General features: G+C 52.2%; 3 protein-coding genes, 1 non-coding gene and 1 pseudogene across 32 annotated transcripts; 3 read left to right on the top strand and 2 right to left on the bottom strand.

The window, feature by feature from the left end:
* Nucleotides 1–16,447: 16,447 nt before the first annotated feature.
* Nucleotides 16,448–17,580, bottom strand: LOC129032999 (uncharacterized; annotated as a pseudogene).
* Nucleotides 17,581–19,110: 1,530 nt separating this feature from the next.
* LOC129032998 (serine/threonine-protein phosphatase 4 regulatory subunit 2-like) lies at nucleotides 19,111–20,680 on the bottom strand. Its single transcript, XM_054480889.2, is given in 3 exon segments — nucleotides 19,111–19,575; nucleotides 19,827–19,866; nucleotides 19,869–20,680. Coding segments are annotated over 3 exon segments (1,152 nt in total). The 5' UTR covers nucleotides 20,586–20,680; the 3' UTR covers nucleotides 19,111–19,180.
* An 8,516-nt stretch (nucleotides 20,681–29,196) lies between these two features.
* LOC129034486 (U2 spliceosomal RNA) lies at nucleotides 29,197–29,382 on the top strand. The gene has a single exon (XR_008501952.1). It is a non-coding gene; the product is annotated as a U2 spliceosomal RNA (small nuclear RNA).
* Nucleotides 29,383–49,548: 20,166 nt separating this feature from the next.
* TNK2 (tyrosine kinase non receptor 2) lies at nucleotides 49,549–93,081 on the top strand. Of its 29 annotated transcripts, none has more exons than XM_054480453.2 (16): nucleotides 49,549–49,719; nucleotides 69,968–70,148; nucleotides 71,429–71,499; nucleotides 73,461–73,682; nucleotides 75,198–75,350; nucleotides 76,165–76,442; nucleotides 78,548–78,674; nucleotides 79,506–79,652; nucleotides 79,751–79,845; nucleotides 85,568–85,762; nucleotides 87,467–87,558; nucleotides 88,135–88,179; nucleotides 88,882–90,230; nucleotides 90,327–90,422; nucleotides 90,575–90,702; nucleotides 92,301–93,081. In XM_054480453.2, exons 2-16 carry the CDS (start codon nucleotides 69,986–69,988, stop codon nucleotides 92,305–92,307), a joined length of 3,168 nt encoding a protein of 1,055 aa, XP_054336428.1. In that variant the 5' UTR covers nucleotides 49,549–49,719; nucleotides 69,968–69,985; the 3' UTR covers nucleotides 92,308–93,081. The 29 variants fall into 29 exon arrangements, with proteins under 29 accessions (XP_054336428.1, XP_063517417.1, XP_063517414.1 ...); XM_054480451.2 differs by lacking the exon at nucleotides 49,549–49,719 and adding an exon at nucleotides 62,130–62,444; XM_054480452.2 differs by lacking the exon at nucleotides 49,549–49,719 and adding an exon at nucleotides 62,568–62,590.
* On the top strand, nucleotides 92,543–117,992 carry LOC129032997 (uncharacterized). The gene is made up of 7 exons (XM_054480888.2): nucleotides 92,543–92,596; nucleotides 92,816–93,034; nucleotides 93,120–93,283; nucleotides 95,435–96,173; nucleotides 96,331–96,649; nucleotides 110,039–110,203; nucleotides 117,068–117,992. Exons 1-5 carry the CDS (start codon nucleotides 92,543–92,545, stop codon nucleotides 96,496–96,498), a joined length of 1,344 nt encoding a protein of 447 aa, XP_054336863.1. The 3' UTR covers nucleotides 96,499–96,649; nucleotides 110,039–110,203; nucleotides 117,068–117,992.
* Nucleotides 117,993–127,217: the final 9,225 nt, after the last annotated feature.

Raw genomic sequence — 127,217 nt, 5'->3', positions numbered from 1 at the left:
GAGCTCCGCCCCCTGTCAGATCATTACTGTGTGAGCTCCGCCCCGTGTCAGATAAGTGGTGGCATTAAATTCTCAGGAGTGGAACCCTATTGTGAACTGTGCATGCGAAGGATCTAGGTTATGCCCCACTTAGGAGAATCTAATGCTGATGATCTGAGGTGGAACCGTTTCATCTCCAAACCATCCCCACACTTGTCAGTGGAAAAAGTGTCTTCCATGAAACCAGTCCCTCGTGCCAAAAAGGTTAGGGACCGCCAGTTTAAATAACCAAATGCTAAAAGAACTGGCATAGAAGTAAATGGGCTGCTGCTTTATTTTTAGGCTGTTGTCTTTAGAGAACAATGATAGTTATTTCCAAGTTTGTCATTAGAAAGTAATATTAGGTTGGAGCAAACGTAATTGCGGTTTTTGCTATTGCTTTCAATGGTAAAAGCCAGAATTACTTTTGCACCAACTTAATATGATAAATTTGTTCCTTAAAGTGTATTTTTGGTAAGAAAAACCTTTTGTTTTTCCTTCTCTTAATTTTTTTTTTTTCTTGGTAGAGACAGAGTCTTGCCATGCTGCCCAGGCTGGACTGCAGTGGTGTGATCTCAGCTCACTGCAACCTCCACCTCCTGGGCTCCAGCAATCTTCCCACCTCAACCTCCCTAGGAGCTGAGACTACAGGTGTGAGCCACCATGCCTGGCTAATTTTTAGAGACAGGGTTTCACCATCTTGCCCAGGCTGGTCTTAAACTCCTGGGCTCAAGGAGTCCTCCTGCCTCAGCCTCCCAGAGTATTGGGATTATACGTGTGAGCCACTGCCAGAAAAACTTTTCTTAAGACAAGGCAGGGTTTACATTATATTTAGATTTTTTTTTTAATGATGTCTCTTTTGGCAGTGCACAGCCAGAGAACAACACATCACACACAGAAAACAGTTGTGCTCATGTGATGGGGGCCTCAGCACTAGGAAGGAGTGGACTATTGGCACACGCAGCAGCTTGAATAAATCTGAAAGTCACTACGCTGCATAAGAGAAGCCAAATAAAGTAGAGGCTGTGTACAGAAGGTGTCGAGAATGCCTCCTACGTGACGGAAAGCAGATCCGTGGTTCCCTGCAGACCGGCAGGAGCAGATTCCAAAGGCACAGGAAGAAGCTTGCAGGTAGAATGTGTTCATTACCTTCTGCGCATTACGCCACAAAAAAGCTGGTAATAAAAATGCTAACCAAAAAAAAAAAGTGAAACTAGGATAAAATTTCTCAACTGTGTGATGGGTAAACGTGCGGGTTTGCTGTCATGCTTTGTTTGTGAAGCTGTGGGGTACAAGGACTCATACGTCACTGTGGAATGCAGAACGTTGCAGCCTCATGGAAGAGGATTTGGCAGCATCTAACAAAACTACCTGGCATTTGCCCTTTGACTCAGCAATTCTAGAATCTGCCTCAAAAAAAACTCTGGCAAAGAAATGAAAGGACTTTACACACAGAGTTCTTTTCACAGCCCGAATGTGTTTGCAACGAAGTTCTTAACTGTGGCATTTGTAAAACTGGAAACAATCAAAATGTCCATCAGTAGGGGATTAGGAACATTAATTCGTGCAGTGGGGAACTCAGTACCAGAAGGAGGAATGAGGAAGGCCTATGGATAAGGGGCAGAGTACATATCATATAATGCAAATATATATTTGCTTTTTCTTAAAACAGTACAAAGATAAAAATCTAAAGTGATTGCTGTGGAGGACAGGGGTCAGTGGTGGAAGTGAGACCGAAATAGACTCTGAAGTAATATCTGGACTTTGAAATTGTAAGTGTTTTACATATTACCAAACTAAGTTTTTAAGATAGTCCCTAAAATTGAAAGAATAGTATCTGAAATGAATGAATCTAAATTCCTTGGATTGCATTCTACAGGCACCAACCCTGAGACCAAAATTTGCAAGGTGGCCCTGAGCAGCAGCTGAAGGGAAGTGGGAGGTGAGAGAGGAAAGAGGCGGAGGCATGGGGTATCCAGGAGCCGGGTCCCACGTGGGCAGCTGGGCCTGTGCTCACTGTGGGAGCTGGTGTGTTCCTTCAACAGCCCACGCTGCACAGGTTCAGGATGGTCAATTCCGGGAACCCCTGGCCTGCTCCAGGACGTGTTCCTGCCACCGGAGAAGCCCCTAGGCAGCGTCCCAGGTGCTGGTGGTGTCAGAATGGAGTTTGAGTCTGAGGAGTACGTGGGGCTGGCTGGGCTAGGCAGCATCACGGGTTTCTGCAGCCCAACTGCACATCAGGCTGGTTACGGTCACGCAGCCTATTACTTCGTGTGTTGTCAGAGCATCGCTAGAACACAGCACTTCAAGTGTGCAGATTTAGTGAGCCATAGTCTAAAGACAAATAGAGCCACTAAATCCTAAATTTCAATCCGTCATCTCCTTGTCACTCGTCTTATTGGTATTAATCCTTTGAAATTATGTGGGGTGGGAGTTAAAGCTAATTAATTGTTAATGGTAAAATGAAGATTTTTCTGGCCACGTGTGGTGGCTCACGCCTGTAATCCCAGCACTTTGGGAGGCCGAGGCGGGCAGATCACCTGAGGCCAGGAGTTTGAGACCAGCCTGGCCAACATGGTGAAACCCCATCTCTATTAAAATTGAAAAATTAGCTGGGCATGGTGGCAGGTGCCTGTAATCCCAGCTATTCGGGAGGCTGAGGCAGGAGAATCGCTTGAATCAGGAGGCGGAGATTGCAGTGAGCCGAGATTGTGCCATGCACTTCAGCCTGGGCAACAGGAACAAAACTCTATGTCAAAAAATAAAACAAGATTTTTCTGAGAAAAAGGTGTAAAACCATATACTAAATTCGAAATAGAAATATAAGCATGAACTCATTTGTTGTTCTTTTACCATAGACACATTTCCTTGCTCTCCCCCCGTAGCAGTAGACACATCAAGCACCTAGAAAGTGGTCTCTAATACATGAAAACCATGAATTCATAGTGATGGTTTCAAAGCCAAAACCAACCAAACAAACACGTGTAATTGGTCACTCTTGGAGGTACCCAGGGCACTAACTCCTAACACTGGGAATGGACACTTGAAGGAAGATCAGCGATTATCCTGCCTTCTCTCTACAAATGGCAATTCAGGGAAACCTTGTTGATTAGGGAAAGTTCTTTACAGAAGAATTCCTGCAAATAAGTGAGTAAAGAATGACAGTTTAAGAATTGTCCCAGCCTGGCCAACATAGTGAAACCCCATCTCTAAAGATCATAAAAATTAGCCAGGCATGATGGTGGATGCCTGTAATCCCAGTTACTCAGGAGGCTGAGGCAGGAGAGTCGCTTGAACCCGGGAGACGAGGTTGCAGTGGGCTAGGCCCTTTTTCTCGCCTCAGGAGCCGTCAGGGGGTGGTTCTCCAGGGTGCTTGTTTGGGGAAAGCGGAAACAGACTGCCTGGACCGCTGTTAAAATGTCAGCAGCCAAGGAAGAAGCAGCGACCTGGCGTCTGGTCAGGCCAGGTGACCTTTACGGCGGTGCCTTCTGTCCCTGATCGCTTTTCCACTGAATGAATGACCGAAACTGTAGTGACTCATGGCCAGGGAATGGCTTAGTTATCTGAGGGAATATTTTCTTGTTTGTGAGAAACGGAAACTGGTGCAAATGCGAATTCAGACAGGCCAGGAGGAGAAGGAAGGGAAGGATTGAGGTGGGAAAAGAGAAAGATGATTGTCGTCTTAGGCGAAGACCACACTTGGACGTCAGCTCCTGGGGCACTTCCTTGATTCCCCTGTACTCCTCAGCGGGATGGGAGAGGCGGAGGTTCCAGGAGGGAGCCTTCCAGAGTTGGTGCAGGGTTGACAGGAGATGTTTGTTTTGCTTTTCCTGAAGTTTCGATTGCCAGCTTATTTGGTCTTCTTGATGTTGTAGGGTTGATAAAGACAGGAGTGGAGTGATATCAGACACCGAGCTTTAGCAAGCTGTCTCCAACGGTGAGTGGGCCAGTGGGACCTGGGCCTCCAGACCAAGAAGCCGCTAGTCTGCCCTGCTCACAGTGGATAACTTTCTTTCTGAAGTTGATTTTCCAAGGACAAAGGAATCATTAGGACAAATTATTATTACTGGTTCATGGAGGAGATGCTTCTGGTTTATTTTGTGGCTACCGCTGTTACTGCTTGGAGTGCCTCACCGAGCCAGCTAACAACTGCGTGCGTGAGCACAGGGAAAGGCTTCTTGAGAAATGAAAACTAGGTTGTAGGTTTAGGAGGGGAATAGGAAGGTTAGCTCTGTACAGCCGAAAGCCTTTTGGTAAGTTGGACGTCCTTGAATTTCCTCGGTGACTGCATCTTGGTGACTTCTCTGAATAGACCTTCGAGGGCACTGGAGGGTGATTGTTGGAGGGCTTGGGAAGCTCAGGCAGCACTTGTGTGGGAACGTGGCTGTTACAGGAACTGCAGAAACTGGGACTGGGTTCCTGGGGAAAGGATTGGGGGTTTTGGAGGCGCTGGCAGGGGAGTTATGGGGAGGTGTTCTTACCAGTGTGCGAATACTTGGCGTTCAGGCAGCGGGAAATCCGGGTCCTTGCGTGTTGTGAGCTCCCTGGAGTTACGTTCTTGCCAGTTTCAGCTCAACTGATCCCCCTCCCCTGAGCTGTCATTGGATACATTTTACTTCATTGAACACATGACTGCTGCTTTTTCTGTAATCCCTCAGGGGCAGTCATCTTTTCTGATGCTGTGTATAGTTTGCCTTTCCAGATCCGTGCCATTTAAGCTAGAAAAGGGGTCAGTTTTGAGATGTTGTGAAAATGTTGAAAGCCTCCTCGTTATTAGTGGGAAGTATCTGATGTTGCCAGAGACTGAACTGTGGTGCGGGGAGCACTATGGCTGCTAGACACTGCCTCACTGCGCTGTGGGTGGGGGGTGCTGGATTCAGCCTTACTGCCTAATGATTTGTGAGGATTTGTGTTTTCAGAGTAACATGTTTACCTTATATTATGACATCAGTTCCTAATATGTGACGTGTGGGCCACGGATGCCGGTGTATTATTTCACATGCATTTATATAGATTGTTTTCAGGAAATTCAGAAATTCTGTTATCTCTACACTAGTGATTGTGCTTTCTTGATTTTTCTCTTTTCATTATTCTTAAATTCTCCTTTTTTAATTTGCATCTCAGTTCATTTATGCTCGGGAAGTGCAAGACATGGCTACTAGAAAGAGATGTCAAGAGAACCTGGAATCCAGTAGGCTACAATTTGGCAAATCTTAGCTTAAAACTTCCTAAATGTTGACCACAGTGGATGCAAATGGCTCCGTGCATCACCTGTTAAATATGGTCAGATGTCCACCCAGGTGCAAGTGGTTTGTCACCAGGGTGATACGAGCCACACGGAGTGCCCTCCTCAGAGGCCATGTCTCAGAGACGTTTATTTTGAGTGGGTTTCCAGTGAGTGATGCAAGATTTGTGATCCATTTTAACAGCCTGCTTTTTATGCATTTGCTGAAATTTTTAGATTTTAGGTTTAGTTTTAGGTTTTCTGTTAAACTTGCTGGACTAGGAGTGGTGGTCAAACACTGGACCTCATTAGCATGATAGCCTGCCCACCTTGGCAGGCTCCACTGGAGTGCTTTGGGGCCCGCCTGGATTCCAGTCCTGGCTCTACCAGTTTTGTGTCCTCGCCGTTACTGGGAGGGAGTATTGAGGAAATGCATGCGAGGTGCTTCCCGTGATTCCTGGCACAGAGCAAGTGCTCAGTAATTGTCAGCTGTGAATATTAGTAGTAGCTGATACACTACTACTGTTGTTGGCTAACAAGCCAGCTCAAAGCTTTGATGGTTTTCCATTACCTGACGACGGTGATGATGGTTTCCACTTACTGAACACTCACACGCTGGGCTAGGCACTTAACCCAAATCCAAGGTCAGCGTTATTGTTTGGGGGTGGGGGAGACACCTCCCGCTCTGACTTGTGTGTTTGGGTTCCCGTATTATTTTCACCAGAGGGCGTTAGTCCTGCCCCAGTTCATCTGGTCCTCAAAGCATATATAGCTCTTTAACCATCAGCAAGTGTCAGTCAGAACATAATCTTGATTTCAGCTGCTACTAGATATCTACCAGGAGCCTGCTTGAGAGAGAGAACTGCCTGACAGGTGCCGAGTCCACCATTCCTGAGATACTTTGAAATCAGTGTCTGGCTTAACCCAAGCTGTGTATCGGGACCCTCTCACCGTGGTCCCAATGGAGTCATTTTCTTAGACGCCCCCCTTCACCTTGGGCTCTGAGCCTCCTCTGCCTTTCATCTCTGCAGGATGAAGCCCCACCCGCCCTTCAGGATGCATCTGGCCCCTCCTCTTTATAAAGTGCATGCGGGGCCAGATGCAGTGGCTCACATCTGACCTCCCAACACTTTGGGAGGCTGAGGCAGGGGTATCGCTTGAGCCCAGGAGTTTCAGACCAGCCTGGGCAACATTGTGAGACCCTGTTCCTTGAATTGCCCTGGGAGATTTCCTCAGCTTGTGCTGGAGGCATGTGGTCCCATGAAGCCCGTAGTCACCGTTCACCCTGAGACATGCTGGCTTTGGGGCTCACACGCCTGCTGTGGGGCAGCCCCAGGAGATGGCCACCCTGTTTCTCCTGGAGCTGGAGCTGCGTGTGTTCTCAGCAACTGTGGTGGCTGTTCTGTTTTGTTTGCATCTTATAAACCTTTACCTGATTACATTTTCCTCTTCAATTTAGCTGCTAGAAAACTTAAAGTCAGATTGGTGGCTCACCAGTAATGAGAGTTTAGAGTAGAGGTAAACTTTATGACATAGTCTTAGACTCTTCACTTTCTCCTCAGCCATCATGATTCACATTTACTTTATTTTGCTGTACTGTGAGTGTCTTTGTGTTTCCTGAATTCCTTCTGGGATAAGGCAGGTTGTTAGTAAGCACAGGTTTCTGGTCTATCTCATAGCCTCAGGCAGTGGGTGGTGCTGTCCGTGCTCCCTTTCTGGGTTACCTGTGGTAGCTCTGAAGTTGCAGGGCTGCGATTTGAAGCCTGATTTAGTACACCGTGTTTCTGTCGTGTTCTGTGGTGGTTTGCTCCTCACATGTGAGCATTCACCCTGTGACCCTGTTTTTTTGCACCACACCTCTGCCTGGTGGCATCCTACTGGATGTCTCAGCTGAGCCACTCTGTTCTGAAGGCGCCATTGTCCTCCACCCCTTTGCGTTGGGCTCTGAGCTTCTTCTGCCTTTCATCTCTGAAGGATGAAGCCGCACCCACCCTTCAGGATGCCAGCCTTGGCAACATTGTGAGACCCTGTTTCTACAAAAACTAAACAAGTGTGGTGATGCCTGCCTGTAGTCCCAGCTACTTTGGAGGCTGAGATGGGAAGATCACTTGAGCCTGGGAGGTTGAGGCTGCATTGAGCTGAGACCAAGCCACTGCACTCCAGCCTGGGAGACAGAGGGAAACCATATCTCAAAAAAAAACAAAGAAAGTGGACGCGCGCTGCTCCTGCCATTGGATCATCGCAGCATTTTTCTTTTCTCTGATGTGCGCCTTTTTCCTCACCGTGGGGGCTCATGTTTTCATAGTTTCCTCTCGCTGCTAGATTGTGAGCTGCGTGAAGGAAGGTTCATAGTTGTGTTGTCTGTACAGGCACACAAAATTTGTCCTTGGATAGACACATATCAATCTGCTTCCTTCTCCTCTCTAAATTTCTTTATTTAAAAAAAAAAAATTAGAGATGGAGTCTCACTGTCTTGCCCAGGCTGGTCTCAAACTCCTAGGTTCAAGCGATCCTCCTGCCTCTGCTAATATGAATTATTAGCCTATACTAATATGAATTCCTATACTAATATGATTCAAATTAGTTTGACTTCTATAATGTTCTCCCAGATTGGCTTCTGTTTTGATAGTAGAACTAAATTATTAGGCTATTTGAAGAAATTAATATATTACTGATAGAAATACTGAAGCTACAAAATGGCCTGGTTTGTCACTTCAGTTAAATTTGTGCTTCTGAGTGCTTGTATTCTAGGTGAATCCGCACTGAGATAGTATTTGTGGCCTGTACGCTGATTCATTCATTAGATTTCTTTGCAAAGGAGAGTTGCAAAAATTACTGCGGTGAACAGGTATGAAGAAGAAGACTGTTCTCTGCCCTTCTTTTTGCAATAAAATGTTACAAAGTATCTTGAGTTTGATCCCTTTTTGGGTGTTTGGATTTTTTTTAACGTTCACATATTTCTTGGAATTATAAGAAATTAACTTTGTGCTTCTGAAGCAGGTTTGCCTTAATATAACACTGATGTATTTGTAAGGGGCATTTTTAAAGCTGTACTTTAAAAAAATAATAATTGTTACATTCGTTTGAAGGTTTTTTGTTTGTTTGTTTGTTTTTGAGATGGAGGCTCGCTCTGTCACCCAGGCTGGAGTGCAGTGGCATTGATCTTGGCTCACTGTAACCTCTGCATCTGGAGTTCAAGCGATTCTCCTGCCTCAGCCTCCTGAGTAGCCGGGACTACAGGCACCTGCCACACGCCCAGCTAATTTTTTGTATTTTTAGTAGAGACGGGGTTTCACCGTGTTTGCCAGGATGGTCTCAAAGTCCTGACCTCGTGATCCGCCCAGCTCGGCCTCCCAAAGTGCTGGGATTACAGGCGTGAGCCAGGAAGCCAACATGGTGAAACCCTATCTCTACTAAAAATACAAAATTAACTGGGAATGGTGGTGTGTGCCTGTAATCCCAGCTACTTGGGAGGCTGAGGCATGAGAATCACTTGAACCCGGGAGGCAGAGGTTACAGTGAGCTGAGATAGCGCCACTGCACTCCAGCCTGGGGGACAGTGAGACTCCATCTCAAAAAAAAAAAAAAAAACATAGAATAACTCTTGTTTAGGTGTTACAAAATCCAGGCCAGACAAATCTAAACTTTAATCTCACACCCAGTTCCTAGATTAGTCCCTTCTCCAGCTCAGGTTTGGCCTAAGCCTCAGGGTTCCTTACTTGGTGGGCATCACCCGCTCCCTTCCCCACCTTTGTTCCTGTTTTTCCTCTGCTGACTCCTCCGGGGTTGGGTGTGTTCAGAGGCGGAGACAGGCTAAAGGTCTTTGGCTTTTAGGTTCTGTTGATGGGTGAGTTCCAGATACTAGCTTTCTCTTGTGGGATATTTCATTTATTTATCTATTAAAAATATTTATTTAGAACACACCATTCATGTGCCAGACCCTGTTCCAGGCACTGGGGATAGGGTGATAAATGAGATCAACAAAAATACCTGCCCACATTAAGCTCCTGTTCTAGGGAAGACAAAAGAGAAAGAAAATACACGTGTCCTTAGTACATTAGAAGGTTCCAAGTACTGTAGAGAAAAATAAAGTAGGTTGGACTCGGTGGCTCACGCCTGTAATCCCAGCACTTTGGGAGGCTGAGGTGGGAGGATTACTTGAGCTCAGGAATTTGAGACCAGCCTGGGCAACATGGCAAATCCTGTCTCTACAAAATAAATAAATAAATAAATAAATAAAATTTACAAAAAAATTAGCTGGGTGTGGTGACATGCACCTATAGTCCCAGCCACTGGGGAGGCTGAAGAGGGAGAATTGCTTCAGCCCAGGTGGTGAAGGTTGCAGTAATCCGAGATCGTGCCATTGCACTCCAGCCTGGGTGACAGAGCCAGACCCTGTCTCAAAAAAAACGAAAGAACATGAAAAAAAGAAAGCAGAGATGGGGCAAGCAGGAGAGAGGGCTGGTGCTGGGGTCACAGGGGAGGGGCTGGGGATGCATGGGAGGGGCTGGGGATGCAAGCTTTCCTGACTTCCCACAGTTCTCTGCCCCTCTCCTGTCTCATGGTGCAAGGGCCCCCTGGGGCTTGGGGTGGTTTTGCATCAAGCTAATATCTTGTTCTTCCCAACAGACGGAGGCCCATGGAGGCTTCTCTGTCCTCCACGGGGAACAGCATTGGCCTAAACCTGCAGACACCATTGCAAAGGGAATTCAGGCAAACCCGCTGGTGAAGAATGATTCCAGCGTGGGGACAGAGGCTGACATTTCTTGCGTGGGTGATTTAATGTTGGGCCTCAATTTTTCACTCCCCCCGTAAGAGTATGACATAGCCACAACCTTGCCAGGGCCCAAGGGAGGGTGGATGGACTTATCCATCCCATAGGTGTTGCTCGTGGTTGGGTGACTTTCTTCTGCCAACGAGATTTTCACAGACACGGCACAAGCAGAAACCTGGAATGTGTGGGCACTGCCAGGCCTGCCCTCTAAGGCTCTTGATTTACCCCATGAGATGCGCGTGCCCCAGGGAACGGCGGCTCTGGCTGCATGATGAGAGGCGTGTGGAGCAGACATGGTTCCCATCGTCAGCGTGGAGTCAAGGCCAGACTAGATCAGCCTAAGGCCAGCCACGCCACGGGTGCAGGAGTGAAGAGCAAATGCCAACTGTCCATGGAATTGACTTTCAAAGGGGTGTGTCATATGCCTCATCCCAGCAACAGAGAAGGCATTGCTCTATCAGTCAGTTGGTAAATGATTATTGACAAACCATGTGCTGGGAAGGTGGAGTGATTTGAGTAGATTTGGCCTCTATTCTCATGAAAATCCTTTCTAGAGGGGAAGGCAGATGGTGGATGGATAACTATAAATGATTCTAATAGGTTGGTGCAGCAGTCATTAAAAGTAATGGCAAAAAAAAAAAAAGAAATGGGGAGGAGCCGGTGCTGCAGTTCATTAATAGTAATGGCAAAAACCGCGATGACTTGTGCACCAAGCTAACACAGTAACCACGGGTGTGCAAAATGTGGCGATGGGCGAGTTCCGAGTGCTAGGAGAGCATCTAGCTTCCCGGAGTCAGGAGACGGGGGTTGGCAACCTAACCAAGGTGAAGCCCAAGTGAGGGGTGTGGGCAGGGAGCGATATTTCAGTGGAGACTCCAAGGATGAATGGTATTCAGAGAGTAAACCCCGATAGAGAGGATGTGTGTCTGTCACAGAGAAGAGCCTGTGCAAAAGCTGGCGGGGCAAGAGGACACCGTGTGTTCATCCACCTGAGGGGCGACCAGCAGGCTGGAGCTCAGTGGGTTGAGAGGAGGATGCAGAGCCTGGGAAAGGCACCCTAGGCAGAGAGCACAGCAGGGCAAAGGCCTGGAGTCAGGCCTGAGCCTGTGTGTTTTGAGGAACGGACAGAGGCCTGTCTGGCAGGAAGGGAACAGCACAGGGGAGAGACCTTAGGCCAGAGCTGAGGGCAGGGCAGAGGGCAGGGCTGTGCTGGGCACTGTGGGCTGTGGATGGTGCTGGCATTTAAGAGGGGAGACCATAGACCAGGGCAGAGGGCAGGGCCGTGCTGGGCACTTCGGGCTGTGGATGGGAGCTGGCATTTATGCTCAGGTGATGGGAATATGTGAAAAGATTTTAAGGAGGGGAGTAAGAGTTGGGATGAATGTGTATTCTGGGAGTCTCAACAAAGTAAATTCATAGTTGGGATTTTCATAAGACTTCTGCAAAGGCAGAGAGAAATAAGATCGTGACTACAGCTGTGTGATGATTTTATTTAAAAATATTACTGTTTTTAAACGTGATTTCAAATGGTGTGTTTCTGTTTCACATTGGACATAAGTAGATTGCAAGGCTAATGGAAAGTAGAAAAGTTAACTCCTGAACATAAAAGAGATATGGATTTGAAAACAAAACATTTATTCATTTACTTCCATTGCAGATTTCTTGACTGCTGAATTTCATGAGAAGGGATTGTTCAGGGAGGGTCGTGGGGCTGAAGACCTGGAGAGGAGCTGGTGCTACCGCTGTTCAAATCTGAGGGTGGTGGAGATGGAGCCTTGGGGAGGAGCAGGTGCTGCCTTTTAAGTCTATGAGAGTCGTTGAGGTGGACGTCCAGGAAGGAGCTGGTGCTCCCACTGATGTCTTACGTTGTGGAGCTGAAGACAATGAAGGAGCCAGTGTGGCTGTTCTGTGAGAGTCGTGGAGCTGGAGATCCAGGTGGTAGAGGTGTTCTAGCTCGGGGAGGAGCTGATGTTCTACCTTGAGGGCCCTGCAGCTGCAGACCCGGAGAGGAGCTGATGTTCTAGATTGAGGGTCTTGCACCTGAAGACTTGAGGAGGAGCTGATGTTCTAGATTGAGGGTCGTGCAGCTGGAGAGCCGGAGAGGAGCTTATGTTCTAGTTTGAGGGTCTTGCAACTGCAGACCTGGAGAGGAGCTGACGTTCTAGTTTGAGGGTCGAGCAGCTGCAGACCTGGAGAGGAACTGATGTACTAGATTGAAGGTTTTGCAGCTGCATACCTGGAGAGGAGCTGATGTTCTTGTTTGAGGGTCGTGCAGCTGCAGACCTGGAGAGGAGCTGATGTTCTAGATTGAGGGTCTTGCAGTTGAAGACTTGAGGAGGAGCTGATGTTGTTCGCCTTGAGGGTCTTTCAGTTGGACACTCAGGGAGGAGCTGATGTTCTACATTTAGGGTCACAGAACTGGAGACCTGGAGAGAAGGTGATGTTCTAGTTTTAGAGTCTTGCAGCTGCAGACCCAGAGAGGAGCTGATGTTCTAGTTTGAGGGTCTTGCAGCTGCAGAGCTGGAGAGGAGCTGATGTTCTAATTTGCGGGTCGTGCTGTTGCAGACCTGGAAGGGAGCTGATGTTCTAGATTCAGGGTCGTGCAGCTGAAGACTTGGGAAGGAGCTGATGTTCGCGTTGAGGGTCTTTCAGGTGGAGACTCAGGGAGGAGCTGATAATATTGATTGAGGGTCATGGAGCTGGAGACCTGGACAGGAGATGATGTTCTAGTTAGTGGATCTTCCAGCTGCAGACCCAGGGAGGAGCTGATGTTCTACTGTTAGATTCTTGCAGCTGCAGACCCGGAGAGGAGCGGATGTTCTAGATTGAGAGTCATGTAGCTGAAGACTCAGAGAGGAGCTGATGTTGTAGTTTGAGGGTCATGCAGTTGAGGACTCGGGGAGGAGCTAATGTTCGCGTTGAGGGTCTTTCAGCTCTTAGACTCAGGGAGGAGCTGATAATCTTGATTGAGAGTGATGGAGCTGTAGAAGTGTACAGGAGCTGATGTTCTAGTTACTGGATCTTCCAGCTGCAGAGCCAGGGAGGAGCTGATGTTCTGCTGTTAGGTTTTTGCAGCTGCAGACCCGGAGAGGAGCTGAGGATCTACATGGAGGGTCATGCAGCTGAAGACTCGGGGAGGAGCTGATGTTGTACTTTGAGAGTCCAGCAGTTGAGGACTCGGGAGGAGCTCATGTAGTTCGCGTTGAGGGTCTTTCAGCTGGAGACTCAAGGAGGAGCTGATAATCTTGATTGAGGGTCATGGAGCTGGAGACCCGGACAGGAGCTGATGTTCTAGTCAGTGGATCTTCCAGCTGTAGACCCAGAGAGGAGCTGATGTTCTACTGTTAGGTTCTTGCAGCTACAGACCTGGAGAGGAGGTGATGTTGTAGATTGAGGGTCATGCAGCTGAAGATTCAGGGAGGAACTGATGTTGTATTTAGATGTTCATGCAGTTAAGGACTTTGGGAGGAGCTGATGTTGTTCCTGTTGAGGGTCTTTCAGTTGGAGACTCAGGGAGGAGCTGATAAAGTTGATTGAGGGTCTGGAGCTGGAGACCCGGACAGGAGCTGATCTTCTAGTCAGTGGATCTTCCAGCTGCAGACCCAGGGAGGAGCTGATGTTCTACTGTTAGGTTCTTGCAGCTGCAGACCCGGAGAGGAGCTGATGTTCTAGATTGAGATTCATGCAGCTGAAGACTCATGGAAGAGCTGATGTTGTAGTTAGAGGTTCCTGCAGTTGAGGACTCCGGGAGGAGTTGATGTTGCTCGAGTTGATGGTCTTTCAGCTGGAGACTCAGGGAGGAGCTGATGATCTTGATTGAGTGTCATGGAGCTGGAGAGCCAGACAGGAGCTGATATTCTAGTCAGTGGATCTTCCAGCTGCAGACCCCGGGAGGAGCTGAGGTTCTACTGTTAGGTTCTTGCAGCTGCAGACTCGGAGAGGAGCTGATGTTCTAGATTGAGGGTCATGCAGCTGAAGGCTCGGGGAGAGGCTGATGTTCTAGTTAGAGTTTTGTGCTGTTGAGGACTCGTGGAGGAGCTGATGTTGTTCGCATAGAGGGTCTTTCAGCTGGAGACTCAGGGAGGAGCTGATAATCTTGATTGAGGGTCATGGAGCTGGTGACCCAGACAGGAGCTGATGTTCTAGTCAGTGGATCTTCCAGCTGCAGACCCAAGGAGGAGCTGATGTTCTACTGTTAGGTTCTTTCAACTGAAGACCCGGAGAGGAGCTAATGTTCTAGATTGAGGGTCATGCAGCTGAAGATTCGGGGAGGAGCTGATCTTGTAGTTAGAGGTTCGTGCAGTTGTGGATTCGGAGAGGACCTGATGTTGTAGTTAGTGATTCGTGCATTTGAGGACTCGGGGAGGAGCTGATTTTGTTCCCTTAGAGGGTCTGTCAGCAGGAGACTCAGGGAGGAGCTGATAATCTTGATTGAGGGTCATGGAGCTGGAAACCCGGACAGGAGCTGATGTTCTAGTCAGTGGATCTTCCAATTGCAGACCCAGGGAGGATCTGATGCTCTACTGTTAGGTTCTTGCAGCTGCATACCCGGAGAAGAGCTGATGTTCTAGATTGAGGGTCATGCAGCTGAAGACTCAGGGAGGAGCTGATGTTGTAGTTTGAGGGTCCTGCAGTTGAGGACTCGGGGAGGAGCTGATGTTGTTCGCGTTGAGGGTCTTTCAGCTGGAGACTCAGGGAGGAGCTGATGTTGTATTTTGAGGGTCCTGCAGTTGAGGACTCGGGGAGGAGCTGATGTTGTTCGCGTTGAGGGTCTTTCAGCTGGAGACTCAGGGAGGAGCTGATATTCTTGATTGAGGGTCATGGAGCTGGAGAGCCGGACAGGAGCTGATGTTCTAGGTAGTGGATCTTCCAGCTGCAGACCTGGAAAGGAGCTGATATTGTAGATTGAGGGTCGTGCAGCTGAAGTCTCGGGGAGGAGCTGGTGTTATAGTTAGAGGTTCGTGCAGTTGAGGACTCGGGGAGGAGCTGATGTTGTTGACGTTGAGAGTCTTTCAGATGGAGACTCAGGGGGAGATGATAATCTTGATTGACCGACATGGAGCTGCAGACCTGGACAGGAGCTGATGTTCTAGTTAGTGGATCTTCCAGCTGCAGACCCAGAGAGGAGCTGATGGTCTAGTTTTAGGTTCTTGCAGCTGCAGACCCAGAGAGGTGCTGATGTTCTTGATTGATGGTCGTGCAGCTGAAGACAAGGAGGAGCTGATGTTGTAGTTTGAGTGTCGTACAGTTGAGGACTCGGGGAGGAGCTGATGTTGTTGGCATTGAGGGTCTTTCAGCTGGAGACTCAGAGAGGAGCTGATAATCTTGATTGAAGTTCATGGAGCTGGAGACCCGGACAGGAGCTGATGTTCTAGTCAGTGGATCTTCCAGCTGCAGACCTAAGGAGGATCTGATGTTCTACTGTTAGGTTCTTTCAGCTGCCCACCCGCAGAGGAGCTGATGTTCTAGATTGAGGGTCATGCAGCTGAAGACTCGGGGAGGAGCTGATGTTGTATTTTGAGGGTCATGCAGTTGAGGACTCAGGGAGGAGCTGATGTTGTTGGCGTTGAGGGTCTTTCAGCTGGAGACTCAGGGAGGAGCTGATAATCTTGATTGAGGGTCATGGAGCTGGAGAGCCGGACAGGAGCTGATGTTCTAGTAAGTGGATCTTCCAGCTGCAGACCCACAGTGGAGCTGATGTTCTACTGTTTGGTTCTTGCAGCTGCAGACCCGAAGAGGAGATGATCTTCTAGATTGAGGGTAATGCAGCTTAAGACTCGAGGAGTTACTGATGTTGTAGTTTGAGGGTCGTGCAGTTGAGGACTCGGGGAGGAGTTGATGTTGTTCGCGTTGAGAGTCTTTCACCTAGAGACTCAGGGAGGAGCTGATATTCTTGATTGAGGGTCATGGAGCTGGAGAGCCGGACAGGAGCTGATGTTCTAGGTAGTGGATCTTCCAGCTGCAGACCTGGAGAGGAGCTGATATTGTAGATTGAGGGTTATGCAGCTGAAGACTCGGGGAGGAGCTGGTGTCCTACTGTTAGGTTCTTGCAGCTGCATACCCGGAGAGGAGCTGATGTTCTAGATTGAGGGTCGTGCAGCTGAAGACTCGGGGAGGAGCTGGTGTTGTAGTTAGAGGTTCATGCAGTTGAGGACTTGGGGAGGAGCTGATGTTGTTGGCCTTGAGGGTCTTTCAGATGGAGACTCAAGGGGAGATGATAATTTTGATTGACGGACATGGAGCTGGGGACCGGGACAGGAACTGATGTTCTAGTTAGTGGATCTTCCAGCTTCAGACCCAGAGAGGAGGTGATGTTCTAGTTTTAGGTTCTTGCAGCTGCAGACCCCGTGAGGAGCTGATGTTCTAGATTGAGGATCATGCAGCTGAAGACTCGGGGAGGATCTGATGTTTTAGTTTGAGGGTCGTGCAGTTCAGGACTCGAGGAGGAGCTGATGTTGAGGGCTGTGCGGCTGGAGATCTGGCGGGGAGCTGATGTTCCGGTTTGTGTGCTGGGGAGCTGATTTTCCAGTTTGATGGCCGTGCACCTGGAGACCCAGGGAGGGACATGAAACTGGAACATCTGCTCCCCGCAGTGCCTCCAGCTGCATGGCTCCCAAACTGGAACATCTGTTCCCACCCGGGTCTCCAGCTGCATGGCCTTCAAACTGCACCATCGGCTACCCCTGAGTCTCCAGCTGCACGGCCCTGAAACTGGAACATCAGCTCCCCACCGGGTCTCCAGCTTCACGGCCCTCAAACTGGAACTTCAGCTCCCCACCGGGTATCCAGCTGCACAGCCCTCAAACTGGAACTTCAGCTCCCCACCGGGTATCCGGCTGCACGGCCCGCAGACTGGAACATCAGGTCCCCACCGGGTCTCCAGCTGCATGGCCCTCAAACTGGAACAGTTTGAACCCAGCGAGGAGCTGATGTTCCAGTTTGAGGGCCGTGCAGCTGGAGACCCGGCAGGGAGCTGATGTTCCCATTTGAGGGCTGTGCAGCTGGAGACCCAGGGGGAAGCTGATTTTCCAGTTGTAGGGCCATGCTGCTGGAGACCCAGGGGTGGAGCTAATGTTCCAGTTTGAGGGCCGTGCAGTTGATGATCTGGCAGGGAGCTGATGTTCAAGTTTGAGGTCTGTGCAGCTGGAGACGGGCGGGGGAGCTGATGTTCCAGTTTGATGGCCGTGCAGCTAGAGACTCTGCTGGGAGCCGATGTTGCAATTTGAGGGCCATGCAGCTGGAGACCCGGTGGGGAGCTGATGTTCCAGTTTGAGGGCCGTGCAGCTGATGACCTGGCGGGGAGCTGATGTTCCAGTTTGAGGGGTGTGCACCTGGAGACCTGGCAGGGAGCCGATGTTCCAGTTTGAGGCCTGTGCAGCTGGATACCCGGTGGGGAGTTGATGTTCCAGTTTGAGGGCCGTGCATCTGGGGACCCGGTGGGGAGATGGTGTTGCAGGTTGAGGGCCATGCAGCTGGAGACCTGGGGAAGGAGGTCATGTCTGAATTTGAGGGCCGTGCAGCTCGATAACCCGGCGGGCAGCTGATGTTCCAGTTTGAGGGCCATGCAGCTGGAGACCTGGTGGGGAGCTGATGTTGCAATTTGAGGGCCGTGCAGCTGGAGACCCTGTGGGGAGCTGATGTTCCTGTTTGAGGGCCTGGGAGCTGATGTTGCAGTTTAAGGCCATCCAGCTGGAGACCCGGTGGGGAGCCGATGTTTCAGTTTGAGGGCCATGCATCTGGAGACCTGGTTGGGAGCTGATGTCGCAGGTTGAGGGCCGTGGAGCTGGAGACCTGGGCGGGGAGCTGATGTTCCAGTTTGAGGGCTGTGAAGCTGGAGACCCGGGGTGGAATTGATGTTGCAGTTTGAGGGCCATGCAGCTGGATACCTGGCTGGGAGCTGAAGTTGCAGTTTGAGGGCTGTGCACCTGGAGCCCCGGGGTGGAGCTGATATTCCAGTTTGAGGGCCGTGCAGCTGGAGATTTGGTGGGGAGCTGATGTTCCAGTTTTGAGGGCCATGCAGCTGGAGACCCCGCGGGGAGCTCATGTTCCAGTTTGCAGGCCATGCAGCTGGAGACCCAGCGGGGAGCTGATGTTCCAGTTTGAGGGCCGTGCAGCTGGAGATCTGGTGGGAAGCTGATGTTCCAGTTTGAGGGCCCTGCAGCTGGAGATCTGGTGGGGAGCTGATGTTCCAGTTTGAGGGCCCTGCATCTGGAGACCCGTGGGGATCTGATGTTCCAGTTTGAGCGTGGTGCAGCTGGCGACCCAGGCGGGAGCTGATGTTCTAGTTTTAGGGCCGTGCAGCTGGAGACCCGGGGAGGAGCTGACGTTCCCGTTCGAGGGCTGTGCAGGTGGAGACCTGGGGAGGAGCTGATGTTGTTCTAATTTGAGTGTGGTGCAGCTGGAGATCCAGGGATGAGATGGTCCTGCGGTTCAAATATGAGGGTCCCGGAGCTGGAATCTACGTGAGGAGCCAATGCTGCCTCTGATGTGTTAGGTTGTGGAGCTGGAAACTCGCGGAGGAGCTGGTATTGGTGTTTCTAGTTGAGAGTCGTGGTATTTCCAGGGTTTCACAAAGGCCAGATTTTATTTCAGTTACTTAGAAGAGAAAGAAAATGTCTTCTGAAAAAGGTAAACTAATCATTACCAATAGGAAAAGTATCCACTGTATTCATCTCTTATTGAAACAGAAAAATATAACATTTCCCCCCTTAGAATAATGTATATATATATAACTTAAAGTTCCATCGTATGTAGCCGAACAATAAAATCTGGAAACCAGCATGAAACCCCATTATTCACATGTTAAAATGTTGAAACTATGACCAAAATATGAAAACTGCCTGAGCTATCAGAAAGACACAAGACAAAAAGCTTCTTGCATATGTATAAATTAAATGTGATAATCTCAAAAAACTGTTCAAAATTATAATTACTTTCTAGTTTAAAAACTTCAATCCTAAATTAAAAAAAAAAAAATCTATACACAAACCACTGATTTGCCCAGACCAAAGAAAGAAAGAAAGAAAGAAAAATCAGCGGTAAGGTAAGCAGGACCCAGAGGAGCTGGTATTCACAGTTCTTACATGTACAACTCTTTCAGGAAGTATCCATAAAGTACTTTATTTTACAACCTGCTTTTCTTGTAAAACTGAAGGTCTACTTTTTTACATAAAAGTTTTATACGGTGTTAAAACCAGAACTGTATGTAAAATACTGCATCTAAATGTTTCTAAATAATCTTGTTCCATTGGTTCATCGGTGACTTCCGTGGGTTCGTCATCATTTTCCATGGATGATTCTGAAAGAATCTCTCCAGTTTTACTGGAATTGGATCCTGCTAATTCTTCTGTTTCACGGCAGTCAGAAGAACCACTACTTTCAGGGCCTTCATTTTCATTACCTTCAGAATGTAGTAAATTTTTCTCAGCTTGAGACACATTAGATTCCTCCATCTGATTATTTTCCTCAGAAGTCTCTTCATTCATAGTTGAGGCATCATCAGATTCTTTTTCTTGATTGTTTCTTTCTGGGATCATTTCTCTTGATGTCATAAAAGACTCTAAAAATAAGCAAATGTTGTACTTAAATTTTATTTTCAAAATTCCTCCACAATTAAGTTTCATGAGTTCGGATGTTCTATAGTTCAAATCACATCCCCTGAAATTCAGCGGCAGCTACATACAGGTGGGAGAGAAGCCCAGCGTCGGCATTACAAGGAGTTCCGTGATGTACAATTCTTTCATGAAAACAATGAAAGCAAGAATTTGAGGATCTCCTTACTCCTCCCTTTTACGGATGGTCTCTCAATACCTTCTTCTTCCTCTTCATCCTCTTCTTCATCCTCTTCCGTACGCACTGCCGGGTACAACGACTTTCTTTATCTTTATCCTGAGATGAAGATGATGCTTCTGTTTCTTCTACCATAACTGAAGAAACTTCGCTGCAAGTCCTTTGACTGGCTGTTTCTCTGACTTTGCCTTTTTTGTCAAACCTGAGTCTTTTTACCTCATGCCCCTCAGCTTCCACAGCATCTTCATCTGGATGTTTATTTTTCAAAGGGCTCACTGAGGAGACTTCTGATTCAGATGTTGAAGAGTCACTGTGATTTTTCTCTTCATTTTGCTGCAAATGTGCCTCTTTGCTGTCTGTGCTCTCAGGCGACCCATTTGTTGTCACAGGGGCTGACAAAGAAACCTTTGGTCGATTAAGTGGCCTGGGTGTCCCAGGCCCATTTATATTAGACCTCTCAGTATAGCTTGGTGCATTTCCAGGAAACATAACACCATTCATTCGATTTATACTATTGGAATTGTTTTTTTCTGAAGGAGGATAAACACAGCTAACAACCATCACGTTCTTTTCTACTCCTCTGAGAAATTTGTCTGTTCCTGTATAGTTTCTCCTTGGATCTGTTAACAATTCACATAGTTGCTGAATAGTAAAAGGGATACCGTTAAATCCAGTGACAATTTTCAGTATTCTTTCCTTTGTTTCATCAAAGGGAATATATTCGACATTAGGGTTGGGAGGACCTCTTGGCTCAGGAGCTGAAGTTCTGAAATCATCCATCACTTTCTCCAGTTTGAAAATAAAATAGCCTTTAAATTGGGACCACTGAATCTGTTTCTCCAGTCTTGGCTACATGACAAAGAAACTTATCCAGGACAGGACAGACTTTCTTTTTCCCCCTCTTCTCAAAGTCTTCCAGCGCCTCCTGGAGCCTGTCAACGTCTACGGCTTCCCGGAGTCCCTCACAGTCTCTGCCTCCCTCTGCGGGTCTCTTGGGGACCGGAACTCGTCCTCCCACTCCCTCACACACACTCCAGCTCGCAGGCCAAGTGGGGTGGGGGGGAACGAAGGGAGCCAGGGAAACGTGTGAGAGAGGGAGACCGACAGAGCGAGCACCTCCCCAAGCCGCTACCACCAACCCTCCAACATGGCGCCTGGCACGTCACCCTAAAAAGTTATTTCTTGGAGAAGTGGTGGATGACAGAGATTAATCTGAGAGTTACTATTAATGGAGAAACTTAGAACTTACCATTTTTCCTGTGAGGTTTTGGTGCTGATACTGCTATTCTGTGAGTTCTGGCAGTTGAGTCCGTTCCCACAGCCTGGTGATGCAGCAGGTGTCACAGAAGGACCCTGTCCCAGCTGGTCCTGCTCCACTGCTATGATGGTGTGGCCTCTGATCTGTGACCGTGTCTTGAGGGGAGACCAGGCCCTTGATCACAAGCGTATCCATGGTGAGGTTCCGTGGATGGAAGCTCATGGATGTTCCTTCCTGATGTTCATCTGCCACCTTGCTGTTTAATGCATCTTGTTTATAACTGTCTTCCAAATATTGAATGGAAATAAAGCATTTGTACAGTATGGGTAAGGTATAAAGAATATCGACACATTGGACACAGAGGACCTCCACCAGGTTTAGGGAGTAGAATCTGAAGAGACATAACTTTGGATGCTCCCTGGAGGCCCTGCCTGAGTCCCAGTCCCTTCCCTTCTCCTACGGAGGGAATCACTTCCTGCTTTGGTCTGTATTATTCCCACACTTTCCTTCATAGTACGTTTCTTTCACCGTATGTTTACATCCCTAAAAAATATGCCATTTCATTTTGGAACTTTGTTTTGTTTTTGAGGCAGGGTCTTGCTCTGTTGCCTCGGCTGTAGTTTTGAACTTTGATGTGAGGAAATTCTCCTGCGTGGCTGCTCCTACACTGCAAGGCTCTGAGCATCTGCTCTATATCTATTTTTGTCCTCCATTCCCTCCCTGAGACCCACCCACACTGACATGGTTCATTTTCATTGCTGCGTGATCTCCCGTCATCTGAGGGGAACATGGGGAATGTCTTCATCTCCCTGTGGATGAGTGTTTGGCCAGGTGGGAGCCCTTAGGACTGTGTTTTGTTGGGAACGTTCTTGAGCATTTCTTTTGTACACAAGTGCAAGTTTCTTCTGATCATTAGCTTTCAAGTTTTAACGTTTCATCCCAGGTAAGAAATGTAATTTTCCTCATAACCCACAACACTCACCCTTTCATATGCAAACATAACAAAAATATATTTCACAACCATTCTTAGCAGTGCCTGGTGTTCCTTCTTCTCTCCATTCTCCCCAACACTGGCATGGCTTGGATTGTGGGATTTTTGCCCGTCTGGTGGGTGTCACGTGATATCTCCCCCTGTTAGGCTGAGCCCCTCTTCATGTTTTCATTAGCCATTCCTCCACATTTCCTCTTCTGTGGAGGGCCGGTTCAGCTCTTTTGCCCAGTTTCTGTTAAGTTGTTTGAATTTTTGCACTTTTCCTTTATTATTCCTATTATTATGTTTTTGAGACAGAGTCTCACTTTGTCACCCAGGCTGGAGTGCAGTGGCGCAATCTCTGCTCACTGCAACCTCCACCTTTTGGGTCAAGTGATTCTCCTGCCTCAGCCTCCTGAGTAGCTGGGATTACAGATGCACGCCACAACACCCGAGCAATTTTTGTATTTTTACTAGTGATGGGTTTTCTCCATGTTGGCCAGGCTGGTCTGAAACTCCTGTCCTCAGAATATTTTCACTGGATATACTATTCTAGGATGAAAATTTTTTTTCCCTCAGTTCTTTAAATATGCCATGCCCCTCTCTACTGGTTTATAAGGTTTCCACTGAAATGTCTGCTCCAAGATATACAGGAGCTCCTTATATGTTATTTGTTTCTTTTCTCCTTCTGCCTTCAGAATTTTTTCTTCATCCTTGACTTTTGGGAGTTTGATTATTAAATGCCTTTGAGGTCATCTCCTTTGGGTTAAATCTACTTGGTGTTCTATAATCTTCTTGCATTTGAATATTGGTATAGTTCTGTAGGTTTGAGAAGCTGTTACTATCTCTTTGAACAGATTTTCTATGCTGATCTCTCTCTCTCTACCTCCTCTAATGCTTAGATTTGTTCTTTTTAGGCTATTTTCTAGATCTTGTAGGTGTGCTTCATTGTTTTTATTTTATTTCTCACTTTATAGTTTTTTATTCTTTTTTCTTTTGTCTTCTCTGACTGTGTGTTTTCAAATAGCCTGTCTTCAACCTCACTAATTCTTTCTTCTATTTGATCAGTTGTGCTGGTAAGAGATCTCATGCATTCTTCAGATGTCAATTACATTTTTCAGGTCAAGAATTTCTGCTCGATTTTTTAAAATTATTTCAATCTCTTCGTGAAATATATTTGATAGGATTCTGAATTCCTTCTCTGTGTTGTCTTGAGTTTCACTGAGCTTCCTCTAAACAGCCATTTTGAGTGTTTTCTCTGAAAGTTCACATGTCCATCACTCTGAGATTGGTCACTCCTGCCTTCTTTAGTTCATCTTGTGAGGTCGTGTTTTCCTGAGTGCTCTTGATGCTTGTGGATGTTGGTCAATGCCTGGGCATTAAAGAATTAGTTATTTATTGTAACCTCCACAGTCTGTGCTTGTGTGTACCCATCTTTCTTTGTTTGTTTTTTCTGAGACAGAGTCCCACTCTGCCACTCAGGCTGGAGTGCAATGGCATGATCATGGCTCACTGCAACCTCAGCCTCCTGGGCTCAAGCGATCCTCTCACCTCAGCCTCCCAAGTAGCTGGGACTACAGGCACATGCCACCATGTCCAGCTGATTTTTGTATTTTTTTTAGACACAGGGCCTCAGTATGTTGTTCAGGCTGGTCTTGATCTCATGGATTCCAGTGATCCTCCCTGCTCGGCTTCCCAGAGTGCTGGAATTATAGGCATGAGCCACCACGTCTGAGCTGCTGCTGCTTCTTCCTTTCTTCTTCTTCTTCTTTCCTTCTTCTTCTTCTTTCTTCCTCTTTCTTCTTATTTCTCCTCCTCCTCCTCCTCCTCCTTCTTCTTCTTATTCTTTTTTGATGGAGTTCCACTCTTGTTGCCCAGGCTGGAGTGCAGTGGTGCAATCTCAGCTCACTGCAGCCTTCACCTCCCAGGTTCAAGTGGTTCTCCTGCCTCAGCCTCCTGAGTAGCTGGGATTACAGGCATGTACCACCACACCCGGCTAATTTTGTATTTTTAGTAGAGATGGGGTTTCTCCATGTTGGTCAGGCTGGTCTCGAACTCCCGACTTCAGGTGATCCACCCACCTCAGCCTCCCAAAATGCTGGGATTACAGGCATGAGCCACCGCACCCGGCCTCCCGTCCTTCTTGAGAAGGCTTTCCTGGTATTCAAAGGGAACTGAGGGTTGTGATCTAAGTCTTTGGTCACTGCAGTCACATCTGCATTAGAGGCACCTCAAGCCCAGTAATATTACGACTCTTGCAGACTCTTAGAGGGACCACCTTGGTGGTCTTAAGTAAGATCTGGGAGAATTCCCTGGATTACCAGGCAGAGCCTCTTCTTCTTTTCCTTCACTTTCCCCCAAACAAATGGAGTCTTTCTCTTCATGCCGAGCTGTCTGGAGTTAGGGGAGGGGTGACACAAGCACTCCTGTGGCCACCAGCACTGGGACTGTAGCAGGATGAGCTGCAGACAAAACCCCCCAGACACCGGTTTAAAGAAGGAAAAGGCTTTATTCTGCTGGGAGCATCGGCAGACTTGCTTCTCAAGAATGAAGCTCCTCGAAGAAAGTGTTCCTGGCCCTTTTAAGGGCTTACAACTCTAAGGCATCCATGTGAAAGGGTCGTGATAGGTTGAGACCTATAGAGAGCACATGTGGTTAGAGTTGGGGGTTAATCTTTAACCTCAGGCCTGGTCATCAGTGTGCCAGCTGGTCTTGCCACTGACTTCATTCCTGTTGTTTTTAAGCTTTTACTTCCTCCTTCTCTTCAGAGACAGGAGACAGTAAAAGAAATGACCTCTCTCCTCAGGACCATGCTGGGTCAGACCTGAAGCCAGCCCAGCACTGGGTCTCTCCCATAGCTTGCGGTAACTATGGCTTCACTTCCACTGATGTTTATTTAAGGCCCAAGTACTCTTTGGTGAGCAGGAGGTGAATGCAGCCAGGCTTGTCTTGTTCCTTTCAGGGTGGCAGGTTCCCTTCTGGCCCAGAGTGGGTCTAGAAATCAGGGTGAATCTCAAAATGCTTTTTGGGACCTAGGGCCTAGAATTGGGGATTTTTGGAATCTGCTTGATGCTTGATTTTACTGTAGGTGTGCTGACACCCGAGTTAAAGACAGCGTCATTTTCACTCTTCCCTCTCCTCTCCCCAAGCAGGAGTCTCTCCCCGTGGCTGCTACCACCCCAGGCCCGTGGCGAGAATGGCTTGGCGACCACTGATGTTTCTTCAAGCCCCAGGGACTCTTCAGTCAGCAGGTGGCAAATGCAGCCAGGCTTGTGTCTTTCTTTTCAGGGTGGCAGATTCCCTTCCAGCCCACAGCAGGTGCAGAAATGCCATCCAGGAACTAAGGCCGGGAATCTGGGACTTCAGGAGTCTGCTTGCTGCTTTATTTACTATGGCTGAGCTGGTACCCCCAGTGCAAGACAAAGTCCTCTTTACTCTTCTCTCCCTTTTTTTCAAGGAGAAGGAGCCTCTCTCTGTGGCCACCACAGCTGGAGATGTGCTGGGTCACACTTAAAGCCAGTAAGGCTCTGAGTCTCCCCCAAGGCCCGTGGCGAGTGCTGCCTGCCTGGCTACTGCTGATATTTATTTAAGGCCCAAGGGCTATTTAGTCAGGAGGTGAAGAAGGCTGCCGGGGTGGACCCTTTCCTTCCAGGCGACAGGTTTCCTTCTGGCCCAGTATGTGTCTAGAAATGTTGTCCAGTAGCTGGGGCCTAGAACAGGGGAGCTTCAGGACTCTGCTGGGTGAGTTATTTTACTGTGGCTGAGCTGGTACTCAAGTGACAAAGTCCTCTGTGTCCCCCTCCCTCCTCTCATCCGGGAGAAGGAGGGAGTCTCTCCCAAGTGCTGTGAGCTGCACAGCCTGGGGGTGGGTGAGGGTTGACACAAGCACTCCCTGGGCTGCCCCCACTGGTGTCTCACTAGGTCATATGCACCCCAAGTCCACTGGCTCCCCCCGCTGGTGTCTCACTAGGTCATATGCACCCCAAGTCCACTGGCTCCCTCTGCTGGTGTCTCACTAGGTCATGTGCACCCCAAGTCCACTGGCTCCCCCCGCTGTTGTCTCACTAGGTCATGTGCACCCCAAGTCCACTGGCTCCCTCCGCTGGTGTCTCACTAGGTCATGTGTACCCCAAGTCCACTGGCTCCCTCCGCTGGTGTCTCACTAGGTCATGTGCACCCCAAGTCCACCGGCTCCAGGGTGTTTCCAGGAATTGCAGTCCCTGTGGCCTAGGCTGCCTTTCAAGTTTATTTAGGACCGCAGAGCCCTTTAGCTGGCAGTGTGTGGCTTGCTAGAATTCAGGTTCACACCACTGAGATTGAGGATTTGCCTTTGCTAGGGCTGGTGTAAATGCTGTGTCTGTGAGTGCTGCCCTGTGTTGTTTTCCACTGTGACTGGGCAGCACTGAGTGCCAATGCAAAGTCCTATCATCGCTGTCCTCTGCCTCCCGCAGCGCACGGATTCTCTCTCCGTGCCGTGGGACTACTGCCGTGGGATAGGAGATGGGTGATGTTAGCATTTCAAGATCGTCTTTCCTGTCCTCTTCAGTGCCTCTTTTCTTGAGATGATATGAAAACCAGATACTGCAATTGTTCATCTGATTTTCGGTTCTTATGCAGGTGCTTTCTCATCTTGAGAGTTTTCGGTTTAGTGGTCCTGGGCAGCGGGAGGTGGGGGTTGGCGGGGGGGTGGGGGGGGGTGAGGGGTGATTGCTGGAGGGCCCTACTTGAGCATCATGTTCCACTTTCCTCTCACCACCTTTTCAACATTGTTGGGAAAGCCCTAGCCAAGCGATAAGATTAGAAAAAGAAAGAAAAGGTATAATGATGACAAATAGTTATAATTGGGCCAGGTGCAGTGGCTCACGCCTGTAATCTCAGCACTTTGGGAGGCCATGGCGGGGGGATCATTGAGGTCAGGAGTTTGAGACTAGCCTGGGCAACACGGTGAAACCCCGTCTCTACTAAAATTACAAAAATTAGCCAGGCTTGGTGGTGGGCACCTGTAATCCCAGCTACTCGGGAGGCTGAGGCAGGAGAATCACTTGAACCCAGGAGGCAGAGGTTGCAGTGAGCCAAGATTGTGCCACTGCACTCCAGCCTGGGTGACAAAGGGAGACTCTGTCTCAATAAATAAATAAATAAATAAAATAAATGCAGCCATGAAAAACAATGAGTTCATGTCCTTTGCAGGGACATGGGTGAAGCTGGAACCCATCGTTCTCAGCAAACTAACACAGGAACAGAAAACCAAACACTGCATGTTCTCACTCCTAAGTGGGAGTTGAACAGTGAGAACACATGGACACAGGGAGGGAACATCACACACCGGGGCCTGTCGGGGGGTGGGGGCAAGGGGAGGGAGAGCATTAGGACAAATACCTCATGCATGCAGGGCTTAAGACCTCGATGATGGGTTGATGGGTGCAGCAAACCACCATGGCACGTGTATACCTATGTAACAAACCTGCATGCTCTGCACATGTGTCCCAGAACTTAAAGTAAAATTTTTTTAAAAATAAATAAGTACAATTATCTTTACTTGCAAAGTTTATGATTGCTTCTGTATAATATCCCAAGAAATTTACAAAAACTTCTAGAACGAATAAATGAATTTGTCAAGGTCACGGGATGCAAGATTGCTATATTAAAATGATTTGTATTCTTGGTTGGGAGCCGTGGCTCATGCCTGTAATCCCAGAACTTTGGGAGACAGAGGCGGGAAGAATGCCTGAGCTCACAAGTTCAAGACCAGCCTGAACAATGTGGCGAAACCCTGTCTCTACAAAAAAAATAAATAAATAAAATCATTTGTATTATGTAATGGTATCAAATAATTATTAAAAATTAATTTACAATAGTGCTAAAGAACATGGAATTCTCAGGAAAAAATTTAACAAAAGATGTTCAAATTTTTAATGCTGAAAGCTACAAAATGTTACTGAGATAAATTAAAGATTTCAATTAATATACCACATTTCTGAATTGGCAAAAATATATGTCATTTATGAATTGGAAGATTCAGTATGATTGTCTTAATCTGTTTGGGCTGCTACAGCAATATAGATTAGGTGGCTTAAACAGCAAACATTTATTTCTCATGTTCTGGAGGCTGGTAAGTGTAAGATTGAGGCAGCAGAAGATTTGGTATCTCGTGAGGACTGGCTTCCCGGTTGATAGACAGCTGTCTTCTTATTGTGTCTTCACATGGCAGAGGGAGTGAGGGAGCTCTCTTGGGTCTCCGTTGTAAGGACACGAATCCCATTTATGTGGGCTCTATCCTCATGACCTTATCATCTCCCAAAGTCCCCTCGTCCAAATACCACCACATTGGGTATCAGGTTTCAACATGGAAATTTGGGAGGCGGGCAAAGACGTTCAATCAATAGCAATTGCTAAGATGTCAAAATTTCCCAAATTGATCTATAGAGTTAACACAACCCCAAACAAAATTCAAGGCTTTTTTTACATAAATTGACAATGTGATACTAAAAGTTATATGGAAATATGGAGGGCCTAGAGAAGCTTTTATTTTTTTGAAATGGAGTCTTGCTTTGTCACCCAGGCTGAAGTGCAGTGGCGTGATCCCAGCTCACTGCAACCTCCGCCTCCTGGGTTCAAGGGATTCTCCCACCTCAGCCTCCCCAGTAGCTGGGATAAAAGGTGCCTACCACCACACCTAATTTTTGTATTTTTAGTAGAAACAGGGTTTTGCCATGTTGGCCAGGCTGGTCTTCAACTCCTGACATCAGGTGATCCACCCACCTCAGCCTCCCAAAGTGCTGAGATTACAGGCATGAGCCACTGCGCTCGGTTGCAATTTTTAATTTTATTTTGTATTGTTTGTTTGTTTATTTATTTTTGAGATGGAGTCTTTCTCTGTTGCCCAGGCTGGAGTGCAGTGACACAATCTCACGGGAACCTCCACCTCCCAGGTTCAAATGATTCTCCTGCCTCAGCCTCCCGAGTAGCTGGAATTACAGGTGTCTGACACCACACTCAGGTAATTTTTGTATGTTTAGTAGAGATGGGGTTTTGCCACGTTGGCCAGGCTGGCCTTGAACGCCTGACCTCAAGTGATCTGCCCGCCTGAACCTCCCAAAGTGCTGAGATTACAGGCGTGAGCCACCGCGCCTGGCCAGAAGCAGTTTTTTTAGAGAAGAACAATTCTTTCTCAGCCTTTTGGCAAAGATTAAGTGTAGTCCATATTATTAGTTTAGTATTTGATATGTCCTCTATCTGAGGACAATATATAAATGGGTGTCTAGAGCAAGCAAATAGAATAGGAGCTTGTTCTGTCCATTCCACTCATTAATCTGGTGTTGCAGTATCTGGTGCCTGGAGAAGGAGATGGAGGTAGGAGTAGAAGAAGGAGAAGAAAGAGAAGAAAAACAAAGCTAGAGGTATTACCCTACCTGATTTCAAAGCTTATAAACTTGCAGGAACCAAGACAGTTTGGTACAGGCAAAAAAATAGATATATAGGCTGGGTGCGGTGGCTCATGCCTATAATCCCAGCACTTCCAGAGGCCAAGGCGGGTAGGTCACCTGAGGTCAGGAGTTCGAGACCAGCCTGGGCAACACAGTAAAACAAAAATACAAAACAAAACACAAAAATTAGCTGGGCGTGGTGGCTTGCACCTGTAGTCCCAGCTACTCGGGAGGCTGAGACAGGAGAATCACTTGACCTGGGGAGGTGGAGGTTGCAGTGAACCGAGATCACGCCACTGCACTCCAGCCTGGGCGAAAGAGCAAGACTCCACCTCAAAAATAAAAAAAGAAAAAAAAATAGATATATAGATTGACATAACAGAGTCCAGGTATAAACCCATTTGTATATGGCCAATTGATTTTTGACAAACGTGCCATGGCAATTCAATGGGGAAAGACAAGTTTTTGTAACAAATGGTGCTGGATCAACTGGATATCTATAGGGGCAAAAAAGTAAACATTGACCCTTACCCCACACCATCCACAAAAACTAACTCAAAAAGGCCTAGACCTACATGTAAAATCTAAAATTATGAAATTTCCATTAAAAACACATAGGAGAAAATCTTTAGGGTAGGCAAAACTTTCTTAGGTAGAATACAAAAGAAAGAAAAGGTTAGACTTTGGCCGGACGCGGTGGCTCACGCCTGTCATCCCAGCACTTTGGGAGGCCGAGGTAGGCGGATCACGAGGTCAGGAGATCGAGACCATCCTGGCCAACACCGTGAAACCCCATCTCTACTAAAAATACAAAAAATTAGCCGGGCGTGGTGGCGGGCGCCTTTAGTCCCAGCTACTGGGGAGGCTGAGGCAGGAGGATGGCGGGAACCCGGGAGGCGGAGGTTGCAGTGAGCCGAGATTGCACCACTGCACTCCAGCCTGGGCAGCAGAGCGAGACTCCATCTCAAAAAAAAAAAGAAAAGGTTAGACTTCATCAAAATGAAAAACTTGCTTTTCAAAAGATACTATTTAAAAAATGAAAAGGCAAACCACAGATGGGAAGAAAATATTTGCAAATCATATATCTAATAATGTATATCCAGAATAGATAAAGATCTCTTATAACTCGATAATAAGACAAGCGAAATTTTTGAAAAAGGGCAAAATATTTGAATAAAGACTTAATAAAAGATGCACAAATGAGCACTAAGTGCATGGAAGATGTTCAGCGTCGTTAGTGGTCAGCGAGATGCAGCTCTGTGCTCATTGAAAGGGCCAGAATTTAAGAGACAGACTATACTAAGCATTAGGATGTTGAGCCACTGGAATTTTACGTGCTGCTGATGGGAATATAAACTGTTGCTACTACTTTAGAATACAATTTGGTAGTTTCCTTAAAAGTTAAATACCCAATATGTGACCAGCCATTCTATGTCTCGGGCTGTCCATGAGAAACGAAAGCTTGCATCCACACAAACGCTGTGCTCAGGGGATCATGGAAGCTTTATTTGCGATAGCTCAAAAGTGGGAACAATGAGCTAATTTAGAAACAGAAAGTCATGAGGCGGGCAGATCACTTAAGGTTAGGAGTTCAAGACCAGCCTGGCCAACATAGCAAAAACCCGTCCCTACAAAAAATAAAAAAATGATCCAGGAGCGGTGGTGTGCACCTGTAATCTCAGCTACTCAGGAGGCTGAGGCGAGAGGATCGCTTGAACCCAGGAGGTGGAGGTTGCAGTGAGCTGAGATTGCACCATAGCACTCCAGCCTGGGTGACAGAGTGAGACTCAGGCAAAGAAAAGAAGAAAGAGAGGAGACAAGAGGAAGAAGAAAGAAGATAGAAAAAGAAGAGGAGGAGGAGGAGGAAGAGAAGAAGGGAGGGAGGAAGGGAGGAAGGATGGGAGGGTGGGAGGGAGGGAGTCCAATACTGCATGTTCTCACTTGTAAGTGGGAGCTAAACAGTGGGCACATATGGTCATACAGATGGAATAACAGACTCTGGAGACTCCAAAAGATGAGAGGGTGGGAGGCCGGTGAGGGCTGGAAAACCACCTCTTGGGTAAAATGTTCATTATTCAGGTGATGGGAGCACTACAGCCCAGACGTCACCACTATACAATGTGTGCACGTAAGAAGCCTACACTTGTACCCTCTAAATATATATATTTTAAAAAGTGGAAACAACCCAGATAGCTATCAGAATGTATTATAGCTATACAATAGACTACTACTTAGCTATGAAAATGAACTATTCGTTCCATTTATATAAAATTCTTGAAAATGCGAGTTAATTGATAGTGACAGAAAATTGCCGGTTGCCTGGTGACAGGTAGCGGCACTGGAGGATGTGAGCAGTGGTGGAAGGGAGAGACGCCCAAGATGGACAAAAACTTTTGCAGGTGATGGACACGTGATAGTGGGGATGGGATGGTGTCACAGCGTGCGCCCCTCTCGAATCCATCAAGTTATCTGGTGTCACAGTGTGCGCTTCTCTCGAATCCATCAAGTTATCTATTTTAAATTGTGTAGTGCACTGCACATCAATTACACCTCAATAAAATAGTAAAATTAAAAGTGTACATATACACCATAGCATCTTGCTTTGTTCACTTAATTACAGATCTTGACTGATTCATATCTAGACGAATAAATCTATTCTTTAAAAATACTGGATATTAGACATTACATAGATATGCCATATCTTTTTAAAAATCATTCCCCTTTTAAAGAACATCTAAGTAGGTTGAACTATTTTGCTACTGCATGTTATATTTAACAGAGTACCTATGATTTGTGTGTATATGTATGTGTATGTTTCTATCTATTTATTTATCTATCTTTGTGCACAAGTAAAGGGTTTTTCCATAGGACAAATACCTAGAAATAGAATTTCTTAGATCAAATGGCTTATGCATTATAATTTTGTTAGGTAACTTTTAGGTTGACCCCCAAAGATGTTGGACCAACTTATACTCCCATCAGCAACGTATGAATACATTTCCATTTCTTCCCCAGGCTCATCAATGAACTGTGTGGCCAAACAGAACGGAAGCTTGTTTTTCATTCATGCTACCTCCTCCTCCTGGAGCTGGCAGGAGTTCTTGTCTACGTTGTCAAGCGGGGTCATTGACGACTGAACTTCCCACGTTTTGTGACAGCAACATCTAGAATATGCAGCACTCTCCATCATCACATGAGAAAAAGAGATTGGAGAATCACCCAGAGCTCTTTATTGCCTCAGCCAAATAAGTGACATATGTCATGTCTCATGATTCATTGGCCAGAACTAGGCCTGTGGCCCTGTCTAACTGCAGGGGAGCTGGAAAACGTGGAGGAGCAGACGGAATATTGGATATTTAAATACCACTGCTTTAATACAGTGGTTAAGAGTAAAGTATTTGAAGTTATAAGGAGGTTGGTTCAAAAAATAATGACTTTGCAGATAGGCGCGGTGGCTCATGCCTGTAATTCCAGCACTTTGGGAGGCTGAGGCAGGCAGATCACTTGAGGCCAGGAGTTCAAGACCAGCCTGGCCAACATGGTGAAACCCTGTCTCTACTATAAAAAAAAAAAAAAAAAAAAAAAATTAACCGGGTGTGGTGGCACATGCCTATAGTCCCAGCTACTCGTGAGACTGAGTCAGGAGAATCGTTTGAACCCGGGAGGCAGAGGTTGCAGCGAGCTGAGATGGCGCCACTGCACTCCAGCCTGACTGACAGAGTGAGACTCTGTCTAAAAAAAAAAAAAGACTTTGCCATCAACTCCTGGTGTGTCCTTGGGCAACTTACTTAGGTTCTCATGGTTTCTTCTGTCTTTTTTTGAGACAGGGTCTCACTCTGTCACCCAGGATGAGTGCAGTGGCACGATCACAACTCACTGCAGCCTCCACCTCCCGGGATCAAGCGATCCTCCTACCTCAGCCTCCCGAGAGCTAGGACTACAGGAATGCACCTCCACACCTGGCTAATTTTCTTTTTTATAGAGATGTGGTCTCACTATGTCTCCCAGGCTAACTAGCCTCAAACTTCTGAACTCAAGCAATCCTCCGCCTTGGCTTCCCGAAGTGTTAGGATTGCAGGCATGAACCACTACACCCAGCCAGTTTCTTCTTTTATAAAATAAACAATTTAAGCTTCCTAGAAACAGCTCCTATAGGCCAGGCATGGTGGCTTACACCTGTAATCCCAGCACTTTGGGAGGCTGAGGCGAGTGGATCACTTGAGGCTGGGAGTTCAAGACCAACCTGGCCAACATGGTGAAACCCCATCTCTACTAAAAAAAAATATACAAAAATTAGCCAGGTGTGGTGGTGCACCTGTAGTCTCAGCTACTCAGGAGGCTGAGGCAGGGGAATTGCTTGAACTTGGGGGAGGCTGCAGCGAGCCAAGATCGCACCACTGCACTCCAGCCTGGGTGACAGAGCAAGACTCCATTTCAAAACTTTTTTTAAAAAAGAAGCCGCTACCATATCTGACTTGCTCACTCCTGGATTTCCAGCCAGCCCAATACTGAGTGCGTAGAAGAAAGTCAATATGTATTGAATGAGAAGTATCTACTTCAAAAAACTGTTTCAAGGATTCATTGAAATAATGCAGGTAAAAAGCATTATTATAACGCCTGATCTATATAACATTTTCAAATTATAACTATTGTTTTTACTTGCTATTCCTCCAATGCCTAGGATTCTCCTGTATCTTTGATTGTGTTTATGTACCTTCCTACACCTGGAAGGAAGGAAATTGACAGTTATTCATCGTTTTATACTACGGCCACTACTAGGGCTGCCTACTTTTACCTTACTGCATTAAGAAAAAAATTAAAGTATATTTTACATACAACAAAATGAACAGTTTTGGTTTTTTTTAAAGTTCTGGGATACATGTGCAGAACACGCAGTTTTGTTACACAGGCAAATGTGTGCCATGGTGGTTTGCTGCACCCATCAACCCGTCTCCTAGGTGTTAAGCCCCGCATGCCTTAGCTATTTGTCCCGATGCTCTCCCTCCCTTCGCCCCCTCCCCCGGCAACATAATGTAAACTTTATGTTTACGTTAAACATAAAGTTTTTATGTTTAATTTTTAACATAAATGTAACATAATTTTAAACATAAATGTAAACTTTATGAATTTTGAAAAATGTAAGAGTAACTGTCACTCAAATCAAGGTATTAGAGCTTTATCACAGTATTTTCTGTTCTGTATTTTTCTGTTGGGTTCTTGAACTCCTTGATGCAGAGTTGTGTTCCTGGGTGAGAGAAGTGCTCCCTCTGTTACGTGTGGCAAGTGCTTCCGGGTGTGGATGAAGTGTTTTGCATACACTTTGTAGAAGGAAGGATTTGTTAAGTGTCTGGGTACATAATTAACATGCAGAATGCTTCCAGGGTAAGGTGGAGGGCTGAAAGGCGAGCTCCCTTCCAACCCGAGAAATTGACCGGGACGAGGAGGTGGGTGGCGCCCAGCAGAGGAGCAGCATCAGAACCAATCACATGAGCAGGTCCAACTTCATGCTGGAAGCTTTCCAGAGTGGCCTTCAAGGAAAGGAACAAAAAATTCTGGAGATGAATGCAGTGTAGCAAAGAGGTTGTGCCCTTACGCCCATGAAAGGCAAAATGATGAGTCATCAAAATGCTGAGTGCTCCTATTGGAGAAGGGCAACCTTTTCTCCCTTCTAGGAAACTAATGAGAAACAGGAATAGGGAACAATAGAGCTGAATGTCAGAAATGCTGTCTGTCACTGCACGTGGGAGGCTTAGAGGCCCGAGGGTATCACCCCATGGGCGTGGATTCCCACCACCCCATCTCTTACCGGGTGGCATAAACTCTGGGAAAAACCCTTTACCAGTGAGGACCAGGCCCAAGGATGGCATCAGACTCTCAGTGCCAATTCAATAGCCTCAGGCTGCAGGAAAAATGTCTATAAAACAGGAAGCACAGCTGCCTTTAATAGCTCTGAAGGAAAAACACCAATCTCATATGGTCTCAAAGAAGCTGAGAATCTTGCCAGGTGTGGTGGTGCACACCTGTAATCCCAGCTACTTGGGAGGCTGAGGAGGAGGGTGGCTTGAGCCCAGGAGCTCTAGGCAGCTGTGTCCTACTTTGATTGGGTGTCTGCACTAAGTTCAGCATAAATATGGTGACCTCTAAGGACGGGGGGACCACCAGGTTGCCTAAAGTGGGTGAAATGGCCCACGTCAGAAATGGAGCAGGTCAAAACTAACTGTAGTGGGATCGCATCTGTGAATAGCCACTGCACTCCAGCCTGGGTAACATAGACTCCGTTTCTAAAAAAATCGTCATAATAAATTTAATCAATGTAAGAAAAAGAAGGTAAGAATCTCCCACAAACTCATAAACGCTGATGGTGAGAGTGAAAACTGATATACGCATTTTGGAAAAAGAATTTGGCATTGCAGACGATATCTGAAAATGCACATTATGCCTGTGACCTGGTTGAACTGGAAGGGAGGTCCGTCCGTGTTCTCACAAGGAGACGTGTATACAAGATGTTCACCACAGAAGTGTTTGTAATAGCAAAAAATTGGAAACACTCAAAATGTCCCTGAAAGACGATTGAGAAAAATTGTATATTCATGCAATCGTGTATATCTGAAGGTTAAAATGAACTGTATGTTTCAGCAACGATAGATGTCAACATGCCAAATTAAAAATCCATTTGCATGATAGAACATGTAAAAAGAGTGTCATATATTCATAGTTATATATAAGTGGTTTTTAAATCAGAAGGACTCAGTCTGCAGGCAGAAAGCAGCATTATTTTTTATTTTTTATTTTTTGAGACAAGGTCTCACTCTGTCAACCAGGCTGGAGAGCAGTAACACAATCTTGGCTCACTGCAACCTTCACCTCCTGGGCTCAAGCCTCAGCCTCCTGCCTCAGCCTCCCGAGTAGCTGGGATTATAGGCATGCACCACCTCGCCTGGCTAAATTTTGTATTTTTGGTAGAAATGGGGTGTCACCATGTTGGCGAGGCTGGTCTCAAACTCCTGAGGTCAAGTGATCCATCCGTCTTGGCCTCCCAAAGTGCTGGGATTACAGGCGTGAGCCACTGCGCCTGGCTTCTTTTATTTCTTGAGTAGGGGTCTTGTTTATGTTGCCCAGGCTGAGGTGCAGTGGCAGGATCATAGCTCACTGTAACCATAAACTCCCTGGGCTCAAGCAATCTTCCCGCTTCAGCCTCCCAAGTAGCTGGGACTACAGGCGCGTGCCACCACACCCAGCTAATTTTGTCTTTTATTTTTGTAGAGATGGGGTGCCGACCAGACTGGTCTTCAACTCCTGGCCTCAAGCAATCTTCCTGCCTTAGCCTCCCAAAATGTTGAGATTACAGGCGTGAGCCACTGTGCCTGGCCAAAGTACTTTTTCAACACCTGTAACCAGGCAAATCAAGACAGGGCCATATACAATCCCCATATGTAAATTCCCAAGATTCAATAACATACTTTTCTCACGTCTGAGTTTGTTGCAGCACAGCTTCGGCATGGTATTTACGTGTATATTAGAGGGTAAGGGAGTTGGGGGAGAGAGAGTAGAGTAGGCGCCCTGGATTTGTATGTTGGTCATGGAGATTCTAATCCAATTGCAGTCACTACCCTTCAATTGCTGTGAGTCCGTGGGCCGCCCGCTCTGCCCTTCAATTGCTGTGAGTCCGTGGGTCGCCCGCTCTGCCCTTCAATTGCTGTGAGTCCGTGGGTCGCCCGCTCTGCCCTTCAATTGCTGTTGAGTCCGTGGGTCGCCCGCTCTGCCCTTCAATTGCTGTGAGTCCGTGGGTCACCCGCTCTATCCTTCAATTGCTGTGAGTCCGTGGGTCACCCGCTCTATCCTTCAATTGCTGTGAGTCCGTGGGTCACCCGCTCTGCCCTTCAATTGCTGTGTGTCCGTGGGTCACCCGCTCTACCCTTCAATTGCTGTGAGTCCGTGGGTCACCCGCTCTACCCTTCAATTGCTGTGAGTCCGTGGGTCACCCGCTCTATCCTTCAATTGCTGTGAGTCCGTGGGTCACCCGCTCTGCCCTTCAATTGCTGTGAGTCCGTGGGTCACCCGCTCTATCCTTCAATTGCTGTGAGTCCGTGGGTCACCCGCTCTATCCTTCAATTGCTGTGAGTCCGTGGGTCACCCGCTCTGCCCTTCAATTGCTGTGTGTCCGTGGGTCACCCGCTCTACCCTTCAATTGCTGTGAGTCCGTGGGTCACCCGCTCTGCCCTTCAATTGCTGTGTGTCCGTGGGTCGCCCGCTCTACCCTTCAATTGCTGTGTGTCCGTGGGTCACCCGCTCTACCCTTCAATTGCTGTGAGTCCGTGGGTCACCCGCTGTATCCTTCAATTGCTGTGAGTCCGTGGATCACCCGCTCTGCCCTTCAATTGCTGTGTGTCCGTGGGTCACCCGCTCTGCCCTTCAATTGCTGTTGAGTCCGTGGGTCGCCCGCTCTGCCCTTCAATTGCTGTGTGTCCGTGGGTCACCCGCTCTACCCTTCAATTGCTGTGTGTCCGTGGGTCACCCGCTCTATCCTTCAATTGCTGTGAGTCCGTGGGTCACCCGCTCTGCCCTTCAATTGCTGTGAGTCCGTGGGTCACCCGCTCTACCCTTCAATTGCTGTGAGTCCGTGGGTCACCCGCTCTGCCCTTCAATTGCTGTGAGTCCGTGGGTCACCCGCTCTGCCCTTCAATTGCTGTGAGTCCGTGGGTCACCCGCTCTGCCCTTCAATTGCTGTGAGTCCGTGGGTCGCCCGCTCTACCCTTCAATTGCTGTGAGTCCGTGGGTCACCCGCTCTGCCCTTCAATTGCTGTGAGTCCGTGGGTCGCCCGCTCTACCCTTCAATTGCTGTGTGTCCGTGGGTCACCCGCTCTGCCCTTCAATTGCTGTGAGTCCGTGGATCGCCCGCTCTGCCCTTCAATTGCTGTGAGTCCGTGGGTCACCCGCTCTGCCCTTCAATTGCTGTGTGTCCGTGGGTCACCCGCTCTGCCCTTCAATTGCTGTGAGTCCGTGGGTCACCCGCTCTACCCTTCAATTGCTGTGAGTCCGTGGGTCACCCGCTCTATCCTTCAATTGCTGTGAGTCCGTGGGTCACCCGCTCTACCCTTCAATTGCTGTGAGTCCGTGGGTCACCCGCTCTACCCTTCAATTGCTGTGTGTCCGTGGGTCGCCCGCTCTACCCTTCAATTGCTGTGAGTCCGTGGGTCGCCCGCTCTACCCTTCAATTGCTGTGAGTCCGTGGGTCGCCCGCTCTACCCTTCAATTGCTGTGAGTCCGTGGGTCGCCCGCTCTACCCTTCAATTGCTGTGTGTCCGTGGATCACCCGCTCTGCCCTTCAATTGCTGTGAGTCCGTGGATCACCCGCTCTGCCCTTCAATTGCTGTGTGTCCGTGGGTCACCCGCTCTGCCCTTCAATTGCTGTGAGTCCGTGGGTCACCCGCTCTACCCTTCAATTGCTGTGAGTCCGTGGGTCACCCGCTCTATCCTTCAATTGCTGTGAGTCCGTGGGTCACCCGCTCTATCCTTCAATTGCTGTGAGTCCGTGGGTCGCCCGCTCTACCCTTCAATTGCTGTGAGTCCGTGGGTCACCCGCTCTACCCTTCAATTGCTGTGTGTCCGTGGGTCGCCCGCTCTACCCTTCAATTGCTGTGAGTCCGTGGGTCGCCCGCTCTACCCTTCAATTGCTGTGAGTCCGTGGGTCGCCCGCTCTACCCTTCAATTGCTGTGTGTCCGTGGGTCGCCCGCTCTATCCTTCAATTGCTGTGTGTCCGTGGGTCACCCGCTCTACCCTTCAATTGCTGTGTGTCCGTGGGTCACCCGCTCTACCCTTCAATTGCTGTGAGTCCGTGGGTCACCCGCTCTATCCTTCAATTGCTGTGTGTCCGTGGGTCACCCGCTCTGCCCTTCAATTGCTGTGTGTCCGTGGGTCACCCGCTCTACCCTTCAATTGCTGTGTGTCCGTGGGTCGCCCGCTCTATCCTTCAATTGCTGTGTGTCCGTGGGTCACCCGCTCTATCCTTCAATTGCTGTGTGTTCATGGGTCACCCGCTCTACCTCTCAGAGCCTGTGTCCTCACTGCTAAGTGAGTGTTAGACTTGATGTTCTCTAGGGTCTTTTCAGCTCTAACATAAAATCCCTCTCCATTGAGAATGTACATTCCCTCCTTCAAACTTCACACCCAGATTCAATTCTACCCTTCAATTTATTTATTTATTTATTTATTTATTTATTTATTTATTTATTTATTTATTTTTGAGACGGAGTCTCGCTCCGTCGCCCAGGCTGGAGTGCAATGGTGCGAACTCGGCTCACCGCAACCTCCACCTCCAGGTTCAAGTGATTCTCAGGCCTCAGCCTCCCGAGTAGCTGGGACTACAGGCGCCCGCCACCACATCCAGCTAATTTTTGTATTTTTAGTAGAGATGAGGTTTCACCATGTTGGCCAGGCAGGTCTCAAACTCCTGACCTCAGGTGATCCGCCCATCTCAGCCTCCCAAAGTGCTGGGATTACAGGCGTGAGCCACTGCACCCGGCCTAAATTTATTCTTTTATAATCATTTCCTCTGCATCCCAGTAACAAAGAAGTGCTGTTGGTGAGACCGTAGAAGCTGTACTTATCCTGTAGATGCCCTGTGTTCCCCTGCGAGTGTCCCTCTGGGCCTAACCACCCGGTCACCTTCTTTGGGTCTGCTGATAGTGAGGTGTCTTGGATAACTACAGTGAATGTTCCAGGAAGATGCCTTTTTTCTATAGACAAGCCCGTCTCTGCAGAAGTTACAGATTAGCATCCTTGCTGAGGGTGACTTGTATCTGCAGCTTCACCTGCTTCCCTGATTTCTGTCATACTGACTGCCTTGTCTTCTAGACATGGAATTTCCTTGAGTTTTAACCCACAGACCTATCTTCGCTGTGGCTTTTTGTGTGTTTTGGCTTTTTGGCCCTTCTAGACCCAACTTCCCACTCTGCTACTGTGATGAATCATCCCCTAAGGGCTGCCGTGATTTGTAGAACACTTACACCTACGGGGAACGAGGGAGCAGTGCAGAGTGGAACGGGGGAGCAATGCGGAGTGGAACTGGGGAGCAATGCTGTGTGGAACTGGGGAGCAATGCGGAGTGGAACTGGGGAGCAATGCTGCGTGGAACTGGGGAGCAATGCTGCGTGGAACGGGGGAGCAATGCTGCGTGGAACTGGGGAGCAATGCTGCGTGGAACGGGGGAGCAATGCTGCGTGGAACTGGGGAGCAATGCGGAGTGGAACTGGGGAGCAATGCTGTGTGGAACTGGGGAGCAATGCTGAGTGGAACGGGGGAGCAGTGCTGCGTGGAACGGGGGAGCAGTGCTGAGTGGAACGGGGGAGCAGTGCTGCGTGGAACTGGGGAGCAGTGCTGAGTGGAACGGGGGAGCAGTGCTGTGTGGAACGGGGGAGCAGTGCTGTGTGGAACTGGGGAGCAATGCTGAGTTCTTGAGTAAGGGAGTGACATGATGAAATTGATGTTCTAGGAAGATTAACAGGGAATTAACAAGGAGGTACAGGGACTGATGTCGGCAAGGTCATCTACACAATGTTTGTTGTAATAATGCCATTCAAGGGTGTGAATATCATCGCATTATCTTGTGTAATTCTTACAGTCTCCCGGTGAGGGATCATGTCATAGATGCAGAGGCTGGCTAACGCAAGGATCTGATCCCGCTCACATGGAAGTCACCCGATGGTTAGGTGTCTGGCATCCCAAAGGTACTTGATCACTGTTTGAAAAATGAACGTGGGGAAGCTAGGACTTGGACACAGGTTCTTTCTACATGGAATAAAGTGGTAGCTGAGAGGAAGTGAGTCGAGAGAGGAGGCAGGAGGATGGACCTCTGAGGTATCTGGGGCTGAAGTGGGCGTATTAGGTGTTGAAGGAGGAGATGGGTAAAGGAGGCTGCCAAGAACCTGAGTCTGCTTTCCGGACAAATGAGACAGCCAGGCGAGAAGGGAAGGAGAGCTGGAACTGAGAGTTTGGGTTCTGTTGCTACTTCCTAAGATGGAACAAAAGTCTGGGTGTCCACTCAACATCAGTGCTCAGGCAGGCCGCCGCAGATGCAGGGAGCTCGGTACCTGGGGGCCTCGTTGGCTCAGCTGTGGGAGGGGAGTCGGGGAGTGGCAGTGGGTGGAAATGATCTTACCAAGCCGGAGAGGGCAGCCAAAAAAGGAGCAGGTATGGGCTTGCCTGGGAGGCTCACTGTTTTAGCAGAAGAAGGAAGAACCGTTAGCTAAAGACTGTGCAGTGTCTGCACTGCAAATGGGGAGATTTGAGCAAAGGAGAGAGGGCAGAAGAAAGGTGCAAGAGTGACACAGGACCTCACCACTTAAAGGCAAGCTTTGACCGCAACATTTTCCACACATAGTATGGTGGGTTCCAGGGGAGGCCAGATTTCAGGGAGTGAAAGAAGGAGTAGGTGAAGAATCAAAGGAGCCCATCCTTCATATTAGTCTCGACTCCTCCACTAGAAGTTTGTTGATTTAATTTATTTATTTTTGAGACAAGGCCTCTCTCTGTTGCCCAGGGCTGGAGTACAGTGGTGTGATGTTACCCCACTGCAGCCTCCAACTGCTGGCCTCAAGCAATCCTCCCACCTCAGCCTCCTGAGTAGCTGAGATGACAGGTGCACACCACCATAACTGACTAATTTTTAAATTTTTTGTAGGTAGGGAGTCTTGCCATGTTGCCCAGGCTGGTCTTGAGCTCATGGCCTCAAGCAATCCTCCCACCTGGGCCTCCCAAAGTACTGGGATTATAGGTGTAAACCACCGTGCCTAGCCTCTTTTTTAAAAATTAATTTTTTTTGGCCAGGCGCAGTGGCTCACGCCTGTAATCCAGCACTTCGGGAGGCCAAAGCGGGAGGATCACTTGAGCTTAGGAGTTCGAGACCAGCCTGGCCAACATGGTGAAACCCTGTCTCTACTAAAATATGAAACTTAGCCGGGCGTGGTGGCGGGCACCTGCAATTCCAGCTACTGGGGAGGCTGAGGCAGGAGAATCGCTTGAACCTGAGAGTCAGAGGTTGCAGTGAGCCGAGATCACGCCATGAACTCCAGCGTGGGTGACAGAACGAGACACTGTCTCAAAGAAATTAATTTTTTTAGAGACAGGGTGTCCCTCTGTCACCCACGCTGGAGTGCAGATAGATCATAGCTCACTGCAGCCTTGAACTCCTACACTCAACTGATCCTGCTGCTTCTGCCTCCCAAGTGCTGGGATTCCAGGTGTGAGCCACCGCGCCGCACTAGAAATTCCTTGATGGTGTGTATGGGGCCACATCTGGCATGACTGTGCCTGACACTGCCTGAACACCAACAGATCAGGAGTAACTGAACTCACTGGTCCGTCTGTGGGTTACCAACCGCAACTCCAGGTGTCCACCAGGGGGCACCGGAGCCCAGGGCTCCATGAGGCTCTGTTTCCCAAGAGCCCATGATGACCTCAGGGTTTGTCATCTCTCGGCTCATTTGGCTCTTGCTGTGGTTGGGCAGAGGGGGCAGGTGTGTGGGAGCAGCTGGCAGTGCCTCCTCCCAACGGCCTAGTAAGGTTTTGAAAACTGAATTGCTCGTGGGCACGTGAGCACAGCCCCCTTGGCAGCTCCAGGGACCTCTGACTTGGGCAATAGGGTGAAGGCACAGTCTGTTCTCGGTCCTGGGAGGATGTGACCGGGGTTAGCAGATATGCACCATGCCTAAGAATTCCTTCAGAAATCCGTCTCTTCACCTCCGCCAGGAGGCAAGTGATCCCCTCCTGACTCAGAAATGGTGGCCCTTTGTCAAGTCAGATCGTCCTGATCCCAGCCCTCCCTTCCGTGGGCCTTAGCCTAGGCCTCCTTCTAGGCAGTGAGGGTGTGCTTGGGAACATCTAGGCAGTGAGGGTGTGCTTGGGAACAGACTGGCTCCTCCTCCCCGCCGGAGTTTGCCTTCAGCCAAGCACCTCCCATGTCTGGTAGCCAGTTGGAATCACTTAAGGAGCTTTTAAAAACTGAGATGCTGGCTGGGAGCAGTGGCTCACGCCTGTAATCCCAGCACTTTGGGAGGCCAGGGTGGGTGGATCACCTGAGGGCAGGAGTTCAAGACCAGCCTGACCAACATGGTGAAACCCTGTCTCTATTCAAAATATAAAAATTAGCTGGGTGTGATGTGATGGCGCGTGCCTGTATCCCAGCTACTCGGTAGGCTGAGACAGGAGAATTGCTTGAACCCAGGAGACAGAGGTTTCAGTGAGCCAAGATCGCACCACTGTACTCCAGCCTGGGAGACAGAGACAAACAAACAAAAAAACTAAGATGCTAAGGCTGGGCGGGGTGGCTCATGCCTGTAATCCCAGCACTTTGAGAAGGCTGAGGCAGGAGAATAGCTTGAGCCCAGGAGTTCGAGACCAGCCTGGGCAACGTCTTGAGACCCTGTCTCTACCAAAAGACAAAAACAAAACAATAAAATGAAGATGCCAACCCCCATCCAAGAGATTCCAATTTAAGTGTTCTAGGGTGGTGCTTGGGCATCAACACCTTTTTTTTTTTTTTTTTTTTTTTTTTGAGACGGAGTCTTGCTCCGTCATCCAGGCTGGAGTGCAATGGAGCGATCTTGGCTCACTGCAAGCTCCGCCTCCCAGGTTCAAGGGATTCTCTTGCCTCGGCCTCCTGAGTAGCTGGGATTACAGGTGCCTGCCACCACGCCCAGCTAATTTTTGTATTTTTAGTAGAGACGGAGTTTCACTGTGTTGGCCAGGCTGGTCTCGAACTCCTGACCTCGTGATCTGCCCGCCTCAGCCTCCCGAAGTGCTGGGATTACAAGCGTGAGCCACTGCACCTGGCCTGGCATTGGCATTTTTAAAGCTTTCTGTGTGATTCTTGTGTGCAGCTGTATTGAGACTGTCTGCATCTAAGGCCTTGATAGTCAGAGTGTGGTCCATGGGAAGCTTGATGGAAATGCTGGATCCCAGCGCCCTCCTCCCAGTTTGCTGAATCAGAATTTACAGTTCACCAAGATGCCCCGGTGATTCAGCCGCACACAGTTCCAGAAGCCCTGAGCTAGTTTGTACAGTGTTCTTTACCCATGCTCGTCTCCCTGGCCTGAATCACAGCGTGTTTGACTTGCGCAAGTTGTAGTCGTGGCTCTCAATGTTTTGACTGTGACCTACAGAAAGAAATGGACTTTACAACAATGAAACAAGAACACCACAGAAACAATGCCTTCACTACCTGCAGTGCACTCTGCACTCTCATTCATTCAGCAGGTAGTTTTGGCACCTGCTTTGTGCCAGGCCTCGTTCTAGCTGCCTGTGTCTAGAAGAAAGCCCTGGTTGTTGGGAGGTTTCTATTCTAGGAGGAAGGCAAGGGGGTCAGAAAGTTAAAAGTAAACCATGTATATAAAGGGCGTGCTAAAAGATATTTATTAAAATCTTTTTTTAAAAATTACATTTTTTCTGTATACATATGTAACTAACCTGCACATTGTGCACATGTACCATAAAACTTAAAGTATAATAATAATAAAATTTTAAAAATTACATTTTTAGGGTGGGGTTCTGGGGTGCTGGTTATGTTCCATTTCTTTATCTGGGTGCTGGGTGTATTACCTGCAAGAATGCAAGCTTTCGGCAATTCTCTGGAGGTATGCTGTATGTCAATAAAAAGTTCAAAAATTACATTCTGATATTTTCTTTCTTTCTTTCTTTCTTTTTTTTTTTTTTTTTTTGAGAAACAGAGTCTTGCTCTGTCGCCCAGTCTGGAGTGCAGTGGCATCATCTCAGCTCCCTGCAACCTCCGCCTTCCAGGTTCAAGCAATTGTCCTGTCTCAGCCTCCCAAGTAGCTGGGATTACAGGCGTGCACCATCATGCCTGGCTAATTTTGTATTTTTAGCAGAGACGGGGTTTCACCATGTTGGTGAGGCTGGTCTCTAACTCCTGACCTCAGGTGCTCCACCTGCCTCGGCCTCCCAAAGTGCTGGGATTACAGGTGTGAGCCACCACACCCGGCCAAACATTCTAATATTTTCTATTCTATTATTATCCTCTTTCATAAAACAAAAAAACCATCATTCAAAATCCACCATATTCAGTTTACCTCCCTCTAAAAGGTTGCAATAGGAGTTTTAAAAACTGCTTTATTTAAAAACAAGCTGTAAGCAGTGGCTCACGCCTGTAATCCTAGCACTTTGAGAGGCTGAGATGAGTGGATTGCTTGAGGCCAGGAGTTCAAAACCAGCCTGGCTAACATGACGAAACCCCATCTCTACTACAAATACAAAAAATTAGCTGGGCGTGGTGGCGGGTGCCTGTAGTCCCAACTGTTAGGGAGGCTGAGGCAGGAGAATCACTTGAACCCGGGAGGCAGAGGTTGCAGTGAGCCGAGATTGCACCACTGCACTCCAGCCTGGGCAACAAGAACGAAACTCCATCTCAAAAAAATAAAAAAATAAAAACAAACAAACTAGAAGCCCAATCCCTCAGCAGCACCCACCCACTCTTGGCTTAGCAGCTGCCTGCAGGTGTGAGCCAGGTGGCCCGTTCCCCAGCAATGGCCTTCCTTGCCCTCTTGCTTACCTCACAGTGCAAAACAGCTCATGACGGAGACTCTTAAGGGCACCACCCAAAGCCTCCCTCTAGCAGCCTGGCCCACCTCCGCTCCCAGCTAGACCCGACAAGCCCTTCTCCTTGCCGAGTCATTCTGCTGTGGGCAGCTCTCCTAAAGTTCCAGATGTAGGAGGAGACTGGCTCAGGCACGTTAATTAGAGGGTTGGGGTTAATCCCTGTGGCCACCTCCCAAATCTCCTGAGACTTATGTTTTTAGTCTGAGGCTCCTTCCTTATGTCAGCTCCCTAGTGGCAGAGCAGTCTCCCTTGGTGGCTCTCTGGTCACCACGATCAGTGTCACAGACACAGCCCAGCATAGCCCCAGTTCTCAGCCCCATGGTGGGGACCGTCCAGGAGTTGGTGAGGAACAGGAAGGGAGCAGGAGACCTCAATCTTTCCTTTTAACCTAAAGCTCCAGATAACCCTACACTAGAGGTGCATACGGGGCGTGGCTCTGGCTTCTTGAGGGAAACTGGAGAGATGGGGGCCTGGGGAAATGGGGGGCTGGGCTGCCCTAGGAGCAGGACCAACCAGGGTGGAGGTGCTTTGACCCCTAGCTTTGTTTGATTTGGAGCTTGATTTACTGGAGGGGAAGTTTGTTCTAAATCAGTTGTTTGCATCTATTGACCAATAAAATCTAGTTAGTCCTGATGCTTCCTGAAGCAGGGCCCCTGGATTTGGCGTTGCTTTTTTGTGCCTCAGATTTTTTTTTTTTTTTTTTTTTTTTGAGACAAGGTCTGGCTCTATTGCCCAGGCAGGAGTGCAGTGGTGTGGTCTCTACTCAGTGCAACCTCCACCTCCCAGGCTCAAGCGATCCTCCCACCTTGGCCTCCCGAGTAGCTGGGATTACAGGTGCGTGCCACCATGCTCTGCTAATTTTTGTATTTTTTTTGTAGAGACAGGGTTTTGCCATGTTGCCCAGGCTGGTCCTGAACTTGGGAGCTCAAATGATTTGCCCTCCTCAGCCTCCAAAGTGCTGTGATTACAGGCATGAGTCACCACACTCGGTCTGTGCCTTAGACTTCAGAGTCGGAAAACTGGATTTGAATCCCGGCTTCACTACTACCAGCTGTATGGCGCTCAACAAGTCACTTGGCCATGTAGAACCTCAGTTCTACCATGTGTAAAATGGGGACATTATGTGTCTCCTTGGGTTGTTGTGGGGTTGGATGAGAAGAATGCACAGTTGGGCTCTGTGAGCCTTAGCAATGACCATGACTGAGGCAGCGTGAGGGAGACTGGGAGAACACCTCCTCAGTTTCCTTCTCCCAAATCTGTTGTCTTCCCCACTTTCTTTCCTGAAGCCAGGCGACAGGGGGGTGGTCCTGGCCCAGCCTCATGGCTCCCTGGGGAAGGGCTGCCATTACTTTCAGTGTTAGATAATTTAGTAGAAAGTTGCCCTGCCCACGTCGCAGGCAAGGCACCGCCACCCAAATTCACCCAGAGTGGGTCTCCTGTAGGTTTCCGGAAGCCACCCCTTTCTCATTGCCCTACTGCGCTCTGGCCAGGGCCCTGGGGCCCATTGCTGCACAGTGTGAGCGCAGAAAGAGCCAGCCCTACACAGTTCCCGATGTCTGATCTTGCCAACTACCGCGAACTGTTTTGTTATTACACCCATTTTCAAGATGAGGGACGGTAACAAGGGCTGAGTGGCCCTGAGCCTTTGGGCTCCAAGCGCCCGCTGCCCAGGGCTGCCTCCGTTTGGGGTGGGACATGGGTCTGTGGGCTGGGAACTGGGCCTGCAGGCTGCCCCTCCGCTGGGAATCAGCTCTGGGTTTTCTCCTTCTGGGGTGGGGCGGGGGGTGGGGGCAGGGAGGAGACGGCTCAAGTGCAGGAATGATGAAGGTCCGCTTGCCTGGGGCTGTTTCTGCCCAAGTCCTCATCAGGAATCGTCAGGCCTGAGACAAACCCTCCCTCCTTCAGGGGTCCTCCGTTGGCCCCCGGGAAAGAGAGGTGATGGTCCGGGTTTCTGGGCCTCTGGGGTGCCACGGTGAGATTAGGACTAGAATCCCAGCCTCACTGGAGTGACCCCGGAAACCTTCCAGTCCCACCTCCTCGCTTCAACTGAGGTTGGAACAGCTGAGACCGGGGGGAAGTGACTTTCACACTCGCGCAGCGCCACGGTAGCTACTCGGAATGAGAGACTCGTTCCGGCGCTCCTCCATTGCGCCCCTCGACTCGGCGGGACTTCTTCACCCTGGGCGCCACCGCTCCTCCGCACCGCAGGAAGGCGCAGGCCGGGCCGGGGGCAGTGGGGGAAAGCGGGGCAGCGCCCCGGAGGCCGGGGGCGGAGCGGGGGGAGGAGCGATGAGGCCGGGCCCTTTAAGAGGGCGGGTCGACTCCCCACCCGCCACCCCAGGGCGGCGCAGGCGCAGGCGCAGGCGGGCTCGGGGCGCTCGGCAGGAGGGAAGGCGGGCGGGCGGGCGCTCACCTGCGGGGGCCGGCGCGGGGCGGGGGCCCGGCGGGCCGACGTTGACGCCCGGAGGCGAGGGCGGGGAGGCGGGCGCGGGACTCGGGGGCGGCCCGGGGCGGGAGGGGAGGGCCGGGGCGGGCGGGCGGTGTGAGCGGGCGCCGAGGGCAGCACCATCTGGAGGGGTGGGAGCGCGCGGCCTCTGGGGGGCAAGCGAGTGCGCTGGGCCGAGCCCGTCGGGGGCCCCCGGCGGGGCGCGCAGGAGGAGCGCGGCGGGCTGAGCCCTGCGCTGCCGGAGCAGCAGCCGCAGCGCGTAGGGGTCGTCAGCTGGGGCCCGCAGCAGCTCCGCGGGCTGAAGCTCGGCGTGGAGGAGCGGGGCGGGGTGGGCCCGGCGGTGCAGGAGGAGGGCGGGGTGGGCCCGGGGCTGCAGGAGCGCGGCGGCCGAGGCCACGAGCCCAGCCGGGGGGTGGTGTGGGGGCCGCCGGACGGCGCGGACTGGGGGCGCCCGCCGAGGTGGACGGGCTCGGCGGGCTGGCCTGTGGCGCAGGAGGAGGGGCTGGGGCCCCGCGGGCAGCACCAGGAGAAGGGCGGAGGCAGCCCCGCGGTGCAGGAGCGCGGCGAGGCCCGGGCCGGGGTGCAGGAGCGCGGGGAGGGGAGCCCGCGGAGGCTGCTGCAGCAGCCCGAGCCGGCGTCCGAGTCCCGGGAAGGCCCCCGCGAGCGCAGGGAGGGGCCAGAAAGTTCCGGCGAACTGGGGGAGCGGCAGTGGGAGAGCGTCGGGCGGGAGGCGGTGGTCCTGGGAGCGGCCCCGGCGCCCCGAAGCCGCCCGGAGCTGGTGGGCAGGGCCCGGCCGGTGGGGCCCCGGGGGCCTGCGGGGGAGGGGCGCCTGGGGGTGCAAGAAGCGAATTGGCTGCCCGGGGTGCAGGAGGGGCAGGTGGTGCGGGCTGTCCAGGAAACCTACCTGGACGGGAAGGAGCCCCAGGAGGGAGAGGGACCCGGCGAGGGGCTCAGGACCCGGAGGCGCCGGCGGAGGAGGAGGTGGTGACTGGCAGGTCGCCGCCCGAGCCCCACGGTACTTCCGGGGCTGAAGGGAACGCAGGATGTAGGGGCGTGGGGAGTCGGGCGCAGAAGAGTGCGGGGAACCGGTGAGCTCTGGGAGCCACTGCCTGAGGGCAGGCCGCGGCCGGCGGGAACCTCTTCTGCTGTCTCAGCCTGGGCGTCGCTGAAGCTGTGTCTGCGGGGAGGCAGCGGAAGGCGGCAGGTAAGGAAGCCTGGTCCTGTTAGCTGGAGTTCGTGTGCTTGGAAGTGAGAGGCTGCAGGTCCCTGGCGAGAGCGTAGTCTCCACACTGCCCTCGTTCTCTTGGCCTTTCATCCCTGGAGGCAGGAAGCAGTGCAGTTTTCAGCTGCAAGGCAGGACCTTCCCCGCCGCCCCAGTACTGTGTATGGTAATTGGAGGGATAGGGCATCTTTTTAGAGTCTAGGCAGCAGGCGGGACGTCTGGGTGGCTGCCAGGTCTGTGCAGAGGGAAGAGAGGGGTAGCCCCAGGGAGGAGCTGCAGGACGGTCATCCCTCCACCTGCCCCCTATGGCAGTAGGGGTGCCTCCATGCTGTATGCTCTGCATGGTGCAGTCAACACACAGGTCCTCAAAACACGTTCCACAGAAGGGAAGAGGGCAGCGTGGGATTAACAGAACCTTATCTTGTAACACTGTTGGTCACGTGAGCTGAGATGTGAGTGTGACAGCTAGTGGCTTGGGTATGGCACGAGCCTGGCCCGCTCCTGCCACGCCGTCCTGTCACAGCTGATTTACCCTGAGGGCCCAGAGCCAAGGATGATTAGTGGGCGGAAGGAGGGAGAGCAACTGGTGAGCCCTCCCGTCTCTGAGTGGGATTTCACGACCCCAGCGTGAGAGGGGCGGGAGAGGAGGGTGCACCTGCACCCCAGAGCTCTGGGCTGCCTCTGTGGCCCCACCCTGGGGAGGTTTGCAGATGGGCCGCTGTGGTATCATGGGCTCTGCACCTGTCAGGGCAGGAGCTCCCAACCCAGTCTAGAGGTAGGGCTTGTAGGGGCCAGGGGTGGGGGCTGTATTTGGCTTGTTGACTCCCTCGTGGCCTGAGTGCCAAGACGTACTCATTCTGCCTCGTGCCCCCAGGGGGGCTTGGCGGGCTGCTTGTGGGCCTTACTCTCCTAGAGCTGTTCGCCTCTTACCTGGCACTGTCAGGTTCTTGCTTCCCCTGCGCCTGGGTGGGGATGGGTGCAGGGTTACTGCTTGCCCAGGGCCTTAGCTAGAGGACCCCTCTCTGCCCCAGCCCGAGGTGTGGCTCTGAGTCAGATGGTCCCAGGCCCCTGTGCCGAACCAGACTGGGTGCTCTCCTGTGGGGGCAGAGGGAGTGCTGCTGAAGGTAGCAGCGGCTGGAGGAGCCGGTTAGCCTGCTCCTCATACAAACTCAAACCCGCCTGTCAGCTTCATCCCATGCCTGTCGTGCTGCCACCCAAACACTCATGCACCGGAAGTTCAGCTGCTGTGCCCGCGGTGCCTGACGCTTCTGCAGTGGCCGGAGTGCCTCTCACCGTCTGGCTTCAGTGGAGAGAACTGTCTGTTTTAAACACATACACACAATCTTCACCTACTTGTATCAGGTCGGCGTTTTTGAACTTGTAGATGAATGGGAGAAAGGCCTTGGCATCACACAGATTGCTTTTGATCTGGTTACATCGCTTACAAGCTGTGTAACTTCCTTGGGCAACATAATGTCTTTAGGTTTCAGTTTCCTGGTGTCTGCGGTGGGCCAGGGCTTCCCCTGCAGCGTCGTGAGTAAAGAAACCTCAGGCCCTTTGGAGCCTGGTGCCCACCTCCCCGGAGCCCCGGCGGATGTTGGGGAGGAAGGGCCAGACTGTTCCCTCTGGCCCCTGAGCCCGAGATTAGCCCCCACCTTGTGCTTCGTCTAGAAGATGCAGTGTTTCTTTTTGTTTGTTGGTTTTAAATAACAGTTTTATTGAGATATAATGATGTATGGTAAACTGAGCATATTTAAAACATACAATTTAATAAGTTGTGGCCTGTGTATATACCCGTGAAACCACCCCTACCTTCAAGATAGTGAACATCCCCCTTACTCCCCTGTCCCCAAAAGTTTTCTTGTGGAACCCCTCCATCCCCCGCTCCTCTGCCATCCCCTACCCCAGGTAACAGGCTGGTCTACTTTCTGTCACTGTATCTGAGTTTGCAGCATTTACTGTAAACGGAATCACGTCTTTCATTCAACAGAAGTATTTTGGGGTTTGTCCAGGTGGTTGCGCCTATCAACAGTCATTGTACACGTGTGCGAAAGTCTGTTTATCCATTGAGCTGCTGGTGGGTTTTCAGAGAAAGCTGTTGTGAGCGTCTTTGTTAGTCTTTGTGTGGATGTGTGCTTTTATTTATCTTAGGTAAATCCCTAGGACTGAAATGGCTGGGTCATGTGGTAGGTATCCAGTTAACCTGTAAGAAACTGCCAGACGGTTTTCCAAAGTGGTTGTACATTTTATATACTCACCCACTGTGTATGAGAGTTCTGGTTTGTCCACGTCTTTGATATGTCCACATCTCTCGATGTGGTCAGCCTCTAATTTTAGACACTGTCATGTCTGTAGTGGTATCTCATTACGACTTTAATTTGTATTTCCTTAATGACTCATGTTGTTAGGCATCTTCTCCTGTGCTCATTTGCCATACGTATGTCTTTAGTGCCGTGTCTGTTCAGACTGTTTGCCCATTTTTAATTGTGTGGGGTTTTTTCATGTTGAGTTCTGAAGAGTTCTTGATATATTCTGGATATAAGCCTTTTATCAGGTATGTGATTTACAAATCTTTTTTCCAGCTTGTGGCTTTGTATTTTGATCCTCTTAACAATGTTTCCAAAAAAAATTCTCATGATCAGTAGTGCAAAATGGTGTGTTTTTGAAGGGAAGTTTTAAATTTTGATTAATTTACTAATTTGTTACTTTGTGGATTGCATTTTTGGTGTCATGTCCAAGAAATCTTTGCCTGACCCAAAGTCCCAACAGTTTTCCCCTGTATTTTCTTGTAGACATTTTATAGTTTTGGGCTTTACATTGAGATCTAGGATTCATTAGGGGTTAATTTTTGTATGTGGTGCAAGATATGAATCAATGTCTAGTTTTTTTGCATGTAGAGATCTAATTGATGTAGTAGCACCATTTATTAAAAAGATGTATCTCTCCACTGAATTGCCTTTGAATCTTTGTCAAAAATCAATTGCTGGCCGGGCGTGGTGGCTCTCGCCTCTAATCCCAGTGCTTTGGGAGGCTGAGGCGGGCGGATCACGAGGTCAGGAGTTCAAGGTCAACCTTGTGAACATAGCGGAACCCCGTCTCTACTAAAAATACAAAAAATTAGCCAGGCGTGGTGGTGGGCACCTGTAATCCCAGCTACTCGGGAGGCTGAGTCAGGAGAATCGCATTAACCGGGGATTTGGAGGTTGCAGTGAGCCGAGATTGTGCCACTGCACTCCGGCCCGGGCGGCAGTGTGAGACTCCATCTCAAAAAGAAAAAGAAAAAAATCAATTGTTTGTGTGTGTCTAATTCTGGATTCTGTTTTGTTCCATTGATCTATTTGTCTGTCTTTATCCCAGTATCACACTATCTTGATTACTGTGGGTTTATAAACTATAGTAAGTCTTGAAATCAGCGTAAGATCTCAAACTTGGTTTTGTCTTTTCAAAATTGCTTTAGCTATTCTGGGTTCTTTGTACTTCCATATACATTTTAGAATTAGTTTGTCAATTTCTACAAAAAAGCCTGCTGGGATTTTGATTGGGATTATGATCAATTTGGGGAGAAGTGATAGGTTAGCAGTATTGAGCCTTCTGACCATGAACAGTGTATATCTCTGTATTTATCTAGGTTTTCTTTACTATCTTTCAGCAGTGTTTTGTAGTTTTTGGCCTATCAGTCTTTTCCATCTTTTATTGAACATATCCTTAAATAGTACCTATTTTTATGCTATTGTAAACGATACTGGTTTTTCCTGGTAGTGTTGGTTTTTTATTTTTAAAAACTTCTACTTGTGGTAAAATATGCATAATATACTACTATTTTAACCATCTGCAGTGGTGGTAAATACATTCACGCTGTTGCACAGCCGTCGCCAGCATCCATCTCCAGGACTTTTCTCATCTTGTGAAACTGAAACCGCACCTATTAAACAGTAACTTCCCGTTCCCTCCTCTCTCAGCCCCTGAGAACCACCGTTTTACCTTCTGACTCTATGAATTTGGCTCCTGTAGGTGCCCCATAGACGTAGAATTTTACAGTATTCGTTCTTTTGTGCCTGGCTTATTTCACCTCGGCGTAGTGTATTCAAGGTTCATTTACATTGCAGCATATGTCAGAATTTTCTTCTTTTTAAAGGGTAAATAATATTCTATTGTATGAATATACCACTTTTTGTTTATCCATTTACTTGGATTGCTTTCACCTTTTTTTTTCACGACAGGGTCTCACTCACTGTGTCTCCCAGGCCGGAGAGCAGTGGTGTGATCAGGGCTCACTGCAACCTCGACTTCCTGGGCTCAGGTGACCCTCCCACCTCAGCCTCCTGGATAGCTGGGACTACAGGTGTGTACCACCATGCCTGGCTAATTTTTTTTTTTTTTTTTTTTTTTGGAATTTTCTGTAGAGACGGGATTTTGCCGTGTTGCCCAGGCTGGTCTCCAACTCCTGGTCTCAAGCGGCTTTCACCTTTTGGCTGTTGTCAGTAATGCTGTTATGAGATGGTACCGTTGCTTAAACTTTACTTTCCAGTTGTTTGTTGCTAGTATATGTAAATACCATTGATTTTTGTATTTTGAGCTTGGATCCTGCAGTCTTGCTAAATTGACTTATTCTAGTAAGCTTTTTTGTAACCTCCTTTGGACTTTCTACATAGAGTGCCATGTCATCTGCTAATAAACAGTTTTACTTCCTCCTTTCTGATCTTTATGCCTGTTACTTCTTTTTCTTGCCTGATTGCACTGGCTGGATCCTCTGGTATAATGTTATTGTTGTTTTTTTGAGATGGAGTTTTGCGCTTGTCGCCCAGGCTGGAGTGCAGTGGCACAATCTCGGCACACTGCAACCTCCGCCTCCTGGGTTCAAGCGATTCTCCTGCCTCAGACTCCTGAGTAGCTGGGATTACAGGCACCTGCCACCACACCCGGCTAATTTTTGTATCCTTGGTAGAGATGGGGTTTTACCATGTTGGCCAGGCTGGTCTCGAGCTCCTGACCTTAGGTGACCTGCCTGCCTCAGCCTCCCAAAGTGCTGGGATTATGGGGGTGGGCCACCAAGCCCAGCCTCATCTAATATAATGTTGAATAGAAGGGTAGATACTTTGTTTCTGATCTTCCAGGGGATGCATTTAGTCTCTCACCATTAAGAGTGGTGTTAGCTGGCCAGGCGTGGTGGCTCACGCCTGTAATCCCAATACTTTGGGAGGCCGAGGTGTGCAGATCACGAGGTCAGGAGATCGAGACCATCCTGGCTAACATGGTGAAACCCCGTCTCTACTAAAAATACAAAAAATTAGCTGGGTGTGGTGGCGGGCGCCTGTAGTCCCAGCTACTCGGGAGGCTGAGGTGGGAGAATTGCTTGAACCTGGGAGATGGAGGTTGCAGTGAGCCGAGATGGCGCCACTGCATTCCGACTCTGTCTCAAAAAAAAAAAAAAAAAGTGGTGTTAGCTGGCTGGGCGTGGTGGCTCACGCCTGTAATCCCAGTACTGAGGTGGTGGATCACGAATTCAAGACCAGCCTGGGCAACATGGTGAAACCTTGTCTCTACCCAAAATACAAAAACTAGCCAGGTGTGGTGGTGTGCACCTGTAATCCCAGCTACTTGGGAGGCCAAGGCACAAGAATCGCTTGAACCCAGGAGGTGGAGGTTGCAGTGGGCCGAGATCGCGCCACTGCACTCCGGTGTGGGCGACAGAGCGAAACTGTCTCACAAGACAAAACAAAAAAAGTGGTATTAGCTATAGGTTTTTCATATCTGCCCTTTACCAGGTCGCAAAAAGCTCCCTTTTATTCCTACTTTGCTGAGAGGTGTTTTTTTTTATTGTTTGTTTTTTTTTTTTTTTTTGAGACGGAGTCTTACTCTGTTGCCCAGGCTGGAGTGCAGTGGCGCAATCTTGGCTCACTGCAACTTCTGCCTCCTGGGTTCAAGCAATTGTCCTGCCTCAGCCTCCTGAGTAGCTGGGATTACAGGCACATGCCACCACGCCCGGCTAACTTTTGTATTTTTAGTAGAGATGGGGTTTCACCATGTTGGCCAGGCTGGTCATGAACTCCTGACCTCAAGTGATTCGCCCACCTCGGCCTCCCACAGTACTGGGATTACAGGCGTGAGCCACCGCGCCTGGCTAATTTTTTTGTATTTTGAGTAGGGACGGGGTTTCACCATGTTGGCCAGGATGGCTTCGATCTTTTGACCTCGTGATCCGCCCACCTCGGCCTCCCAAGGTGCTGGGATTACAGGTGTGAGCCACCGTGCCCGGCCCTTATTGTCTCTTAAATAACTTGTCAGTAATCCCCTGTATTTTAGCATTGCCCTTCTGACACTCACCTCTTCTTCCAGAGGTTTCCGGGGCTGCCAGTTCCTGGGCTTTTGAGGATTCCAGGCGATCAGTCAAGTGTCTCTGACGCTGGAATTTGTGATTTTCTTGGGTCAGCTCTCAACTGCCACCAGCCCATCTGCTTTCCAGCTTCCAAAGTTGGAAGCTGTGTGGTGGTTTTTCCTCTACCATTCTCCCCCTCCCTAGGGGCCTTTGGCATTCAAAACATCCTTTTTTAATTGTTGTTCTGGTGAGGTTTCCAGGAAGGAGTGACATTGTGCGGAATCTACTGTTTTTTCCTGGAACCCCTGTCCCTTCTTCAGACTTCCTCACAGAATCCACGCATTCACTCAGCGTTCGCGAATGACATGGTATCCACTCAGCGAGTCCGATGTGGGTTATAAGACTTCCGCGGGGACCTCCATGGGCCCGCCTCCTTGGGCCAAGCAGTACAGTCCTGAATGGGCTGAATGCTGGCTTTACCTTTTACTCTCTGGGTGCCCTTGGCCACCTCTCCAGAGCTTGTTTCCATATTTGTAAAATGGGGATAATCTGGGGTAGTAAGGCAGGTTTTCGGTCAGCCAGTGAAGATACACTCTTAGTGAAGAGCTGGCGCATAGCGTCTTCCTGAGGACGCAGGCTGTGACTTCTGCCCCTTCATATTCTCCCAGAAACCAGCATCGGGTGGGCATGTGGGGTGGGGTGCATGGTGGGTGTCTAAGGAAGGTGAGAGGGGAGGGAGGTTTTCCTGGTCCCCCGCCTCAGCAGCTGTACCTTCTGGGCACCCCAGCTGGATTCTAAGGAAGGTGAGAGGGGAGAGAGGTTTTCCTGGTCCTCAGCAGTTGTACCTCCTGGGCGCCCCAGCTGGATGTAACAACATTGGATTCCTCTGTTTCTCTCTGTCCCCTGTATACTGTGTCTGCCAATGAAGCAGGGCCTCTTCTCTGGTCCCCTGACCTTGGCAGGGCTCTCCCCTACCCCATGGCAGAAGAGAGTCACCATTCCCCTAACATTTGCCCTCCCCCAGATCCTGAGCCTCCATTCCCGATGACGGCTTCCTAGTGCCTTGGACCAGGCAAGCCCCTTCCCCTTTGAGGGTCCCAGGCTCTTCAAGGGTCAAATGGTGAGCAGGATCCAGTGGGATTTAAGGTGTATGTCTTGAAGCCCCAGACATTTCTCTGGCTCCCAGGCTCTCCTGGGCCCTCCGGCCTGCTCTAGATGACATGTTCCCAGCTCCTGGGTCTTGGTGTAGACATGGTCCTGAGGGGATGAGCAGTGTATCTTGTAGACTGAATGTTCACTTCCCAGCTCTGGCATCTCCTCTCCACTCCTTCTTTCCACACTCCACCTCCAGGGCCAACAATAGGCCCCTTCAGCTCTGGAGTCTTGCGTAGGGCTTGGGGGTGGGGTATGGCCTGAGCTGGCAGTGCGCAGGATGACGAGCCAGGCAGCCTCTGCCCAGCCCTGGAAGAGCTCTCTCTGGGAGTGGCTAGCTGCTGGGAGCTAGACTGCATCCTTCCCTCTGGGCCCTCGTGCCATGACAGTGCAGGGGCAGGACAGGCAACGAGAGGCAGCTCTCTGCGGCACTCGTGTCCTGGCCTCGGCACCTGGGCACGTGTGGTGTGCATGGGAGTGAGACCCAGACAGCTGCAGCAGTGTGTCCTCCGCCACCCACTGCTGCTGGTGTCTGTGTTGGGGAGCGACGGTGCAGGAGCACATTAGGGCTCTCGGTGTACTGTCTCTGTGTGTCGGCGTTGACACTCCGGTCTTCAGCTGGCGGAGCATGAAACGGTTTCACAGTACTTTCAAGACTTGATACAGATGGATGCTCTTGTCGCCACACGTCAGCCCCACCAAGTCCAGTCAGCCTCAGGTTCAGTGTGGACTGGGTCACGCTGTTTAGTCAGATCCTCGCCCCTGCTCTCTCAAGTGACGCTCCCTTCTCCACTGGAGTTGGAGGGGACGAGGCATAGCAGGGCCCTGTCTGGTGTGTCTGCCTCTGCTTCTGTGCTCTGCCCTCCCACCCTAGCACCTGCCTGTTCCCCTCCTCTCTCTCGGTGAGCTGGGATCCTGACAGACCCAGGCCCCCTTCCCATCACCCTGTGTGGCAGCCCGCGCCCCAGCACCCGTCCGCGGTCCGGTGAGAAGGCACCTTCCTTAAGGCCAATGTCAGGCTCTCCCTCTGCCTGAGGGACTGGCTGAGTTCTGGTTCTGAGATGGCTTTGGGGGACTGAGTTGCTTAGTGAGTCTGGGGTCGGAGTGGTTGTGATGACATTGACAGCCCCTCTTCCCAGAAAGGTGCTGGCATCTCTGGATTAGAAATCATGGGGGGAGGCAAAGCCGGGGCTGGGAGAGGGCAACCAGGCTTGTTCCTGGCACCCGCTGGGAAAGCAACCTGGCAGCAGCTCACAGGGAAAGAAGCAGCCACCGTTCTCTAGTTTTCCTCACAAACACTGAGTCCTTCTCAGCAGGCACACCCAGGGCCCCTGCCAGGTTCTCCCTTCAGGGCGACAGATGTGGACAGATGGTTGCAGAGGTGTACAAACGGCTCCTTCAGCATAATTATATGCTGATACAAAGAGTTACAGGAATAGTGACCCTTTAAGGATAGGAACATGATGGATAATTTAAACTTTTAAAAATTCTTGGCCAGGCACAGTGTCTCACGCCTATAATCTCAGCCCTGTGGGAGGCTGAGGTGGGCGGATCATGAGGTCAGGAGATCGAGACCATCCTGGCCAACACAGTGAAACCCCGTCTCAACTCTACTAAAAATATAAAAATTAGCTGGGCGTGGTGGCGCACACTTGTAATCTCAGCTACTCGGGAGGCTGAGGCAGGAGAATCGCTTAAACCTGGGAGGCAGAGGTTGCAGTGAGCCGAGATCGCGCCATTGTACTCCAGCCTGGGCAACAGAGCAAGACTCCATCTCAAAAAAAGAAAAAATTCTTTTGGCTATTTTTCACATGTATTATTGTGTAGTTTTACTACTCATGTTTTCAAGCATCCCTCCAACAAAACAGCAGAGATAACCATTTGTGGCTAGGAAATGGGAATTTACAGAAGAGATGGCATTTGACTTGGGTCTTGAGGAGTGTGTGGGAGTTTATCATGTAGACAAAGTAGAAGTGTCACAGACAAAAAATAGCTCAGGCATTAAATTTTTTTTTATTATTTATTTATTTATTGAGATGGAGTCTCTCTGTTGCCCAGGCTGGAGTGCAGTGGCACGATCTTGGCTCACTGCAACCTCCGCCTCCTGGATTCAAGCGATTCTCCTGCCTCAGCCTCCCGAGTAGCTGGGACTACAGGCGCACACCACCACGCCCAGCTAATTTTTATATTTTTTAGTAGAGACGGGGTTTCACCATGTTGGTTAGGCTGGTCTCGAACTCCTGACCTCAGGTGATCTGCCTGCCTCGGCCTCCCAAAGTGCTGGGATTACAGGCGTGAGCCACTGGGCCCCGCCACAGACATTAAAATTAAAGGGCATCCGGACATGGTGGCTGGTGCTTGTCATCCCAGCTACTCAGGAGGCTGAGGTAGGAGGGTCACTTGAGCCAAGGAGTTCAAAGTTAAAATAAGCCATGGTCACACCACTGCACTCCAGCCTGGGCAACAGAGCAAGACCCAGTCTCTTAAAAACAAAAAACAAGAAGAACCCCAGAGTATGTCTAGGGAAGGGCAAACACTTGGCTTGGCTGGGACATGGAGACATTTGAAGGGAATGCTAAGAGAGAGAGGTGAGGAACTAGGTGAGGAGTGCAGCCCAGAGGGCCTGTGTGCCAGCCGGGGATTGGGCCCTCGAGGACTGAGGGAAGGGCCTGCGCGCCAGCCGGGATTGGGCCCTCGAGGACTGAGGGAAGGGCCTGCGCGCCAGCCGGGATTGGGCCCTCGAGGACTGAGGGAAGGGCCTGCGTGCCAGCCGGGATTGGGCCCTCGAGGACTGAGGGAAGGGCCTGCGTGCCAGCCGGGGAGGACGGCAGGTCTGTGCTCGGAGCACAGTAACAGTAGGCAGCCAGGTGCTGTGCTTGACTCTTCATGACAGTTTTATGAAGGAGATTCCGTTTATCCCCTCTTTACAGATGAGGAAATTGAGGCTTAGAGGTTATTTGCTCAAAAGTTGCCCCACTGGAGCGTGATGGAGTCAGGATTTCAGCCCCCATCTGCCTGACTCCCGATCTCATTGTCACTGTTGGGAGGAATTCTGAGGCGGTTGAAGTGGCCGGACCGGTGTGCCTGGTGGAGAAGGTGGAGGAAGGAGGAGGAGTCTTGGTTGGGGGTCCGTGGTGGGGTGTGGTTTCTACCTCGGGTGGCTGGTGTTGGCTTGTGATGTTTTCAGCAGGATACAGGAGCGCAGAAGCAGAGTTGAAGGGGTGCTGGTGAGCCCAGTTTGGATGTGCAATGTGCGGTACCTGTGCAGCCTCCTAGCGGAGCTGCCCTGTAAATGTCTGGAAATGTGGGTCTGGAGCCACAGGAATTCAGGAATGGGGACAGCACATGGTGGTAATAGGAGCCCCTGGAGGCGTAGGTCACCCCAGGGAGCAGAGCATCAGTGGAGAATAGAAGAAAACATGAGTTCAAAAGTCTTAGGAAATACAACAGTTAAGAAGCTGGGGGCGGGGTGGGCAGCAGCGGTGGGGGCAGGGGGCAGGTGCAGTGGCTCATGTCTGTAATCCCAGCACTTTGAGAGAGCAAGGCTGGCAGAATGCTTGAGCCCAGGAGTTTGAGACCAGCCTGGGCAACATGACGAAACCTCATCTCTACAAAAAATACAAAAATTAGCTGGGCGTGATAGTGCACACCTGTAATCCCAGCTACTCAGGAGATGGAGGCAGGAGGATTGCTTGAGCCTGGGAGGCAGAGGTTGCAGTGAGCCAAGATCGCACCACTGCACTCCAGTCTGGGGGCACAGTGAGACCTTATCTCAAACAAACAGAAAACATGTGGGGGTGAAGAGGCTTCAGGGCTGGACCATGGGCCTAGCACTGCCAGCAGACACAGCCTTGCCTGCCCTCAGGACCTCAGCTGCCAGGCCCCCCTGGGAGGGAGTGGGCCCCCGTGTCCTGGAGATGGAGAGAGTATGGACAGTCATGGCGTGTGTCTGAATCACTCCCTTTTCTTTCTTGGGCCCTGGCCAGCCTCCTCCCCAGACCAGTGTGATGTCAGGCCCAGCTGACCTGAAGGTGCAGGGTTGCCTGGTGCAGGTTCCTCTGGGATGAGATTCCGAGGGCACCCAGCCTGGCCTTGCTCCAGAAGCTTGGGCTCTGCGCACAGAGGGGTGAGTTAAGGCTGACTAAACTTGGTGGGGCTGACATGTGGAAGCAAGATAATCCTCTGGCTGGGGGAGGAGCTGTAAGCCCCCCTCTCCTCTTCAGTATGTTCTTTTTTCCTTCAGGGCTTGGAGAAGAAGGAGGTGGAGATGGGAGAGGGCCAGCTGGGAGGTAGGGTTGGTGTATATTCCTAAGAATACGGTAGATTGTTTTGGAAAAATCCTCTTGGCCGGAAATTGCCTGTCATGTCTGCGCCTTGGTGTGGATTTGTCACTTCGCATGCAGTTGGAGAGGCTGGAGAGGGGAATGGACAGCAGAGCTGGGCTGGTTTCCAGCCTCTTGTTTCCTTTAGCTCTGCAGAGTGGAGCTAGAAAGAGACAAGTGAAGAGCAGAGGGGGTGTACACCTGGGGTGGATTCTCGAAATCCTAGAGGTAGTTTGGATCCTGTGGATGTCTTACAATAGGGTGGTACTAGGACGCGAGATTTACAGGGGGAGGTGAGGCAGGGAGAAAGCAGGAAAGGGCAGTGGTTTGGATCAGATCCTTTATCCAGCCAGGGCAAGAAGGGAGGGGCCTGGTATTTTCTGCCTTGCCTTCTACAGCCTCCCGGCTTTGCAGCTACTCCCAGGACTAGTGTGTGCCTTTAGCTGCAGTAAGATGCCGAGGAGCTTCTGTACAGCATAGAACCAGGCGTTTGGGGGCCTCACCGGCAGTCATCCACCTACCCTGGTGTGCTTGGGGTGGGGAAGGGGCTGTGTGAGGAGAGTGGGCCTTAGGGGGAGCCTCACCTAGTGCCCTCCCAGGGTCTGGCTCAGCCTTGACGCTGCGTGGGGAGGAGAGGTCGCGGTATCTGTCTCTCCTCTGCCCCAACCCAGGGAGGGTGCCCTGAGCTCAGCCCTAAATACCCGGTACTAAAGAGTCAGTGGCTGCTTCAGATGCCACCAGAATGAGAAGCGGTGCCTTGGGGCCCCGGGGGAGAGGAAGAGCCTCTGCCCTGGGACTTCCTGTGCCGGCGATGGCCTCGCGCCAGTGCTGGGCGCGGCGCCCCCGCGTGGGCCTGTGTCGGGGCGGCTTTTCAGCAGGAGTCCGGGCCCTCGTGTCACCGCTCTGAAGTCAGGGAGGTCCGTGCGTGCCCAGCGCACAGCGCGTGCGGCGTTGCGGGAGTGGCGCGCGGGGAATCGGCCGCCGGGGCCTGGGGCGGGGGCGTGGCCTGCGCGGGAGGCGGGCGCTGGGAGGCGGCTGAGCGCGGGGCCGAGCTGCGGGGCAGGTGGGCGCCCGGCGTTCTGGGAGCAGGCGGCCCCGGGGCGGGCTGGGGGCGGGGGGGCTGCAGGCCCCGGGGTGCCTCGGAGGAGGGGTCTCAGGGGGAGTCGGACGGAGGCCTCTCTGCTGTGGGCTTCTCGGATGGCCGTTCGCCGTGAATACGGGGGACTCGGGAATCCCCAAGGCCCCGGTTGGTGGCTCCGGGGACCTGGAGGCGGGCCGAGGGCTGCGTGGAGCCCGGTTCCGCGGCCGGCGAAGGCAGAGCCCCGGCTCTCTCTCGGTGGGGGTCAGCCCGGGGCTGGCACGGCTGGCTCCCCGGGAGAGGGTGGGAGCCGCGCCGCGGAGAGGAGGAGCGGAGCTGGGCCGGGCCGCAGGCCCGCAGGAGGAGGGGCGCGATGAGGCTGTGGGGGGCGGGGGTCACAAACTGGGGCCTCCCCCGGGGCTGAGACGCAGTAGCGGCCCTGCGCTCCTTCTGGAGGATGCTCGAGGCCCGGCCTCCCAGGACGCAGGGCAGTGACGCTGCCGGTGCCGCTGCGGGGCGGGGGCTGCGGGCGCTGCTTCTCTCCCTGACCGCAGCCACTGGGCTTTTGGGCTCCATGGGGGAGAGATCTGCTTACCAGCGCCTGGCTGGGAGCGAGGAGGGACCGCAGGTAATGGGGAAGGCTAGGGGACAGCCAGACACCTGGGCCCCAGACCCCTTCGTCTGCTGTGAGCCGGGCCCAGCCCTGCCCCCTGCGGCAGCCTCTCAGGAGTGAGGGTGTCTGCTCCTGGGCCAGGGAACAGAGAGCGGTGTGTTTTCTGTGGGTGTCGCGGTGGTGACTTAGTGATGCTGGCATCTGCCTCTGTGTGCATGGATCCCCTGGGACCCCAAAAAGCTGCCCGTTGGGCTTTCTTCCATGCCCCAAGGGAGTCCAGGAAGCACTGCTAGGATTGGGGTTCAGTCTTTTAGGAGAGCTGAGTCTGTATGTCCTGGGCATTCCCATTTCCTAGCCTTTTGAGTATGAATATCAAGCCAGATGTCCTTGTTGGCTTTTGAAAATATGGTCACTGTGTTGATGGATGGGGCCGCTTCCCTTCGCCCTGGAGAGAAAGCACTTCGTCTCCCGACCGGCAGAGGGCAGTAGCTGACAGGAGAAAGGGGGACTCGGTGGGAGCGTTGGGGCTTAAGGTCGGGCTGTTTTCCTGGGCGAGGAGAAAGGGGGCGGGGCCGGGCCGGGCGCGGTGGCTCACGCCCGTCATCTCAGCACTTTGGGAGGCCGAGGCGGGCAGATCACCTGAGATCAGGACGCTGAGGTCAGGAGTTCGGGACCAGCCTGGCCAACATGGCGAAAAAAAAAAAAAAATAGCTGGGCATGGTGGCAGGTGCCTGTAATCCCAGCTACTCGGGAGGCTGAGGCAGGACAATCACTTGAACCCAGGATCGCGCCACTGCACTCAAGCCTGGGCGATAGAGCAAGACTCTCAAAAAAAAAAAAAAAAAAAAGAAAAAGGAGGGGGATTCCAGGAGCTGGCCTGGCTCTGACCCGCAAATACTTTGCTTCTTCCCGCAGCTGGATTACTGAGCCAGTTACAGGTCTTGTTCTTACTGGACATCCAAGGAGGGGAGAGTCAGGCGTGGGGTTCTGGTGACTTTGAGACACATATTTCTGGGGATGCTAGAGTTTTTAATCTGGCTATTCTGATCCAGCAGACCCATTTTGAAGTAGAGGGAATAACCCCGCTTAAATTGTTCCCCTGCCCCCGGTCCCTGGGTCTCCTTCCAGGTGTGCTTGGTGCCAGGGTAGGCTGTAGGCTTCTCTGATGCAAGGCACAGTCAGCCAAGGTTTGGGGAAAAGTCAGCTCCAGTGTAACGTAGGCCTGACCTTGTCCACCTGACCTCAGCCCCCACTCAGTCCACACCTGCTATCTCCACAAGCTTTGTGGGGTGGATGACGGGATGAGGAAGAGGGACTGAAGTTGGGGGTGTCCTCCTCCCCACCTCCTGGAGTTAGACCAGGAAATGGCTGTCCCTTTCGGCATCATCAGGGAGGTCAAGCGCTGGGAGAGGCCCTGGGAAGGGAGCCTGGGATGCTGAGTCCCCAAAGCCCTGCTCCCCAGCTGCCCACCCCTCCAGCCAGCTGAGGCTCCCTGAGCTGGTGGCCAGCTGGACAGGGACAAGAGAGCAGTGTGCAAGAAACAGGGGCTCCCTAGGCATGGCTCAGCAGGGAGCGGGGGGTGCCTGGGGAGCTGGAGAGGGCTTCCTGCAGCTGTCAGGTGTGTCTGGGGGCTGTAGCGAGGGGGGTGTAAGAGCAGCTGGCACCCTTTGAGGAGGGCCAGAGAAATCATTTGTCAGTTCTAGAAACATGGGGGCCCCACGGGGGCTTGATGGAGTGTCTCTAGGCCCCTTAATCTGAGGCTGTGGTCTGTGTCGGGGGTGTTACACAGGAGACATCCTACAGCTTTGGGGTGGGGGCATCCCAGCAGGAGTCTCAGGGCATATTTGTTTGTTTTGAGGGGGTTTGGGAACTTGGCCACCTGCTCTGGGTAGGAGGCACTCTGGGTGTTTGGGCAGCAGACAGGGCCACCCCAGGGGAGGGGGTGAGGATCCTCACCCCACCCTACGCTTGCTCTTGGCTGGACTGCCCCGCTCTGGCAGGCTGCCGGCCTCCTATTTCCGTCGGGCACCAGGGTAACGGCCACGTTAGGGTCTGAGCCAGGAGACGCCCAGCCAAGGCTGGGACTGGGGGGTGGGGGAGGGTCTCTGAAGAGTCATCGCAGGGCCCAGCAGAGCCTCTGGGGCCCAAGCCTCCCACTCAGGCTGTGTGTTAGTCCCCACGTCCCCACACAAGCCCATGAGGGAGTCCACAGCCCTGCTTTGTACATGCTGTTTGAGTCACAGAGCCCCCACTCTAAAGTCGCAGGAGTTGTCTGCAACTGTGAGGGCTGGGGTAGAAGCCAGAGACAGGAGCTTTGTGTATGGGGAGGCAGGGGGGCCAGCGCGGGTGGCTGGGAGGAAGAGTCCCCCCCATTCCTGCCGCCCTCTTGGCAGTGATTCAGAAAGGTCCTTTTTCAGCCAGTGTCAGAGCTGCTCAGCTGGGGAGGGAGGGAAGGAGGGAGGGAGAGAGAGAGAGGCAGGCAGGCAGGCAGGAGGGAGGGCGGGTGGGCGGGCAGTCGGGTGGGGAAGCCGGGGAGTAGGGCTGGACTGTGGCCACTGCCCTGGAGAGAAGACAGAAACAGGACAGAGGATCCTGGCTGCAGCCAGCGTGAGGAAAGCTCCTCCGTTCCCTGCCAGACTGGCCAGCTGTGGAAACCCAGCCGGGCTTGCAGCAGAGTGGAGGGGCCCACCCCGTTCTTCCTCATTTCCTGCCCCTGGTGTGGGATTTGGGGGGCTCCTGGGCAGAGTGCGAAGCTCCGGAGCCGAGGCCGCCGGATCCCCGGTGACTGCTCAGGGGGGTCCCGCTGCGTGGAGATGCCGGCAGCACGTCGGTTCCCTGGCCTGGAGCTCTCCTTCCCTCTCCTGGCCAGACTGCGGCGACGCCTGTACACAGTGAGTGGGGGGCAGGGGCTGCACTGCTGGGGACTGGCTGGGCTCCTCAGCACCAGCACTTGACTGAGAGGCAGAAAGCAGGATTGGGAGCGGCTGAGGGACCCCGCCAGTGCGGGCTTGACGGGGGGCCCGGGCCAAGTGGCCTCCCTGCGGCTGCTGCATTCATTGTTCTTGGCCTGTGTGTTTGCACGCCGGCCACAGAGTAGTGACGGACACAGGTGTGCAGACTCCGCGAGGTGCTGGGGGCCAGGCCCATGCAGAATTGGAGAGTGTTTGAACTCGGGAGGAGCTGCAGCCATGCCCTGTGCTGCACAAAGAACTTTGGGCTGGAGGGGGACTTAGAGGGGAGGCGGACCCCTGCGGTGTCACCCTGGACTGAGACCCTGACTGCCTCCCTCACCGGGATCCCGCAGTTCTTTCCCGTCCTCCCACACGCATCCCCTGTGCAGAGCCGCACTGCTGGGTCAGGGAGCATGGAGGGGAGTGTGCAGCTGAGCAGAGGTGCATTAGCTGGTGTTTCAGGGAGAGGGAAAGGGCCGGGCTGTGCTTTCTGAAGAGCTTCAGGGGAGGGGCCTCTGGGTCTCCCCCAGCCCTGACCACCCCGGGCATGGCTTTGAGCTGTTTTCAGGAGCCTAGAGGAGGGGGCCTGGATCCTTGGGAGTTGGTGGTGGGAGGAAGAAGAGGGGGCCTGGAGACTGCTCACCCTGCGGGAGACTAGGAGCCCCCATCCTGAGGCTGAGCCCTGGAGGGGGTGGGGTCACTTTGCTCCAGGGACAGGGCAGTGGTGGCCAGGCCATGGCCGTGGCCGGGTAGAGGGGAGACGCTGCCTAGGCCCGTGACTGCCAGTGCGCCTCTGGGCTTGCTTCCGGAAAGCCGCAGCGCCTGGTCCTCTTAAACTCCACTCCTCTTGTTTTGTAAACAGATGATTTTGTTGAGGATAAATGAATACAGCTTAATACTTAGAACTGTTCCTCGCATATAGTAAGTGCAGTTGAAGTGTTAGATTTTATTTTATTTTGAGATGCAGTTTTGCTCTTGTTGCCCAGGCTGGAGTGCAATGGCATAATCTTGGCTCACCACAGCCTCCGCCTCCCGGGTTCAAGTGATTCTCCTGCCTCAGCCTCCTGAGTAGCTGGGATTACAGGCATGTGCCACCACGCCCGGCTAATTTTCTATTTTTAGTAGAGACGGGGTTTCTCCATGTTGGTCAGGCTGGTCTCGAACTCAGGTGATCCGCCCACCTCAGCCTCTCTGAGTGCTGGGATTACAGGCGTGAGCCACTGCGCTCAGCCTAGATGTTATTTTTATTGTTACTCGTCTTAAATAAAGTTAATAGAAATATATAACCTGTTATATTAACGTGTTAACCTGTGTACAATGAAACAAGCAACACAGTGGGAACTCTAATATAAAGAGACATAAGAGGAAGGTAATAATATTTTATGTATCCTAATACGTTAGTAACCTAGACAGTGTAGTAAGGAGTCAGATCCTGAGACCTCAGGTGGAAACACCGTGAAGGCAGCATCTGCAAGTGCTGACCGAGAGGGGAGTTTTGAAATAATGAGAGGGGGTTGCCTTCATTGACATTTTTTGCAAATAGTGGACCTCTGCTATGTTCTGAATAAAGCAAAGTCCATTTTCCCTTAAGTTTACACAGTAGTTTCATTCCAGGAAAATTTATTTTATATTAAAACCATAAGGCCAGGAGCAGTGGCTCACGTCTGTAATCCCAGCACTTAGGGAGGCCAAGGCAGGTGGATCACTTGAGGTCAGGGGTTCGAGACCAGCCTGGCCAACATGGAGGAACCCCGTCTCTACTAAAAATACAAAAATTAGCCGGGCGTGGTGGCAGGTGCCTGTAATCCCAGCTTCTCGGGAGGCTGAGGTGGGAGAATTGCCTGAACCTGGGAGGCTGAGTTTGCAGTGAGCCAAGATCATACCATTGTACTCCAGCCTGGGTGACAGAGTGAGACTGTGTCTCAAAACAAACAAACAAAAAACTATAAAAGTACTTTCTTGTTTATATATAAAGTGGGATCATATTCTAGCTTTGCATGATCATAAACACCTTCATGAATTGAGTTGTGTGGGATTTGGGACAGTGCGAGAATGTCCTATGCATTGCAGGCTAGCTCACGCTCTTGTCCCCAAACCACCCACTGAATGTCACTAAGGCCCCTCCCAAATGTTGTGGCAACCAAACCTGTCCCATAGGGGGCTGTGCAGCCTCAGGAGAACCGTTCCAGTAAAGGGTTACAGCTTTAAGGAAACCACCGGCTGGCCCAGCTGCCTGCCCGGTCGCCGAGGTGGAAGAGCCAGGATTTGAACTGAGGGTTTCTCATTCCCCTTTGTTACTCTTTGTACTTCCCTGAGCTGCCTGAAAAAGTCAGAACTGGCACTGTGTTGGCAGGGCCACTGGGAACTGTGGGGGCAGGAGGCTCATGCTGGGCCTGGGCTGTGTGTGCCTGCTTCTCTGAGTGCTGCTCACTGTGATGGGAGCTGGAGAGGAGGGCACCGCTGAGTGGGGGAGGGGGATGGCTTGGTCCCCAGCCGGGCAGCTGGCCTTTTTTCTCTTGCCTGTTTTCCTCTTTGGGGATCGAGCATGGGTCAGGGGCTAGCCTGGCCACGCCCTCAGCTCTGACATACCTGACGCAGACAGGGGTGGGTTTGCTGTGCGGTGGATCCGCTTGCTTAGTTTTGCAGGTGCCACCAGCTTCTTTATCTGGGCCCAGGAGAGTGTAGGTCAGAGGTCACTCTCCGGTACCATCTGCTGATTGCGGCCTGCAGTGTGCTTTGTCCAGTACGCTGTGTGTGCGTTTGCGTGCATTTCAGGTCTGAACTATTCAGCATTGTTAAAAAGTCAGGAGAAAGACGAATATTAAGTGAAATCAGGGAACAGAATGGTGTGGTCAATGCGTGAATATTTGTGTAGGGACAACAGAGTTTGAAGCGTCCGCAGAAGACGTCTCTGGCAGCTCCTGGGGAGCTGGGTAGCTGTGCAGTTGGGGAGGGGATGAGATTTGTGGCTCAGTGTGCCTTCTGGATATTTTACCATGTGCATATATTACCTTTTCCAAACAAACTAATGGTGAGATTTCACATATAAATTGAGATTTCTTTCTTGAAAAAATGGAAAGCTTTGACCACACTGGGCCACAGTCTCTTGTGACAACCACTGATGGGATCTGAGCTCCCTGTTGACAGGGGCGTCTGCAAGCCCACCCCAGGCCCCACCCCTCCCTCTTGTCTTCTGCTTGCTGTGGCCCTGTAGGCACTTGAGTGGTGGCCCGTGGAGGGGTCTTTGGATTGTTAGGAGAGGCTGGGGTGGTCAGGCGTTGGGAGGAACTTAGCTTAAGAGCTCATCTGATCTTGAGAATTTTCTCCATCACATCTGAGGAGTCTATAGATGGGTCTCAGGGCACACTGCACCCTGCAGAGATTTTTATCAAATATTAGGAGTAAGAACACGTCGATGTTCCCGGAGAGACCACTGTTAGTTTTTAAAAGATTTTCAAGGGCTTTCGACCCCTAGAAACTTAGAGCAGGTGAGGAACATGAGCACAGACGGGTTGATCTTGGGTCACTCAGCCACAGATCACATTTCGGGAGCAAGACCCTGACTCCTGACTCCAGGGACAGTGCAGTATCTCCACTGCCCTAATTGTGCCCTGTGGCTGGCAGGAATAGGGGACGTGGGTCCAGGCGGTTCTCAGTAGCTTCTCTCGGGAGTCAGAAGGTGGTGTGAGCCCTTCCAGGTGGATGTGTAGTGGGATGAAGGTGAGCCCAGGTCACTCGGGCAGGCCCCTGTTGTCCCCCAACAACCCTTGTCCCTGAGCCACTCCTCCCTCCCCACAGAGGCTGGGAGGCGGCAGCATGCAGCCAGAGGAGGGCACAGGCTGGCTGCTGGAGCTGCTGTCCGAGGTGCAGCTGCAACAGTACTTCCTGCGGCTCCGAGATGACCTCAATGTCACCCGCCTGTCCCACTTTGAGTACGTCAAGAATGAGGACCTGGAGAAGATCGGCATGGGCCGGCCTGGTAGGTGGGATGTTGGCCTGGCTTGTCTTGCCCCTCACCGTTTCCGTCCTCTGTCCTCAGGACCACTCAGTGTGCGGGTGGCAGCTGAGAACTCTGTCTGTCCCAGAGCTCTGAGGGAGCAGGAGGGACATCAGTAGTTGCTGATGTGTGATGAGAACAGTTGGCAGTTGTAAAGGTGAATTGGAGTTTGAGGAGAGTGAGGCCTTCCCTAAAGCCGGCTACACAGGAGTCACTCCATGCCACGTTCTGATTGTTCTCTACTATGTCCTCCATCGCCCCTCCTTCATAAGCCATCAAATTGAGTCTGGTTCTCATCATTCTGAATACCCGGGGGTCCATGTCCAGAGATCTGTAGGGAGAACGCTAGCTCTCAGATGGTTTGCTGATTCGCGCTCATGCTCTCTTTCTCGCTCTCTCACACGCACACACATATGCACACGCACATGCACACGCGCACACATACACGGGCACGCACACGCATGTGCGGGCACGCACACGCATGTGCGGGCACGCACACGCATGTGCGGGCATACGCACACACACGCACGCACTCGCTTGCGCACACAGACACGCACACATACATGCGCACACGTGCACACGCATGCGCACACGCACACACGCATACACACACACGCACAGGCACGCACGCACACACATACACGCAGGCACACACGCAGATGCACACACACGCACGCACACACACACAGGTTTGCTCTGATATGAGTTCAGCCCTTCATATTTTTCCTAAAAGGGGGTTGTAGCATCTAAAAAGTCATGATGTTCTTCATAGAAGGTTAGAAACATATTAGGGCTTTCAAGTTAAAATAGCTAAATAGGTAATAATGTGTCAAGTTAGACACTGACTTAGTTAAAATAGCTAAATAGGTAGTAATGTGCTAAGTTAGACATTGACTTATGCTACTTTAGGCTTGGATAGTTGGTGTCTGATGCCAGTAGCCTAAGAATTTTACGGAGGGAAAAAAACCTCAACATTGAGAAAATCCTGTTCATTACCTTGATTTTTCCTGAGAACTGGGAGAAGCCCATCGCTTCAAGTTTTTGGTTAAACACCTTCACCCAGTTTGAGAGCCAGTGCCAGGAAGTGGCGTGCAGAGACTGTCTGGTCAGTTGAGGCTCCGAGTTAGTTGGGGTTGATTTCATTGCTATCATCGTGCTGGACGGTGTCTAGTGGCATACTCACCCCCAAGGGGACCACAGGCAGCAGCCTCTCTTGGGCTACGGCGGCCTTCACAGCACGGGGTTCCCCACCCTCCCTGCAGGCCAGCGGCGGCTGTGGGAGGCTGTGAAGAGGAGGAAGGCCTTGTGCAAACGCAAGTCGTGGATGAGTAAGGTGGGTGAGGAGGTGGGTGAGGAGGTGGGAGGGTGGCAGCCTCGAACGCCCCCTCTGCTTCCGGTCCTGGGAACCTTCCTCAGCTCCCCGGCAGGTCGAATCTCGCCGTTCCGCCGGCACTTTGTACAGGACCCCCGCCTCCAGGGTCTTATCGGGCAGGGCACTTGTAGAGCTGCCGGGCTAAGTGTCTGTCTCCGCCAGATACGGACACGCGAGCAGCCTGCGTGCGGTGAGGCCTTCACAGCCCCTCTCAGCATGCCTGGAACAGGAGCTTATTGACAAGTGTGCCTTAACTTAGCCCCGCTGTGTCTGAGCATTGGGGCCAGTGTCCAGCGTGGGGTGGTGGACCTGTCTGGACCCAGAACATCTTTGCTTGGCTTCTCTCCTCCCCGACCCTCTCTAATCTGTGGGTTTCTCTGGTCGTCTGTCCCTGCTGACAGCTTCCTTCCCCACAGCCTGTCCCCACCTCTCCCCACACCTTGTCCTAATTTGGGTCTGTGGTGTAGTGAATCCCTGGTCTGACTCAGTGGAACTTCGCCCATTGTCTGGAAGACAATGAGAGAGGAAGTGAGCCAGCCATGGCCTTTCCTCCCCACTTCTGGCTTCAGGGCTGGGTTGGGGGGTGGGCAGGGCCGGGCAGCTGGAGTGGGATTGGGCAGCAGAGATTTTCCTGGCCGCAATCCGGCAAAGGGGCTGTCTCTTGGGATCCTGTGGCTTTTTCTGGGAACACTGTCCTGGTCCTTTGCCCGGGTTTTAGGGAAGGATGAGTAGTGTCGGGATGGTGGAAGCAGGAGAAGAGAGCAGCGTGGTTTGCCGAGATTAGGGGTGCTGAGATTTAGGGGTCTTGGATCTGCCACTGGCTCTTGATAGGTCCCTGGGTGGTCAGTGGCCTCCAGATTTTTGTTGTGTCTTCAGTGAAATGATGCTGGGCCCCACTGCCCAGCTCACCTCCTGGGGCTGTAGGAGGCACCGGAGATAATGGCTGCGGAGGGTCTTGTAACCTGAACATTGCTTGCAAACGTAAGGAATTCTAGTTACTGGGAGGAAGCACAGGGCAGAGGCCAGAAGAGGCCCTCAGATTTGAGGCACCCTAGCCCGGACAGACAAGGATCCACCAGCTCTGGGGGCGTGAGACCCAAGCTGGCAAGAATCTGCAGCCTGGAGCCGAGGCTGTGGGTGCCTCAGTGGAGGCCGAGTCAGACTGATGTGGCAGCTTTGACCCTCACGGCCTCCTTTCTTCTGTCCCTTGACCTTCGGCCCCTCCCTGTCCACCGTGGCCTCCGAGTCTCCTCCACTCTTCCTTCTGTCTCAGCCCTCAGCTCTAGGCGCCCCTCCAGAGACCCAGCTGTCTTCCCAGGCCCCTCCCCAGCAAGGACTAGCTTCATCTGAACCACACACACACTCACGGTTCAACCTCAGACTAAAATTATCCTCTCCCCTGGGCAGGATGAAGGGCAGCCGACTCCCTGGTGAGGGTGGAGACAGACAGCACCAAATGGTCAGGCCAGAGAAGGGGCCAGGGCTAAAAATGGACAAGGAGGTGTTTGTGGAGGGCCCCTGCGGCTCCTGCGCCATCGACGCGGGTTAGGGCTGGAGTCTGCAGGGTGGCGGGTGCAGGAAGGGAGGGTGGGGCAGGACTGGGAGGAGACTCGGACCTTGGCTGGCGGTGCCCTCCCTGTCCACACAGCTGGGTGTGGGGCCACTCAGCCACAGGCTGCATGCCTGTCGGTCTTTTTCTGGCACCCTCCTTGAGGCCAGCATCAGGCTTTGGGTTCGTATTTGGGGGTGTGCCCTGGACGGAGTGTGGGCTTCCAGCCAGGCTGCCCCACTGGCAGTTTGGCAAAGCCAGGACCTATCTGGAAGCCGAAGCCAGGGATCACCAGGTGGACCCAGCAGGGTGGGACTGAGTGACTGACCCTGGGGTGTTGGATTCCATCTGGCCCCCGGCTGCCTTCAAACAGGTGTTCAGTGGAAAGCGACTGGAGGCTGAGTTCCCCGCTCATCACTCTCAGAGCACCTTCCGGAAGACCTCGCCCGCCCCTGGGGGCCCAGCAGGGGAGGGACCCCTGCAGAGCCTTACCTGCCTCATTGGGGAGAAGGACCTGCGCCTCCTGGAGAAGCTGGGCGATGGCTCCTTTGGCGTGGTGCGCAGGGGCGAGTGGGACGCGCCCTCAGGGAAGACGGTGAGCTCTCTGTGTCCTGCCAGTGCAGCAGAGGCATGGGACCTGGGGCTGGTAGTGGCTCTTCTGCCCCCAACCAGGATGTGGATGGGACCGGGGACGCGTCACAGTGTGGCTCATCCCAGAGTCCATGCTCAAGATTTTTGGGGTTTTATTTATTTATTTTTTTGAGACGGAGTCTCGCTCTGTCGCCCAGGCTGGAGCGCAATAGGCACGATCTTGGCTCCCTGCAACCTCCACTTTCTGGGTTCAAGAGATCCTCCTGCCTCAGCCTCCTGAGTAGCTGGGATTACAGGTGCGCGCCACCACACCCAGCTAGTTTCTGTCTTTTTAGTAGAGATGGGGTTTCACCATGTTGGCCAGGCTGGTCTCAAACCCCTGACCTCAGGTGATCTGCCCACCTTAGCCTCCCAAAGTGCTGGGATTACAGATGTGAGCCACTATGCCCAGCCCATGCTCAGGTTTAACTAAGCACATTTATTATTTCAACTATAAAAATAATTTACTTATTATAAAATTTGGAAAGTATTTGAAAAACAAGAAAAAAAAGTTGCGTGTAATCCCACCAGTCAGAGGAAGCCGAGTTGGCATTTCTGCCTCTTCCTCCCACTTTAGGTATTTTGTTGGATTTAGTTAAGATACAAATTCTGGATACAGCTTTTAAAATCTTGTTCTTTCTTCTCGGCATTGCATTTAACATTTTCCCCTCAGGGATAACGTGTGCACCACAGCATACAGTTCTGGTGTGAGTGTTTCCTATGCAGAAGCCGTGTCCTTACTGCTCAGATCACGTGTGGTGCATTCCCGGCACCTCAGAGGGCTCCTCATGCTCCGTCCACTCAGTGCATCCTTCTCCTGGGGAAGCTGCTGTCACTCAGTGCGTCCTTCTCCTGGGGAAGTCGCTGTGCCGACTTCTAGCTCCACACGTTTGTTTTTGGCATTACATTTAAAGCATTTTCCTTCTACAGCAAAATACCTTTTAATATTCCATTTTATGACCAGCCTGAGCAATATGGAGAAACCCCATCTCTACTAAAATACAAAATTAGCCAGGCGTGGTGGCACCTGCCTGTAATCCCAGCTACTCAGGAGGCTGAGGCAGGAGAATCACTTGAACCCGGGAGGCAGAGGTTGCAGTGAGCTGAGATCACGTCACTGCACTCCAGCCTGGGCGACAAGAGCGAGACTCTGTCTCAAAAAAAAAAATCCATTTTATAACATTTGAATATTCTGTCATCATACTGGTTATCTCTTACTTTTTGGTTGGTATTGAAGCCTGGCATTCCCCCAGGAAGGGGAGGCGTGGCCGACGATGGCTCCCGAGGGCCAGCCGTCTGCCCTTCTCCAGCCAGGCCTCACGCAGAGCACGTAAGCCCAGACACTGGTGACATGCTTACCCACCCAGATGAGGAGCTTGGAGGCAGGGATCGTTGAGTCAAATTGGAGGGTGGAGCAGGTTGGCGCCTCGTGTCCGGGACCTGGCAAGTCCTGAGTCCTTGCAAATCCCGCTCTGGGCAGGTGAGTGTGGCTGTGAAGTGCCTGAAGCCCGATGTCCTGAGCCAGCCGGAAGCCATGGACGACTTCATCCGGGAGGTCAATGCTATGCACTCGCTCGACCACCGAAACCTCATCCGCCTCTACGGGGTGGTGCTCACGCCGCCCATGAAGATGGTGAGTGCTGCGGGCAGGGAGAGGGCTCTGGTCCCAGATGTGTGGTTCGGTTACTCTCCATCCTAAGGTCAGAGGCGCCCTAGATCCTACTTTGGTCCCCCAACCTGATGGAGTAAAGGGGTCCACAGGGGCCCAGCCTGGTACGGGCTGTGTCTGCTGCGGTCCAGTCCGGGTCTGTCTCTGGATTTTGCTGGTGCTCAGTGTCAGAGTTACTCACATGGGAGGGGCTGGCCGCTGAGTTTAATTTGGGGGAATTTATGTTTTATTTATTTATTTATTTTAAGACGGAGTCTCACTTTGTCACCCAGGCTGGAGTGCAATGGCATGATCTCGGCTCACTGCAACCTCGGCCTCCTGGGTTCACGCGATTTTCCTGCCTCAGGCTTCCAAGTAGCTGGGATTACAGCCGTGTGCTTACCATGCCTGGCTAATTTTTGTATTTTTAGTAGAGATGGGGGTTTCACCATGTTGGCCAGGCTGGTCCCAAACTCCTGACCTCAAATGATCTACCCGCCTCAGCCTCCCAGAGTGCTGGGATTACAGGCGTGAGCCACCACACCCAGCCGAGTTTTGGAATTTCTAGCCACTGCCTCTTTGGGCTCCTTCTCTCTAGGCATCAGTTTCCCAAATTGCCTCGAGGGAGAGGCCTGAGAAACTGCAGGACTCCTAGAGGTCCCCAGACAGCAGGCCAGGAAGGTGCGTGCAGCCTGGCTCTGGAAAGCCTTCAGGAAGGGGGCTGGGGGCCCAGCGTGGGCTGCTGAGAAGGGGCAGGTCCTCCAGCTCATTCCTCCTGCCTCCTCCTCCGTGGTCTCAGGTGACAGAGCTGGCACCTCTGGGATCGTTGTTGGACCGGCTACGTAAGCACCAGGGCCACTTCCTCCTGGGGACTCTGAGCCGATACGCTGTGCAGGTGGCTGAGGGCATGGGCTACCTGGAGTCCAAGCGCTTTATTCACCGTGACCTGGCTGCCCGCAATCTGCTGTTGGCTACCCGCGACCTGGTCAAGATCGGGGACTTTGGGCTGATGCGAGCACTACCTCAGAATGACGACCATTACGTCATGCAGGAACATCGCAAGGTGCCCTTCGCCTGGTGAGGGGCAGGTGCTGCCAGCTCACAGAGTCCCTGCAGACCCAGGCCTCAAAGCTGCTGGGGCTTTCTGGACCCACCACAGCCCCTGGTTTTGCTTGGGCCTGCCCTTTTCTGTTCTAAGCCTGGGGTGCCCTCCTTTGCACCCATTCACTCACCATCCATCTAGGAATTCTCGAGGGCCCACGTGCCAGGGTCTGGGTGCTGGAAATCACAGGGATACATGTTGTGGGACTCTCCAAGGGGCTTTGCTGGGTGGGGTGATACAGGGATAGGTGCTGTGTCCTCTCCAAGGGGCTTTGCTGGGGGGGTGTTACAGGGATAGATGCTGTGTCCTCTCCAAGGGGCTTTGCTTGGGGGGGTGGGGTGTTACAGGGATAGATGCTGTGTCCTCTCCAAGGGGCATTATGGGGGGGTGTTACAGGGATAGATGCCGTGTCCTCTCCAAGGGGCATTATGGGGGGCTGTTACAGGGATAGATGCCGTGTTCTCTCCAAGGGGCATCGCTGGGGGGGGGGTGTTACAGGGATACATGTTGTGGGACTCTCCAAGGGGCATTATGGGGGGGGTGTTACAGGGATAGATGCTGTGTCCTCTCCAAGGGGCATCGCTGGTGGGGGGTGTTACAGGGATACATGTTGTGGGACTCTCCAAGGGGCTTTGCTGGGTGGGGTGATACAGGGATGGGTGCTGTGTCCTCTCCAAGGGGCTTTGCTGGGGGGGTGTTACAGGGATAGATGCTGTGTCCTCTCCAAGGGGCATTGTGAGGGGAGATGTTACAGGGATAGATGCTGTGTCCTCTCCAAGGGGCATTGTGGGGGGGGGTGTGTTAGAGGGATAGATGCTGTGTCCTCTCCAAGGGGCATTGTGGGGGGGGGTGTGTTAGAGGGATAGATGCTGTGTCCTCTCCAAGGGGCATTGCTGTAGGGGGGTATTCAAAGGTTTCCTGAAATGTCAGGGAAGTTCGCCAGGGAAAGACTCTTTGGTAAGCATGTTCTAGGTAGAGCTAGTGGTAGCCAGGCCCAGGCCACAGCAGGCCTTGTAGATGGGCCAGGGCTGCTTACCTGTGCACTGGGGGTGGTACTTGGCCCTGCCCTGGCCCCTGCGTGGGCTTATCCTCTGCTGAGACCACTGTGGTCCTCTGGTGCCAGAGGCACCCAAAGGTCTGTGATCGGCCAGCTTTGAGGCGGGAAGGGTTGTTCCAGTTCTGCTTTGCCGAGCGGTGGCTGTGGGCAACCCTTATGATCAGGACGCATGGTCATCTTAACGAGCAGCTGGCTTTACACCCAGGGTGAGCAGAGGTCTTAGATTAGGCCTGTTGTCCTGGAGTAATTTATAGCAGCCTCTTTTGTATTCAGGCATCCTGGTTTGCATGGGAAGGTATTAATACAGTTGCCTTTAAACAGCTCGATGAAGTGGGCGGGTTATTGTTCTCATTTCGACGATGAGGATAATGAGCCTTAGAGATCTTGAGTGACTTTCCCGGCCCCATCCCCTTTGAGGGGCAGGGCTCGCTCTGGTTCCCTGTCTGGGCGCCACCCTCCTCTCTGCACCTCATTCCACGCCGGGATGTCCTTTCTGACCTCATCGCAGTGGTACTTCCCCCTCACCCGGGGGTGCCCAGAACGAATGGGTGTATTTGGGTGAAGCCAGTATGACTGTTTCTACCCATTTTGGTTCTTCCCCAGGCCCTATCCGAATTTCCCACCCACTCCTTCCTGCCGAAGGACCCAAATCCCAGGATCCCGTCCCAAATCTGGGAACTGTCATCCTCCCACCACAGCCAGAAAACAGCCTGTGATCTTCTCTCCTTGCCCCGTCCCAGAGCCTCTGACCTCCTTCCTTTCCATGCTTCTCTGGCTGGGAAACTTCCTCTCCTCTTCCCCCACCAGGCTGCATGTGAATAAGAGGCCTGGGCTTAGACGATTTCCCCAAGTCCGTGCACCGTGTCGTCAAGGGGTTCTGCCCGCTTCACACGGCGCCCCCGAGACCTACTGTTGAACCTGGCACGGGGGTCACAAGTGTTTGCTGAATGAGTGTTTTAAGTCCTGGGGCGGACGCAGGTAGGGTGTTTGAGAGGGCGTCTCTTTGACCCCTGCCTCTGCCAGGTGTGCCCCTGAGAGCCTGAAGACACGCACCTTCTCCCATGCCAGCGACACCTGGATGTTCGGGGTGACACTGTGGGAAATGTTCACCTACGGCCAGGAGCCCTGGATCGGCCTCAACGGCAGTCAGGTGGAGGGCTGGGAGATGGGCCCCATAGGGCTTGGGGGGGGTGCATTCCCTTCCCTGCTTGCAGCCTGGCCCCGCTGGAACTGCCTCTCACTGATGGACTCCTTCCTCCCACGCCCCGTATCTCCTCCCACGCCCCGCGCCGCCTCCCACGCCCCGCGCCGCCTCCCACGCCCCGCGCCGCCTCCCACGCCCCGCGCCGCCTCCCACGCCCCGTCTCTCCTCCCACGCCCCGTCTCTCCTCCCACGCCCCGTCTCTCCTCCCACGCCCCGCGCCTCCTCCCACGCCCCGCGCCTCCTCCCACGCCCCGTCTCTCCTCCCACGCCCCGTCTCTCCTCCCACGCCCCGTCTCTCCTCCCACGCCCCGCGCCTCCCACGCCCCGCGCCTCCTCCCACGCCCCGCGCCTCCTCCCACGCCTCGTATCTCCTCCCACGCCCCGTCTCCTCCCACGCCCCGTCTCCTCCCACGCCCCGTCTCTCCTCCCACGCCCCGTCTCTCCTCCCACGCCCCGTCTCTCCTCCCACGCCCCGTCTCTCCTCCCACACCCCGTATCTGTATGGCCTCAGGGAGAGCCCAGCAAAGAGACGCGGGGGGAAAAGCTGGGGCCTGCCTTCCTTCTCTAGCCCTTGCCACATCCACTTGTTCTGAGACCCCAGACCTGGGAAGAAGGGACTGGGGTTCTGGAGAGGGCCCCTCCCAGGCAGGCAGATGCCTTCTTTGGAGGCTGGGCCCGGCAGCAGCCGCTGCAGCTGTGGACGGGCCAGAGGGAAGGCGGGAAGTGAAGGGCTGGGTGCTCTGTTTGTCCTCAAACTCTGCACCTCCTCACCTTCAGATCCTGCATAAGATCGACAAAGAGGGGGAGCGGCTGCCTCGGCCCGAGGACTGTCCCCAGGACATCTACAATGTCATGGTCCAGTGCTGGGCTCACAAGCCAGAGGACAGACCCACGTTTGTGGCCCTGCGGGACTTCCTGCTGGAGGTGAGGGACAGGTCAGCCCAGGAGAGCTGGGGTGTCCAAGCCGAGGGGCTACCCAGGCGTCAGTCCCAGAGTTGGCAATGACCTTCCTCTTCCCCCAGGCCCAGCCCACGGACATGCGGGCCCTTCAGGACTTTGAGGAAGCGGACAAGCTGCACATCCAGATGAATGATGTCATCACCGTTATCGAGGGAAGGTAGGGAGTGCGGGGCTGGGCCCCGCCCTGGGATCGCTTGAAGGGCACGGGTCGGAGGGGCCTGTGGACAGATCTCTTTGGCCTCCAGGATTCCCTTGGCCATACACAGGCTGGCGATTGGGCCTGAACCCTGCAGTGTGAGGGGAGGACAGGCCTGCCTCCGTCTTCCTAGTACCTGTCCCTGCCCAGCTTTCCTCCACCACCCTTTCCCACTGGGCTGCAGCCCTAGCTGTGTGATTGGGCCCAGCTCCCTTTATGGAGGGGTAGGGAGTGGCCTGGCCTGGCCTCGGTGGCAGCAGAGCTCTGGACTCCCGTGCTTCCTCCTCTGCTCCTCCCCGCTTCTCTCCCTGCTTCTTCCTGCACAGGGACTCAGCCATCCACCTGGGTGCTTTTCAGTAGCTGAAGCAGCCCAGCCTGCCCTCTTGCAGCTTTCCATCCTTCCTGCTGAGCCCACCACCATCTCCCAGGCCTGCCTCCAGCCTCTGGTCCTCTCTTCCCATCTCCCCTTGAGGGGACCCCCTCTATACCTAATCCTCCTCCCACAGCCTCTCCAGAGTCCCTGTCTTCCACCTGAGCCCCCGCAATTCTAGCGCCTGCCCTGAGGCCTCACCCATTGCTGGCCTTGCCTTCTGCTGGCTGATCCCCAGGGTGTCTGAGCAACTGGCTGAGGCGGGGCAGGTTTCAGGTGCCTTTGAGGCAGGGGGCAGTATTGAGGACCAAGAAGAAGAGTGAAGTAGAGGAAATCCCCTGTGCTCCCAGCTCCTGTGACTCAGGCCAGGCAAGGATGGGGCTGGGGCTGCTTCCCAGGGAGCCTCTTCCACCTGCACTGCAGCTTTTGGGGTCTGCAGCCTTCGGTGCAATCCTGTGCCTCTTGGGGGTGGGTGGAGGAGAATTGGGGGGGCCTGTGTGGAGTGTGACCTGCGCCGCTGTGGCCCCAACACCCCGAGCCTTCCCAGGCCTGGCTCCCTCACCCTTGGGCCCAGGGTCTGGGAATAGGAATGACATACTGAGACTGCAGGGCCTGAGGTTAGGGGTGTTATGCTGGGGAAGAAAGCAGAAGGTTCTAGAAAGAGAGGCCTGGGGACAGGAGGCACACAGTCTGCAGGTTTGGAGCTAAGGGGCCAGGGATGGGATTGCAAGCGTGGCGCTCCAGGAAGCGTTCTGGAAATAGGAAGATTAAGGGTGGGGGGTCCCCTGGAGGTACCTGGCAGGGCTTCCAGCCCGAAGTCCAGCCACACGACCGTGTCTGCCTCCACGAGCTGGAGGGCCATGGGCCTGGCCCCTCTTGTACTGCTGCAGGAGCCTCAGATGTTTACTACCTGCTTCCCTTGCTCTCAGCAGGAGCCTGTGTGCCTGCCAGTGTCCCCAGGGGTGACTCAGAGTGGCCTGTGTTTGGGGCGTGTGTCTCTGGAGCTGGTGCTTTAGGTCACCGCCTGGGCAAGGCGGGCAGTGGGAGGGGCCGGGAGCGGTTGCTATTGGGAGGGTTGTGGGTGTGCCCTGCCCCACCCTTCCGTCGAAGGCTCCCGTTGGCCCCAGCCACTGGTTCCCTGTGGCTGCTGCTGGTGGGGCTCTGGGGGCTCCTTTCCCCCGGCCACCAGCCCTGGCTTGGACCACAGCACCTGCCCTCCGTGCCTGGAGCTGCTCAGGAGGTAGGACGTGAGGGGCAGGAGGCCACGACAGCCGGTGAGGCTTGGGAGCGGGCCTCGTGTCGGTGGTGGCAGAGCTTGACTCTGCCCCCTTGTTTTCTCAGTCCCTGAATATCTCCATGTTTGTTTGGCTCCTCCGTCTCCATGTCTTCAGGCAGATGGCTCTGTGTGTGTCTTTGGGCCTGGGTGTGCATCTGTGGGTCTCTGTGTTTGGAGCTCCCTCCTAGCCTGGCCTTCTCTTTGCCGTGGCTTCCCGCTTGCTAAGCTGTGTCCAGTATTTGTTTCCTGGTGCGGAGTCTGGGAGGGCCACCTGCCCCAGCTCTGACTGAGTCTAGGCTCAGTCCTTTTCAGGGTACCAGGCCGTGGGCAGAGGGGAGACACCTAGATATTTCGTGCTCTGTCTAGATTTGGAGACACAAATGATGACTGGTCTTTCCCGGGGGCTTGTTTGGAGGAAGGGGTGGCTGGCAGCACTTTTGTTCCGCGTACACAGCAGGTGTTGGAATCCATTGCGGGTCCTTGGCCTGGTCTGGCCCTGGAGCCTCGGCTTCCTGTGGTGGGTGGGAGCCAGGCATCCGGGTTATCCGTCCAGGCCTGGGTGCCTGGGACCCCCAGAGAGAACAGTGGGCGGGCATTTTGAACAGAGAATGTCCAGCATTGGTTGAGCCACTTCTGGACTACCTTCGGCCTGGACGGGAACATGGTGCTGAGATTTCCAGAGCTGGGGCAGCCTGAGGCAGTTCTCAGCACCGGCCTCTGTTTTCTGTCTTGTCTACCCCAGGGATGTTGACCAGAGGCCCGGGGGCAGCAGGAGGTAGAAGGTTCACACGGGGGGTTTTGGGCCCTTTGCCTGCCTCCCCAGGAAGTCCTCATCCGCCCCTGCTTCAGTCACGGCCGAGTGGCAGCCCTGGCCCTCCCATGGCCACGGGGACTCCGGCCTGTTCGTGGCAGGAGAGAGGGGGCAGACAGGGCGGGCCTGGAGGGAAGGGCTGGCCTCAGTCCCCTCTGGGCTGCTGGTGCCTCGGCCACACTGAGCCTCACACGGGTGCGTGTGGGCTGTGAGAAGTGACACGGTCCTCTTGGAAGTCCCTCTGGAGCCTCGGGATGAAGCTGCCTCGGAGTGCTTGGGCGCCATCCCGAGGGGGAGTTTCTTGCCACTCATCCTCCGTACTCTTACTCTCCTTCCTCCAGGAGCAAGCATGTTTTCTCGAGTGGTGTCAGGACTCCCAGCAGCCATGGGGGCTCTTGCCTCGGCCATACCTGCACTAAGAGAGGTGGGCTTGGTGTCGCCTTTCCCTCTCAGAAGTGGGTCCCAAAGGAGGCTTCCGTGCCAGGAGCTGGGCAGTGTTGGCAGAAGGGAAAGGCCAGACGGAGTGACCTGCCTTGGGCACGAGTCACGCTGCTCTGAGCAAGGTCTCTGCCTCAGCTGCATCCTCACCTGGTAACTGAGCGCCTCTGAAGAGGCGTGGAGAGCAGAGTCCAGCGTCCGGCCCGCGGCGGCCACCAGGGAGCCCGCAGGTGTAGCGGGAGAGCCGCAGCCTGGCCCGTGCCAGGGGTTCCTCCTCTACGGGCTGCCGCGGGAGGCTGTGTGTGTGCCGGGGAGCCGTGGCTCTGCTCCTTCGAGTGGCCCTGCTATTTTTCGGATGGGACTCGTCCCTTCTCGGGGTATTGTTCTCTCTCCTTCCTTCGCGCCCTGCAGGCAGGGTGGGAATCGCAGGGTGGCTGTGTGTGGTGGGGCCGGGCCAGTGGCCCCCTGTATGAGGAGGCTGGGCAGGGGGAGCACAGCCCTGTCTCCCCGCACCTCCCGCCTCCCCGCACCTCCTGCCTCTCTGCACCCCCCGTCTTTCCCCACCCCCACCTCCCCGCACCCCCACCTCCCTGCACCTCCCACCTCCCCGAGGACCGTGGTACTCTGGGGTTTGACTTTGGTCTCTGGGATGGGCTGTTCCGGAGTCACCCGGCTCCAGCCAGGCCTCGTCACCTCACAAGGCTGTGGGTCTGGGTGCCCAGGCGTCGCCGCCTCCTCCATCCTCTCTCCCCGACCTGGCTGCGTTTCAGAGGAGCCCTTCTTCACGCTTTGGCCCTGGGACAGGAGAAGCGGCGGTTGGTGGGGAGGGCGTGCAATGTGGTGCCACACGTGTCCACCCTAGCAGCTTGGGGCTGTCACTGCCCCCGCCTGCCCAGACTCTGCCCACGACATCACGTATGACAAGTCCAGCAGCAGACGCGGGAGCCTCACAGCCTGTGAGAGCCTTCGGGAGTCAGGAGTGTCTTGCGGAAGCCCTGTGCTTCCTGGCCTGCCTGCCCCCGCCCCCGCCCCTGCCCAGGCCCCGGGTTAGGCCGCATCAGCAGAGGTTTCGTGTCTGAGATCAGAGGGGGACTGGCAGGACTGTCTGGTCACTGTGGGAGTGCTGAGTTCCCTTCTGGACACAAGCAGAGCCCCTCCTGAGGAGATGGGGAGGCGCCCGCAGGCCTTCCGGGAGGTGGTGGAAAGCTCTGGAAGCAGGTGAAGTGGTGGAGAGAGGGACTGAGTTGCCCGAGTGCTTCTAGACTCCCACGGGTCTGCATGCGGGAGGCAGGTTGTAGTTGGAAGCCTGGCCCCCAGCCTAGTGTGAGACCCTCGGTGTCCCCTGGCACCCCCGCACCTCTCAGAACTCCTGGAACCCAGCCGAGGAGTGAAATCAAGTGGCCAGAAGAGGACTGGGGCCCCGGCCTTGCCACGGGACTGAGGGGTGAGGAGGAGGTGTGGGCGGGGCGCTGGCCCCACAGACCTGAAAGCTGGGATTGGGTCCCAGGTCTGCTGGGATCTTTTTGGTAACCGTAGACAGGTCATGTTGCCTGCTGCAGCAGCCTCTGGCGTGCCTCCTTATTAGCAAACCGTAGGGAAAGTGCCTGCTGCAGCAGCCTCCGGCGTGCCTCCTTATTTGCAAACCGTAGGGAAAGCGCCTGCTGCAGCAGCCTCCGGCGTGCCTCCTTATTGGCAAACCGTAGGGAAAGTGCCTGCTGCAGCAGCCTCCGGCGTGCCTCTTTATTGGCAAACCGTAGGGAAAGTGCCTGCTGCAGCAGTTTCCTATGTGCCTCTTTATTGGCAAACCGTAGGGAAAGTGCCTGCTGCAGCAGCCTCCGGCGTGCCTCCTTATTGGCAAACCGTAGGGAAAGTGCCTGCTGCAGCAGTTTCCTATGTGCCTCTTTATTGGCAAACCGTAGGGAAAGTGCCTGCTGCAGCAGTTTCCTATGTGCCTCTTTATTGGCAAACCGTAGGGAAAGTGCCTGCTGCAGCAGCCTCCGGCGTGCCTCCTTATTGGCAAACCGTAGGGAAAGTGCCTGCTGCAGCAGTTTCCTATGTGCCTCTTTATTAGCAAACCGTAGGGAAAGTGTCTGCTGCAGCAGCCTCCGGCGTGCCTCCTTATTAGCAAACCGTAGGGAAAGTGCCTGCTGCAGCAGCCTCCGGTGTGCCTCCTTATTGGCAAACCGTAGGGAAAGTGCCTGCTGCAGCAGCCTCCGGCGGGCCTCCTTATTTGCAAACCGTAGGAAAAGTGCCTGCTGCAGCAGTTTCCTATGTGCCTCCCTATTTGCAAACCGTAGGGAAAGTGTCTGCTGCAGCAGCCTCCGGCGTGCCTCCTTATTAGCAAACTGTAAGGAAGTACCTGCTGCAGCAGCCTCCGGCGTGCCTCCTTATTAGCAAACTGTAAAGAAGTGCCTGCTGCAGCAGCCTCCGGCGTGCCTCCTTATTAGCAAACTGTAAGGAAGTGCCTGCTGCAGCAGCCTCCGGCGTGCCTCCTTATTAGCAAACTGTAAGGAAGTGCCTGCTGCAGCAGCGTGCCTTCTTATTTGCAAACCTTAGGGAAAACTGCCTGACCTACCTAGAGTTGCGGGTAAGGCCGTGTGCAAACAGGCCTGTATGGGGTGTGGTGGGTCACGGGGGCTGTTGGGGAGGAGGGCCGGTGGCAGACAGCCTGGTCCTGAGGCCTGAGCTCCATCCCTGTTCTGCCACAGTGGCCAGGCTGTGAGGAAGGTCCCAATGCCGGGGCTGCCCCGCCATGCCTGGCATTCACTGTGCCATCTCTGTCGTGCAGGGCCGAGAACTACTGGTGGCGTGGCCAGAACACGCGGACGCTGTGTGTGGGGCCCTTCCCTCGCAACGTGGTGACCTCCGTGGCCGGCCTGTCGGCCCAGGACATCAGCCAGCCCCTGCAGAACAGCTTCATCCACACGGGGCATGGCGACAGTGACCCCCGCCACTGCTGGGGCTTCCCGGACAGGATTGACGAGTGAGTACCGGGTGGGGATCGATGCTGACCTGGCCCCGCTCGGGACTCCAGGGCCCTCAGCACGGCACTCATGGGCGGAACCTGCTCTTCACCCTTTCGCCCGGGCTTCAGCCCCCAACCTGCCACTCTCCCCTCGGGGAAGCTGTGGAACCCTAGGAAGCCCAGCCTGGTGGGGGTTCTCCAGGGGAGTGTTCTCCAGGGGAGGGGAGGGTTCTCCAGGCGAATGCTGTCCCTGCCATTTTCAAGTTTCGGGGGGCCAATCTCCTAACTCTGAGACTGACTTCATCTGTGAAACGGGTCCACCCCCCCGGTGAGGGGAAGGCTGTAAATGCACTCTGAATTAGAACTCGCTGCTCAGATGCAGGAGTCCTGAGAGAAGCTGTCCCAGTCATCGTAGATGAAAGTAGGGTCAGGAGCTTCTGAGGATGGACTCCTGTTTGGTGGAAAAGTCCCCGGGTCACAGCTGTAACCCCTCTTGGTACTCGGGCCTTAGGAAAATGGACTTGGGAGGAACCCGGTGGGAGCTGCTGAGGAGGAGAGCTTCTCCCGTGACCCCCTGTGGCCCCGTGTGACCCCGTGTGACCCCCCTGTGACCCCTGCACGTGAGCAGTGGTTTTCCTTCTCCTGCTGGTGGTGCCAGAGTCCTGGAGACGTGAACCTGCTGGCTGGGGCCCTGGGGATGTGTGCAGGTCCACGTGGGAGGGAGCCTGCTTCCCAGAACTAGAGCAGGACTGGGGACTTGGGGACGCAGAGGGAACGTCAGGTGGCAGCTCCGCCTCCCCACCGCACAGTGCTCTACGGAGCTCACTCCATACCTGGGAGGGGCCCTGTCTCCTGTGTAAGAGGATAAGGCCACCAAGGGGCATCTGGGAAGGACACGCAGAATCAGTCACTTCCCGGATGCCACACCCCCCGGAAGCTTCTTGCGCCAGGCCTCCAAGCCTCTCTGCTGGCCAGAGGGGGATTCCAGGCCCCTGGCCTCTGCAGCCCTTCTCCTGCTGACTTCTGATACTCTGGTCTGCCCTGAGAGGCGTGGAAAGCAGAGGCCTTCACCCACCGGCCCCCACACACCAGAAGCCCAAGCTCACAGGGCTCAGCCCATGTGTTTTGCCTAAGAAGAACCCGGCAAGGGCCTGAGAGTTGGGGTGAAAGATTGCAGACACCTCCAGGAGAGGCTGGTGCCCTCTGCCCCACTCCTGGCTGTCGTGGCCAGCCCAGCCCCATTCCTTCGGGCTTTAATCAGCCCCAGTGACTAAGTCGCAGATAACTTGACAGTTGGTGCAGGAATGGAGGGTGGATCCGGAGCAGGACAGGTGGCCCAGCCTCTCCCGTACCTCCTGGCCATGTGGTAGAAGGGTGCCTCCTGCCCACCTGGCCGGGCACCGTAGCTGAGATGGCCCGTGTCTGCCCTCTGGCGGCTGCCTGGTGTGGGCTGGGGCCCTGGGGGGTTGTGGAGGACCACCTCTGCCCTCGTAGGGTGTAGTTGGAGCCCCTGAGGTTCTAGGCTTTCCATCCTGGGGTCAGGTGTCCTTTCTCTGCTCTCTCTCCAGGACACTCCCCAGCTGAGATGTGCAGTCAGGTTCTGTGGACTGGGAGGCGGGAGGCCTACACCCAGTTTCCTCCAGGAGGAAGGGGCTCTGATGAGATTCTGCCACCCCTCCACACGCTTCCCCTGCCCTCTTGACCTGGCTCTGTCCCCCACAGACTGTATCTGGGAAACCCCCTGGATCCCCCCGACCTGCTGAGCGTGGAACTGAGCACCTCCCGGCCCCCCCAGCATCTAGGAGGGGTGAAAAGTAAGAGCTCCCCTCTGCTCCCTAGTGTCCCTAACTCATCGGCTGCTCAGGAAGGGGCACTGTCTTCACAGACCACCCTGAGCCTGCTGTTCTGGCTCTGGGGACAGTGGGGTCAGGGCAGCAGGCGGGACAGCTGTGTCCCTGGCTCCCGCTGGGCGTGGGGTGGAAGACAGGCAGCTGTATCCGCCGAGATGGGCCTCCTCGAGCTGGGTCTGCAGCAAGCCCGTCTGCCCTGGAGTCCCTCCTCCCTCCTTCCACAGCCGAGCTCAGATTCTGGCTTTCCTCACTTCCCCCTAACCCTGCTCTCCTGTCCCAATCCAAAACCACCCCATGGCTCCGGCTCCACCTAGAGCCTCCTCCATCTCCCGGTCCTCTGCCTGTCATACTGGACCGCCGTGTTCCTCATCCTGCCGCCCACGGCCTCCCGTTTGCTGGGGGCTTGTACACTCACTCGCCCCCATTCACTTCTCTCCCTTCCTGTTTCTCTACACTCTGCCCTCTCGTCCGGCCGTCTCCCTCCTTTGTCCTCTGTCCTGCTCCGTCCCTCTCCCCCTGTCCGCATGGCCTTTCTTGCAGGGGAGCCTCCACCTCGCCCACCTCAGCCTGCCTTCTTCACTCAGAGTAAGTGGGGCTGCTTCCGATGCCTTGGCCCCCGCCCCCGCCCCCTCTCTCTCACTCCTCTCCTGGAAGGTACAGAGCCCGGGCGGCTGGGCCGGAGGGGAGGTGGGTGTGTGCTGTGAGCTTCCGCGGCTGCCCTGGCCTAGCGTGCCTGCCTCCCGAGCCTGCCCCCCGGAGCCTGGGCTTCTGGAGCACGAGTGTGGCCCTGGCTTCCGCCTCGGCCTCACTCCCTCCCAGACCTGCAGGCGCTGTCTGGGCTTCGTGGCCCTTGGTCAGGAGTGCTGTTCTCTCCAAGGATAGTTCCTATAGCCCCTGATGGCAGGAGGCGGCTCCGTGCCTGCACTAATGGTGTGCCGTGACGGGGGCGGGGATGAGGGCTTACTAACTCACCCGGGCACAGGAGCAGGGCTGCGGGGTCTTGTGCTGATGGAGGCAGCAGCCAGTGTTGCTTGCTCCAGCTTAGACGGAGGGAGGCGGAGCTCACCGGCCCGCACGGGGCTGCCGGGCAGAGCAGGTTCCGCCCTCCTGATGGAGTGGTCGGAGGTGCGCTGAGAACCTGGCCGCCGATGGCTGACCTCAGACCTCGGGGGGAGCTGGGAGTGGAGGGTTGCTGGGGGACACGGCTTTCTTTCCCATGTGCCACCTCCCCTCGTGCCCCGACCCTGCCTGACTGCCTTCCTGTTGGGGTCTCCCTTTCCATCACAGAACCAACCTATGACCCTGTGAGCGAAGACCAAGACCCCCTGTCCAGCGACTTCAAGAGGCTGGGCCTGCGGAAGCCAGGCCTGCCCCGAGGGCTGTGGCTGGCGAAGCCCTCGGCGCGCGTGCCGGGCACCAAGGCCGGCCGAGGCAGCGGGGCTGAGGTCACGCTCATCGACTTTGGTGAGGAGCCCGTGGTCCCGGCCCTACGGCCCTGTGCGCCCTCCCTGGCGCAGCTGGCCATGGACGCCTGCTCCCTGCTGGACGAGACCCCGCCTCAGAGCCCCACGCGGGCACTGCCCCGGCCCCTGCACCCCACGCCTGTGGTGGACTGGGACGCACGCCCGCTGCCTCCCCCGCCCGCTTATGACGATGTGGCCCAGGATGAGGATGACTTTGAGGTCTGCTCCATCAACAGCACCCCGGTGGGCGCGGGGGTCCCTGCCGGGCCCAGCCAGGGCCAGACCAACTACGCCTTTGTGCCTGAGCAGGCGCGGCCGCCCCCTCCCCTAGAGGACAACCTGTTCCTCCCGCCCCAGGGTGGGGGCAAGCCGCCCAGCTCCGCACAGACGGCAGAGATCTTCCAGGCGCTACAGCAGGAGTGCATGAGGCAACTGCAGGTTCCAGCCGGCTCCCCGGCCCCCTCTCCCAGCCCGGGGGGTGACGACAAGCCCCAGGTGCCCCCTCGGGTACCCATCCCCCCTCGGCCCACGCGCCCACACGTCCAGCTGTCTCCAGCCTCCTCGGGCGAGGAGGAGACCAGTCGGTGGCCTGGACCTGCCTCCCCTCCCCGGGTGCCTCCACGGGAGCCCCTGACCCCTCAAGGCTCGAGGACACCCAGCCCCCTGGTACCATCTGGCAGCTCCCCGCTGCCATCCCGGCTCTCAAGCTCACCTGGGAAGACCATGCCCACCACCCAGAGCTTCGCCTCAGACCCCAAGTACGCCACCCCCCAGGTGATCCAGGCGCCTGGCCCGCGGGCCGGTCCCTGCATCCTGCCCATCGTCCGGGATGGCAAGAAGGTCAGCAGCACCCACTATTACTTGCTGCCCGAGCGACCGTCCTACCTGGAGCGCTACCAGCGCTTCCTGCATGAGGCCCGGAGCCCCGAGGAGCCGGCCCCCCTGCCTCTGCCTCTGCTGCTGCCCCCCCCCAGCACCCCAGCCCCCGCCGCCCCCACGGCCACCGTGCGGCCGATGCCCCAGGCCGCCTTGGACCCCAAGGCCAACTTCTCCACCAACAACAGCAACCCAGGGGCCCGGCCACCAGCCCCGAGGGCCACTGCTCGGCCACCACAGAGGGGCTGCCCTGGCAATGGGCCAGAGGCGGGCCGGCCAGCAGACAAGATCCAGATGGTGAGCACCCAGCCTGGCTGTGGGCGAGGCGGGGCAGGGCCCAAGGGGCCTGGAGCAGTGGGCCCTAGTGGTGCTGACGGGGGTGGGTGTGCCCAGCTGCAGGCCATGGTGCATGGGGTGACCACAGACGAGTGCCAGGCGGCCCTGCAGAGCCACGGCTGGAGCGTGCAGAGGGCTGCCCAGTATCTGAAGGTACTGCCACCTCCTGCTCACTCTGGCTTTCAGGGACCCTGAAGCCTGGGTCTGCTGCCCCCAGCCCCCCACCCCCTGGCTCCGACTCTTCTCTTCCCCACCCTAGTCGGTGCCCTGGGCCCTCGTGTCCATGGTGCCACCCTTACCCCCAGGTGGAGCAGCTCTTTGGGCTGGGTCTGCGGCCCAGAGGGGAGTGCCACAAAGTGCTGGAAATGTTCGACTGGAACCTGGAGCAGGCCGGCTGCCACCTTCTGGGCTCCTGGGGCCCTGCCCACCACAAGTGAGTGAGCCCCACAGTCTGCCCCGCTCCATGCCCCAGGAGGGCTGTCCCAGAGCCTGCCACGCTAGGAGGAAGCCCAACACCTCTCACGCCGCTCCTGGCCAGGGCCACACAGCTCTCCAGCTGCGGGAGGGAGGTGCGCACAGGGCCCAGCAAATCGTTTCTCCTCAATGTGTTTATTTGGACATTTTAGCCACTTAGTTTTCAAATGAGTACAAGAGGGACTTGGAGCCTCTCTGGTTGAAGGAGGCTTGCTTCCCTAGCACCTGCAGCGACCCTGAGCGGCTCCAGGAATGGCACTTTTTAGGACCCCATGATTTGCACACTTCTTTCTCACCTCTGTGTTTCCATATTTCTGTTTAAAGTAACATTTAAAATTTCAGTGTTGGCCGGGCACCGTGGCTCATGCCTGTAATCCCCAGCACTGTGGGAGGCCAAGGAGGGAGGATCACCTGAGGTCAGGAGTTCGAGACCAGCCTGGCCAACATGGCGAGACCACGTCTCTACTAAAAATACAAAAATTAACCGGGTGTGGTGGCGCATGCCTGTAGTCCCAGCTACTCGGGAGGCTGAGGCAGGAGAATTGCTTGAACCTGGGAGGCGGAGGTTGCTGTGAGCTGAGATTGCACCACTGCACTCCAGCCTGGGTGACAGAGCGAGACTCTGTCTCCAAAAAAAAAAAAAAAAATTTCTGTAAAAAGAAAATATATTGTCTTTCCTGTAAAAGGTTTATATTATAGTGTAACAAAATATATAGACATTTAAAACATATACATATATAAACATACTTTATATATTATGTAAATATGTGTATGAGAGTGCTGTCAAAAGTCAAAAAGAAGTGAACTGAGGTCAGACGGGAGGAGCCAGCATCCTGGCGGGAGGCGGGGCTGACACGGGCCAGGCCCTGGATACGGCAGCTCAGTTGGGACCTGCTGCCCTTGTCCCAGCAGCGTGGCCCTGTGCACGGCGCTGAGTTTCTCCACATGTAAAGCGTGTAGATAATAGTGCCCACCCCGTGGAAGGGACTGGCGCGATGGATGGGGGACATGTCTGTCATATCGCACACCGAACGCCTGGTGCCAGGATGCAGGCACTCCGTGTCACCTGTCTGTCCCGTACTGTCTCGGGTGGTTCTTACTGATTTGCACCTGGGACGCAGGCACTCGGTGTCACCTGTCTGTCACTGTCTCGGGTGGTTCTTACTGATTTGCACCTGGGACGCAGGCACTCAGTGTCACCTGTCTGTCCCATTCTGTCTCGGGTGGTTCTTAGTGATTTGCACCTGGGACGCAGGCACCTGGTGTCACCTGTCTGTCACTGTCTCGGGTGGTTCTTACTGATTTGGACCCACATGGGCTTGGGCTCTAGCCTACCTGTCTTCTTCGGATTCTCTAATACGCAGGAGTGCTCTTCTGTTAGTTTACTCAGTTTATTAAAGTACAGAGAAAGGACATCCAGGATGATAAATTTTACAGTCCTTGCCGGGGACTGCCAGCTTCCAATGGTGTTGCCTGGCACCAGTGTGGCCCCTGGTACCCGCCCCACTGAACTTTCTGTAAACTGTTTAACTGTGCTGGTGGTTTCCCATTCTGTAGGCGCTGAGATGCGTCTGGAGAGCCAGAGGGCCTGCCTGAAGGAATCACCTGAGCCTGTCCGTCCACCAGGAGTGGGGAGATGCCCCCATCCAGTCCTGGAGGACCCGCTGCTCCCTGCTGCTCCCAGGGATGGAGCAAGGCCAAGGCTGCGGGAGGCCGGGAGCCCTGCCCTGCCCTGCCCATTCCTCCCGCACCAGCGCTGTCCCTGCACACTTTGGTTCAGCCCTGGTGCCCCAGCCAAGATGCGGAAGGAGCCCGGTGAAGACAGGCCTGGGGGCTGCCCCAGCAGGCTCTGGGTATGACCTGCCTCTGGCCCTGGTCCTGGGTGGGGCCTGTGGCTGGAGTAATGCCCCCAGGCCCTGCCCTGGGTGACAGACTGGGAGGAAACCAGGCTGGACCTGGGCAGGCGGGATGTGTTGGCCACAGAGAGAGACGGAGCAGCACCCGGTGGGACCTCCTAGGACTGGGCCTTTGTCCAGGGGGCCCCTGGCAGCAGTTGGGGTGTCGGGCCTCAGGATCTTGTGCTTGGAAATAGCCTGAGGTGGCTCAGGAAGCGGAGAAAGGGCGCCAGACCATTCTCTGGCGGGGACCAGGGCCCAAGGCCCCAGGGCTGGAAGGAGACCAAGGGGCAGCCGCCCTGGAGGGACATCAGTGCTTCCTCTTCCACCCAATCCCCCTGCGTGGTTCCACGTTTTCCCACCAGCCTGTCGGCAAAGTTGCTGCTCTGGCATTCGGTACCTGCTTCTTCCAGAGAAATAAAGTTAGTTTCTATTTTATGTTACTTACTTGTGCCCGCCTGTTTCTTTGCCTGTTGGTCAGCAAGCTCCAGGCCCCAAGCGAGGCTCCCCAGGCCGCCAGCATCTGCTCCGGGCAGCAGGCCTTGTAGCACCACCTGGAGGCAGCGGGAGGGCGTACAGGCCTGGACACCGGGAGGCCTCTTCCCTCACAAGGCCGGCAGTGGGGCCGGAGTCCCCGCCGGTCTGGTCAGTGACTTTCACAGTGCCTGGATTTCACTTGCCGCGTGGACTTTTGTAAGGCAGGATATATACTGCAGGAGAGAGTACAGCAACTCAGTTAAATAGAACCAAGCCAGAAATGTTAGCAACAAGGAACCCTTCAATACGTTAGGTATTTTAATTGCTTTTCTGAATAACTCATATGTTCACACGGTTCAAAATTGAAAAGGCACTGAAGAGTGTACAGTGAAATGACTGGGGAACAGCCCAGAAAGGTCTGTATCACCCACCCCGGCCGTCCACTTCCCCAGCGCAGAGAGGCCTGGATCACCCACACCGGCTGGGCTTTCCCATTCTTTCGGGTTGCGTGGATGTACGGGTGTACCATAACCTACTTAACTGGGTTCCTTTTGATGAAGGGCAATTTTAGTCGTATCCAGTCCTTTGCAATTACAACCATTGCCTCAGTAAATTGTGTATGTGGGCTGTTTTTCAAAAACTCGCACATCAATCTGAAAGATGAGTTCCCAGCAGTGGGACTCCTAGGTCAAAGAGTGTGTGCCATGGCGGTGGGTGGTGCTGAACCTGCCCTCAGTGGAGGGACATTCTCAGTTGTCACACCACCTGTGCAAGGGAGCTTTCCATGTGTTAAGGAGTTTTCTGATCTTTGCCAGACTGACTGGTAGAAAATAGTGTTTCTATAGTTTTATTATGCATTTCTATTACGAATAAACTCAAAAATAAGTTGAGCCATTTGTATTTCCTTTTTAATGAGTTGCCTATTAATATCCTTGGCCCATTACAAAATGTTAGATTATTCATCGGTTTCTTACTGCTTTCTAGGAAATTACTGGATCAATCAAGGAAACCAGCTCTTTGAGCTTCACATATGATCATGTGAACTTTAGGAAAAGAGGTGAATCATAAGAAAGTTAAGAAAGTTAAGCTTAATGACTTGGGCTTACTGAAAACAAAACAGAGGCAGTTCAGGACGAGTCTGGGCCACGTGTGTGTCTATGGCTATAGGATGGCCTTCGTGGGTAGGCCCCGAGGCTCAGAAGCTCTGAGGCCTGGGAGCTTTGCATATGCCGTTTGCAAAGGCAGGAATTTATTTTAACTGTGATTTAAAATACCTAGTCAAATATATCACAAAAGGGAACAAGTTTTTTTTTTTTTTTTTTTGAGACAGTCTTGCTCTGTCGCCCAGGCTGGAGTGCAGTGGTGCAATCTGGGCTCACTGCAAGCTCTGCCTCCCGGGTTCAAGTGATTCTCCTGCCTCCACCTCCTGAGTAGCTGGGACCACAGGCGCATGCCACTGCACCCGACTAATTTTTGAATTTTTAGTAGAGATGGGGTTTCACCATATTGGTCAGGCTGGTCTTGAACTCCTGACCTCATGATCCGCCCGCCTCAGCCTCCCGAAGTGCTGGGATTACAGGCGTGAGCCACTGCGCCCGGCGAGAGCAAGTTCATATTAAGTGAGCGTTGAACATTGCTGTTAGACCTGGATTTCATTCTTAGCTCTGTTTCATCTTAGAAATGTTATTTAACCTTTCTGAGTCTGTAAACTGATAGAGTAATTTCTGCTTTATAGAAGGGTTGTGAGGACTGACTGAGGTTGTGAAGGTAAAACATTTTGCTTAGAGTATGGTCAGTACCCACTAAACAGTAGTTATTATAAATGTTATTTCCCCGTGTTCCTGCCTGTTTCTGTTAATTAATAGCTTACATTATACACTGACCACACTCTGCGCATAGAATTGTGTTTTACTTTTCTCATTTTCCCTCTTTTTTTCAGAAACGGTTAATTCTTTTGCTCACAATTATCCTATTTATAGATCATAGGTGTTTTTACTTCATTTTAAAAAACATCAATTTTTTGTAAGCAATCCAGACGTATGTATGCTTTACAAGCATTTAAAAATCTGTTTCAGAGCCAACACATCCAGAAAGATTTCTGCAGGGGGCAGAGGATGTCAAAGCAGCTCGAGGTTTCTCAGGGGAGGAGGGAACCCAGTGTACTTTTCCTGCCAGACACACAGTTCCCTAAACCCTGGGTTTCCTGCTATGTTTTTCTTGCTTCTAATCGGCCTGCCAGCTTTTCCAGCATCTCCTGGGTTTACTGAAAAGATCTTAAGTTGGAAGTTGAAACGCTGACCCAGGTGTGTTTGCCAACAGGCAGAATCAACAACAGGGAGACTCAACAACGGGGAGAATCAACAACGGGGAGAATCAACACCACGGAGAATCAACAACGGGGAGAATCAACAACACGGAGAATCAACAACGGGGAGAATCAACAACGGGGAGACTCAACAACGGGGAGACAACAACGGGGAGACTCAACAACGGGGAGAATCAACAACGGGGAGAATCAACACCACGGAGAATCAACACCACGGAGAATCAACAACGGGGAGAATCAACAACGGGGAGAATCAACAACACGGAGAATCAACAACGGGGAGAATCAACAACGGGGAGAATCAACAACACGGAGAATCAACAACGGGGAGAATCAACAACGGGGAGAATCAACAACACGGAGAATCAACAACGGGGAGAATCAACAACGGGGAGAATCAACAACACGGAGAATCAACAACGGGGAGAATCAACAACGGGGAGAATCAACAACACGGAGAATCAACAACGGGGAGAATCAACAACACGGAGAATCAACTCAGTGGGGAGGTGTCGGCTGCTTTTTGTGTGTCGAGCCCTGATGAGGAAACACAAGCCAAGTAGAAACAGTCCGTGCCCCAGAGGGGTTCGCAGCCTTTGGGGGACTGTGACAGCATCACAGCAGGACGAGTGCTCTGTGATCCTCACGCACCAGGTGTCTCGGGAGCAGAGGAGGTGGCTCCGCACAAGGCCACGTGGCGCCGATGTGACGGGGGAGGACGGCGAACGCCAGGTAGGCGAGGGGACGGAAGCCAGCTTGTCCCAGGCACCGGCGTCGGCAAGGCCGGAGCGCGCCCTTTTGTTGCTTTGGGGGTGGGTTAGAGGCGGCTCTCGCGATGCTGGCGCGTGAGGCTGCTGCTGTGGGACGCTGAGTTCTTTCGACTTTGCAGACGAAGGGAGACAGCGGCAAGAGCCGGAGGGGTGGTGGGGCTGCGTCCGCGCGTTCCAGCGGGACGGGCCTGCCTCACAGTGGCTGGCGGCTCCACTGCGGCCGCGAAAGGAGGAAAGACCTAGCGCGTGGCTCTCGCTGCACGCTGCGGACGAAAAGGTGTCCTTAATTCGAAGCAAGTTAATTTGTACAGAAACTAGATTTGGAGATTGGAGGAACCTCCGACTGCTGGAGTCTTTGTCGAGAGCAAGGGTTCTCGAAGGCCAGTCCAGGGCCGCTGCCGGTCTAGAGTCAAGTTTTCAGCCACCTGAGGTGAAATGGTAAGAACTGCAGGACCGAGCTTTTCTTAAAATGAAATAGATTCCGCTTCAAGGACGGTCTCTATTCGGATGTTTCTGTCTTCCTGAGTTCTTGGTATTGAAATGGCTGTTGCTGCGTCGTGGCGGTGGTGGCGGCGTTAGGCGGTAACCGTGTCCCCCGTGCCCTGTGAGGATGCCCCTCGGCCATTCCTGCTGCTTGAATGGCCCCGAAGTCGGTCTTGAGCGCCCGGGGCCGGGGCGCGTTCGTGTTAGGCAGCGCCCCCTGTTGGCAAAATGTGGCTTCGCGGCCCCTCCGGCTCAATTTCAGAGTGGGAGGGATGAGATCGTGTATTCATTGCCCAGTAAATCAATTAATTCCAAATCTGCGGGCTCGAGCCCATGGGTGCTTAAAGGGAGTCAGCCCAGGGAAGCTTGGAGGGGAAGGAACCGGGTCGCCCGCCATCTGGAGCCAAACGGGGACCAGCTGGGATCTAAGGTCAGAAAAGGAGACGGGTGGGGGGCTCTGAAAAAGGCCACGCCTGCACCTGGGCCGGAAGCCTGCGGCTCTGGGCTAGCTGGAGAGGAGCTGAGGGCTGGGAGAGCGGGCAGTCACTCTCCAGCAGAAGTCCTGGCGTCACACCACTCCATCTGGGAAGCCTCAGCTCCACTGTATTTACAAAAATGTTTTTAGAATTGTTGTACATGCTCTTTGTTGAATGCACCATTCAGAAGAGCGCAGTGAGAAAATTAAACACCCAGAAAGCCGCTTAAAATGTTGATATATTTTCTTCCACTTTTTTTCTGTGCACATGTATGTTACGTGTATTACGGTTTTATAAAATAAGGTCATGCAGCATGCAGGGTTTTCTTAAGGTTTATTTTTGTCTTTATTTTATTTGGTTTTGTTTTGTTTGAATCAAGGTCTCACTCTGTCACCCAGGGTGAGTGCCGTGGCATGATCACGGTTCAGGGCGGCCTGGAATTCCTGGACTCAAGCGATCTTCCCACTTAAGCCTCCCAACCAGCTGGGGTGACTGGCGTGCCCCACCACACCCGGCTAATTTATTTTATTTTTTTATTTTTAGTAGAGATGAGGTCTCACTGTGTTGCCCAGGCTGGTCTCCAATTTCTGGACTCAAGCGATCCTCCTGCCTCAGCCTCCCAAAGTGGGGGGATTATAGGTGTGAGCCACTGTGCCTGGCCAGTTTTCTGTATCTTTAAATTCATCTTCTCAAAAAATATTTAAACACTGCCTAGTTTTTATTCTGTGGATAGACTCCAGTTAACACATTTTGTTAATGTTTTTTATCTTGTAACTGTTCATTTATTTAGAGACAAGGTGTCCCTCTGTCTCCCAGGCTGGAGTGCAGTGGCTCCAGCTCAGCTCACCGTACCTTGACCCTCCAGGCTCAAGGGATCCTCCCACCTCAGCCTCCCAAGCCATGAGGACTACAGGCACGCGCCACTATACCCACAGCATTTTGTTCTTTTTTTTCTTTTTTCTGTAGAGATGAGGTCCCACTATGTTGCCCAGGCTGCTCTCGAACTCCTGGGCTCAAGTGATCTGACCACCTCGGCCTCCCCGAAGTGTTGAGATTACAGGCGTGAGCCACCGCACCCAGCTGTAACAAATTGTTTTAATAAATAGTGCTAAAAGGTTTTCCAGAAATGTTTGGCTCTCTTACTAAAATAAAACATATGTTTTGAGTTTTTTCATGAAAGAAAATGTACTATATATATATATATATATTTTTTTTTTTTTTGAGACAGAGTTTCAGTCTGTCACCCAGGCTGGCGTGCAGTGGCTGGATCTCGGCTCACTGCAACCTCCGCCTCCCGGGTGCAAGCGATTCTCCTGCCTCAGCCTCCCATGTAGCTGGAATTACAGGCACACACCACCACGCCCAGCCGACTTTTTTGTATTTTTAGGAGAGATGGGGTTTCACCATGTTGACCAGGCTGGTCCTGAACTCCTGACCTCAGGTGATCCACCTATCTCAGCCTCCCAGAGTGCTGGGATTACCGGCGTGAGCCACCATGCCTGGCCATATATGTTTTTAAAGAAAGGACTTATGTTCTGGACATGTATTTTAAAATATTTATGTAAAATTTTTATATGTATGTTTATATAAAATATATATTATATATATTGAGATGGAGTCTCACTCTGTCACTCAGGCCGGAGTGCAATGGTGCGCTCTCGGCCCACCAGAACCTCTGCTTCCCGGGTTCAAGCGATCCTCCTGCCTCAGCCTCTGAGTAGCTGGGGCGACAGGCAGGCGCCACCACGCCCGGCTAATTTTTGTATTTTTAGTAGAGACGGGGTTTCACTCTGTTGGCCAGGCTGGTCTCACAAATTCCTGACCTCAGGTGACCCGTCCGCCTCGGCCTCCCAAAGTGCTGGGATTACAGGCGTGAGACACCGTGCCCAGAGGATTTTTATTTTATTTTATTATTTTATTTCATTTTTATTTATTTTATTTTTAGAGATGAGGTCTCACTATATTGCCCAGGTTGGTCTTGAACTCTTGAGCTCAAGCAGTCCTCCCACCACGGCCTCCCAGAGTGCTGGGATTCCAGGCTTGAGCCACCGCGCCCGGCCAAAATGCAGTGATTGTTTTAATGGAAGACATATTGTCTGCAATGGCAAATCACTGGGTCACCAGTCCCATGTCCTCCCCTGCCAGTATCAGAGAGGGCCCTGGAGCAGTGAGCATCCCTGAGCCGGGGTGGGCTCTGGAAGGACTCAGCCTGCAGGGAGCCCCCGTACTCCCTTCCCTTCTTGGCCTGCCAGCCACCCACCCTGCTCACCCTCTCTCCCTTGGAACCTCAGGGCTCATCATGGCCTTGGGAGTGAGGAGAACTGATCAGAGGAAAAGCGGTGTCAGGCCTAACCCGGGTTGGAGGTGGCGGCGCTACAGGCTTGAGCTTCTTTCAGAGGCCCAGGCAGCACTGTGTTTGGGGGAGTGGTTTGGCTGCCGGAAGTCCTGGGGTTAGGAGCACTGTGTCTTGTCTGATAACGATGCTGTTTAACCGCAGCCTAGTCTGCAGGCAAGAAAGCTAACAGCTTCCTCTGTCTAATGTGCATTTATTTTTCTTTGTCTCAGTTACATACTTCCCATTTGGAATAATTCTAATTCCTTTCTCTACTAGAAGTTTTCTTGTTGTTTTTGAGACAGGGTCTTGCTCAGTTGCCCAGGCTGGAGTGCAGTGGCACAATCTGGGCTCAGTGCAACCTTTGCCTCCCGGGCTCAGGTGATTCTCCCACCTTAGCCTCCCAAGTAGCTGGGACTACAGGCGGGCGCCGCCACGCCCGGCTAATTTTTTGTAGAGACAGGATTTCACCATGTTGCTCAGTCTGGTCTGGAACTCCTGGGCTCAAGCAATCCACCTGCCTCGGCCTCCCAAAGTGCTAGGATAACAGCCGTGAACGACCACACCCAGGCATTTTTTTTTTTTTAATTAAAACGATTTTTTTTTCCTGGAAGCTTCTGAGGTCGAAAAAGGAAAAAAGAAAAATAAAATTCTGCCCCCTCATAGAAGTTTTAAAATTTCAAATAATGTCGTATGTCTAAGTATATTATTCATCCATTCATCAACACACATTTTCTGCTTTCTATTGTGTACCTGGCACTGTACCGGGAGCCAGAGGTGCAGTGATGAGCAAAGTAGGAATAGGTTAGCAGGTATGGAGGGGCTTGACATCACACAAGCTATCGTTCCAACTGTCAGCCCCGTGCCAAAATAGAAGAATGGCTTTTTTCCCCCAAATAAATGTTTACCTTCTTTGCCAAAAGAACATTCTCATTATAGAGCTTCTGGATAATCTCTCTCTCAGATAACCTCCCTCTCAGAGTGTTTCCCGGGAACTCCACCCAAGATGCTGCCCTAGTGTCATGCAAAAGAGAACGACGGAAACCTTCAGCTCATCCTGGCTCTTGAATCCAATCACTGTTGAACAGCTTGGGGCTTCTCTCCTGTTGTGTGTATGTTTTTTAATGTGCTCACTTTATTATAGATTTGTAAATATTGAGCACATGTGCCAAAATACTCTGTCATTCCTGTTTGGTTGGTTATAGAGGTAGTTCCCATTTTTCTTCTATTATTCTTATTGCCAAAAAAACCTCATAGTGCTAAGTCTATTACTATTGAATCATCCCCTCTCAGTGCTTAGCATTTACTCTGGTGCAGTCCTTGAAAAAATCACAGTTAGCCATTATGCTTTTTTTAAAAAAAAAAAAAAAATACAGAATCTCTCTCTCTTGCCCAGACTGGAGTGCAGTGGTGCAATCTTGGCCCACTGCAGCTTCTGCCTCGCGGGTTCATGTGATTCTCCTGCCTCAGCCTCCTGAGTAGGTGGGATTCCAGGCAGGTGCCACCACGCCTGGCTAATTTTTGTATTTTTAGTAGAGACAGGGTTTCACTATGTTGGCCAGGCTGGTCTTGAACTCCTGACCTCAAGTGATCCACCCGTCTCAGCCTCCCAAAGTGCTGGGATTTCAGGTGTGAACCACTGCGCGTGGGCCCATTATGCTATTTGAGCAAAAGATTTGTTAAGCACACCTCTACACTCCTCCCTGCTTCCCTCCCTCCCTCCCTCCCTTCTTCCTTCCTTCCTCCCTCCCTTCTTCCTTCCTCCCTCCCTCCCTCCCTCCCTTCCTTCCTCTCTCCCTTCTTCCTTCCTCCCTCCCTCCCTCCCTTCCTTCCTCCCTCCCTCCCTTCCTTCCCTCCCTTCTCTCTCTCTCTCCTTCCTGCCTTCCTTCTTTCCTTCCTTCCCTCCCTTCTCTCTCCTTCCTTCCTTCTTTCTTTCCTTCCCTCCCTCCCTTCCTCCCTCCCTTCTTCCTCCCTTCCTTCCCTCCCTTCTCTCTCTCTTCCTCCCTCCCTCCCTTCCTTCATTCCTTCCTTCCTTCCCTCCCTTCTCTCTCTCTCCTTCCTTCCTTCTTCCTTCCTTCCCTCCCTTCTCTCTCTCTTCTTCCTTCCCTCCTTCCCTCCCTTCTCTCTCTCTCCTTCTTCCCTCCCTTCCTTCCTTCCTTCCTTCCTTCCCTTCTCTCTCTCTTCTTCCTTCACTCCTTCCCTCCCTTCTCTCTCTCCTTCTTCCCTCCCTTCCTTCATTCCTTCCTTCCTTCCCTCCCTTCTCTCTCTCTTCTTCCTTCCCTCCTTCCCTCCCTTCTCTCTCTCTCTCCTTCCTGCCTTCCTTCCTTCTTTCCTTCCTTCCCTCCCTTCTCTCTCCTTCCTTCCTTCTTTCTTTCCTTCCCTCCCTCCCTTCCTTCCTTCTTTCCTTCCTTCCTTCGTTCCCTCCCTCCCTTCTCTTTCCTTCCTTTCTTCCTTCCCTCCCTTCTCTCTCTCTCCTTCCTTCCCTCCCTCCCTTCTCTCTCCTTCCTTCCTTCCTTTCCTTCCTTCTTTTCCTTCCTTCCTCCCTTCCTTTTCTTCTTTCTGATAGGGTGTTGCTATTCTTGAGTAACTGGATCTACAGGCACGCACCACTGCACCTGGCTCAAGAACTTTCTTCTTACACTGTACATATTTTGGTAAAAATGAAATCCTAATGAAGCTTCTAAAAGCCTTATTGTACTTAGTTTTACTTAAATATAGAAAGTTCAGGAAAGCAGGTATTTCTGCCACTGGTTGTGTGACCTTAGGCAGGCCCCTGTTTTCCCTGGGCCTGAGTTTCACAGACTGTAAAGGAGGAGATCGGGCCCCTCCCCAGCTCTGGCGTTCTGTCCCAGGAAGGAGAAGGCCGATGGCGGAGGCTGATGCTTTGGCCCTTCCCAGAGCTGCCTCTGCTATCTGTGCCTCTCTTCTTTTCTCTCTCATCTTCCCTTGCTAAAGGCCCTGGGTTGGGCCCCAGCTCTGCTACTTGTGTGCAACTTCGTTCTAGCCTTTTATTTTATTTTATTTATTTTTTGAGACGGAGTCTCGCTCTGTCGCCCAGGCTGGAATGCAATGGCACGATCTCGGCTCACTGCAACCTCTGCCTCCCGGGTTCAGGCGATTCTCCTGCCTCAGCCTCCTGAGCACCTGGGATTAGAGTTGTGAGCCGCTGCGCCCGGCTAATTTTGTATTTTTAGTAGAGACGGGATTTCTCCATGTTGGTCAGACTGGTCTCAAACTCCAAACCTCAGGTGATCCGCCCGCCTCGGCCTCCCAAAGTGCTGGGATTACAGGCATGTGCCACCACGCCTGGCTAATTTTGTATTTTTAGTAGATATGGGATTTCTTCATATTGGCCAGGCTGGTCTTAAACTCCTGACCTCAAGTGACCCACCTGCCTCGGCCCCCCAAAGTGCTGGGATTCCAGGCGTGAGCCACCGCGCCCGGCCCATTCTAGCCTTTTAATCTCTCAATGGCATCAGTTTCCTCATCTTGAAATGGGGTTGAGAAATTGTGAGGAATTCGATGTGTCAGAACTTCCAGCTGCGAGACCTTATTTCCTGTTCACTTTTGCCTCTTCCCTGCAGACCAAGTTGGAGGTGCGTCCTCCGTCTGCCAGACCTCCTCTTGTGCCTCTTGCTGTATGCAGAGCGTCGTGATGACAGTAAGAGAGAAACCACCAGTCCCCTCCTGGCGGGAGCTTGCCTCTGGGTGGGAGGGCTCATAGAGGAGGCAGTTGAGGAAATTCGTAATGGTTGTGGGGCAGGGGTGGGGGTGAGGGGAGGCAGGCACAGCCAGACTGTGAGCCAGGCAGGACTGGGCAGATTTGGACATGGGTGGCCTCAGTGGCAGCAGCATCAAGGGTTCTGGGACCAAAGCCACTTGGTTTGGTGCTGGTCTCAGTGCCCTCCACGCACGTCCTCCAAACCGAGGAGGCCTCGGGGCTGCCTGTGGAGGTCATGGCCTGTGGCCCATTCTCGTCTTGTGCCTCTCGGCGAGTTTTCTATTTGGGTTGTTGTATTTTTCAGTTCTAAAATTTTCATATTTCTTTTTAATATTTCATGTATCTGCCAAGATGATGTATCTTTTTGTTCACTTCAGTAGTGTTTGTTCTTACTTCTTGGAGCATGGTTATAACAGCTGCTTAACGTCTGTGATATTCCAACACCTGCCTCATCTTGGGATTGGCCTCGGTTGCTTGTCTTTCTCCTTGTGAGATGTGAGTTCTGTGGTTCTTTGTGCATTGAGTAGTTTTGGATTTTGTATCTTAGACTTTGTGAAGATGATGTTATGAGATTCTGGGTCTTGTTTAAAGCCTGCAGAGAATGTTATTTTTGTTTGGCAACGGGTTGGTTTTAGCAGGTAGTTGACTTAGGCTGAGACCCCAAGTTCCAGTCTGCCTCCTGTGAGGGGCGTCTCCAATGTCAGTTCAGTTTTCAAGTCTTTGTATTTTGCGGTCGAGATCCGTCCCAGACGTGCACAAACCAGTGGCCAGTCTGGGACTGGGGTGATAATCTACCCACGGTTCAGTTCTCAGGGCCTTCGGTGTGCAATTTACAGTCCATGCCTGTGCCGTCGAGGGATGGGCCCAGGAGCTCGGATCCAGCTTTATGGGATTCCTGCCCCGAGCCACCTCCTTCTCTTCAGTCTCTGTGACACTTTCTGGCTTTGGGGCCACCCCACCCCACCCTCATTCCCCCACCCTTTCTGGCTTGAAGGCCTGGGCTTCAGCTTCCCTGCTCCACCACACGCTTCGTGAGACTGCAGCTGCCTCTGCAGCCGAACAAAGAGAAGATGGAACGAGAAAAAAAAGCCAAGGGGAATTTCCTCCATACTTTTGGAAGCACAGATCCTCTGGTCAGAGAGAAGAGTTCTCTGTGCCTGTCCAGCTGCTGTGGTGGGTTTGCTGTAAACTAGGTACCCATTGACTGATGCCAACTATGGGATGCCTTGTGGGTCATCCAGAGGGCAGACGTGGGCCTGAAACTGAAAACTGTGATCACAGCCTGTAACCCCTTGCCACCTGCTGGAATGTAAGCTCCAAAGAGGACACGCCTTCATTGCTTTGTTCTTCGATGTATCTCCAAGTGCCTAAAACAGCACCTGGCACATGGTGGGCACTAAATAGGTATTTGCTGAGCTTGGTGAACTATCATTTCTGGTAATAGGAGCCTCTGCCATTTACTCTGTACAGAGGCTCTAAACCTATGAAACTCAGTATTCCCTTTCTAGGACAAATATTTTACAACACCTTTACTATACTGAAATGAAATTCCAAAGGTAATATAATCTGTCCACATACCGTGTTTAAACATCAGCGTACTGTCAGTCATAGATTTGGGGTGTGCCTTACTATACTGAAATGAAATTCCAAAGGTAATATAATCTGTCCACATACCATGTTTAAACATCAGCGTACTGTCGATCTCAGATTTGGGGTGTGCCACCCACACCAGTCATCCAGGACCAAGACCCTTCCTCCAGCTGCGGGAGTGTCGGCTGCTCACAGCTCACAGCTGAGGCCCAAGAGAGCCACATTTTTGTCCCTGGGGGGAGGGGAAGCACACATCCAGTGACCGGTCAAGTCTCCACTCTGGCATCAATTTGGGACATCTCTGAAGGCCACCCCAGGCCTGAGCCCTGAGGGACCAGCTGCATCCTCTGCTATGACTATATCACAGCTCCACTTCTCCCTCTGCCCGATCCTGTATTATCTGCCCCTCACAGGTGTTTTTGAGAGCACGCCCTCATTCACTACAGGCACACAAATCTCCCTCTCAGAGTGTTTCCTGGGGAACTCGACCCAAGATGAGGCCCTAAGTGTTGTACAAAAGAGAGATAAGAGGCCGGGGGTCGTGGCTCAGCCTGTAATCCCAGCTCTTTGGGAGGCTGAGGTGGGCACATGACTTGGGAGGTCAGGAGTTTGAGACCAGCCTGGCTGACACGGTGAAACCGCGTCTCTACTAAAAATACAAAAATTAGCCCAGCGTGATGGCGCGTGCCTGTAATCCCAGCTACTTGGGAGGCTGAGGCAGGAGAATCACTTGAACCTGGGAGGCAGAGGTTGCAGTGAACCGAGATCACTCCATTGCACTCCAGCCTGGGTGGCAGAGCAAGACTCAAAAAAAAAAAAAAAAAAAAGGAGAGATAAGAGAAGCGTAGTTTATAACAAATGTGTTCTCTGCACACACACTTAGGCGTGACTACACTAGGACCTCATAGCATGAGTTTCTCAGGTCCCCCCTCAGACCAACTGGACGGGAGTCTGCACTTTGACAAGTTCCGCAGGCATTTGTGTGCACAGTGGCGCGAGAAGCATTTCTCTAAGATGTTACAAGGGTCAGATGCTTGTGCCTAAGTGACTGCTGTGACACACGAGGGCTGACGCACGAGTCACGGCCACTCAGATACCACACGCGGCAGGTGCCACCAGTGATAAGATTTCCACGTCGGTGAACAACTGTTGGTAAAGTGCCAAACAAAACACGATATGAAACTTTCTCAACTTACACAGTAGTTGCATTCCCGGAAAATTCAGTTTGTCTTAAAATTGTTCGCAAAACTATTTTGTCACGTAGGATCCGTGACATTTCCTCATGGTGCATCACTGCCCCACGCACTGCAGGAGGCCCTGCCCTTCAAGCCAGCAGCCCTTGGCTCGGTGACAACAGAAAACACCCCCAGAGCTTCCCACACTGTCCACTAGGGGTCATCACTATCCTCACTGAGAATGACTGGTCTACCAGAGGGAACCCTGTGCTTAGAACTTGACGTGGTATTACACGAATCCTCCTGACAAGCATAAGAAGTCTTATATTCTCTCTCATTAGCTAAGAAAACGAAGTTCAGAGACGTTCAGCAGTTTGTCCAGGGTCACACAGCTAGTAAGCAGGTAGCAAGCAAGACCTGGACCCAGGTCTTCCTGTCATCAAAGCCCGTGTTTGCCACAACGTGTGCTTTCCAGGTGTTTGTAGGTAATCAAGAGTTGCATGGTCCCAAGGCCGTGGCCAGGTTTATTTATTTATTTATTTTTTTATTTTTATTTTTATTTTTATTTTTGAGGTGGAATCTCGCACTCTTGCCCGGGCTGGAGTGCAATGGTGCAATCTCAGCTCACTGCAACCTCTGTCTCCCACGTTCAAGCGATTCTCCTGCCTCAGTCTCCTGAGTAGCTAGGATTACAGGCGCCTGCCACCATGCCCGGCTAATTTTTAGTATTTTTTAATAGAGTAGTTTCACTATGTTGGCCAGGCTGGTCTCGAACTCCTGACCTCGTGATCCGCCCACTTCGGCCTCCCAAAGTGCTGGGATTACAAGTATAAGCCACTGTGGCTGGCCTATTTTTTATTTTTATTTTTTGAGACAGAGTCTTGCTTTGTTGCCCAGGCTGAGTGAAATGGCACCATCTCAGCTCCACTGCAATCTGCGCCTCCCAAGTTCAAGTGATTCTCCTGCCTCAGCCTCCCCAGTAGCTGGGATTACAGGCATGCGCCATCACGCTGGACTAATTTTTGTATTTTTAGTAGAGATGGGGGTTTTGCCATGTTGGCCAGGCGGGTCTCGAACTCCTGGCCTCAGGTGATCCACCTGCCTCAGCCTCCCAAAGTGCTGGGATTCCAGGCGTGAGCCACCGAGCCCGGCAGCCCATAAGTTTTAAGAAGCTCTCCACGGAGTTGTCATGAGTACCCAGGACTGAGAGCCTTGAGCGAAGCTTTGCAGCGCGCCGGGCTGGGCAGGTGCAGGCGGGGCGGACCCCGAGGCTCGGAGGCGGGGGCTGCGCTGGGAGGGGAGCGCGTCCTCCGCGGGCCGGGGTGGGGCCTCCCTGTCTGCGCGCGCCCCCTGCCGGCGGCACCCGGCCCCGTGGCTTCAGCGCGTCGGTCCTGGCTGGAGCTGAGCGTGGCTGGAGAACAAATCCACAGCCAAGTGCGCGTCCGGCTCCTCCGGGAAGCAGTGGTGAGATGGGGATTAAACTCCCCAGGGTTCTATTAGGGGAGGGGACTGTGTGAGAGAAAATAAGGAGGGAGCCAGAGAAGCTGGGAGAGCCTTCAGACGGCCATGCAAGTCTGAACCTGCGTGAAGGAACGAAGGAGGGAGGGTGGAGGGGAGCGCCCCAGACCCGCCCTGTGCCTTCCCACCCCTGCCGCAGCCAGCCGCTGCCCTCCCACCCCTGCCCTCCCACCCCGGCCTTCCTAGCCCTGCCGCTGCCAGCCGCTGCTTGGGGCTGCCCCGGGAGGCCCGGCCTCAGTGCACACCATGCTCAGGGCTTCCAAGGGCTGCAGCTGGGCCTTGGAGTGACGGAAGGTCCCTTCGTCTCTGTGGCCACCTCACCAGTGTCATGGCTTGGAACGTGGGCTTTCGTCAAGACCGCCTGGGCATACCCCACTCCTGCCTGGGTATAGGACGGCGAACAACTTTCTCACCCTTCTCGAGCCTCGGTTTTCTCTTCTGTATCATAGACATCAAAAGCATTTGCCACAAAGAGCGGTCACAATGCTAAGTGCTTGGCATGTGGTACAGACTCAATCATTCTTAGCTGTTGTTATTCGTGTCAGAGGCGTGTGAACCAGAGCAACTGCATCTTGAATGGGAACTGGGTAACATGAGGCCGAAACCTACTGGGCTGCGTTCCCAGATGGTTAGGCATTCTAAGTCACAGGATGAGATAGGAGGTTGGCCCAAGATACAGGTCATAAAGACCTTGCTGATAAAACAGGTTGCAGTAAAGAAACCGGCTCAATCCCACCAAAACCAAGATGGCCATGAGAATGACCTCTGGGCGTCCTCATTGCTACACGCCCACCAGCACAGTTTACAAATGCCATGGCAACATCAGGAAGTTCCCTACATGGTCTAGCAAGGGCTGCATGGATAGTCCACCCCTTGTTTAGCATATCATCAAGAGAGAGCCGTAAAAATGGGCGAAGCAGCCCTCAGGGCTCCATCTGTGGCGCAGCTATTCTTTTATGCCTCTATTTTCTTAATAAACTTGCTTTCGGGCTGGGCACGGTGGCTCACGCCTGTAATCCCAGCACTTTGAGAGGCCGGGGGGTGGGAGGGGGCGGTGTGGATCATGAGGTCAAGAGTTCGAGACCAGCCTGGCCAATATGGTGAAACCCTGTCTCTACTAAAAATACAAAAATTAGCCAGGCGTGGTGCGGGTGCCTGTAGTCCCAGCTACTCAGAAGGCTGAGGCGGGTGAATGGCTTGAACCTGGGAGGCGGAGGTTGCAGTGAGCCGAGATCACGCTACTGCACTCCAGCCTCGGCAACAGAGCGACCCTGTCTCGAAATAAAAACAAACAAACAAACAAAAAAATAAACTTGCTTTCACTTTACAGACTCACCCTGAATTCTTTCTTGCACAAGATCCTAGAACCCTCTCTTGGGATCTAGATCGAGACCCCTTCCTTGTAACATTAGGACTTTTCAAGTATTCCCATGTTATCTGAAAGAGTGTAAAGATACAGTCTATTCCAGAAGGAAATCTTTCTTGTAAATCCATCAAATATTTACATGTTCAGAGCTGCCTTCCCGCATGATGGGGACGCTGGGGATTCTTTCTGCTCTACCCTAGCTTTTCCCTCCCTCCTCCATATCCAAGGGGTCCTGGAGGCCCTTCCATCCACCCAGGACCTTGGCTGTGTCCAAGCTCCCTCTTCCTGGAGCAGACGAGAAGACTTTAGGGGCCATGGTGGAGGGGAGAGGGTGAAAGAAAATGGCCCTCAGAAAGGCACAGCCACAAAACCAGCGCACCTTTGTTTTGCCATCATTGGTGGCCTCACGACTCTGGTGCACTATTATGCTGAGAGCATCTCTATTTCCCCTCCATTTTCATAAAGATACCCCCACCCCCAGGAAGGGTGTGGAGGCCAAGTCGGTGGGCTGTAGTGTTGCCTGTGGATGAGCAGGAGAAGCGCCGGGGAGGGTGTGGCCTGGTCCGGCTTGGAGGTGGGGGAGGCGCTGTGCAGGGCTGCTCCTGGGAGCCTGCAGAGGTGGTCTCAGGGCAAACCGAAGGTGGGGCGTCTGGGGCGGGGGTGATCAGGGAGGAAGCCCCTCCTTGGTCCCAGGGAGCAAGACCCAGGCCTGAACCGAGGCACCAACAGGAAGTGCCAGGGTTTGTGACAGGCTGGAAGGAAGAGAAGAGGGCAGCGCAGGCCAGCCCAGGACAGCCGGGACTGCTCTCCTCCGGGTGTGTGGGCAGATCAGGCACGTCACCGGTGGGGCCCCGCACCTAGCGCCAGCCCCAGCTAGACCCATCACTGGCCTGTGCCTTCTTTTCTCCCCGGGACAGGCTTGGCCGTGGTCATTCCAGAGTGGCCCAGAGGCGGTGAGACCCTGGGGCAAGTCCTTGCTCCACAGCCCAGACTTCCTCCCTGTCCTCCAGGTGACCCCATCATCTCTGCTGACCCACATTCCGCAAGCCGAGTGACCAATGCACAAAACCTCCCCAGGGAGAGCAGAGACCAGGCCACACTCCGAAATGGAAACCGAGCCCAGAGGGGTGTGGCTGATAACCTGGGCAACCTCTTTTTCTGCCCAGGTGCCAAGAGAGGAGCGAGGCCCAGGGCAAGGGTCAGAAGAGGGCAGGCAGAGGGAGTGGACACCACACAGATGGGGAAAGATTTCCCACTAGACAGGAAGCTCCATGAGGGCAGAGACCAGGTTTATCTCCCGTACCCACAGCCTGGCAAGTAACAGACACACAGTAAGTACTCATGAGCCACCGCGCCCGGTCCCCTTGTCTGATCTTGGTGATCTTGGCGGGGAAAATTATATACTTGCCCAGTGGGAAGATGTTTTGATCTAAAACTGCTTAATGATTTTTGTGCCACTCTCTGTCATTCGATTCTGAAGTTTAGTTGCAGCCTAGCCTGGGAGGTCTCGTCCCACAGCCTCAATGGGGAGGCAGAGTCACCCACTGGCTATTTTTCCAGCCTCAGCAGACATCTCTATAACTGCTGTCACACTTTTGCTAATTTTACTGAAAGATGCAACAAAATCCCTGGGAATAAGCTGTGATGTGAGCTGCCTTCAGCTTCTGATACGATTCCTCCTTCGAAGACACGTACCAGCCCCCGCATGGGACTTTGCTGGTCACTTCATATTCCACTGGAGGCCACTGCCGAGGTCTGCAGGAAGCCCGTGGGTCTTGAAGAGCTAAACTGAAAGGTTAGCCAACTCCAGAGACTGACCTTCTCGGAAGAGTCTGATCACTTTTCTCGTTTCTTAAGGAGTGGTTAGTAACATAGGCAAAGCCAGAATTTCCCATAGCTGGCTAGGGAGGGAAAGACAATTTTTGTCCTAGTTACATTTGCCAAAGCAAAACAAAATAACAAAGCATAACTGTTCTCCACTGTCCACAGCTTCCATAATCGATCTGCACGGCCAGACCTCCTGGGTCCCCTACCCTGGGCCCTGCTCCCTCACAGGCCAGGGTGTCTGCAGGAGGGCCTCCATTCTAGGTTGAGATCCAGTGCTTTCCTGTGGTCCAGGATTATTGCTATTTCCATTTCTTTTTTTTTTTTTAGGTAAAAAATTGTTATTTAACCATGCTGCATATATACAACAATATCAATATATACAACTTGAACAAATACAATTTATACATAAGGTACAATGAAAGCGTGGTTTTGAAATTGATGCAGCTGACTTACTATTCACTTTGTAATTTTGGCCAGTATACAGTATTGCAGTAATACTGCTGAAGTTATTAATTATTTAAATTAGTTAGATTACAGCATAAGTTTAAGGGCACTAGAAAATCCATGTTTTCCCAGCCTGGGCAACATGGTAAAAATGCATCTCTACAAAAAATACAAAAATTGGCCTGATGTTGTGATGCATGCCTGTAGTCCCAGGTACTTGGGGGACTGAGGCAGGAGCACTGCTTGAACCTCAGGAGGTTGAAGCTGCAGTGAGTGGGGATCGCACAACTGCACTGTAGCCTGGGTGATAAAGTGAGAACAAGAAAGAAAGAAAGAGAGAGAAAGAGGGAGGGAGGGAGGAAGGAGAAAGAAAGAAAGAAAAAGAAAGGAAGAAAGGAAGGAAGGAAGAGAAAGAAAGGAAACAAAGAAAGAGAGGGAGAAAGAGAGAGGGAAGGAGGAAGGGAGGAAGGTGAAAGAAAGAAAGAGAAAGAAAGAAAAAGAAAGATCTATGTTTTCTTCCATTCTTCTAGGTTTTTTGTTTTTGTTTTTGTTGAGACAGAGTTTTGATCTTGTTGCCTAGGCTGGAGTGTAGTGGCGCGATCTCGGCTCACTGCAACCTCTGCCTCCTGGGTTCAAGCGATTCTCCTTCCTCAGCCTCCCAGGTAGCTGGGATTACAGGCATGCATGCCTGGCTAATTTTGTAATTGTAGTAGAGACAGGGTTTCACCATGTTGGTCAGGCTGGTCTTGAACTCCTGACCTCAGGTGATCCACCCACCTTGCCCTCCCAAGATGCTAGGATTACAGGCATGAGCCACTGCACCTGGCCTCTCTTCGTATTTTTAAGAACAAGGAATAATTAAAAAGAAAACAAATGTGTACATTAGGAAATTGAGCAGACACTGGCTTACTTAAACGTAAACTCTAACCATTCTTTAATTCACAGCCCTGTAGGAAAGAGGACTTTCCTTGAGATTAGAGTGAAGGGGAAAGATATTAAAAACAGACTAAAAAGAAACAGAAGCAAAGCAAAAAAAGAGAAAAAAAGCCCAAACCATAATCATGGTTTTAAAAATATGTTACAGATGAAGTAGCACCACCCCCTACCACAAAGTCACCTTAAATTTTTGCTGCAAAAAAATTCCCCTTTCTCCAGAAAGTGAATGAAATAGCATATGGAATGGATTCCATTCATGGGGCAAGTGTGTGATGCAACCTCCTCGCCTTATTACATTTCTGCTTTACAATAATCTAAACACAAACAGAGAATACGATTATATTTTAACACCCTAACTATTGGTATATGTAACATAAGGATTCTTAAAGAACACACTGTAAACCAGTAACTCTACCAAGCCTCCTTTTTTAGTAGAGACGGGGTTTCACCATGTTGGCCAGGCTGGTCTCGAGCTCTTGACCTTGAGATCCTCCTGCCTCAGCCTCCCACAGTGCTGGGATTACAGGCGTGAGCCATCGCGCCCGGCCCAAACTTTCTTTAAGATCTCGGTCTTTCCCTGTGGTTCCTCTTGCAAACTGATATATTTTCCTTCAGTTTCCAAGCGTTCTCACCACTTTCCCTCAAGTTCTCTGCGAAGTTGCTCTGCTCTTTTCCTCCTTTCTTCCAGTTCCATATGAGATTCTTCAAGAAGTTTCTCTTGTTCCTTGGCTTTGGCCAACAAATCAACACCACCAACAATTACCTTCTTCTCCAGGGCAGAGAACTTTTCTGGCAAAGACTGATGCTCTTGTTGGGTTTGAAGATCTTTTTTCCTGTTTCTCGAATTTAGCTGCAGCCTTGTTTCTTCTTCTTCCACATCAAGCTTTGTTTCAAGTGCCTTTCTCTCCGCATCCGCTGTCGCCAGCGTTTCAACCGTCTTCTCTGGGGAGACTTTATTTTTTCCCTTTTTTTCATTTTCTCTTCATCTTCTCCAATCTTACCCTCTTCATTGTCATCTCCATCTGACCCACTGACATCACAGCCTGATATTTCTTCCCCTTCTGTGAGCTTCTTTTTCAGGTCTTCTATCTCTTTCTGAAATTGATGAAGCAAAGCATCCTTCAGATCTCCATTAATTCTAGCTTTATTTTTAATACTTTTTTTTTGAGACAGTCTTGCTCGGTTGCCTAGGCTGGAGTGCAGTGGCGCGATATCAGCTCGCTCCAACCTCCGCCTCCTGGGTTCTAAGCCATCCTCCTGCCTCAGCCTCCTGAGTAGCTGGGATGGCAGGTGCCCACCACCATGCTTGGCTAATTTTGTATTTTTAGTAGAGACGGGGTTTTACCATGTTGGTCAGGCTGCTCTCCAGCTCCTGACCTTGTGATCCAACCCCCTCGGCCTTCCAGAGTGCTGGGATTAAAGGCGTCAGCCACCATGTCCGGCCCCATGGAATGATTTTTAAACTACTGAAGTATAAAATGATTTTTTTTAATTTATTGATCGGCATCATGACCCCCTCCCGTGCCAGGCAGACCACCCTGCTCGGGTGCAGCCCAGTGACGCTGGGCGCATGGAAGAGCTTGCCAGGGACTCTGTGCGCAGGCGCACCCTTGGTTTTTCTGCCTGTTTCCCACTAGCTGTTTTTTTTTTTTTTTTTTGAGACAGGGTCTGACTCTGTTCCCCAGGCTGGAGTGCAGTGCCGCGATCTCGGCTCAAGCAGTCTTCCCAGGTCAGCCTCCAAACCCACTAGTTTGTTTGTTTGTTTGAAACGGAGTCTTACTCTGTCGCCAGGCTGGAGTGCAGTGGTGCGATCTCAGCTCACTGTAACCTCTGCCTCCCTGCCTCAGCCTCCCGAGTAGCTGGGACTACAGGTGCCCACCACCACGCCCAACTAATTTTTTGTATTTTTAGTAGAGACAAGGTTTTGCCATGTTGGCCAGGATGGTCTTGATCTCTTGACCTCGTGATCTGCCCGCCTCGGCCTCCCAAAGTGCTGGGATTACAGTGTGAGCCACCACGCCCAGTCTGTTATTTAACATTTTAAAAGGAGAGGATAAAGAAAAACAACAGGCTGAGTGCGGTGGCTCATACCTGTAATCCCAGCACTTTGAGAGGCCGAGGCAGGCGGATCACCTGAGGTCAAGAGTTCGAGACCAGCCTCCCCAACATGACGAAACCCCGTCTCTACTAAAAATACAAAAAATTAGCTGGGCGTGGTGGCAGGCGTCTGTAGTCCCAGCTGCTTGGGAGGCTGAGGCAGGAGAATTGCTTGAACCAGGGAGGTGGAGGTTGCAGTGAGCAGAGATTGCGTCACTGCACTCCAGCCTGGGCGACAAGAGTGAAACTCCATCAAAAAAAAAAAAAAAAAGAAAAGAAAAAGGAAAGGAACACATTATAGGGAAAGGAAAATATTTGCAACAAATCTGACAAAAGTGTCCCTATCAGTATCAGTATTTAATGAAAACACTCACCTAGATTGATAAGAAAAATATTAAGATCCTAACTGGATGGACTTGTTTATACAATTGACTATGAGACACACACACGCACACGCACACTCACACACACACGCACTCACGCACACACACACGTACACAGACACGCACGCGCACACACACGTACACACAGACGCATGCACACTCACACACACGCACGCACCCTCACACACACACACCCCCAGGAAAAATAACTATTTAACTCTCAAAAGTGGTAAAAAAAAATACATTAAAATACATGGAATGATTTTTTTTTTTTTTTTTAGACAGAGTCTTGCTCTTGCCACCCAGGCTGGAGTACGATGGCTTAATCTCGGCTCACTGCAACCTCTGCCTCCCGGGTTCAAGCGATTCTCCTGCCTCAGCCTCCTGAATAGCTGGGATTACAGGCGCTCACCACCATGCCCGGCTAATTTTTGTATTTTTAGTACAGATGGGGTTTCACCATGTTGGCCAAGTTGGTCTTGAACTCCTGACCTCAAGTGATCCGCCCACCTTGGCCTCCTGAAGTGCTGAGATTATAGGCATGAGCCACCGTGCCTGGCCCCATGGAATGATTTTTAAACTACTGAACTATAAAATGATTTTTAAAAATACTTCCCAATGCTTGCAAAGATTTGGTGAAAGTGGCACTTTCATACATTTCTAGGTGCAATTTTTTTTTTTTTTTTTTTTTTTGAGACAGGGTCTCACTCTGTCACCCAGGCTGGAGTGCAGTGGTGCCATCATGGCTCACTACAACCTCCACCTCCTGGGCTCAAGCCATCCTCCCGCCTCAGCCTCCTGAGTAGCTGGGACTACAGGCACTTGCCACGATGTCCGGCTAATGTTTTTATAGCGACAGGGTTTCACCGTGTTGCCCCAGGCTGGTCTCAAGCACCTGGGCTCAAGCAATCTGCCCACCTCTGCTTCCCAAAGGGCTAGGATTACAGGTGTGAGTCACTGTGCCCAATTGAGGTGCAAATTTTTGAAAAGTAATTTGGTAATGTGTGTTAAGAGCCACCAAGGATTTCTACACATTGATGCAGTAATACTACTTCTGGGAATCTATCCTAAGGAAATACTAAAAGAGAAGGAAAAGTTGTAGGCATAGTTTCCATGGCAACTATTTAGAGTAGTGAAACAAGCAAACCAAGCAAAAACAATATATCTAAATATTCAACAACAAGGGAAAAGTTGGCTGGGCGCGGTGGCTCACACCTGTAATCCCAGCACTTTGAGAGGCTGAGGCGGGCGGATCATCTGAGGTTGAGAGTTTGAGACCAGCCTGACCAACATGGAGAAACCCCGTCTCTACCAAAAAAGTACAAAATTAGCTGGGCGTGGTGGCGGGTGCCTGTAATCTCAGCTACTCCGGAGGCTGAGGCAGGAGAATTGCTTGAACCCAGGAGCCGGAGGTTGCAGTGAGCCGAGATTGCGCCATTGCATTCCAGCCTGGGCAACAAGAGAGAAACTCTGTCTAAAAAATAATAATAATAAGGGAAAAATTTGTTAAATTATGGTATAACTACTTGATGAAGCTCTTCCCTTAAAATTAAAGACACATAGTAATATTAAACATGTTTAATATAGCAAATAAAACAACAGACTACAAAATTGTATCTACAGTGTGGTTTCAGCTATGTTAAAATATATATGTAGATGAGAAAATTAGGAGCAAAAAATCATTAAGTTTACCTATGGAGAAGGAGGGTTATATGTGATTTTCTAGTATACGTGATTTTATTTTATTATTTATTTATTTTTCTTTTTTCTTTTTTTTTTTTTTTTTTTTGAGATGAAGTTGCGCTCTTGTCCCCCAAGCTGGAGTACAATGGCTTAATCTTGGCTCACTGCAACTTCTGCCTCCCAGGTTCAAGCGATTCTCCTGCCTCAGCCTCCCGAGTAGCTGGGATTACAGGCACCTGACACCATGCCCAGCTAATTTTTGTATTTTTAGTACAGATGGGGTTTCACCATGTTGGCCAGGCTGGTCTCGAACTCCTGACCTCAGGGGATCCTCCCACCTTGGCCTCTCAAAGTGCTGGGATTACAGGCGTGAGCCACCGCGCCCAGCCTATTTATTTATTTTTTGAAATGGAGTCTTGTTCTGTCACCCAGGCTGAAGTGCAGTGGTGCGATCTTGGTTCACCGCAACTTCTTTCTCCCAGGTTCAAGCAATTCTTCTGCCTCAGCCTCTGGAGTAGCTGGGATTACAGGCATGTGCCACCACGTCCAGCTAATTTTTGTATTTTTTGGTAGAGATGGGGTTTTGCCATGTTGGCCAGGCTGATCTTGAACTCCTGACCTCAAGTGATCCACCCGCCTTAGCCTCCCAAAGTGCTGGGATTATGGGCGTGAGCCATTGCACCTAGCCCTAATATATGTAATTTAATTATAAATTAAATGTATATAAATATATACATTTAATTATAAATTAAATATAATTAATATATGTGATTTTCTAATGTCAGATTTTAAAAAACATTTGTATATTGCTTTTTTTTTTTAAAGTAAGAACGGGAAGAATGGAGAAAGAGAGAGCGAGTGCATGTGTCTCCCGGCTGCAGGTATTTTGGACACTCCCACCCCTGCCTCATGCCGGCACTCAGCCTCAGTCCTGAAATCCTGCATACAGTGTGTGGGCTCTGGGCCCCAGCTCCTCCGCAGGAGGAGGGGAGCAGACAGGGGAAGCAGCTCCTGACAGGGAGGGCAGATGAGGGTGGAGGAGAGGACAGTGTGTCCTGGCCCTTTCGTCCACCACTGGGTTACTGCTCCACCTATTCCGATCCCACCACCCTTCAATAACCACTCACATCTGAGGATCTGATTGACTGGCCAGCGTTGCTCCTGCTCGTGCCCTCCAGATGGGAACCCGACAAGGCAGGGAGCCAGGGTCAGGCCCAGAAACCTGCCTAGAACTTCAGCATCCAGCCAACCAGCTGCACTGATGAACTGACAATCCACCCAGGGCTGGCCGGGGCCGCTTGGAGGCCCAGATCTCCTCCGCTGAAGGGCGAGGGGGAGGAGGGAGACAACTGGATGTTTGCTTCATCTCCCTCTGCCAGAGACCCCTTTCCTTTCTTGGCCTGGCTAATTTCTACCGTCTTGAAAAACTCCGCAGAGGGGCCACCTGCTGTGTGACGCCTTCCTCAATACCTGCCTCCCTCCCGGGCTGGCTCCCGCTGGGGACACTGGGAGGACAGAAACAGGCTGCAGCTTAGCAAACATGAGCTGATGGAAAAGAAAATTACTTGTTTGTGACTTCCTTGGTCTCACTTCTCCCTGGGCCCCAAATCCTCTGCACCACCCATGCTGTCTTTCAAAGAACAGCTCCTCTTTTTCTGCATCTGTTGAAATCAAGAAATAGAAATAAAGAACAGCTTCCTCAGCCCACTTAGGGAGCATGGGGAGGGGAGCAGTGTGCTGCTGCGTGAAATACTCGTTTGTTATTTGAAGCCACTTGGTTTTGGAGTCATTTGTTAGGCAGCAGCAGATGACTGACAGACAGACCCTCCTCCTTTCACGGGTGTTCTCTCAATACATCTTTTCATTCACTTCTAACCCTGTCATGCCTTCAGCTTTTCAGACTGGAAAAACACAGGTGTAAACATAACAGTCAAAACAACCAGCTCTTACTGAACACCTGCCTGTGGGACACACTTCTAATCACGCACCGTTTGAGTTAATCCTGCAGCCATCCTGTGAGAGAGTCCTGTGGTTCCCATTTTACAGATGGGAAAACACACACAGATGTTAACTCATTTGAATGTGGAGAGAGAAGTTAGAACGGCAGAAACAACTGTGGTGACTGCAGGGGTTCTTGTTTCGGCTCTGCCATGTGACTCTGGACAAGCCATTTCACACCTCCAGGCCTCAGTTTATTTTTATTTATTTATTATTTTTATTTTTACTTATTATTTTTTGAGACAGAGTCTTACTCTGTCACCCAGGCTGGAGGGCAATGGTGATCTCGTCTCACTGCAACCTCTGTCTCCTGGATTCAAGTGATTCTCTTGCCTCAGCCTCCCGAGTAGCTGGGATTATAGGCACCTGCCACCACACCCAGCTAATTTTTGTATTTTTAGTAGAGACGAGGTTTCACCATTTTGGCCAGGCTGGTCTCGAACTCCTGACCTCAGGCGATCCGCCCGCCTCAGCCTCCCAAAGTGCTGGAATTACAGGCATGAGCCACTGTGCCTGGCCCAGACCTGGGTTTTTTCATGTTTCTAAAGCAGCATACCTAACTACACACTACATCACTGGACCCTGAGGTCCCTTTTATGATGGTAACAAGGATAACAATAAGGTATCACTAGGATTCTGAGAGTTAGACTCGTAAAACCAACATAGACCAATGGACCAGATCACACACAGATCCATACGTACGTGTGTGTGTGTGTGTGTGTATACAAACATACAACACAAATGCCAACTGGAGTCATTCTTTCCATGGGGCCTAGAAATAAGAATGGATCAAGCCCGTTCTGCCTCCCTTGTCAAGTACAAGGTTCTCCCGAGACCCCTAGAATCCTTCGGTGGGGGTGACGCTCTCGTGCCGCCTCCAGCTCCCATGTCCCAAGACCCTGAGAATCCTTCGGTGGGGGTGACGCTCTCGTTGCCGCCTCCAGCTCCCAAGTCCCGAGACCCCGAGAATCCTTTGGTGGGGGTGACGCTCTCATTCCGCCTCCGGCTCCCAAGTCCCGAGACCCCTAGAATCCTTCGGTGGGGGTGATGCTCTCGTGCCGCCTCCGGCTCCCAAGTCCCGAGACCCCTAGAATCCTTCGGTGGGGGTGACGCTGTCATGTCTCCTCCGGCTCCCAAGTCCCGAGACCCCTAGAATCCTTCGGTGGGGTGACGCTGTCATGTCTCCTCCGGCTCCCAAGTCCCGAGACCCCTAGAATCCTTCGGTGGGGTGACGCTCTCATGCCGCCTCTGGCTCCCATGTCCTGCCTGTGACGTCTTGGGCTCCACATCCCACGAGGCATTTCTGCTTCGTCCTCTGTCCCTGCGTCAATCCCGGTGTGAGACTTGGCGTTTCTCTTTGATTTCTGCCCCCATGCCCCATCTCCGTGAGGCACCCGCCTGCTGGAGAGCTCTGACTGTGATCTCCAGGCCACTGGCCATGCTGCGTGACCAGCTGCTGCCTGTCGCCAAGAGGTGGGCAGTCTCTCCCCCAACCCCTCACCCTGCTGCCCTCCACCAGAGCCTCCGCCTCCTGCTGCTGCGTGGATTACCGGATAAAATACAGGACCTTCAGCCACGTTGAATTTCACATAAATGACAAATCTTCTTTAGTATAAGGGTTCCCAAATCTTGTATGTGATTATAATACTTAAAAAAAGATCATCTACCATTTATATGAAAGTAAAATTTAACTGGATATTCTCTATTTTTATTTACTAGATCTGGCTTCGTCTTCCTTTCCAAGGCTCTCCTCACCCCTCCCTCCCAGATCACCCGACCCCGCAGATTTTGGCCACTCTGTAAACTGGAGCAATTCTGGTCTCCCCAGACCTCACCCCAAAACTCAGCCCAGGTCCACGCCTCTGTGTCTAAATCCCTTCGGGACATCTGCTCCTTTATTAGTTCAGGGCACCCACAGTTTATGTTTTTGTGTTTAATCCCTGTAACCTGTTCATTTTGTCCCTGTGTTGCTGGTGTGGTATTTCTGTTGCACAGAAAGGCCTCCCGGGCTGACATCAGGGTGGAGCAGGCCCTCAGTGCCTAGGCAGCATCAGTGACATGGATCGAGAAAGGATGTACCCAAAAAGCCGGTCAAAGGAGAACAAGAAGGGGGCATCCTGGGTGGCTGCTCCCAGGAAAAAGCCTGGTGGGAGGGCAGGCTCCTTGGACACGGGGACCCAGCTCCCCACCTCAGAGAGGCCTGAGAAATCATTCCTGGCAGTCGCCCGGCCTTGCCCATCGGATAGTATTAGGGAGGGTGAGGGAAAACACTTCATGGTCAGATCAATTTGGAAAACTTCCTGTAAAGTGGTGTTTGTTTCAGAGCTTTGACTAGGCTGATGCGCAGTGTGAATTTCCAGAAGTGGATGAGCGCACAGCCTTCTGCAAGCTTCATTATCCACAGAGTCTTTTTTTTTTTCTTTTTTTGGAGAGCTGTTCATGCAAGAATGCTCTGTTTTGGGAAACGCAGCCTCACACCCTCCTCTCCCCTAATCCTGTTTCTAGGCTCATCAAGCTTTCCAATTTGAGTCTTCAGATAGACGGACAGACCCACACAGGGGACAACAAATCAACCGGCAAATGAAGCATTCAGCCAGCTTGGGAGTTCTGCTTTCCATTTTAAATTAATACACTGGCCTTCTGGTTTGTACATCGGTTGTCCTCCCGTGGGTCTGGCTGGCAGGCATTTGGTTTCTGAGGGGCTGGCTGTGTCCGGGGTAAGGTGGAGACCTCAATCCTGGGCTGCTGGGATGGGCCAAAGTGACCTTCGACGGAGCATCTCCCAGCTCTAGAACTACAGGGATTTATGAAACGTGGATCTTTCCTGAATGTTAAATTTGCTGAGGGCCAAAGGGGTCAACCATCTCAGCAATGGGCAGGGGCCAGAGGTGCACGAGGGAGGAGAGAAGTGAGGAGTAGAAGAACGACAGATCGGGGTACAGGAGATCAGGCACGGGAAGGCAGGACAGGGGCCTGATGCGGGAGGGCAGTGGTGGGGACAGTGTGGGGAACAGGAGGTGGGGAGGAAGCAGGCTGCCATGCAGGCTGACCCCAGGAGAACCAGCCGGGAGGAGAGGTGTTTCCCCGTCTGGGAGGGCTGAGAGATGGCCGAGGCTCTGCTGCAGCCCTGGTAGAGGCCAACCCTGGGAAAGCCTCCGTTCTGAGCTCTGGCTCCTGGGGAGGAAGAGCCAGCCGCCAGTGAGAGCCCTGCTGGGGTTCTGGGTGGCAGCAGGAAAGCTCTGGGAATCCGGGAGTCAGAGCCTCCTGGGCCTTATCTTCCTGTTTGGACGTTACTTTCATTGGCCACTGCTCTGGTCCTGCTGGCCCGTCCTGGGTGTGAAAGGAGAGGGGGGCTCCTTGTGGGCCTGTGGAGAAGGGCGAGACCCCTTTCTAGAGGACCTCCTCGGCCTCCACTTCTGCCAGGACATCCATGGCGGCCGATTCCATTTCCCCACCCCCCGGCGCACCTGAGCTCACAGCTGCCCATTCTTCTGCTGGTAGACGGAGCTGGGACAGGCCTGCCACTCCCTGCACCCCCCCAACCCCCACACGTCCCAGCCCCGTCCCTGGATGCCGTCAGGGCCTGTTCCCCACCCAGTTCTCAGAGCAGCCCGGAATGAAACTGTATTTGAAACATCCCCTTACTTCCTTGTTCCTCTTGGCACCCGATCACCTTGGTCCCAGCCCCAAAATGCTCATTGTGCCAGCATCCTCCAGAATCAGAGACCCACCCAGGCAGACTCAGAGTCCGACAGTGTCAGAGCTGAACGGGGTACTGACCGACTAGCTCAACCTCATTTCACAGACGAGGAAACTGAGTTGCAGGGTGGGGAGGAGCCAGCAAAGGCAGCACGGCAGTGAGACCATCCCCATTTGGGGACCTCTGTGACCTCCCCGAACCGAACAGCGCCCATGACAGAGGGTCCTCTATCCAAATCCAAAGGCCAAGTCCTCCAGCCTCCAAGTGGTCGACGACAGCAGGGGCCACGCTGCCCCATAACCTCTCTGAGTGCCAGGACCACCCGGCCTCCTCTGCTGCCCAGTGGCGAGTCCAGCTCGGCCTCCTCCTGGGCCCCCCCTCCCCATATTTTCTGACTTCACATAGGTCATTGGGTAAATGGTGTCACCTGCACGAGCCTCAGTGTTATCCATCTGGGAAAGGGGAAGAACCTCCCAGCAGGTTCTTCTCACAGTGGTATTGCAAAGCGAAAATGAGATTCGGATGCAGACGCACGTGGGGAGGGAGCCTGTGAGGCCTCTTCTAAGGCGAAAACCCGTAATACACACGACTGGCTCTGCTCAGACCATCGGCTCTGGGGCCGCCTCGTCCCATGTGGGCTCTGGCCTTGCTGACACCGTTCCCTCATCTGGAGGCTCTTCCTCTGACCCTCAGCGGACCCACTTGACAGACGGTCTGATGTGCCTTCTTCCTTTAAGGAAGACGTGGTGTCCTTCTGGTTTTGGAATCAGACCGAGCTGGGTTCCAATCCTGTCTTCGAGCTGGGTTCAAATCCTGTCTTCGAGCTGGGTTCAAATGGTTTGGGTCGCAATGGCTTCTGCTTTCTTAGAAAAAGTCCCAGATTCAGCCAGTTGCGGTGGCTCACACCTGTAATCCCAGCACTTTGGGAGGTCGAGGCAGGTGGATCATGAGGTCAGGAGTTCAAGACCAGCCTGGCCAACCTGGCGAAACCCTGTCTCTACTAAAAACACAAAAAAATTGCTGGGTGTGGTGGCGGGCGCCTGTAATCCCAGCTACTTGAGGCTGCAGTAAACTGAGATCGCGCCACTGTGTTCCAGCCTGGGCGACAGAGCAAGACTCTGTCTTAAAAAAAAAAAAAAAAAAGGGAAAATCCCAGATCCTTCAGATGGCGAATAACACCCTTGAAATGTCCTCATCCAGCCACTTGGGGAAACAGGTCCCAGGGCAGACTCACAGACTGAGGCTCCAGGGAGGGCACGGCCAGCCCCAGGGCCTGCACTGAAATCAGCTTCCTCAGGAGATTCTGATGCTCACAGAGCTTGGAAACCCAAAGAACCTGCCTCCTGCCCCACTGTGTAAACCCACCTCACTCATCCCACTCCCTCTGCTCCAATCCCCCGCTGTATAAACCCACCTCACTCATCCCGCTCCCTCTGCTCCAATCCCCCTGGACTTCTTTCAGATCCTTGGATGGGCAAAGTGTCTCTCTACCTCAGGGCCTTAGCACATGCCATCCCTCGGCCCACAGCAGTCATGCCAGCCTCTGCCTGGCTAACCTCACCCTCCTCCACTGGCCCCTGGTCAGGCATCCCTCTGCCAGCCTCTCACTGCCAGCTGAAGTCGGTACCCTGCTGTACATCCCCAGAGAGTCTCTGCTTTCCCGTCATAACACTTATCACAATTATAATTATTTGCTGGCCTTTGTGTTTATCATCTGCTTCCAGACCAGGCTGATGAGAGCAGAGACACCAGCCTTCCTCCCCACAGCCTTTATCTCTGCTTCTAGCTCCACCCCTGGCACAGATAGGCACTTAATAGACATTGTTTCAACAAGAAATGAACCTTTCAGTTTAATTTTCTCATCTGTAAAACAGGATGTTAACATCTACTTTTTAAAGATTCAGGCTAGGCACAGTGGCTGACATCTGCAATCCCAGCACTTTGGGAGGCCGAGGCGGGTGGATCACCTGAGGTCAGGAGTTCAAGACCAGCCTGACCAACATGGTGAAACCCCATCTCTACCAAAAATACAAAAATTAGCTGGGCGTGGTGACACATGCCTGTAATCCCAGCTACTCGGGAGGCTGAGGCAGGAGAATCGCTTGAACCTGGGAGGCGAAGGTTGCAGTGAGCTGAGATCACACCATTGCACTCCAGCCTGGGTGACAGAGTGAGACTCTGTCACAAATATAAATAAATAAATAAATATTCAATGAGTAGAGATTATTTGTATATATATTTACCTGCTGTAATTTTTAAAAAATTATTTTTAATTGACAGAGATTATCTGTATTTCTGTGTACAACATGGTGGGTTTTCTCAAATTTTTTTAACTTTTTTTTTTGTGTGTGTGGTAGACACGGGGCCTCACTATGTTACCCAGGCTGGTCTTGAACTCTTGGCTTCAAGCAGTCCTCCCACCTCCACCTCCCAAAGTGTTGGGATTATAGGTGTGAGCCACCACGCCAGCCAACATGGTGTTTTGATATATGTATACATTGTAAAATGACTACATCAAGCTAGTGAACACAGCGTTACCTTACAAATGTATCATTGTGTGTGGTGAGGACACTTTCAATCTACCCCGTCAGCCATTTTCGAGCGCACGATACACTCGCCATAGTCACCATGGTGTGCAGTAGTTTCGAAGGATAAGTTTCGAATGAGAACACTTTTTTTTTTTTTTGAGATGGAGTCTCGCTCTGTGGCCCAGGCTGGAGTGCAGTGGTGCCATCTCGGCTCACTGCAAGCTCCGCCTCCCGGGTTCACGCCATCCTCCTGCCTCAGCCTCCCCAATAGCTGGGACTACAGGCGCCCACCACCACACCCGGCTAATTTTTTTTGTATTTTTAGTAGAGACAGGGTTTCACCATGTTAGCCAGAATGGTCTCGATCTCCTGACCTCGTGATCCGCCCGCCTCGGCCTCCCAAAGTGCTGGGATTACAGGTGTGAGCCACCGCGCCCGGCCTCGAATGAGAACACTTTGAATCTACCCCGTCAGCCGTCTTCGAGTGCACGATACATTCACCATAGTCACCGTGGTGTGCAGTAGTTTCGAAGGATAAGTTTCAAACATATCCTTCCAGTTTAACTGAAGTTTTGTGTCCTCTGACCAACGTCTCCCCAATCCCTCCATCTCCAGCTTCCAGTGACCACCTTTTGACTCTGTTCCTGCTGAGTGTGACTTTTTAACATTCTGCATATAACTGAGAACATGCATTATTTATCTTCTATGGGTGCTTATTCTACGTCCCATAATATCGGCCAGCATTATCCATGTTGTCACAAAACAGAGTTTCCTTCTTTTTAAAAGGTACATAGTATTCCATCATCTATCTATGCCATGTTTTCTTTATCCATTTATTCGTTGATAGGTTGATTCCATATCTTGGCTATTGTGAATATTGCTGCAGTGAACACTGGAGTGCAGACATCTCTTTGACATACTGATTTTAGTTTATTATTTTTCTATTGCTGCTGAACAAATCAATGTGTTTTTTGTTGTTGTTGTTTGTTTGTTTGTTTTGAGACGGAGTCTCGCTCTGTTGCCCAGGCTGGAGTGCAGCGGTGCAATCTCGGCTCACTGCAAGCTCTGCCTCCCGGGTTCACGCCATTCTCCTTCCTTAGCCTCCTGAGTAGCTGGGATTATAGGCGCCCGCCACCATGCCCAGCTAATTTTTTGTATTTTTAGTAGAGACAGGGTTTCACTGTGTTAGGCAGGATGATCTTGATCTCCCAACCTCGTGATCTGCCTGCCTCGACCTCCCAAACTGCTGGGATTACAGGTGTGAGCCACCGCACCCGGCCTGTTTTATTTTATTTTTAGAGACAGAATCTTGTCTGTCACCTATGCAGAAATGCAATGGTGTGATCATAGCTCACTGCTGCCTCAAACTCCTGGGCTCAAGTGATCCTCCCACCTCAGCCTCCCGAGTAGCTGGGACCACAGGCATGAACTACCACACCTGGCTAATTTTTAAAATTTTTTGTAGAGACAGGGTCTCACTATGTTGCCCAGGCTGGTCTCCAACTCCTGGGCTCAAGCAATCCTCCTGCCGAAGGGCTGGGATTCCAGGTGTGAGCCACTGCACCCAGCCGACCACTGCTTTTATATAATTTGGATATCCACAGTGCAGTGGAATTGCTGGATCCTATGGTAGTTCTATTTTTAATTTTTTGAGGAACCTTCAAACTTTGCCATAATGGCTGTACTAATTCACATTCCCAGCTGTGTACAAGGGTTCCCTTTTCCCCATATCCTCCCCAACACTTACTATCTTTCATCTTTTCATGAAAACCATTCTAACAGGAGTGAGGTGATGTCTCATTATGGTTTTAATTTGCATTTCCCTGAGGGTTAGTGATATGGAGCATTTTTTCATACACCTGTTGGCCTTTGTATGTCTTCTTTTGAAAAATGTCCATTCAAGTCCTTTACACATTTTAAAATTGAGTTATTTGTCTTCTTGCTATAGAGTTGTTTGCATTCCTTATATATTTTGGAAATTAATCTCTTATCAGAAGTATGGTTTGCAAATATTCCCTCCCATTCTGTCGGCTGCCTCTTCACTCTGTCGATCACTTCCTCTGCTGTGGAGCAGCTTTTTAGTTGATAAAATCCCATTTGTCTATTTTTACCTTTGTGGCCTGTGCTTTTGGGGTCTTATCCAAAAATTTAATGGCCCAGACCAATGTCATGGAGTTTTCTATGTTTTCTTCTTACTAGAAGAAACAGTTTCAGGTCTTACACTTAAGTCTTTAATCCATTTCTAGCTTACTTTTGTATATGGTGTGAGATGAGGGCCTAATTTACTCTTCTGCATGTGGGTATCTTTTTCCCAGCAGTGTTCATTGAGGAGGCTGCCCTTTCCTCAGTGTGTGTTTGGCATCTTTGTTGAAAATCAGTTGATCATAAATATGTGTATTTATTTCTGGATTCTCTATTCTGTTCCATTGGTCGATGTGTCTGTTTTGATAACAGTACCATGGTGTTTTGATTACTATAGTTTGTAGTAGATTTTGAAGAAGAGAGAGAGCTAATATATTAAGAGGCCAAACACAGGAGATGCTCAATGAATGGTAACTTTAAAAATAACAATGACACAAGGACATGACAAATGAGGTGTGCGGCGTGAAAGGCGCTGACAGGGTTCGACAGTTAGTAGCAAGTCCGTTCTCTCAGGTGGTCATTCCGGCCGCTGGCCCTCAGGAGTCCTTGAAGCCTGGACGGGGCCAGCCGGGGGTCAGAGGTCTACACCTTCCCAGGCTGCCTGCTG

Source organism: Pongo pygmaeus, chromosome 2, assembly GCF_028885625.2.
Source record: "Pongo pygmaeus isolate AG05252 chromosome 2, NHGRI_mPonPyg2-v2.0_pri, whole genome shotgun sequence".
In the NCBI taxonomy this organism is placed as follows: Eukaryota; Metazoa; Chordata; class Mammalia; order Primates; family Hominidae; genus Pongo; species Pongo pygmaeus.
The sequence above is the reverse complement of the archived record's forward strand: the minus strand, read 5'-3'. Positions and strand labels throughout refer to the sequence as shown.

What these genes read in the sequence shown, in the direction of transcription:
- TNK2 (XM_054480440.2), top strand. Translation starts at nt 63,063, where the DNA reads ATGCTCGAGGCCCGGCCTCCCAGGACGCAGGGCAGTGACGCTGCCGGT. An exon ending in GATCGGCATGGGCCGGCCTG is followed by an intron (nt 70,149 to 71,428) that starts GTAGGTGGGATG and finishes CCCTCCCTGCAG; the next exon opens with GCCAGCGGCGGCTGTGGGAG. An exon ending in ATCACCGTTATCGAGGGAAG is followed by an intron (nt 79,846 to 85,567) that starts GTAGGGAGTGCG and finishes TCTGTCGTGCAG; the next exon opens with GGCCGAGAACTACTGGTGGC.
- LOC129032997 (XM_054480888.2), top strand. Translation starts at nt 92,543, where the DNA reads ATGCGGAAGGAGCCCGGTGAAGACAGGCCTGGGGGCTGCCCCAGCAGG. An exon ending in AGTTGCTGCTCTGGCATTCG is followed by an intron (nt 93,035 to 93,119) that starts GTACCTGCTTCT and finishes CCTGTTGGTCAG; the next exon opens with CAAGCTCCAGGCCCCAAGCG. An exon ending in CCGGAGTCCCCGCCGGTCTG is followed by an intron (nt 93,284 to 95,434) that starts GTCAGTGACTTT and finishes GTTTGCCAACAG; the next exon opens with GCAGAATCAACAACAGGGAG.